Raw genomic sequence first — 144,179 nt, forward strand, 5'->3', positions numbered from 1 at the left:
GTACACAGACATTGCTCATTCAGTGTGAGTTAATCACAACAGCTATATTTGTATGTTGATACAAAACTCATGGTAGAAGAAAACCACCAGAACCATTCTGAATCATGTGTGTATTTCAAAACAGGGAAATTAAACTTGGACACATAAATATAAACATTCAAATAACATACCTTCAAAACTCCAATCCTTTTTTCTTAATGATTACTTTTTTTTTTTTTTTGCGGTACGCAGACCTCTCACTGTTGTGGCCTCTCCCGTTGCGGAGCACAGGCTCCGGACGCACAGGCTCAGCGGCTGTGGCTCACGGGCCCAGCCGCTCCGCTGCATGTGGGATCTTCCCGGACCGGGGCACGAACCCGCGTCCCCTGATCGGCAGGCGGACTCTCAACCACTGCGCCACCAGGGAAGCCCTTAATGATTACCTTTTAAATGGGAACCCTGATTGAGACCCCCAAAGCAATTTACCTCACTCATGCCAGAGAGATAATGGGCACTCACACTTTCCTGATGATATGGCAGCTTGACACTGATCTCCACTCTCTAGGGTGTTGGCTATTAATGTCTGGATGCCTGTGGTTTGAACCAGCCTCCTTCTCCAAGCCCAGTCTTTGAAATAAAAAAGAGAATATATTATTTTAAATTACATTGTTAAATATATTTTTAGTGATACTAAATTACATTATTTAATAATATTTAATTATATTATAATCAATAATACATTATATTACTTATATTTAAAATATTTAATTAAAATTTAAAATATCCTTAAAATATTTAAAGGTATAAATATATTAATAATATTTAAATAAATGTCAATTATTTAAAATACAAAATTATATTATTATAAACCCCCATCTTAGAGGGGCTTTGTAACAATTTTGTGTCATAAAATTTCTTTCTAGCGAAGGATTCAATAGGAACCTTTGTCTGATGTATATGTTGCAATATTTGCAAATGCAGATCAGGTGATCTGATAAAGAAATAGAGAAACTTGCTAAGGCTGAAGTCATGGTTTCCTAGTTCTTCATCCTCTCTGAGTTTAAACAGTGTGTCTATCATCACAATAGCAATAAGAGCTATTGAAAGAAAGCACTTTGCTCTCAGCCGTGATCTTTACTTGTAGGTGGCCCAAGTGCTCTTGTTGAAAGTATGTGAAAGAGATTGAGAAATCTTTTTACTAAATACAAATAGCTAAAGAAAACAATGTTTGTGCAAATGTTTTTAATTTGTGAGCAGGTAACCTTGTTATATTAGCAACGACTAGTTCACTGTTCCAATTAAAACCACAATTTTATATATCTTTAAATAATAAACAAAATTATATAGTTTACTCAATGCTATAATATCTAATATAGCAACCTGCAAACTTAGTGCTCTATCCCTGCAAATCTGTCCTTTCTCCTCTTTAGAATTTATTAGCATATAATAACTTATCACGTGTTTATTTTTTTGAATTTTATTTTATTTTTTTATTCAGCAGGTTCTTATTAGTTATCTATTTTATACATATTAGTGTATCTATGTCAATCCCAATCTCCCAATTCATCCCACCACCACCACCCCGCCCCCTCTTTCCCCCCTTGGTGTCCATACATTTGCTCTCTACATCTGTGTCTCTATTTCTGCCTTGCAAACCAGTTCATCTGTACCATTTTTCTAGATTCCACATATATGTGTTAATATACGATATTTGTTTTTCTCTTTCTGACTTACTTCACTCTGTACAACAATCTCTAGGTCCATCCACGTCTCTGCAAATGACCCAATTTCGTTCCTTTTTATGGCTGAGTAATATCCCATCGTATGTATGTACCACATCTTATCTTTTAGCAGGTGTTTTACTTGTTTATGTCTGGTGTGTCTTCCTCTGGTCCCTACCCAAATGACGACTGGGATTTTTATCTCTTTGCTTCAGTGTTGTCTTCATAGTTCTTCGCATGGTCTTTGGCACATAGTTGGCAGTCAATAACTGTTGAAGATTAATTCAGCAAATCATTAGGACTAATTTAACCTCAACTGGAACAACGTGAATGCCTAAGTGACAAAATTCTTAAACGTGAAGAAACTGACCAAGAATGTACCAGGCGGCAGGTACTAAAACTTTGTGATTGAATCTATTATTATTTCCGTTTACAGATGAGAAAATTGAGGCAGACAGACCTGAAGTAACTTCCAAGCTCATAAGTGGAGCCAGGATTAGACACAGGCTAATATGGGAGTCCGTGTTCTAATTACTGTACTATTTCCAGGAGACAGAAAAGGTGAGGGCTCTGATGTCAGAGACATGTTGCAGGAGGGGGTGGGTAAGAGAAATAAAGTTCTTTGAAATCTAATACCATGTCTACCATCTAATAAACGATCTCTCCACACATGTTAAGGGTGAAGAACTGTTTTCTGATGTACCAAAGCCTCTCTTTACCACTGCAACAAGTTTTTTTTTTTGGCTGTGTTGGGTCTTCGTTGTTGCATGCGGGCTCTCTCTAGTTGTGGCGAGCGGGGGTTACTCTTCGTTGCGGTGCACGGGATTCTCATTGCAGTAGCTTCTCTTGTTGCAGAGCACGGGGTCTAGGTGTGCGGGCTTCAATAGTTGTGGCGTGCGTGGCATGCGAGCTCAGTAGTTGTGGCTCGCAGGCTCAGTAGTTGTGGCTCAGGGGCTCTAGAGCTCAGGCTCAGTAGTTGTGATGCACGGGCTTAGTTGCTCCGCAGCATGTGGGATCTTCCCGGACCAGGGCTCGAATCCATGTCCCCTGCATTGGCAGGTGGATTCTCAACTACTGCGCCACCAGGGAAGTCCACCACTGCAATCTTTGAAGCAAAGAAAAGTCTAGAAGATTCCCTGTTTTCTCTTTCCTAGGTGAACTTTGGTGTATTCTTGTCAAGACATTTTTAAGTCTGAAGTCCGTATTCAAAGCTAATTGGTTTTGTGCTCAGACTAAGTCATAAATGGTAAATAATAATAAATGATGTAATTGAAAGAAGAGGTAAGGGGGCTGGGCACACCCATTAAAAGAATGACACAGCCATTGAGGACACAACAAAAACTGGTTAGAATCTTCTAGGCCTAAGATGGCAGAAGATTCAACTTCCAGTAGACCTTGAGCCTCATTATATGCTCATTGTAATGCATTAGCACGCTAAATGACACACCCACAGGCACCATGACAGTTCCGAGGCTGACCATAAAAGGCCAAAAATTGGGTGGTCCAATAAAGATGTTAAAAAAAAAAAGTGGGTGGTGCACCAATTCCTGGAAATCCCTGCCCCTTCTCCAAGATATTTAGTTAGAATATTTCTCCCACTTAACAGCCTATGAAGTTACCCAGCCCATAAAAACTAACCACCCCTGCACCCCGGGGCCGCTCTCACCTCTGATACAGACCGCATCCTGTCTACGGAATGTGTATCTTTCTAAATAAACTTTGCTTTCACTTTACTATGGCTCACTCTTGACTTTCCTGCGCAGAGCCAGGGACCCTCACTTGGTGGCCCATTCCAGCAACTTGCCAGAGACCTGGGACATGACCATCCTCCATGCCCCATTCTCCTGCAACATAATTAGTTATTAGTAAGGCTTCCTATTCTGCTCCCCCCTTTTATAAATTGGTTTCTCAATATCTGTAAAAATGTCAATGTTGGAGTTTTTCCCACGTCACTCACGGCTTAATAATTACAATTATAATCACACATTTCTTAAAGTCCTTTATTACAAGATAAAAGTCCCCAGCTTGGTTCTCATGGGTCAGAGTCACTGCCTCCCTCACCTGCTCCCATTGCCCATTGAGGTTTTCTGCTTCAACAAGATGCATCTGTGCCTTCCTGTCCTCTGCCCACCGTCTGTCCTTCGGCAGTTGCTTTCTTGGCTCTGTGCATATATTTCAATCCTGGAGTAGGGTTTGAAACAGCAGCAATTCTGGCCCAAGATGGGGTGCTGGTGGTGTGTATGGCAGTCTGCAAGGTCACTGGTGGTGCCATGTGATACTGTGGGGTTTCTGGGCCCCAGCTCCTCAGGGGTTGGAGAAGCTTCATTAAGAACAAAGGTTGGGGCCACTCTAGAGAGAGAGGAATGTGAAAACCCTGTTATAGATTCTGGGGCCTCTGATCTGGAGGCTGGGAGAAGAGGGCCTGATTTTGTATTTGAAAACCTCTCAACTTTATTACAAAAGCAGTTTTCACTTGAGGGTTAGCTTTAGGTAAAATGGTGAAGTGGTCATCCAGTATCTAGTTTCAATCTCTGGAAGTATCTTCCATGAAAACACAATGCCTTTTAGTCTCAATTAGATTGAAAAGGCTCAAAAAGTGCAAATACTTGGGAGAGTTGACAAATAAAAAGCAATGCTTTTGTCAGGAGATAAGAAGTCCCCGGGTGGCTGGAAGGAGTGCTCAGTGGAACACAGGTATTTGCCTTGGAGGCCACTGGCTCTAACTGGAGAAATTTCAGCCAGCAGCCCATTCATGGGAACCAGGTATCAAGAAACAGATTATTCGTGAAGATACAACTTCGGAGTTGCTACAAGAAGTTTATGGAACCCCAGACTCTGGCAGAAAATCAATAAATGGAAGTGAATCACAAAGTTAAAGTGAGAAATCCAGCAAAACTGACTTGGTGCCTACTTCATCTATGAATGAGGGTGTCTTAAATTCTGGCCAATGGTAGGATTGAGAGCCCAACCTGGGGGTACTGGTGAGTCAGTTCACCTGTGAGAAGCTGGGGGTCATGGGTACAGGGGGTCAGGGGAGCAGACAGGGAAGATGCTGTGAAATGCACATGAAGAAACCTCTAAAGACTGTGATGAAAGTAACGCACTCTTATTGTATGAATGTCCTGCAGACAAGAAACAGAAAGTTTTCTTCCTTTGCATCCATTTTCTTATTTTCGTTTTATTTTACAAAGTTGAGACCAGTCTTGTTGCAAGAAGGCGGACCCCTTCCAGGGCCGGAGAGTGGGCTCTTGTCTAACGCTCGGAAATGAATTGTCTGAGGAGATACACATGTTGACAAAGAAAGAGGCTTTATTGGGAAGGGGAGCCCAGGTGGGGATCAGCAGGGTAAGGGAACCCAGGAGAACAGCTCTGCCACGTAGCTCGCAGTCTCGGCTTTTATGGTAATTGGGTTAGTTTCCGGGTTTTCTCTGGCCAATCACTCTGACTCAGGGTCCTTCATGGTGGCGTGCACATCGCTCAGCCAAGATGGGATCCAGCGAGGAGGATTCTGGGAGGTTGGTAGGACATATGGACTGGTATCTCCTCTCTCCTTTTGACCTTTCCTGAATTCTTCCGGTTGGTAGTGGCTTGTTAGTTCCACATTCCTCACCAGGACTTCCTATTGTAAGGTAATTCATGCAAATGGTTACTATAGGGTCTGGCCAGACCGGTGGTTTTAGTCAGTGGTTCCCCTGACAACATGGCCCTTCTCACGCCTAATAGTGTAAAAGGTCCTTCTTTGGGGCTTTTTTTTTTTTTTTTTTTTTTTGCGGTACGCGGGCCTCTCACTGTTGTGGCCTCTCCTGTTGCGGAGCACAGGCTCCGGACGCGCAGGCTCAGTGGCCATGGCTCACAGGCCCAGCTGCTCTGCGGCATGCAGGATCTTCCCGGACCGGGGCACGAACCCGCGTCCCCTGCATCGGCAGGCGGACTCTGAACCACTGCGCCACCAGGGAAGCCCTGGGGCTCCTCTTGATGATTGTAAAATTTTATTTCCCTGGAGTTATGTGGTGCTGATAGAGTGCAACTGAGTTTGAGGATATACATTGTATATTTTCAATAAATATGATTTCAAAACTCCAATGTATTTGATCACATCAAATCTATTCTGTTGCTAACCATCTGTATAGCTTATTCTAATGAAGCAGGATTAGAATAAAGGAATGTTTTAACAATTTCTCCTTTCACAGTACCACCTCACTGATTCAATCTATGAACAAGGCAATTGTTTCAGAATGTGATCCCTTAATTGCAAATTGATCCCATGGGAAAGTTGATTTATTCTAAGGGATTTTTTTAGGAGTTTAAGTATTATTTGTTAGTATAAAATTTTTAATGCATGCACTAAAATTTTGTTCAAAGACATTTTGGAGGAACTTGTTTGATGTGAACTCTTGCCATGTATTTAGAGTCTCCTATTTTAAATTGAGATGAATTTGGAGGTTGTTAAGTCTTATACTTTTAAAGTTTCATGCAGAATATTTAAAAAATTATTATTTAAAAATTTATTTTTTGAAACTGTAATATGTACACATGGTACAAAATTCAGACATTACAAATAAATATTAACCCCTTGTCAGATACATGATTTGCAAATATTTTCTCATTCTGTAGGTTGCTTTTTCATTTTGTTGATGGGTTCCTTAGCTATGCAGAAACTTTTTAGTTTGATGTAGTTCGCCTTGTTTGTTTTTGCTTTTATTGCCTTGTTTTTGGTGTCAAATCCTCCATTTACATTTGATTCAAATATCACTTCCAGTTTTATCACTTTTGTTTCTTTGCTGCATTTTTATCTTTGTTGGCCAATTCCATTTTTTCAATTATCCATTTTTCTGAACATCATTTTGTAAAATGTCATGTGGATTTACCACTGGAAGACAAGGAGGCAACACAACAACATGCTTTGCTGTCTGTGTAAGAACTGAATAGCAGATGTGCGGTGAGTGGCCAATCACTGACAGACTTTGAAAGAAGTGACATAATTGGTATCTGATCTGAATGTGCATCTGTTATATACACCTGATTTGTGGACTGCAGAGATAGCACAGAAGTTTGTATTTAATGCACAATAGTTACGGTTAACATATTGGACTAACTGAAGTTTGAACTGTATTATTATTTAACTAAACTGTGGTAACTTAAATTTCTGCATTTCAGAACCATCCCAACAATGATTCCCTATATGGTGGCAGATTTTATTTTCCGAAGGTGGTGCAATGATCTCTTCCTCTTATATGTTCTTCTAGGACTTTGCTATTCCCATGTCAAAAGGTAGGGTCTAATCCCCCTCTTCTTGAATCTAGGCAGTTTTGTGCCTCTCTGGTAATTAGTAAAATGGAGCAAAAGTAGCTGCATGATTTCTAAAGCTGAATCATGGAAGTCAATACAGCTTAACACTGGCACACTTTTACCAAAGCTCTAAGCCACCATGTAAGCCATCCAATTGCCTGGAGACTATTATGTTGTGAAGGAGTCCAAATAAGTCTATTTGGAGAAATCACCTGGAGAAGATGTGTGAATTGGTTGATCCAGTATTATACTATTGAACTTTTAGGTTGTTTCAAGTCTTTTGCTAATATAATTAATTCTACAACAAATATCTTTGAACATACTCCATTTTTCACAAATCTATGTACCGGTTAGATTCCCCAAACCAGAATAAGCACAAGTCTTGATATTGTAAGGATACTTCTTTTTCACATCCCACCAAAGAGTTAGATCAAGTGAGAGTAAAGAATGTATTTAGGTTTTCAAGGAAGTACTTAGTGGTCCACTTTGTTACTGAAGTAAAAGTTACAAATATTATTTGTGCTAATAAGACAAAGGCACTGGTGGCACAGTGAAGAAGATAAATATTTTGGGATGAGAAAATCCCTTAGGCAAGGTAGTTTATTCTGTGATTTAAAAATGCTTTTGTAGAAAGATGGCCATATCCTTTGACCAAGAAGTTGGATAGTTGCATATTCTTTCATCTATGTTCTTTAAAATGCAGAAAATGGGGCTTCCCTGGTGGCGCAGTGGTTGGGAGTCCGCCTGCCGATGCAGGGGACGCGGGTTCGTGCCCCGGTCCGGGAAGATCCCACGTGCCGCGGAGCGGCTGGGCCCGTGGGCCATGGCCGCTGAGCCTGCACGTCCGGAGCCTGCGCTCCGCAACGGGAGAGGCCACAACAGTGAGAGGCCCGCGTACCGCAAAAAAAAAAAAAAAAAAATGCAGAAAATGAACAAAGAGCAGGCAGACAGTGGGGAATTTTTTCAAGAGAATAGGTTTTAGGGGTCAGTTCTGGAGTCAGTACCGTTCTTCTTTATGTTGTTCACCGATTTGGTTAGCATTTACTAGAAGATGTTCAGCTCAAAGCAAACCCTCATGTGGACATTGCTCACAATGAGAACTTCATGCTATTAAGAAAAGCTTAAGTTGCATTAGTATAATTTATTTAAGAAGACAAGGAAGTTGATTTGGTACTTCAGATTGTCTTGACAAAGAACACCAACACGAAAATATCTAGCCTTAAAGAGTTAATCCTCAGCAATTTAAAAAGTACCTATCCAGAATGACTCACTTCTGTACACTGCAAATTTCAAATTCGTTGTTTCAGGCGTAAACTTTATCTTGATGCTGGGTTGATTGAAATTTGTACAATATTTCCTTTTCAGGACAGCTACACCGGGACATATCTTAGGTTTCTGTGGTGGCTGGTTTCAGTTCTGTCTCAATAGACCTGATAAGGCTGTGTTTTAGTTAATATGTAGTGAAGTTCTGAAAGCGCTCTAACAAACTTCCTTGTCTTTAGCTAACCCTCAGAGTATTTGTCTATTAATTGCAGCTTTGTTTGCTTTTTCATTTTGAAATATGTATTTGGTTTCGAAGCGTTCTGTTTTCTCTCTCTGCTGCATCATTTGATTTGGGCGCTTTGATTTTTTTGAGAATTCATTATTAGAATAGTTTTACTGTTTGCTAAAGCATAGACGGTCAAAACCCAATTTCCTGCATAGCTGAACAAACCTCAAAGAAGCAAAGTGGTGGAGGATCCACCGAGTCTGATCCCGTCTCAGACTGCACGTTGTCACATGCTTTTGCTGAAATGCAATTTGCGTTCTCTACTTTGTTTACTTTCCATGTGAAGCGCTCTCCTAAGACCTAACCTTTACGCAGTGGGTGACTTTCTTTATGGGAGTAAAAGGAAGCTACGTTATGAAATAGCTGTTATGGGAGTGATACAAGCTATCTAGGATTCAAAGGTCTAAACACTATTTTAAAAGGCAAAGATATTCCAACACATCAAAACAAACCCAAAAAATCCACCGGCCACTCTTTCAACTGAAGTGATGAAACCCAAAGAATTCAGATAGCTAAATGGAGAAAATGAGAAGTTCGTTCATCTAAGAATCTGCCATTGGTGAAGTGATGAAGAACATTTACTGGCTTGTTCTGAAACTTGTCAATTTTGTGACTCTTGGCTGCATATGGACTTCTGTGGTACAGTGTACAATTTTAAACAGCTGCCTAAAGTCATGTGTAACTAACCTGGTAAGTTTTCCTGGTCTAATATTTGTCTTTGTAGAAATTAGAACATGTAGAATTCAGCTTGTTACAAATGCTTGAATTATTTTATCTTTATGAGAAGTTTTCTCATGAGAAATTGGTAGCAAGGCAAGAAAGATTCTTTTTCCAAAATAAGTTAGGAACATTAGTCATTACAGAAGGTAGGGCAGAGCTACTTTATTTCTTTAAGTTATCTGTTTATAGATCTTTTTTTTTTTTTGCAGGGGGGGCATGGGTTTCGGGTAAAGGAGGCTTAAATAAAATCAATTTTGCACACCTTAAAAAATATCAGTTAAACTCATTTATTACAAAATCATTTATATTTGTCTTGAAGCATGCAATAGGTTCGGCCACAGGGCAATGCCTTCTAATTGCAGGCAGCAGTACTATTTATACTATGGATGGATGACTGTATCGGGAAGTGGATGATGAGGGGAGCAGATATAGGTGCCGCAGAGAACATTTAATCTTACTATTAGTTATTATATATTTATATCTTATGTATTATATATTTATATATAATAATTACTATTAAAAGACAGAATTGTTGGTAAATTCCTTTCTATCTGTGCATTTGTAATTCTTTTGGTGAGTTTTGCCGGACATTTATGATGTCCTTCTCATTTCTGGGTGTCATTCCTCCTATATATAGTGTTTCATGTCTTTTCAGTTATTTTGATTTAGTTGTGCTTAAAACAGTCACTGAATCAACTTTAAAAACCAAATACATTCTAGCCAGGGAAAGATGCACTCTTCTTATCTAAAGACAAAGGAAATAGCATGATAGCTTACATGTGACAATACTTATAGTCATACTTTTAAAAATAATAAAAGTACTAAATACAATATTCACTATTATGCTAAGGTATTGGAGATAGAAGTCTATGGTAGAATAAAAAAGAAACATATTTGTGTTACACTCTTGGTTTAATTTAAACTATAGTTTAAAACACTACTTAGGCTTACTATGGTTAGTAGCACTTTTTTTTAAAAAGTTTGGTATTTTATATAAATCTTTGCTGAAGGCTTCACTGCTACGAATGTAGAATTGTGTGCTTTAGGTTTTTACAGTTGTAATCTAAATTTAAACATGGAAAAATGGGACTATTAAATGTTTTCTTTATTAAAAAATGTTCTCTGATTATAACAGTACATATTCATTGTAAAATATTTATAAGATAGAGAAGAGTTAGAGAAGAATAAAAGAAAAAATCCTATAATTCCACCACTATTAACCTATGATTGTATTTTCTTTCAGTGTTTTCCCTCAAATATGTATATAATTTTTCACACAGTTGTGTACCCAGCTTTCTCACTGAGCATTACATGGTGGGTTTTCCCCTATACCCTGAAGTTTTGATGGAAACAGGATTCTTAATATATTTAGAATACTCCATCGTATGAATGTACCACTGTAATTTGTTTATTAATTTCCCTACTATCAAAACTAATGTTGGTTGTTTCTATTATTCTATTTGTTTTATTTTTTTAGCTAAGCTTAGTTCTGTCTTATTTTGTGTGTGGGCTCCTTGATTTCAGGGCTTGGCAGGAGGAGTAGAGAGTCTGTCCTTTGCCGAGTTGCCTTCCGCTCACCACCTACAGAGAAAGGCACAGCTGATGCGGCGGTGGCAGAAGACCCAGTCTGCCAATCTGACAGTAATCATGTCCTCCATCTGGGCCTCCCACGTGGGGCTGGAGGGACAAAAGCTCGGTGCAAGAACAGTGAACGGAGCCATGGGTCAGAGGAAAGATATGGAAAAGTGCTCGAGTTTATTTCACTGTTTGAATTTTTTTTCTGTGCTATCCTTTTTAGCCTGGATTTTTGCTATGAAGGTCATCTTCGATTTCACTGGTGGTCCTTTTTTTTTTTTTTTTAATTAAAATTTTTTTGCTTTATCATGCTGGGTATACAACATACTTCCTATAACTGCTAATTCATGTATTTCAACATTTCTGGAAAATTATTAGTCATCATTTCTCAAAAGGTTGTCTCTACTATATCCTCTTCTTGCCTTCTGAGACTCTAATTGGATGTATATTATATTATTCTCACTGGGTGGTTCTTGATATTGAGGCATCTTTGTCTTTTAAAAAGAAACAAAAGAGTCTTGTACAAAGGAATGTTAGAATTGCTGTCCCAAAATGCACAAATCAGTGTTCTATGCTTGAGCATGGGTTTTACATTAATGGAGGAATCTGTATGTATTAGTTGAGTGTATTAACTGACCTGATATTTTAAAATTACATATGCCATGTGCTGCAGAGAACAAAAAATAATGTTCTTCAGAACACTAGTATTGTGAGATCCTTTATAAAAAAGAAAAGAGATTCATGGCCAAATAATTTATGGAAATGCTTATTGCCATACTCTCTTTTTGTAGATCCACAGGACACAACCGCATATTAATGGCTTTGTTTAATCAGAATTTTCTGATTTTCTTTGGCAACGAAACTCTTTTTTTGAGTAACAAATCCGAACAGCTGAGGGACTAGTGTTCAGAAGTGCTCTTTTACAAGTATCAACTCAATTCAAAAACAGACTTAGAAACTATAGGATTCAGAAGGTTGTCCTGTTTAAAAAAATGTACTAACATCAATACCTTTCTTGTATATCAATATGTAACTGTATAACAAGATAATGGAACAAAACCATAATCCAAAAATTCCATAAAATATCCAGAAATTAGCACAATTTGTACTGGTATAGGAATAGACAAGCCAGTAAAAGAGAATACACTCCAGAAACAATACCATGTACATAAGGGAGTGTGGAATATGATAAAGACGATCCTTCAAACCAAAGTGGGGCCATCCATTTAGAATGAAAAATAACTCCTTCCTTCAGCAGGCGAAAGAATAAGTAAACTGCGGCAATCCAGGAAATGGAAAATTATTCTAAGCTAAAGAGAAACGAGCTATCAAGCCATGAAAGACATGGGGGAAACTTAAATGCACATTACTAAGTGAAAGAAGCCAATCTGAAAAGGCTGCATACTGTATGATTCCAACTGTATGACATTCTGGAAAAGGCAAAACTATGGAGATACTGGAGAGATCAGGGGTTGAGAGGGATGGCGTTGGGCTAGGGGGAGATGAACAGGTAGAACACAGAGGACTGTTAGAGCAGTGAAAATACTCTGTATGGTATTGATATCATAATGAGGGATATATCTCATTATACTTTTGTCCAAACACCAAGAGTGAAGGTAAGGTAAAATGTGGACTTCGGGTGATTATGGTTATGCAAATGTAGGTTCGCCCTTACTAAAAAATGTACTATTCTGGTGAGTGGTGTTGATAATGGGGGAAGCTATGCATGTGTGGGGAAAGGGAGTTTATGGGAAATCTCTGTACCTGAATAATCTCAATTCTGCTGTACACCTAAAGCTGCTTTAAAAAAAAAAGTAAAAAGTTCAGTACTTCTTTCTTTAAAAAAAAAAGTTTAAAAGAAGGATTAAAAAAAATCCAACTCCTACATCACTACCAGATTCAAATAAATTCCAGGAGGCATTTAAGAAAAGATATGATTTAAATACAAACAGACAAGTAGCAAAACCAAAACAAAACAAGACCTCATCCTATAAAAATATTAGAATAAATTAGGGATGAATATTTCTACAATCTTGGAGTGGGAATGCCTTAAGAAGCCAGCTTCAAAAATCCAGGATCACTAAAAGAAATAATTAATAAATTCAACTGCTTAGAAACTAACTATATGACAATAAACGGAAGACAATAAAAATAAAGCCAAAGAATGGAAAAAAGCTTTACGTATGATAAACACAATTTTACCAACTCATATATATATAGGAGTATTTAAATTAAGTTTAGAACATGAAGACTTACTTTAGAAAAGAAGAACTATGAATGGTGAAAAAACGTGAAAAATGTTCAACCTCACAGCAACCATAGAGTTGCACAGAAAAAATGAATTATCAATTTTCTTCTATCAGATTGGCAGAGATAAAACATTTTACAGTTGGCCAAGTTTGTATAAGACGGGACTTTCATGGGCTATTGGTTACGATGTAAGTTGATAGATTTCTAGAAAACAGTGGGTTAATAAGTGTCAAAATTAAAAGAGAAAATATACTTTTAACACTGAACATCAAGAAATTTATCTGAAGAGATTATTGCGTAACTAACGATATGTCTGCAAAAGGCTGCTTATAGCAAATTTGCACATATTAATGTTAGATTTCTAAGCACCTGGCACTGTACTATAATAATGAATATATGATTTAATTGAATCCTCACAGAACTTTATGTTTATTAATATTATCCTACTTATGTTTCAGATGAGAATACTAAGTTTAAACAGCATAGGTAACTTTCAAAATGTCACATCAGGAGCAAATATTATATGTGGGATTAAAATACAGATCATTCTGCTCTGTTTTATTATTAGGGTAGGAAGTAAAGAATGAAATTAGTTCCGGCTGAGGCGGGCAAGATAGAAAAGCTTGTGCCAAGCAGTAGGTGTTGGGTTGAGTTTTTAAGATCCGGGACTGGGATTGTGTCTTTCAAGCAGGCAATTGGAGCAGGTGGAACTAAGTTAAACGACGAGGATCCTAAGTCCAACGTGAGGAATTTGGTGCAGACTACAGGCGGCATCCGTGCTTTGGTTAAGAGCACAGGCTCTGGAGGCTCCGTGCCGTATTCAAATCCTAACTCTTGGACAATTTACAAAACTTCCCTGAGTATCAGCTGCACAACGGAATTAGCAATAGTACCTGTTGAATAGGGTTGTTGGGACGTTAAATAAGACAGTGTAAAACACCGAGAAGAGTGGCTGGGACGTGGGAATCACTCACTAATGTTAGCTGTGATAATGAGGAGGAAGGGGATGGAAAGGGAGTGGAGATCAGGAAAGAGGGTTGACAAATCTGCTTCATCAGAACCCCCTAGACCCAACTCAGGAAGCTACCTTGCCCAAGCCCATTTATGGGCACGCCATTCAGCCTGTTAAATTTAATTTTGAGAGCTGCCAACAGAAGGACTTAATACTGTTACAGTGTGACTTTATGGTCATCAAGAAACATCTGTTGCTTTATTGTTTAAAAATTACCCAGCATCCACCCTTTTGCTTTTATGAGCTAACCCTGATGTTTTTGAAGGGGTAGAAAAAATTCAATTGCAAATTCACTATCTTACGCTTGGTTGTGTATGGTTGTGTTTCAGTCACACAAAGGGGAATCAAAGGCTTCATCTGGAACAAAATTATGAAAACAAAGATCTGTGAAGTATGTGGCTGCACAATTAATCTAAAAGATACAGTTCTTACTCTCCGTGTATTTATTATCTAAAAACACAAAAAATTAAGCCTTCTTCTCCTTTCCCTACAAATACAAGTGGTAGGGAATGGAGATTAGAGGAATCTTTATGTACACATCAAATGAAAGGAAAAACGTCAACATTTGTCCTTTGGTTCCTGTGTCTGATTACTTCTCAAGTAAACCCCCATGACGCTAGGTCACCGGATGATGTTTCCAAGAGACACGACTTCTGGATCATTCCTGAGTAGTAGGCCATGTTGAATTCATGGATTTATTCCTTCAGCTTATAGTTATTGAACACTCATTATCCCTCTGGCACCGTTCTAGATGCTGGAGAGAGTGGAGAGCAAAATGGATGGTGCTTACGTGGAAGGGAGAGACAGGGCTCCACAAACTCAGTAATGGCCGCCTTTTCTCTTCCCTCTGATAAGCACAGACTGTGTGGAAGGCCACAACAGATGCTTAAGCCACCTCCCAAGCCCCTATAGATTTTCGATTGTCTCTTGGAACGCATCTTGCTTGTAGTGCTGGGTCAGCCCAGGACAGATGGCGTGCTTCTTGCTGAATTAATCACCTCTCCAATTTAATGGTTCGAATTCAGCAACTTTTAAGGGGAGGTTCTGGTCAATACCAATTAGAGTTACTAAAAATATTCACTTACTTTTCCTCTGCCTATAATTCTAAGTCAATGAGTGAGGCAGGTTGACAATTAGATCATATCCATGTAAGGCTATTCGGGTGCATATCTGACTATCATAGACTCAGCTTTGCCATCCTTTCTAAGTCCTTCTGCCCATGAAGGTCTCCACTCAAAAATGACCAGGGAGAGGATGGACAATTGATAGACTTTTCCCACCTTAGTTTCTGTTTATTTTCCTCCAGCACAAAAGAAGTTCTTCAAATTTTTGAAAGTAAATTGAGAAATAAATTGAGAAATAAACAGAGTAATCTGTTGTTTTACTATATGCAAAATTCTGAATTTGTATTTCTCCTCTGTTCTTAATAAGGCTGCTTTTAAAAAAGAAAAATGCCATGTGCCATGAGGCAGGGCTAGAAGGCCTGACCCCCATTTTGACACAGGGCAGCTGCTGCACTTGCCTACACACATGTGGACATACACACTGCCTCTGTGTAAAGCCTAGAATGTGTCTGCACATTGGGCTTTTAAAAATTAACATCCATCTCATATCTATCTATGAGAGAAATGAGACTTTAGTTTTGGTTTGTTTTAAGAAAAAAAAACCCACCCTGACTTCAATGAACTATTGGCAAAAAAAGATGATGCCATGACTGTGTGCATGAAGGGAGGATGGTCTTCAACTGAAATGCTGTTAAACATGCACCACGCTTGACCTTTTGGGCATTTGTGAACAATCTAGAAATTTCTGGGTTGTGACTGTACATTTACATTTTAAAGGACCTGGTGACAGAAGATTATTTTTTTTGTAAAAATTGCCACATTATATGTGAACACTTTGCTAAGTGGCTTATCGTGAAATTTGCCGAATCTCTGAAAAAGCAACAGTTCAAAATGAGGTTTCGAGAATAATTCTGACCAGGATGTCTTTTGTTGGTGTGGCTGCTTCGATTAAAACCTTCTGTGAGGCAATGGCCCTTGCGTGATAGGCCCAGATGCAAATTAAGGTGACAACAGTATGTTGACCTACTAAACAAAAAGCACAACAGCTCTGTAACCATGAACAGATACGGTTACTTCCCTGCTTAGTGAAAATTGCACACCCAACCCCCTAACACCCCGCCCCCGCCCCAAAGGAAACAACAACCTGTTTCAGCAGTGGCTTCTTCTGGGCATATGTAAATCCCTTCATGGAAAGTTACGAAACCCGCGTTAATCCCACCTGTGAATGATTGTAGTATTTAACCCAGAGGTTAGTTCCTATAATGCTCATTTCACGAAAAGCCCCCCACCCCCATTTTTAGTGGTTAGTTTGTATAAAGCAAGCTCCAGACTGTAAGCCTGAAAAACCACAGTTTTCCCAAACAGGCAGGATTTCCAGCGAAATAGTGTGAAGGCGACAGGGTGAACAGTCTTAAAGTCATTATTCAGACAAACTGAAAGTCTCTAAGTATGATGGTATAGGCCACCATAACCTTGGAGTCCTTTGAATGAGTTTTTGAACACGACACATGTAATTGTATACGTGATTAGCATAGTCATCAATCTGTTTCGGGTATGCATATGCTATATTTATGTTTTAAAGCCCCCAGTACCACCTTTGTCTCTGCATGAGACAATTTAAGTGAGTTGCTGGTATCAGGACATTGTGGCATTCTCCGGGTCACATGGTTGGCAACTTACTCAAGAAAATTTGAACACAATGTTTTTCTCATTACCCTTATTTTTTTTTAAACCGTAGTTTTATACAAAACGATTTCATCTGTCTTCTGGTGGTACAGTATTTACAACAGAATGGTTATATGTTAAATGGTTGACTTTTCAACCAACTCAAACACCTGGTTAGCATAAATCTTTTAATAGTAATGCCATTCCATTAACTCCTTTGTTACCAGAACTTCTGAAAATCCCTTTGCTAAAGAGTTGGAGAGTGACTGGCTATATAAACCCCAAATACTGCATAGCCATGAGAATTAAGACATACTGTTCATATTAGTACATGAGACTTTATAAGGAACAAAATCAAGTTGTTTCTGGGCTTCAGGTTATTAATCTCATGATCAAATAGTCTGTTTAGCTTATGACTTCATTTTCCCATTTCTGGATTTCATATCCAAGCTCACTAATGATTTCTATACTGGAAGCAATTTCTTGGATGGAGGAAAATAGTTTTTCCCATTATCCAAAAAAATCCAAAATAATAAATACGGAAACACAAGAAAGAGATACACCTTGAAAAATCTTACCTAGGGAAATACCCACATTTTTACCTTGTGTGTAATGAATGCAAATGTATACAGAGTTAGGTTGGAATATGAATATTTTTTGTATAGTCTGTTATATAATGTTAATTAAATGCAGTCAATGGTTGTTTCAGTCTCTTAAAATAAGAAAGAAAAATGCAAACATAATTCATCTCTAATCCAGCAGTCCTTGATTAATTGACTAATTCACAGGCTTATTTAATACTATATAGAACCTCTCCATTGTTCTTAACTACTCCTTTTGGCTACACCCCCACTCCCACCTTCATCATTTTTGCAGAGTCCTTAAGCATTACATCTTAGACAGGCATACTTCGTTTTACTGCACTCTGCATATATTGCAGTTTTTTGCAAACTGAAGATTTGTGGCAACCTTGTGTTGTCTGATGATGGTTAGCATTTTTTAGGAATAAAGTATTTTAAATTAAGGTATGCACATTATTTTTTTTAAACACAGTGCCATTGCACACTTAATAGACTACTGTAGTGCAAACATAACTTTTATATGCACTGGGAAACCAAAAAACTTGTGTGATTCCATTTGTTTCGGTGGTCTGGAACTGAACTTGCGTTATCTCCAAGGTATGCCTGTTAATTTGCACTGGCATTTGTCTGGTTTCATGACTGATTTAACAACTTTAAAACAGTTGGCTCCTTACTTTACAGTTAGAAAACACTGAGGAGGCAACACTACTCCAGGAAGCTTTAAAAAAAAGGTGTCGTAGTTATACTGAACACAAGATTGATAGGGGTGTTCACTGCTTCCTTCTTCATTTCAGGGCAGACAGCTTGATGTCAGCACACCATACAATCTGAGTGCACCGGTGAGTAATCGCTTCCACTTCCTGGGACTTTATAGTGTTTGCATTGATAAAAAAGGGACAATGGTCAGGTTTGATTACCATAGAATAATTCCTAAGTAAAAGCTCATTTATTTGTGCCTGATGAAGGAAGTTGGATAGAAAACAGCGAGAAGTCTGAATCACAGAGTATTTAAACATGAGTTCAGGAACAGTGTGTTGAAGTGGAAAGAGCACAGGACTAAGCCATGACCATGATTTTGATTCTACATTGCTATGTGGCTTTGGGCAAATTCCTTAAAATTTCTGACATGTAGTTAAAACTACTAAAGTATGTGTATTCTGAGAGGGTTGGATTACATAGTCTCCACTGGTTCTTCTAATAATTACATTTATGGTTTTATCACTATTCTGCACCTGTATCCATTTACTCAACAAGCGTTTAGGGACTCCAAGTGTAAGACTAAACCAGACACTGTGCTGGGTAGTAGAGACTTAAGAATGAGTAAAATAGGGCCTCTATTTTAAAGGACTCTCAACCTTGTAGGAGAGACAGACATGGATAAAACCATGGCCAGACAGCCATGCGAGAGTCAGATCAGCCGTGTGTGGGAGGAGCAAAGAGAATACACAAGAGGAAAAGCACTTGTTTGCCTGAATGGCTAAAACTAGAAAGATGGACTGGAGGGGAGAGGTACACCGGTCAGAGGGAGCCCTTTGTGCCAAGACACAACGGTTTCAGAGAGCTTGACTGGTGCAGGAGAAGAGGAGGATTTCAGCTTGCTTGGAGGACAGGACGTTTGTGCAGAGACGGCAGGTAGAAGAGGTTGGCAAGCTAGGCAGGCCCACGTGGTGGAGAGCTGTGAGTACCATGTTGGTAATTTGGTTTCAGTGACACACAAGGTTTTAGGTAAGAGAAGGATATGATTAGGTTTTGTTTTAAAAAATCATTCCAAGTGTGGAAACAAGAGAGGTCCCTCAGGAGGCTGTTGGCAAGTGGTGGCAGGCACAGAAAAGCAAGGGCAGTGAGTGAGCGAGGAACCCAGATAGAGTCCAGGTAACGAAGGAGTGAGTCAATAGGACTTGATGATGGATTGTCCATGGGGCAAGGGGATGGCAGAAAGAGAAGCCACCCTGGTTCCTGGCTCGGGCAGCTCAGAAGATTGAAGCATATTAATGGGAAACACGGGACAGAGAGCAAATTAGAGGGTAGAAAGTGAGGAATCTGATGTTTCATTTGCTGAATTTGAGGTATTGTAGGGACTTAAATGGAGATATCTAATGAGCAATTGGAAATCTGTGTCTGGAGCTCCGGAAGGAGTCTCAGCTGAGGTTCACATGTGGGGGTTATTGACACCTCGGAAGGTTGAAGCTGAGGTGGGGGAATGTGTTCACTTGGAGAACTTGAAGAGTGAGAAGAGAAAAAGTTGAGCATAGGACACAAACACAGAAGGAGTAAGGAGAGGAAAAAAGAGATGGCAAAGTAGAAGGAACTGAGAAAAAGGTGGGATCTAGGTGTCATCATGGCCTGTGGACAGAAAGGTCAACACAGTAACAGGCACAGACAAACCAGGTAAGGGAAGGAGGAACTGGCTGAATCTGTTCAGTAGGAGGCCAGGGCAGCTCTGCAAGCAGGTTTCAGAGCAGCTAAGGGGTGCAAGCCAGCTAGTGGGCAGCTGACTTTCCAAACTGTCCACCTACTTAGGTTTTGATGGGCTGCCTTCTGTTTGAGTCCCCAGCTTTGCTTTTTGCTTGTTGTGTGAGGACACCCCATTGACCTCTATAATATGCTTGATGCCATGCTGTCCTGGACTTAACCTGCTGCCAAGCACCCAATGGACAGTGCGTTCCCTGAAGGTCTGGTGCTCTCTGGGATCCAGGCCTGCCCGCCCCAGGCTGGACTCCACTCAGCAACCCTGAGCCACACCAAGCCCTGTCTGCCTGTAAATATGACAGCTCCGCTTAGAATTCCAAAGGTCCTGATCCTTGTGAGGCCACAGATTTCTTGGTAGATTTCTATTTCAGAAAAACTTCATGTCACTATTTGCACTTTCGGGTGACAAGAAAAAATCATCCTTCTTCAGTCATCATTGTCTCGTATTGTCTCTTGTAGTGCATCCAAGGATGTCATTTTTGGACTTCTGCAGATCAGGAAAACTGTACTTTAAAGTGTGTAAGTATTAATTATGTTTCTGTTTTTTTTTTTTTTTTTTTTTTTTGCGGTACGTGGGCCTCTCACCGTTGTGGCCTCTCCTGTTGCGGAGCACAGGCTCCGGACGCGCAAGCCCAGCGGCCATGGCTCACAGGCCTAGCCGCTCCGCGGCATGTGGGATCTTCCCAGACCGGGGCACGAACCCGTGTCCCCTGCATCGGCAGGCGGACTCTCAACCACTGCGCCACCAGGGAAGCCCTATGTTTCTGTTTTGATACTACTGTTTCCCTTAAGAGAAACGTTCTCCAAGAGGATTCCCACTTCAGCTTCCATTGGCTTTCGATTAGTTTGCTTGACTCTAAAGCAAAAGTATGAGTAATACATAGTAACAGAAAAAATGAGATTAACATTATTAATGCAACTGGAGATGGAGGGAAGTTGATGCAAACCATGGAACCTGGAGATGACCAGTTGCTCCAAATTATAAAGGCCTTTCAGTAGAATGTTAGGTATTTGTTCAATTTCCTAGCCCTGCACTTCTCAAATTTTAATACGCAAATATCAGGGATCTTGCTAAAATGCAGACTCTGATTCAGTAGGTTTTGGGCAGGACCTGAAATTTTGCACTTGTAACAAGCTCCCAGGTGATGCAATGCTTGTTGTTTCCAGACCACACTTTGGATAACAGGGTCCTAGGTCATGTTCAGTTTCTCTTCAGGGAACATGGTAGCAATCTCATCCAGAGGGCACAAACACCTGGGTTTACTCCACTTTGTATAGGAAATACACCCCCAGTACTTTATTTTTCATTTATCCTGCTTTGCCAATTAGTGTGTGACTTTGTTAAGGTACTTCACCCTTGGTACTTTGCTTTCCTTATGGATAAATGAGTATAATAATCGAATCTCCCTGCTAGGGATAGTGCCTGTTACACTATAATTACTCCAATCTCATGGCTAAGAATTCTGTAATTTAAAAATGGGTCGCGGACTTGCCTGGTGGTGCAGTGGTTAAGCATCTGCCTGCCAGTGCAGGGGACATGGGTTCGAGCCCTGGTCCGGGAAGATTCCACATACCGTGAAGCTACTAAGCCCGTGCGCCAAAACTACTGAGCCTGCGCTCTAGAGCCCGCAAGCCACAACTACTGAGCCCACATGCCACAACTACTGAAGCCTGTGTGCCTAGAACCTGTGCTGCGCAATAAGAGAAGCCACTGCAATGAGAAGCCCGCACGCCACAACAAAGAGCAGCCCTCGCGCGCCCACACAGCGATGAAGACCCAATGCAGCCAAAAATAAATAAATAAATAAATAAATTTATTAAAAGCAAAAACGGGTCGCTTTGTTCAGGTTGTTCAAGTCAGAGATTAAATCAGTTAGGATCATAATAACTTTAGGTAATATCATTTTCTATTAATGACTCAAATTATAGCATTGAGATTTAAATCCGTCATTAACATCTCCTTATGTACAGTCCTTATAGCTTTTCTTATTAGTGTGTCTTCACAGATCTCCGCTATGGGAGTCACTTAATGCCCACTCTCATGCTTGTGACTGTGTGCTTCATAGAATGGAATTTACCAAAAGATGGAGCAGATGCTGTCTGCACTTGGGAATTATTACACACTCTAAAAACACTTTTCCTTCTCCTTGGTAGCACTTTGTCCAAATGTCAATTTAAATCATTATTTGTCTAGTTATGTGTTTAGTATCTTTTGCCGACATGTAAGCCCATCAAGGCAGGATCCTCTCTGTCTTGCTCACACTGTGTCCCTTGCACTGAACACAGTGAGGGGCTCGTAGCAGGTGCTCAGATTGCACTTGCTGAGTGAGTGAATGGGAAGTACCATTTGTTGCCAGTAACAGTCCAGGAAGCAGAGTGGACGCTGGAGCAGCCAGTCTGGGCAGAGGAACCCGCCGGCCTTTCCTAGCCAGAGCTGTTGGTGGTTTTCATTTCAGGTTCTGTCTCCCTGGGCACCTGCCAACACCCCTTCATTCTCTAACCCGGTCCATGACAGATTACCTCTTAAGTGACTGGGATTTTTTAGTAGACATCATGCATCCCTGTTTCTCCAATGATGCAAACAGCATAATTTTTATAGCTGTTTGTACAGCAGCCTTCCTGGATGGAAGGCCCATCTATGGGCTCCCTTGCTTCTGATATTTTTTTATTGATTATTTTGTCAGTGGTAGAGCAAGAAATTAATTTGGAAGAAATGCCTAGCTAAGTGTCATTAAAATTATTTACAACTTTAGAGGTTTTCAATAATTTTACTTTCCGTTTCTTTCTATGCAGAATGATACCTATGCTGCTGTTTGTGAGGTGAGTGTCAGTCACTTACAGAAAACATGTCATTAAACCCCATGTCTTTCTGTCTTGTCCTTAAAAAGCTGTTAACATAAGAATGAAGAAAAGTGAGTCATTCTTAATGCACAGAAATGTTCTTCCTGGGAGTGCTCTACTCTGGCTATAAAAATGACTGTATAATTCCATTTTGACATAAGTATTTGCTGTGCTTTATATATCTATGTGCATACATAAAATGCATATATGAATGTATATAGATGTGTGTATGCACGCACACACATTCACATATATACATGTGTATTACTCTAATCTGGTTTGAAAGGTTCTGATTCCTGAAGCCTGGGTGGGAGAGGGTGGCAGGAAGAGAGGAAAAGGCACTTGGAGGACTACCCTCATCTCTGCTGATTTCATTTCTTCCCCATAAAGCCTATGCACTATCATTAATACAGCGCATTAGAAGAGATCCCTTTACACAGGGAGATCAGCTCTGCTTTGTGACAAAGGGATAGGGAGGGTGGGAGGGAGACGCAAGAGGGAAGAGATATGGGAACATATGTATATGTATAGCTGATTCACTTTGTTATAAAGCAGAAACTAACACACCATTGTAAAGCAATTACACTCCAATAAAGATGTTAAAAAAAAAAAGGAGAGATCCCTTTAGTTACAATTTTCTTCCTTATTCAGTGAACTCTTTCAACAACAATTTGAAACACAGCTTTTTAAATTTTTAATTTTAACTAATTAATTTACTTCCTGCTATGACAATAAGGGACCTTGTGCAGACTCTGGTGCCCAGGTCTCTTCTTATCAACGCCTCCCCGCCATCCCTGCCCCCAGTCTCCCTCACCCTAGGAGCTCCCTCTCCTGCTCTTGACTTTCTTCTTCCTTCAGAAAGACCTTGGGATTTTGATCTTTTCCTACTCAATCTCCTTCAACTAAACTTCCCTGTCCTGGATTCCATACCCTTCAGAATTCATTTTAGTTTATTTGACAATAAGTATTTATGATGAAACGGCATTATTTCTCACTTTAACATCTATGCTGTATTCTATTTAAAATGTCCTTGAAACCAGAGAACAGAACTATCCTATCTTGCCTGAGGAAGAAACAGAGATTGTCATTCATTAGTAAAATAGAAAAATTTCCTTTGAGTGGAAAATAAAGTAAAAAGAAAAAAGTAAATTGGAATATTTTCTCAATAGTCTGCGGCAACCCTGTACCTGAGTGATTTTTCCTTGGGAGTGGATGGTGATTGAGTTGGGTAAGAAGAGATAAAACAGAGAAGAAAATTTGCTCCGTATGTAAATAGATAATTAATGTTCTTTCCTGATTGAGATTAAAAAAAAAAAAAAGACTGCCTGAGAACTCTCTTATGTGACCAAAATAAAAGCAGCCAAAAAAACAGTCCCTGGAGGATTGTGTTTAGAAGCCAGAGAGAGTTAAAGCGTCTCAAGCGTTGAAGCAGCCCAGGACTGGGTTTCCAGTGTGGTAGTTCCCTGTTCATCAGTATGCTGCCCAGTTGTCTGTGCTTATGTAATGTACATCTTTTCTCTCTATTGTAATATATAATTATTCTATTCTTTTCTATTTTGCTATTTTATATGTTAAATAATGTAGAACTGAACAGTAATACATGCTCAATAGAGGTGGAGGTAGAGATAAACATAGAGATATTTAACTAATTAATTAATTAATTAGGTTGCACCGGGTCTTAGTTGCAACATGTGGGATCTAGTTCTCTGCAGGGATCAAACGCGGTCCTCCTGCATTGGGAGCACATAGTCTTAGCCACTGGACCACCAGGGAAGTCTCGAGAGAGATATTTTAAACTCAGCTGCTCACACCTTTAGGAAATCAAACTCCTCAACCATCAAAGCTTCAACCTAGGAAGCTTGGAATCTGCCCACATGTTCCTTGGAGGGAATAGTTTTACAACTGGTAGCTTAGCAAAATATAACTTGGAAAATGATGTTAGCAAGTAAGGTGGCTTATCCCTGAAGAACACAAATTAGATTATCCTAATCTAAAAGGTTCTAAAAACCTTTTTGTGGCTTCTCATTGCCATTTGAGAAAAAATACAGACTGCCAGTGTTTGCTGACACCCCTGCCTCATCTTGCCCCCTCTTCCTTGTGCTCTGTACTGGCCACACTGGCCTTTCCCTCTTCTCTGAGTATATGTGGCACATGCCTGCCTCAGGGTGTTTGCCCTTGCCGAGACTTTTGCAAGGCCAGCTCCTTCTAATCACTCAGGTCTTGCCTTGGGGGTCACCTCTGCATGGTTCTTCCTGAGTCCCCTCACTAAAGTTAGTCCCCTTCCTGTCTGGTCATGCCGTCTGCCTTTGACTTGTTTTATTTTCCTCATAGCACTTTTCATATCTGAGCATATTTTTTTTTTTTTTTTTTTTTTGCTGTACGCAAGCATGTGGGATCTTCTTGGACCGGGGCACGAACCCGTGTCCCCTGCATCGGCAGGCGGACTCTCAATCACTGCGCCACCAGGGAAGCCCCTGAGCATATTTTATCTTTTAAGTTTGTTACTCCATTATTGTCTCTTCCCTTCTAAGAGAATGTAAATTCCATGAAGTCGGGGAGCTTGCCTGTCTTATTCATTGCCATACCCTTAAAACCTAAAACAGTGCTTGGCATATAAAAGGTATCAATAAATATTTTTTGATGAGTGAATGAATGGTTTTTTAGGAGATGAAGCCACAATTGGTGTAGAGACTCTGCACTAGAGGCATCCCAGGAGGATGGTGGGGCATGTCCTCCTTGTGCTACAGGAATAAGAAAAGTCACCGACAGCAGGTGTGCCAGTCTGGGAAACACAAGCATGGAGCCAGAGGGATGATGATAAAAATGGTCTTACTGCTGTGAGAACAGAGACAGCAAACTGGTGCAGCCCCTGGGAAGTATGAACTTGGCTTCTGCAGTGGGAATGGCAGCTCAGTAGCCTGGAATATGCTGTATAAACACTCATATCCAGGGGCTGTGAGCTCAGATTCTGTGAATTTCTTAAATCCGAATTCCTTTAGATTCTCTCCAGGCCACTTGAGCTTGAGAAACAGTGGATAATTTCATTTGAAGTCTAATGTTAGATTAGAGAGAGAGAGAGGAAGGCACACACAGAGAGAGAGAGAGAAGGAAATCCTAATCAATAGCTTTTGCCTCCACTTGAGAAAACATTTAAACTCCTTGGAGTACAAACTTCTAGTTATAAGATTGACAGGTTCTGGGGATCTAATGTACAGCATGGTGATTACAGCTAACAACACTGTATTATGTACTTGAATGCTGCTAAAGAGCTGATCTTAAATATTCTTATCACAAAAAAGAAATGGTAATTATATGATGGGATGAAGGTGTTAGCTAATGCTTTGGTGGTAATCATTTATCTCAAAAAAGCTGGAAAAAAATACAAGCTTCACCAAAGTAAACAAAACGAAACATTTAAACTCTTAGGTCAGGACTAGCTACATTTCCAGATAAACATTCTTCTATCTCCTTTCTTCGTCCTCAGTTTTCTTTCTTGAAAAGAAAATCCTACGTTAATGATAACTTTGCTCCCACTTGGTATATTTATTCTCTGCAGTTAATGAATGTGTTGAATGTATTTTACTGAAACCTGCAAAGAAGATGTGAAAAGTATACTAAACCCTTAAGTTAAATAATCCTGAGCCCAAACTGAAGTATTTAAATTAATCCTTAACTAAGCAAACCTAGGCTTATCAGGCTCCACTTCCACTGAGTGCACAGATCAAACGTGGGACAGCTAAGTATTTGCAAATTACAGCCCTTCTCTACCTGCATGTTCAGAGTAAATGCATTGTGTCATGGTTTCCACTATTATCATGAGAAACAATAGCATGTTGTCCTAGGTATTGTAAACTGAAGCAGGAAGATTGATCATGATTGTGTTGTAGTTTTACAATGTGTGCCTTTTCTCCAAGTCCCCCCCCCCACTATTAACTATTGTTAATGCACCTGCTAAAAGTTGCAGGAAATTTATCTCTCAGTCACCAAAATGTTTTCTGTTAATGAGATAAACATGTTAATCATTATTAGTTTTTTGTAGACCTTAAAATTTAACGTTGGCATTAAGACAACCATTGAAATGTTTAGTTACTATAAAGTTTATAGTCCATTTTTAATCTTTCAAGGAAGACATGGATATATAAAATAAATAGGCATAACTTTAGGCTAGAGCTTTAGGTTATTAACTCACTAAACCTTTGACTAAGATGGCAAACATATCGCATTGTGGGGCTCAGTATTTTGTCACATTGTGAGGTGTCACGCATTAGAGGGTCATGAAATCAATTTACTGAATAAACAGTCACAATAAAATGACATAGAACAGAACATATAAGATTGCATCACAGGTCAGGATTCCTTTTTGGGATGAAAATATTCTAAAATTAGATTGTAGTGATGATTGTACAAATCTTTGAATTACTAAAACCCACTGAACTATGTGCTTTAAATGGGCGAATTTTATGGTTATGTAAAATATATTTCAATAAAACTGTTAAAACAGGGAAAAAAATATCATTTCGAGAATCTTTTTTTTTCCCAACATGTATGTGTGTACTAAGTTGTTTTGTTAAAGGTATTTTGGAATTTGGGACGTGGTCAAAAAAGATTGAGAAGTGTTGTTCTAATCCCACTAGCAAATGGGAACTTAATACTTATTACAGCTGAAATACTTGATATACATGTATGCTTATATATCAGGCATTCATATTTCAAAATTTACTTGAAGCTTATCAGAAAAGCAGTACAAAGGCTGTGCTGACTGGCATGCTACCTGTCTTCCATAGCGAGAATCCTGTGAGGTTGGCTGCAGCAGCGGGGAAGGTGCATATGGAGAGGAAGTGCTAGGTAAGCAGACGCAACCAACTGTTATTGAAAATAATTTACACTACTCCAGGGACCTGTGCTAATGTAGGGGTAATGAGCCACCTCTTAAAATATCTAGACTTCTATGTCTCAGTATGATCAATATATATATATAATTGAATATATGTATTATTGAATATATATATTTTTCGATAACTTCAAATGTGGAAGCCATTTTGACAGAGACTCAGCAAAACTCTTCTTTCAGAGCAAAATAGAGGAAACAGCACATGACATGTTTAGAACTTGAGATTTTGCCCGCAGTTCAGTGGATGCAATTACTTCTGTCTTAACGAGAAAGACCAATGTGAATCCTGAGCAACTTGATGTCAGGAAATGCCACTGTTTTAATGAACTGAAAGTGTAGAAGTATTTTATTTAATGCACATTTCATTACTCAGCTAACAGTTATTCAATCAAGTACCTACTATAGTTATGGCTCCCTACAAGACATTGGGAAATTTGCACAATGTATGGAAGTTGTCCTTCTCAGTGTTAAATTTTGAGTAAGTAGGGAACTTGGGTTTCCAGCTCCCTCTGACTTATTTCAGAGCAGGTTGGGTGTCTCTAAGTGACTTTGCCCAAGTGTGTTAATTCTCTAGTGGTTTCTGAAGGACCAATGCTTTGATAAATTATAGCCTATATGCTAGCAGCTAACTTGTCCAGAATTCCCCAGTGTTTCCTCCCACTGGGAGATAGACAGTTCCTTCCAGAACAAGAGATGATTGGTTCTTCCATAAGTTGTAGTCCTTGTTTCAGTGGCTTGCTCCTTGCTCTCAGTGGCTGATGGAAATTAGAAGGTGGATCTTGCCTTCCTATCCTGATTTGCTTCTGCCCTTTAATGTCCCACAAAAGACCCTCCTTGACATTTCTGTGGAGGGGTAGTGGTATTACATTTTTTACCTTCTGTGTAGTGGGAGTTAGTAGTGGATAAAATTTATATTTTGTGGTTTCCAAACTGTGCACTGAGGTTCCCCAGGGCATCACATCTACCTCACAGGGAGGTGTGGGGGCATTTTAAACATTGAGGGAAACACAAGGGTAGTCGATGTCTGTTGGACATCACAGGAACTACTAGCCAGAGGTAATTGATGGTATAAACAATGGATTGCACTACATTCCTTTCTATGCTATCATATCTTTACAATCCTGCGTTTTTGGTGTTGCTGTGTTAAAAAGCAAATACCATGAGGAATACAACGAGGAACAGGAAATAAGGATGGAGGTGTCCAGTCTGATTAGAATATTTGAGAAGTTGTGCAGTGTCCAGTAGGCACACAGGTCCGAGTAGTATGCAATTATTTTTATTTAGGGATGAAATAAATATATTATTTTGTCTTTCAATTTATGTGTTTTTTCCCCAATCATCTACTAAGTTGATAGGACACGCATACTCAAGTTATAATACTTAATAAATGGAACTGTTTAGGTGATTCTTTTGTTCTAGTGGGTCATGAAAAAATTACTAATACATATATATTTGCGGTACGCGGGCCTCTCACTGCTGTGGCCTCTCCCGTTGTGGAGCACAGGCTCCAGACGTGCAGGCTCAGCAGCCATGGCTCACGGGTCCAGCCGCTCCGTGGCATGTGGGATCTTCCTGGACCGGGGCATGAACCCGTGTCCCCTGCATCGGCAGGAGGACTCTCAACCACTGCGCCACCAGGGAAGCCCCAAAATTACCAATATATTAAAGATGCCAGAACTGAGAGAGTTTGGGAAACTTTGATTTACATCCTTTTCTCATATTCTAAAATTGTACTACCAACTTAATTATACAATTCTGTTAGAGTACAAGTGTAATCAGTGCTTTATTTTATATTTTTCATTTGGCTATCAATGTCTATGTACCACTAACTGAGATGTACCAAGTTTACATATATGGCATTTGTGCTTACAGACCTTATCTTTAGTTTGTTCTGATGAATCTTTTCACCCATGTACTTAAGACCCTGCTTGTCTTTAACACATCTGGTACCGGTCCATTTATCTGCGGATCTGCTACATTATTTTATTTTAGATACCCTCCATCCTCCCCTTTTCGTCATGGTGGGGATGATAACAGCTAATAATATATTGAAATAAAAATAGTTATTAGGCATTTATGAGTCAGGCACAGTTCTAAGTAATTTATAGGTTTTAGCTCTTTTTGTCCTCAGAGGTATAAACACTATTATCCTCCTCATTTTACAGATGAGAAAAATAAGGCACGAGTGTAAATACTTACTTGGCGCTGCATAGCCAGAGAAGGATGTAACTTGAATTTTAACCCAGTTATCTCATTCCAGAGCCTATTCTTAGCCACTCTGCTATATATTGAAAGTAGTATATAGCTCAGTTTAGCTTCTCTTCCTTTTTTAAAAAATTTTATTTTTATAAATTTATTCATTTATTTATCTATTTTTGGCTGCATTGGGTGCTGCTGCGCGTGGGCTTTCTTTAGTTGCGGCGAGCGGCGGTTACTCTTCGTTGCGGTGCACAGGTTTCTCATTGTGGTGGCTTCTCTTGTTGCAGAGTACGGACTCCAGGTGCACAGGCTTCAGTAGCTGTGGCATGCAGGCTCAGTAGTTGTGGCTCACGGGCTCTAGAGCACAGGCTCAGTAGTTGTGGTGCAAGGGCTTAGTTGCTCCACAGCATGTGGGATCTTCCCGGACCAGGGCTCAAACCCATGTCCCCGGCATTGGCAGGCGGATTCTTAACCGCCGTGCCACCAGGGAAGTCCCTAGCTTCCTCCTTCTCATTTGGTTCACTCTTGTCTTGATATTTTAGAATAAACCTACCTTATCTCTATCTTTCCATATGCATCACCATGGCTTTGAAACATATGTCTGTATTTAGCTATGAAATTTCCATTTACTTGTACTTATATAACTCTGGCCCCTTCTGCCCAGTTCTTAACTTACATCTTTTCTGATGTCTCCTGGTTCTTCTTCCTCGCTCTGCTGACCACTCCATCACTGGACTCCTCTTCAAGGTATCCCACAGCTATTCCAATCCCTGCTGTTGAGCATCTCACACTATAAAAAGGGAAAAATGGAACTGTGCTTTGCCTGTATAGTTATAGTATCCAAAAGTGAACCCTAAATGGAAGAATAAGCAGAGAAGGGTTGTGTGAAGCCACTCCGTGGGGCTAAACTCTCAGATGACAGTGGCTTTAATTTTTCTGGGTCACAGAGTATTTTTGTAGTATGGACTTTAATTAGTTCAGATTCAGTATCTATAGTGATTAGAATTGTGTCAACTTTTCCTTTAACTGGAAAGAGGTCATGGGAGTTTGTATTTAATCATTTTAAGCTCCTTAAAAAAATTTACCATCTTTCCTGAACCAGAGTAGTGATTCTTTTTCTATAAAAGAAAACTTATCCTCTAAGTTCAGGCAAAGATGCCTGCTTTTGCCACTTCTATATAGTACTGGATATCCTAGCCAGAGCAATCAGGCAAGAAAAAGGCATCCAAATTTGATGGATCCAATAAAAGCCATCCAAATTTGAAAGGAGGAAGTAAAAATTCTCTTTGTTTGCAGATATTATGATCTTATATGCAGAAAACCCTAAAGATACCACAAAATACCATGTTAGAACTAATAAACAAATTTGGCAAAATAGCAGGATACAAAATTAACACTTGAAAATCAATTGCATTTCTATACACTAATAATGAACCATCTGTAAAGGAAATTAAGAAAACAATTTCATTTACAATAGCATCAAAAAGAATAAAAACACTTAGAAATTAACTTAACCAAGGAGGTGAATGACTTGTAAAGTGAAAACTACAAAACATTTCTGAAACAAATTAAAGAAGACAAATAAATGGAAAGACATCCTTATTCATTGGTTGAAAGACCTGGTATATTGTCAAGATGTCAATATTACCAAAACAATCTACAGATTTAATGCAATCCGTATCAGAATTCCAAAGATGTTTTTGCAGATCTTTTGCATGAGATGGAAAGACCCATCCTACAATTTATATGGAATCTCAAAGCACCCCAAATCCTGAAAAGAAGAACAAAGCTGGAGGATTCATACGTCCTGATTTCAAACTTACTACAAACCTACAGTAATCAAAATACTGTGGTACTGGCATAAAGACAGACATATAGATCAGTGGACTAGAATAGAGAGTTCAGAAATAAATCCTTACATATATGGTTAAATGATTTTTGACAAGGGTGCCAAGACCATTCAATGGGGGAGAAGGCAGTCTTTTCAGCAAATAGTCCTGAGAAAACTGAATATCAACATACAAAAGAATTAAGTTGGATCCTTATAAAACATCATATACAAAAATTAACTCAAAACTGGGACTTCCCTGGTGGCGCTGTGGTTAAGAATCCTCCTGCTGATGCAGGGGACACGGGTTCAATCCCTGGTCCAGGAAGATCCCACATGCTGCAGAGCAACCAAGCCCATGCGCCACAACTACTGAGCCTGTGCTCTAGAGCCCGTGAGCCACAACTACTGAGCCTGCGTGCCACAACTACTGAAGCCCGTGCGCCTAGAGCCTGTGCTCCGCAACAAGAGAAGCCACCGCAATGAGAAGCCCACGCATCACAATGAAGAGTAGCCCCTGCTAGCCGCAACTAAAGAAAGCCCGTGTGCATCAGCAAAGACCCAATGCAGCGCCCCCAAAATAAATAAATAACTCAAAATGGATCCATGATTTAAATGTAAGACCTGAAACTATAAAAACCTGAGAAGAAAACATAGGGCAAAAGCTTCACAACATTGGATTTGGCAATGATTATTTGGATATGACATGAAAGGCATAGGTAACAAAAGAAAAAATAGACAAATTGAACTTCATGAAAATTAAAAAAATTTAAGCACACTATCAACAGAGTAAAAAAGGAACCAATAGAATAGGAGAAAATATTTGCAAATCACATATCTGATAAGGGATTAATATCGAGAATATATAGAAAACTCCTAAAATTCAACAACAAAACCCCCAAACAATCCAATTAAAAAATGGGCAAAGGACTTAGACATTTCTACAAAGAAGATATACAAATGGCCAAAGAGCACATGAAAAGATGCTCAACATTACTAATCATTAGAGAAATGCAAATCAAACCTACAATGAAATACCACTTCAAGGAAAAAAAAAAAAAAAAAGCAAAAAATCCCAGAAAAGTAAAAGTGTTGACGAGGATGTGGAGAAATTGGAATGCTGTGCACTGTTGATGGGGATGTAAAATGGTATAACTCCTGTGGAAAAAACCAAAAAATTAAAGACAGAATTACTGCATGATCTGGCAGTTCCACTTTGGGGTATATACTCAAAAGAATTGAAAGCAGGGTCTCAAAAAGATATTTATACACCCCTATTATACTCAAATATTGAATTCACAATAGCTAAAACATGGAAGCAGCCCAAATGTCCACTGACAGATGAATGGATTAGCAAAATGCAATATACACATACAATGGGATATTATTCAGACTTAAAAAGGAAGGAAATTCTGACATATGCCACAGCAGGAATAAATTTTGAGGACATTATGCTAAGTGAAACAAGCCAGTCACAATAAGACAAATACTGTTTGATTCCACTTATATGAGGTATTTAGAGTACTTAAAATTATAGAGACACAAAGTAGAATGGTGGTTGCCTAGGGAAGGGGGAGGGAGAGGGGGAATGGGGAGTTATTATTTAACGGTTAGTTTCAGTTTTGCAAGATGAAAAGAGTTCTGGAGATGGACGGTCGTGATGGTTGTACGAGAATACAAATGTACTTAATACCACGGAACTGTACACTTAAAAATGGTTAAGATAGTAAATTTTATGCCATGTGTATTTTACCACAGTAAAAAATTCTGGCGAAAAAGCAAGCTAATGCATTAAATTAGTCACGATTTTGGAAAATAGAAAAAGTAAAGTAAAATATTTCATCCCAGTGGTACATACCATTCAGAATTCTAACCCCTCACACAGGGCCTGGGAAGTAGCACCAATAACTGTGTGTAGCAATTGTAATGTTGCTACTGTTTAAAAGTCATGAAATATTTCATAATAAAAAACAGCAGAATATAGAATCCTTTGGAGTACAGACAACTACTTGCACGTATAAAAATAATGTGTTGACAAAATGGGCAACAACTGTAGACATATCGTGTAAAATTAAAATATATCTTGAGATACATGTCCTGGGGTAGTGGATGGTTCTGTTGCCCCAGACACACCCTTGGTACCCACCCTTCTAGCCTATATAGAAGTGGTATCACAAGAGAAAACTGGACAGTCTCAGAACACTCCATGTTGCTTGCTTGTAAAAAATCTATCGTCAAAGATAAGTGCGTTCGGGGCTTCCCTGGTGGCGCAGTGGTTGAGAGTCTGCCTGCTGATGCAGGGGACACGAGTTCGTGCCCCGGTCCGGGAAGATCCCACATGCCACGGAGTGGCTGGGCCCGTGAGCCATGGCCACTGAGCCTGCACGTCCGGAGCCTGTGCTCCGCAATGGGAGAGGCCACAACAGTGAGAGGCCCGCGTACTGCCAAAAAAAAAAAAAGAAAAAAAAAAAAGATAAGTGCGTTCTATGGGAGAAAAAAGCTGCCAGACAGACCGACTGATTTAAAAAAATAAATCACTTGAATATGTGCATCAGTTATTGTTCAGGTGAATAATTGTGGCAAGAGGGTGCTAAGGGCACTAGATGAAGCAGGGACACTCTCTCCTGCTTTGACAGACAGGGGACATGGTGAATGAAATCTTGTTTTCTCCCCAGAAAATACAGACCTCCCCACTGCACCATTTGCCTCTTCCATTGGAAGCCACAGTGTGACATTACGATGGAAATCAGCCAACATCTCTGGAGTAAAATACATCATTCAGTGGAAATATGCACAACTGCCTGGAAGCTGGACTCACACTGAGGTATGAACTGCTGCCCATGTGCCTAAACGGAGACCTTTTCTTCCAATTATTAAAAGTGCCGAATTGCTACATATGATTATAGGTGAAAAGACATCCTGGAGAAGAGTCAAATGTCAAATGAGGGGTTGGACAGATGAACTTCCATCTCTGCTCCTTTTCATGCGAAACCTTTTATTTTTAAGGAAAATTTACTATTGGACGTATATATTATTCCTTCAGCACAGCATCACGTAACCAACTACTTATGTCATTGGTCTTTACCTGCCCACCCCATTGAAAATGATTCCAACTAGGGTGGAGGGCAAGGAGGTCATCCAGGATGGTCCCTTTTAGGAAATCAAAAGCATGTTCAGAGAAAAGTAGTCCCAAGACACCAAGTATATTAACATGGAAAAGTAAAGGTAATTTACTAAAATTGAGGTAAATGCCATATAATCGAATCCATAATTTTGCAGTTTTGAAGAAGGAAAGAATTTTGGTGTGAATTATGCTGACTGATGTCGGGATGGCTCAGCTCTGAGCTCCAGGCCTCCATTTCAACTGCTCTGGCAGGCCTTGGGTCACTCCATATCCAGAAGGCCATCCATCATCTACAAACGAATCTGTGCTCTTGAGTTACAATATATGGTGGCTATCCCATAAATGCTGATTTTTGATCTCTTGTTGACTTAGGCCGTGTCCAAGCTCTCCTATGTGGTGGAGCCCTTGCATCCCTTCACTGAATATATTTTTCGAGTGGTTTGGATCTTCACAGCCCAGCTGCAACTGTATTCCCCTCCAAGTCCCAGTTATAGGACTCATCCTTATGGAGGTATGGCATGCACACGTTGCTTAAGAAATCAGGAATTGTTCCAAAGCTTTGGTTAGTTCATTTTATTTTAAACAATGAAATAAATTTGTTCCTTCATTAATAGACCCATCCAACAATGGAGTACCTAGCTAGGTGCCAAATACTGTTCTAGGTGTTCACCATACTTCTGTGATCAAAACAAAAATACCCATTCTGGTGGAGAAGAAATACTCTAACCAGTAAACCTAATAAATAAGGAAAGTATATTGTAAGTAGGAAGATACGGGGTGCTATGGTAAGAGGAACGTTTTGAGCAGGGTCCGTCCTTTAGAAATGGGGAGTGTATTAAAGAAGGTGGTCAGAATAAGCCTCACTTAGCAGTCAGAAATTATGGAAGGTTTTAAAGAAGAGGAGTAGTTGCTTTGAGTACTCCTTAAAAAGATAATTTTGGCCACTACATATGGAATGGATTGAAGGAATGAGAGAGACTGGAATGTACAGAGGTAGTGAGATCAGCTGGGAGGTTATTATAATACTTTAACATTTGATTAGAGATGATTTTTAAAAATAGTACATATATTGGGGCATTTTCTGATTTCTTCTTTCAAAGATGTGACTTCCATACCAGGAAAAGGATTCAAGCCTAGAGCCTTTTAGGGAGGTGAATGCCCGGGGCAGACACTCAGGGAGAGTTGCCTGGTGCTCTCACCCTTAGAGTTAGCTGAGGGGACGTGGGAGGACTTATTCCAAGCCAGACGTTATATGTCCCTACCCCTCGTTCTGGAGATTCAGCTGTGTGCAGAGACCCTCACTGTGAACTAGGCCTTGGACAGAAGCATAGCTAGATAGTGGATGAAGCTGGTTGGGGCATTTTCCCTCTTCTCTGATTAGTGCTCTCTTCTTGCTTATCAGATTTTAGGGTATGTATGGCACCTCTGCTGACTATTCCCTGACTATTCTTGGGACCTCAGGTCAGACACTGGCCTAGGGTCATATTCGAAATGTTCCAGATCCGAGTAGAATACGTGGATCCTTCTTCATTCAAAGCAATGCCTCATGTACTCCAATAGTGTTGGAACATTTTCCAGTGCTGGAGACATACCGTGGTCCAGGGCCCAAGGCTAGTCAAATCAAAATAATGAAGAAGGCAAATTTTGCTTTCCATTTCCGGGCGTTTCTCTGGATATGCAAGCCCACATACCCTCCAGGTGTTCCAGTCCTCGTACTGGGGGTCTTTTCCATGGATAGCATCTCATGCCTCAATTCTATCTCACTTTTTTTAGCCACAGCAAAACTTATAAAGTTATCTGTTTCATGTTCCATCACTTCATGATTCTTTTCTTTTTTAGCTATGGGAAATATATGATTTTTAGATGGTATTACTGCCTTTTAATTGGGGCCTTTATGAAGATAATTTCTTAATCAGGTGGAATGGTTACCTTGCCTAACCTGACCAGCCTTTTCAGGGACGATTTTTGTGGCGGAGATTTGGACAATGATCACAGTTCACCATGTGACATCTACATGCTTGAAGTGGAGCAGATCATGTCTGTCTGGGCACTGACCCTGAAGAGTTAGTTTTTCTGACATCCTGATTCTGATTCACTGGGAGATGATTCCTACTTCCCTGTTCACCAGGGTGACTGAGTGCATGGAGCAGAGGAGTGATGGGATGGTATTTGTGTTTGCTAAAGCTCAGTCTGAGAGTTGGGGAGGAACTGTATCAGAGAAAGGCTGAGAGATCAATTAAAAAGCCTTTTTAAAATGCAGCCAATGCGAGGGCTGAACTGTCTCTTCTCTCCCCACTCTAAAGGGTCAGGGGTGACGCAGAGCACCTGCCAAAATTGTTCCGAGGCAGAGAGACTACTGAAGAGCAAAGTGACATCAGTCTGTCTTTCTATGGAAAGATGAAATAAAAGGGTGTGGTTTCAGGGCGTGGGGGGTATGGAAAGCAGGTGGAGACATGGGTGGAAGATAGGCTGTTAGATCATTTGTTTTCCTTTCTGTTCTTTGTAACTTGGGTAGCTCCTAAAGTCTGTGGGTGAGTGCTTAAATAGAGAATGCATGCTCCTTTCATCCTTCACAAGGGAAGGGATGTTGCTAAGGCACAGAAAGCCTGGATTCCAGGGGACCTTGGGAGCTGGGGGAGGAAAGTACAGTCTAGGTCAGCAGAGCTGATGCCAGCAAAAGTGAAGCAGACTGTTCTAATTCAGGCTTATCTAAATCCACATCTTTAGCTGGAACTAGTCTGGCTACAGCACTCTAGTGAGGGAATAGGCCCCAGGACTGACTTCTTTTAACTTGTGTTAATCATTGACTCCAGTTTATTACAGATTCTCTTCTCCTTCCTAACCTGGTTCCATCCCACGTTTCAACTTGTTTAGGTCTCTGGAGAGTTTTGACCACTTTTTTTCTAGAACATTTATCCTATTTGCATACTTCCACATTTAATTATATTGCATAAATTAGAAGTGAGGAAAATAACATTTGAAAGAGTCCCTTAGGAAAGTAGTTAACTGGTATCATTTAGGGATCAAGAATTGCAGCTCATAGATATATTACTATCTTCTCTCTATCACTTCTGTGAATATTAACAAAAATACTTCATTTATGCTGTTTTCAAAAAAACACTTTTTTTCCTATCCTATTTACATTTTTACATTTTTCACTGTATATTTTCTGCTCACGATGTCACCATTATCTCTTCCAGTTCCTGAAACTGCTCCTCTCATTAAAAATATTGAAAGCTCCAGTCCGGACACGGTGGAAATCAGTTGGGCTCCACCTCAATTCCCAGGTGGACCTATTTTGGGTTATAACTTAAGGCTGAATAATAAAAATCAAAAGTTAGATTCAGGGACACAGAGAACCAGTTTCCAGTTTTACTCCACTCTACCAAATACCACCTACAGGTAAGAATTAAGTGGTGCAGGAAAAATGTAACTAGCATGCAAAGGGGAAAGGTTGGGGGGGGAGGGATAAATTAGGAGTTTGGGATTAACATATACACACTACTATATATAAAATAGATAACCAACAAGGACCTACTGTACAGCACAGGGAACTCTATACTATGTACTAACCTATATGGGAAAAGAATCTGAAAAAGAATAGATATATGTATATGTATAACTAAGTTGCTTTGCTATAGACCTGAATCTAACACAATATTATGAATCAACTATACTCCAATATAAAATTTAAAAATAGTAACCAGCATGGGTACAGGCATGATATTATTTAAGAAATAGGGCTAAAAAATAGTTTAAATGTATTTTGAGAAGTCGCATTGGCTTTGTGCTGTTGGTTTAAGTTACTGTGGTTTTCCTCAAGTTTTTACGCTTATTAGATTACACCATCCTGAGCAAAAACATTTGTAAGTATTTCTATTATATTCAGAGATAAATATAAATGTGGGCTTATAAATATGGGCTAAAAAAGACATTATAAGCACCATAAATATCATTTCTTCATTTAATCCAACATGAAAAAAGTAAGGAGGTAAAATTCTGTTAATGGTATTTTTGTATTAACTGTTAAGGGGATTATTTTATTATTGTTATCTTTTCCAGCATTTACTAAGACCTCTTTAAATTAGGGCATGAATGGGGGTCATGCAGATAGCAGAGTTCAGTTTTTGACCTCTGTGACCCTGAACTATTCTATGGGGAATGCAAACAAGGATGTGATTGATGGTCATTTTAGTGCTAAGCAGTGGCACCAAGTAACTAGATACATGCATTGCCACATTGTCCTTTAAATAGAAATGTTATTGCTCCTTCTATTTTTATCTCATGTTCACACCATGCCATGTAAAATACATCTCTCCAAATCGTTTTTGGAATAGGTTTTCTGTTGCAGCAGTAAATGAAGTTGGTGAGGGGCCGGAAGCAGAATCTAGTATTACCACTTCATCCCCAGCAGGTAGAGACTGGGGATGCGCCTCCTGTTACACGGAACTGAGGGGGTGGCAAGGGTGGGTTCAGATCTTAGAGGTCCTGGGTCATCTGGTGCTCCCCAAGACCCTACTGTTCTGCCCAAATGGACACTGTCTTCTGAATACTTGATAAGTTTTCAATTTTAAATGAGTCCCAGTATTTGACAAATAGGAGTAAGTTGTTTGATCTAAAGTTTCCACGTTGGAATTTAAAAATTAAAAAAAAATTAGGGATTAAAAAAATGGCTTCAAGCAAACCCCTGGTTTCAGTTAAAGTCACTAGTGATTATGACTCTTATTTACACACTTAGGGGATACATATATTGTTTCTGCCCTAACCTCCACCGTATATTATGTATTATCATTTAACACAGATCAGATATCTTTTTCTTCCAGTGTCCTTAAGGTTTTTAAATATATCTAAACTTAATAAGTTACATTTTACCATTCTGAATATTCAGTCTACCAAATTGGCTTCTGTTATTATTTTGCAAGTACCTTTTTTTTTTTTTTTTTACTTCGGCATTTTAACAATTGCCTTGAGAGACTGAATACTTTCTGCATGATGCCCACGTGAGCAAAACGATAAAAGAAAATGCTCTCTAAGAAGCACTGGAAATACTTTGGGGAAGCGAGTTAAAAGACTTTGGAGTAACACACAAAGATTCAGAATTCTAGGAGTCTGCTCTCTGTTTTCACGGGAGCCCCATTTGCTGACTTGACTGCCCCGTCCTCTAATCTACACATGCCTATGCCAGTGGGGAGTGAATGTCATCTATCACCAGCCTTTAGTTTATTTTTGGGGGGCTGTTACTACACTCTAGGAAAGGAGAGGTATTTTTGTTATGCAAGAAGCATCCAAAGGGCGAGTTAAATATAGAGCAGGCTTAAGGTTGTTGTTACCGTGATTATTGCATAACATTTATTAATTACACTAAAAGTGTTCACCAATGCACATTTCATCAGCCTCCACTTGAACAGGATGTCAAACAGAGTTCTGTAGTCCTCACATTTCATTACTACGGACCTTTCTCCTGCCTCAAAGGGAGATAATTAAAGACAAAACAGACAACCAAAGTTTGTCCATATGTGTGTGTTATGCAACAACCCGCTCCAGCCTGGGCTGGACCACCTCCACCAAGCAGTCAGATTCCTATGGTGGAGGATAATAAGCCGAGCTCCTATTTGGGCAAGGCTGTTGAGAACAGTGATACCGCATGTGATGTTATTTTGAGGGCATTTAGGGGCACATACCCAGAAATCCTACTTGACTGACACTGTACTTCTCATCCCAATCACAGAATGTGATTTGTGCTGCAGTTGAAATACCCCAGTGCCTTCAGAGAAAATCTGACCAGCCTCTTTCACGTGCTAGTCCCCTTGTGTTGAAGGATGGTATTGATCTTTTTTGTGTCAATGTGCATATGATTGGTCTGTCTGTCTAGAAACTGTGTTGTTGTTTTAGTTCAAGAAGAGGAACGGTGGCTCTTTTTATCCAGGAAAACTTCTCTACGAAAGAGATCTTTAAAACATTTGGTAGATGAAGCACATTGCCTTCAGCCGGGTGCTACACACCATAATATTACAGGTCAGTGTAATAGAGAAAAATGTTTCCTTAGTGTGAAAAGAAAGATCCAGGTTGACTTCAGTTTTAATCCCTTTATTAAGGATTAAAGAAATAAATTCTCTTTCATGGAAGTGTTTTGTCTGGTTGTTACCTAATAACACACATGTATTTGCATGGCTCTTCCAGGAATATCAGTTAATGTCCACCAGCAAGTTGTTTATTTCTCTGAAGGAACTCTCATATGGGTGAAGGGAGCTGCCAACATGTCTGATGTGTCTGACCTGAGAATTTTTTACAGTGGTTCAGGATTAATTTCTTCCATCTCCATAGACTGGCTTTATCAGAGAATGTACTTCATCATGGCTCAACTGGTTAGTCTGAGAATTTAAAGTAAACAACTTGATATTGATACTCTAATGCATATCTTGGTATATTTACAAGTAAACATAATTCTTTCATTCAATAATTAGTCACTGAGTGTTTACTATGTTTTAGACACTGGGTTAGCAACGAACCATAGATCTAGCCTATAGCAGGGTCTACACTTTACCTAGTACTAGTCCTGACCTACCATTAAATCATCTTTATTGTGATTTTTCAGAGCTATGAGTTTATACTAATGATAATTCATCTTCCATAAGACAGTGGTGGTACCTGAATTATCACTAGATAAAACTGCCAATCATAATCAAAATCAGCTGCAAGCATTGTAAATTGTATAATAACCATGGATAACTTTAGTAGGTCTCTGAAAATATTGTATTACCAAACCTTTGAGAAGACACAGTTTGCTGTGTTTCGAGTTTCCTTCTTTTATAGGGACAGGCTGGTCACAATCACTATGGCTGGAAGCCCCTAAGCTTGGAAACAGCTTAAATATTAATAAAAATAGTTGAGTGCCTCTGTAAGCCAGGAAAATATGTACTCGTATTTCACGGATACCAAGAGGATATAAACTCATTAGGATATAGGATAAAATACTGTCTTTTAAGAGCTTTTTTATGTTTTCTAAAAGTGCTCTGTGACTAGTGAAATTCTAAATACAGAACAGTTGCTCAAGAAATACGTGTTGGCCAAATTGAATAGACACTAATTCTACTGATGTACTCTTCTCTAGGTATGTGTCTGTGATTTAGAAAACTGCTCAAACATTGAGGAAGTTACTCCTCCGTCAATTATTGCACCTCAAAAAATTGTGGCTGATTCATACAATGGGTGAGTGTTAGCCTTGTAAATGTGAATTCTCTTCCTTTGGCAAGAATCCTGGGGAAACTTGCTTGCTAATAACATCCTAGTACCAGATGAGCCGATCTATGTATCTGATTTCACATTTAATTAAATCCAGGCAAAGTTTTTTTCATTCTTATAGAGCCAAGAGGAAATTTCATTCAAACTTGATCCACAACTTCTCTAGGTAAGTAGTTTTTCCTTTCTCCTTCACAGTAAAATATGGGCTTATGGGAAAGACTTCTTGTCTGGGACTCCGGGGCCTGGGTTCTCGTCTTGGGTATGTCACTATTTTATGCATGACTCAGGGTCTTGTTCCCCCTCGATGCTCCCCATGAGAAGCCCTTCCTGCCTCTCTTTCCTCTTTTCATTGCACCATTTTCTCTTGCTGAGCAATTCAGTACCTGTTCATTTTTCTGGTCTGGTTCTCACATCTATCAGGAGGCTGGTTTAGAAAGAACACTGCTACCATCCACTTTAGGAAACTGAAATTGATAGCTAATAACAAGTTAAAATTTGCCATTACAAATCACTATGCTTCCCCCTGCCACAAATGAAATGGACACATTTTAGCTCAGTTGTGATGCTAAATTGTAGTAGGACTTCAAGAGAGTAACTTCGTGTCTATGACCTTTGCTTTATCCTTCCATTCGGGGAAGACAATAATACTCAGTTGGGGTATTTTGAGGATGAAATGAGTTATTCACTGTGAATGTATTACATGATCTCCACATGCTCACATGTGAAGGATGAAAACATAGGAAGTTATTTTGGGGTGATTATTTCTTAAATATAATCAGATAATTACAGGTTAGTAACCAATAAGCAAGGCCAACGTTTGTAAGACTAAACATTTTTCTTTCTTGTAGGGATAAAGTTGTTTTCATTTTGAATGAAAAAAAATATAGCCCATAGCACTTTTTATCTTTCACGAATTGACTTTCTTACTCATTATTGATTTAAAATCAAGATTTTCTATTCATATTCTTTCATAATTTACCAGATATTTATTTTAATGTTTTAAGCTTGAGTGAAATACTGAATTACAGGATTTTTTCTTTTTTTTTTTTTTAAACCCTGTGATGTAGGACAAGTCCTTTGGACTCTTTGGATCTTATTTTCCTCATTTGTAAAAGTCTAAGATCCTGTGAAATGAACTTTGTTGCTGGCAGTTACACGAAATGACTCATTCTGAGGATAATGAACTTCACTCACTAAATCAGTCGCTCAAAATACATCTCAAAGAGGTCTTTGGTGGCTCTTTCTTCCATTAGGATAGAACTGATTTGTGCTTAGATTTTGAAACATGACTAGAAATGATAATAATAATTATTCAGTAATAGTTATCAGGCCCTTAATATGTGCTTCTAAGTGCATTACTTCCAATAATTCATTTAATTCTTGTTCAGCCGTATGGGGTGGTACTTTTATTATCCCAATTTTATAGATAGGAAAGCAAAGCACAAGTTGATTTATCGACCGCCCAAGACCATCAGCTGTTTTGCGCTGGAATCAGGATTTGACTTCTTGCTCCAGGGCCTGTCTTCTAATCATCTCCCTATACAATGACAGAGTTTCTGTAAAAATCAAAACTTTTAGCAACCCTTTTTATGTAGTATTCTTGAAGAATTTCAGGCAGATGAAATAGTTTATTCTTCTGATTAAAAAAGGTTACCATTATGCTGTTATCTTGCACCACTGAATTAGTCACTTACTGAGTTTGTACTTATTATAAAACTCTTCCCTCTCCCCCATCCCTGCTGCTTCTCTCTCTCACCTCCGTCCTCCTCCCCCCACACCCAGCTCTCCTCACCTTTCTTCTCTTTTTGTTAAATGACTAGAGCATATCTTTAATAAATACCTTTACTACTTTGCACCTTGGGAAGCCCTGTACTTACCCACTCCGGAGGTATCTGGTTCTAATTGCCCAACAGGATCAAACAATGTGCTGAGGCATTGTTGCTCCTTCACCCTTGCACTGAATCACACCAGGCTTCTTTTGCTCCTGTGTCAGGTATCTCTTTTATCTTCTGAGAGATGGCATTTATAGAGTCGATCTCCCTGTGGCTTCTGGTCGGGCCTCGGAAGTTGTGCGTGTTGTGCAGAGTGGCACATTAAAGGACTTTGCAATCAAGCCACAGTCCAAGCGAATCATTTACTTCAATGACACCGCCCAAGTCTTCATGTCAACCTTTCTGGATGGCTCCACGTCCCACCTTGTCCTACCTCATGTCCCCTTTACTGATGTGAAGAGCTTTGCTTGTGAAAACAACGACTTCCTGGTCACAGATGGCAAGGCTGTTTTCCAACAGGATTCTCTGTCTTTTAATGAGTTCATCGTGGGATGTGACCTGAGTCACATAGAAGAATTTGGGTTTGGCAACTTGGTCATCTTTGGCTTGTACACCCAGCCACACCCGCTGCCGGGCTGTCCACAGCAGCTCTCAGTGCTGTTCGGCTCACACCAGGCCATGGTTCAGTGGAAGCCCCCTGTGCTCGCCATTGGAGCCAGTGAGTGCCCTGTCCCCAGCCTGGAGACTGGCCTTGCTGCAAGGAGAGGAAAGCTTGAATGGCTTGACATGGCGACTCAACTTTGAGAGCCCATATGTGATTATTTAGTCATCAACTCAAAGCACTACTTAGTGCTCTTTCTCTCTCTTTCACACACACACACACACACACACACACACACGTGTTTATACATTTGTTCTACATTTATCAGTTTTGCATTAAGAGAATCTCTATATTTCATCATATATGTCCCAACAGAATGGTTGGAGCATTTATTGAGTGTCTCCTTGGAGTCAGGCACTGACATTCTAGTCTGAGGGAATGCATTAGCCAGGGGGATGGAGACTTGGGTTGAGATTATGTATCCAGGGAGATCTTGCATGAATTTGAGCCTAAAACTCTCTGCACTTGAATTTTCTTCTCTGGAGAGGCAGCATGTGTGGTGGGTATGCAGGTGGGCTCTGGAGCCAGCCTGCATGGATTCAAAGGCTGGTCTTGCCCTTTTTTAGCAGAATGACCTGGGCAAGTTACTTAACCACTTCATGCATGTTTTCACTACTGGAATAAAAACATTAATTATATACTTCTATGGGATTGTCATACAGACCAAATTAAGATGCATAGGTAGAACACTTAGAACAGTGTCTAGCACAGCTGTTGGCAATTCTTTTCTATAAAGGAAGGACCAGATAGTAAATATTTTCAGCTTTGTGGGTCATATGGCTTCTGGCATAGCTACTCAACTCTGTCCTTGTGGTATGTAAACAGCCATAGATAAAATGTAAATATGTAGCTGTGGCTGTGTTCCAGTACAACTTTATTTACAAAAACAGGCAGTGGGCCAGATTTGGCCTGTGGGCTGCTGTTTGTCAACCCCTGGTCCCCTAGAGTATCTAGGAAACATTGGCTATTTTTTACTTTAAGACTAAGTTAATTATGCCTGTTTGCTGTATATGTCAAAGATGGCTGAAAATGAATTAGCAAAAAAAAAAATTCTTTTGTATTGTTTGGGCTTCTAGAAGGGAGATGCTCTACCAACACTGGGAATTATATTAGAGATTCATCATTAAGCATTTGTTTATTAGGAGCTTGTATAGAAGACCGCTCCGACAGTTCTATGCAGCCAATCATACAGCACTGACAGGGGAACAGTGGCCTCTGATTTGCTGGGCATGATGTCTCCTTTGATGGAACAAAATGAGTGGGTGGGATGACCATTGTCCTAGTCATGTCAGCAAGTTAACCCTGGTGATTATGGGGTAACAGGCCCAATTATCCTTTCACTCAAGGTGAAGCTGTAGATAAATTTACTGACAGTCCTTTGTTTGCCCTTGCCAATGTCATCCTCGTCAGTAATATTGTTTAACTCTTCCAATCAGGCCCTTCCGCCTGGCAGAACTGGACTTACGAGGTGAAAGTATCAACCCAAGACTTTCCTGAAACCACTCACGTGTTCTCTAATATAAGTGGGACCATCCTTAACGTACACGACCTTCAGAGTGCTACGAAATACAAGGTTTTTGTGAGAGCAAGTTCTCCCAAGGGGCCAGGCCCTTGGTCAGAGCCCTCAGTGGGAACTACCCTGGTACCAGGTGAGAAAATATTCTTGATTTAGGGAGTGATCCTGACAAAAAGCTTTTCTCCCTATGTCCTTTAAAATTTCTCACCTTCAATGTGGTAAAAAAAATTAGAATGAGGGTGCGTTGACCCCTTGAGGATGTGTTTATTATCTGAGATTAGGAAAGCAAATAAAGCATTGTGTGATATTTATGTTTCTAACCTGCTATTTTAAACTGTCCAAGATATTTTTTAACAAACAATATAATTCTCTTCTTCTTCATGGTTTTCTCCTTTCTCATGGTTTATTAAGCAGTAGCACTCCTTGAACTCTGACTTCTCTCTTGGCGAGAGAAGCTGAGGGGCTGTGAATTATGTTGAATTCTATCCTCCTGGCTGAAAAAAAATGGAAAGATAACTGACTCATTTATACTACTGTTGTTATCGCAATCGCTTCTGGGTGCTCTGAACAGGACCATGGCCACCAATAGCTAAAGCAAAAAAAAAAAAAATTCTGCCATGACCGTGACATTGCTATAGAGGCAACATCACTACACATTTCTCTTCACATTCAGTTACAACTATTTACACAAAAATCAGAAAGTATGTTTAATATGATAGATAATTCTTTTAAGCAGATACAATTACTCATATTATTCCAGAGTATTTTTCAAAATGCTGATTGACTTTATGAAGGAAATCTAACGTATAAATGTGTACCTAAAAAAAGTGTGTTTTCTGTGATATTTCTTTCAATTTGTTTTTTTAAAACCAAACAGCTGCAGAGCCACCATTTATCATGGCTGTGAAAGAAGATGGGCTTTGGAGTAAACCATTAAATAGCTTTGGCCCAGGAGAATTCCTATCCTCTGATATGGGAAATGTATCAGGTAAACACCAAGTCCCCTGTACACTTGGATGGCAGGTTTCTACTTGTAAGACTTCCTGAGATATTCAACCAATCAAAAGGATTGCGTATTTTAGTATTAGGTCAATAATGAAAGGAAAAAATATTGATTGAACTATACTGCTAGTGACACTATTAAGAAAATGTCTCTTCTCACGGAGGAGGGCCATTTATTACTCCACAAAATGTAGTTAGTTAATGATTTATGCCCATTTCAGGAGGGCTTTGATATACTTCTCATGTATTTTAATTTCTCAATGTTGTCTCACAGTAACAGCCTAACAGCCTTACTTCAATGGCATCTTCTATAATTTATTATAATTTATTTATTATTTAATGGCATCTTCTATAATTATCTAATTATTAGATCTCTTCGTTTGGCTATTAAAAGTACCACAGCATTTCTGACCAAAATGAGTTGGACTTAGGAGGCAGTGTGGTACTAATAGAAAGAACGATGCTTTGAAGTTGGCTTGAATCTGGGCTCCTCCTCTTTTCATCTGTGAGACCTCGGGCAGAATAGATAATTTCGCGTAGTCTTGGGTTCTCCATGTCAAAAATGGGGATGAGGAGTTCCCTGGTGGCCTAACGGTTAGGGGTCTGGGCTTTCATTGCCATGGCCTGGCTTTAATCCCTGGTTGAGGAACTGAGATCTCGCAAGCCTCGTGGCACAGTCAAAAAAAAAAAAAAAAGAAAAAAAAATGGGGATGATTTCTACTTCATAGCTTTGTTTTAAGAGTTGAGTGAAATAGGTAAAAGTGCCCAAGACAATGTTTGGCAAAGAGGAGACACTCAATGACTATTAGTTCCTCTCTCTAGTTCCAGGGGTTAAGATTTTGGGATAAAATTCTTGACAGATCCTTCAAGTTCTAGTGAGTATCTATGTTAGTATATGCTTTAATGTTATGTTGAGGTGCATGTATGATTTGTTGACTTGCCATGTTTATGCTGGCATGTATGAAAAAATAACTGCTACCAATTCACTTTGTTTTGAGACATGGATTGGTATAACAACAGCCTCTACTACAGCGACATGAAAGGTGATGTCTATGTGTGGCTGCTGAGTGGGACGGACATCTCAGAGAATTATCACATACCCAACATTGCAGGAGCAGGGGCATTAGCTTTTGAGTGGCTGGGTCACTTTCTCTACTGGGCTGGAAAGACATACGTGGTAAGTAGAAGCCTGGCATTCTGGATGCTCTCGAACAATGCCCACCCATTTCAGTGACTGGAATGTAATTTTCACGATTTTTTTCATACTTGTGTACCACCTCTGCTAATATTTACTTAGTATCTGTCTCTAAGCCTACTCACTTTTTAATTAAAACGTATTTAGATATAAAGGAAATTTTATATCACTATGTGGTATATTAGTCACATATTTTCAATGATATCTTAAAATAAATATATTAAAATGTTCACCAGTGGGTTAGTGTCCTAGGGAAGATGGCACACTCCGAAGGCATGATTAAAAGAAACTAAGTGAGGGGACTATTTTCAAAGGTATCTACAGGGCTAAGGAAAATGAACAAAGGATGGTGAAGCATGCCCTGGGCTAGCAAGTGTGGGAGGATATTACTGCCACCAGGCATAAAGGGCAAGGGAAAGAATGGTGAGGGCTGTAGCTTTAGGAGAGTTGCTGACATGAAAACCAGCCACTGTCAAAATGTATGGTCTAGCAAGGAGTGATACGGGGGTACATATGTACCCCTATCCCTCTTTTCTTCTGGCATCTGATCTTCTGCCAGTGCTTCCATTGGCTGAAGCTCTCTGGAAGCCAGAGAACAACAGAGCTAGGTTGATGTAGTCCATTGATATCAGGCTCAGGGGTTACAGAGGAGGGTGGAGAGTGGATTTGGGGGCAAGATGAAGACATCCCACGCATTGTGCACACTGAAGAAAAAGACGGTTGCTCATGAGAACACTGGTCTAACAGATCAAGAAATATGGTACGGAAATCATTTTCTAATCAGGAAGGCACGTGTCCATTCATTTATTTACTCATTATCTGTTACCAATATGTTTAGAGTCTTGAGAATAGGCAGAGGAGAAAATATGAAGAAAATAGACGACATGCCTCTGCTCTGTTGAAAAAATATATCAGCTCTGTTGAGATATAATTCATGTACCATAAAATTCACCCTTTGATTGTATAAAATGCAGTGGTTTTTAGTATGTTCAGTGTTGTGCAACCATCACTACTTGCCCCTGCTCTTTTCATGACATAAAAATACATTCATGGGGCTTCCCGGGTGGCGCAGTGGTTAAGAATCCCCCTGCCAATGCAGGGGACACGGGTTCAAGACCTGGTCTGGGAGGATCCCACATGCCGCGGAGCAACTGAGCCCGTGTGCCACAACTACTGAAGCCCATGCAGCCTAGATCCCGTGCTCCGCAACAAGAGAAGCCACCTTGATGAGAGGCCCGCGCACTGTAACGAAGAGTGGCCCCCACTAGCCGCAGCTAGAGAAAGCCCACGGGCAGCAACGAAGACCCAAAGCAGCCAAAAAAAAAAAAAAAAAAAAAATTCATGAATTAATAGAAGAAGCATACAAAACAATGTATTTAGAAGCAAAGCAATATGGTATAGTCTGAATTCATAAGTGCCAATGACCTGTAGGCAGAATGGAGCTGACTGGGGTTAATCAGAGAATGCTCCCCAAAATGGGTTAGTTTGAAAATAGTTTTGAAGGAGGAAGTGGAAGAGTGGGATAAAAATTGGTTTCAAGTATTTGCTCTGTCTCTTATAAAACAGTTCAACTCCTTGAAAAATTACTTAACTTCTTTGAACCCAGTTTACTTGTGAAAAAGTAGGAAATAGAAATCCTTTACAGGCTTAATGCGAGGGCTAAAAGAGCTAATATTTTAAAGATTGAAAAAAAGAAGTACAGTGCCTGGCACATAATAGGTACTCAATAATGATAGTAATTAATATTATGGAGATATACTGACAGGAGCAAGGAGAGAGACATCACCATTTATCAGGAGTATACATGTTCTTTGGGAGCCTAATCAAATACATTTTTATGTGTTGATTGGATGTATGATTAGGAAGGGCAAGTATTTTAACTCAAAATAAATGTATCTCCTTTCTCTTTAGAGGCATGAAAAGGAGTAAGCTTCCTTATAACTTTCTTATAACTTCTAACTGTTATGTTTCCAAGGCTAGGCACACTACCCAGCACAGAGTGCCAATATCTACTTGTGGTTGAACAAATGAATGTATGAATGCAGTAATTTACTAACAATTGCAATAAACTATTCATAAATCATGATGCCATTTGAAAATCACTAACTGACATGATTATATTTTGTAGATACAAAGGCAGTCTCTGTTGACAGGACACACAGACATTGTGACTCACGTGAAGTTGTTGGTAAATGACATGGTGGTGGACTCAGTTGGTGGATATCTCTATTGGACCACACTGTATTCAGTTGAAAGTACCAGGCTAAATGGGGAAAGTTCCCTTATACTACAGGCACAGCCTTGGTTTTCTGGGAAAAAGGTGAAAATTAAAAATAAGATCTGATCATTTAATAGTACTAAATAATGCTGTTTTGTAGTTATGATAATACTGTTTCTGCTTATTGTGAGTTGTTCAGGTAGAATCTGAAAAGAAATACTGTTATGGTAAGATCTTGATATAACCAAACTTTCTCTAAGTCTTATTGATTGTAATAATTGATTAAATAAATTAGAATATAATGTGGAGATTTTTATAGTTTGCTTTATCTTGAATTGACTCACACTTTAAGAACATTTTAATTTCCGTCTGTTTTCATAGTCTAGGAATTCTTTGGATATTTTAGAGCTTCTTCTTGGGTGATGATTAGGTGTTTTATTATTTTCAATCAATTTCTGGTACTGACTGCTCTAAAAACTGTGTAACTCCTAGGAAAGTTGACTTCTCTGTGTCTGTTTCATTATCTGAAAAATGGGAATATTAACAATTGTCCTACCTCTAGGGTTGTTGTGAAGATTAAATGAGATAATTCATGGGAAGTAGTGAGAATAGTTCCAGGCACATGGTAACCACTGAATAGTTAAGCTTGTATTTTGTAACTCAATCGAAAAAATACCCTGATATAGAAATGGTTCTAAAACAAATGACACTTTTACTTCCTCAACTTCTAGAAGCAATACCTATTTTTCTTGATCCTGTTTAGCTACCCTCTAGCAACCCATCTAAATTTCTGAATTTTGTTTTCTCTGATCATCATAATAATATACGTCTACTGTAGAAAATGTAGGAATTACAGAAAAGCATGAAGAAGAAATATATCATTTATACTATTTCTATCTAGGATATTTCTTAAAATTTTCTTATTTTTTAAAGCCTTTTTAGTTGTCAGTAGAGATAATACAGATGTATCAGATCATTTATAAACAAACAAACAAATTGTTGAGTCACTGATCCTCAATTCCATAGGATGTATCAGTTATAATTCCTAAGATTGGCACCTACAGATTATAACACAGATATTTAAAAGAAATAGAAATTTACACACCATATCCAGAGATTAATTATTCCTGTCAAATAATGAAATAATCCCTTAATTCTATTTTAGAGCCACTTGAGTCTGAATACAAAGAAAGTACATTTTTTATGTCTCCATAAAAAATGTTAGGGGAAAATCTTTTTCTGTGTAAAAGCATATCAAAGGTAACAGTATATCAGGAGTAACTTCCTATTCATCCCCGAGACTTTGTCAGTAATCTCCCTGCTGTCCTGATCTTGTCGTTTGAGCTTTTTCTACTCAGGATAGCTCGGGAGTGGCCCTGGGGACTTTTCTGTAAATGAGTGAATCGTTAGATTTCTCAGCATGTTTGGGGAAATACACTTTTCTTTAAAATCCACTCCAAATACTCTCACAGGCTGGCTAATGTTGTTCCTACTTGTGCAAATCTGTGTTCTGGTTCCGTGGCTTGTTTTATTCATCTGCCTCCATTAATGCTAGTAGGTGTTTTGAAGGTAATATGTTTTGCACTGAGCAAAGCGCTCCATCTCACTGTCATTCCTTTCTGTGTTACTCACAGATTTGTCACGGAGTATAAGATACTTTGCAATCAACGGTGTAATAAAATAGTTAGCCAATCATTTATAGAAAGACTCATTTGTGCGATGAAAAGGGAGAATGAAATGAGAAATTCTTTTAAAGTGAAAAGATACTTTTTGCCACATCTGATGTGTCAGGCTCATAGTATATAGTACATTTTACCAGAGGATTAAACTTTAAGGTTTTTGTTTAGATCAAAGGGATTATTTCCTACGTATGGGAGTTACTAGACATAACAATGGTTCCCAGAGATTTATGGAACAGCCTCTGACACTGCTTAAATATGGGCCCAAATGGCTGGTGTAAAGGAATGGGGTAATGATCCAACACCTGAATTTCACTTATAGCTTGAACAGTTTGTTGTATTCCAGCAAAGGGAGTTGTAGAATCTCTTTTTTAAGAGATAAAGTAGAATTAATCTGTAATTTGGAAAACTCTAGTGCATCTCATTAGATAACCAAACAATATTAACCTGGTTTCACTTTAACTGGGAAAATTATCAATAAATCTCTTTTAGCCTGAAGAAAGGACATAATTCAACTCCCGAAAGGCTAGGAATTGCTAGAATAGTTTTCTACCTTTTGGGAAAGGAGTAGGTTGAGTTTTCTTGAAGATTGAAGGCTGTGATTTACATGACTACTGAAGGTTCTTGTAGCCATGGGTCTTGAGATTATTTCTTTGTAGCAAGCCTTGGGTAACTTGCCAGCAAGTATTTTTAGTTGTTGGATACTTTATTGTATTCTTTTTACATTTTTCACTGGCTCATCTTTTTGTTTATATGTGTTGTATCTTGCTAAAGATACAGTCATCAACTTTAATCCTATCTGATACCTCTCAGCCTCTAGGTCTGCTACAGAAAGACTGCTATTCTGAGGTCAGACTCCTAGCAATCTCAACTCATCTGAAAAATACCTATAAAGCCAAAGAAAGCAAAAAAGATCCTTTGGATTGTAACTTCTATCTCAAGCACCTTATTTCATAAGAGAAACAGTCTTCCCTCAAGCCTCACGTAGTCAACTGGATGTAAAATTAAGACATAGATTGTAAAAAGACAAATAAAGAGTAATAAGAAGTAGTTGTAAGATGTCAGCTGGAAATAGGACTTTATATATACATGACTCTATCCAGTTATATCACATAAAAACCCTGTTCGTGTTATATTTTAGAAAAATATCAGGATGTTTTTGGTTGTAATTAACAGGAGATATAATTTTAAATGGTTTGAACCACTGGTTCTCAAACTTGGGGACACATTGGAATTACCTGGGGAATATGAAGACATACTGGAGACTGGATACCATCTCCAGAGATCAAAATTTAACAGGATGCAGACTGGGAATTGAGATGTTTAAAGAATTCCACAGGTAATTCTAATGTGTAGCAATTGAGAACAACTGATTTAAACAACGATCAAATTCACTGGCTTATGTGGCTGAAGAGTCCAAAGTTATGGCTAGCTTTAGACAAGGCTTTACACAGTGGCTCAAAGTCCCTCATTCAGTAGCACCTGGAGTGTGGTTGAAAATTTGTATTTGTAACAAATTCCCAGATGATGCTGATGTTGCTGGTCCAAGAATCAAACTTTGAGAACCACTAGAGATAAGTATATAGAAGGGAATACTTCTTGCCATTTGGGGATTTTTAGGAAACCAGTGCTTATATCAAAATTACATAGTAATAGACATACTCATATAATATTTATATTCAGTGAAAGGCAAAAATCACTGAGTTTATTATTCCAAAGAGGATGTTAAAGAGAAATCTGTAGCTTAAGTGTGACATAATCACAAAGGTATCCTTAAACATGTATTTGATTTGTTTTCTTTCCATATTTTCTATTTAGGTAATTGCTCTAACTTTAGACCTTAGTGATGGACTCTTGTATTGGTTGGTTCAAGACAGTCAGTGTATTCACCTGTACACAGCTGTTCTTCGGGGTCAGAGGTAAGTAAGATTGAAGGCAATTGGTTGAGAATAAGAGAACAACTTGCTCCTCAGTTATAAATGATAGTGCATGAGAATTCATTTATTCTTCCAATAAACATTTACTAATTTTCCACTGTGTTGCAGGCATTGTGCTTGTAAGGAAAGGTAAGTTTTTAAATAACTAATTACTGTAGGATATGGTGAATACTGTGATAGGATGTAAAGAGAGTCCAGTAGAGGCACTGAGGAGAATGCCCCTCAAGAGCCCAGGAAATGGGTGGATGGGTTTTTCTGCTTCTTAATATAGTCTCCAACTATGATTATAGATTTGCCTATAACTCTTTAGTTGATGTATCTGCATGCTTTGTATTTAGTATTGTTATCTATATACTTGATTACATTGTATTTCCTTTTATTACTACAAAATATCCTCATTCATCTATGTAATACTCTTCATCTTAAAGACCATTTTGTCTGATAGTATTAGGAAAGTCATAGCAGCTTTCTTATGCTTAGTGTTTGCATGGTACAGCTCTTTATGTCTCTTTACTTTCAATTTTCGTCTTTACATTTAAAAGGTGTCTCTTGTAAATAGCATATAAAGTTTTGCTTTTTTATGCAGTCTGACAATTTCTGCCTTTTAATTGGGGTGTTTGATTCATTTACATTTAATATAATTATTGATATGTTGGGATTTAAGTCTACCATCTTGGTGTTTGACTTCCATTTGTCTCATCGGCTGTTCATTCCTCTGTTCTACTTCTCTGCATTTTTGAGGGTAAAAAAAATACTTTTTTAGTATTCCATTTTATCGCCTCTCATAACATTTTAATTATGTGTGTTTATAATTTTCTTTAGGTTGCTTTAGAGAGTAAAATATGCATTTTTAACATTAAATATCTTCAACTTACCACAGTCATATTCAAAATATTCTTACTTCATAAATGATTTTAAAACTTTATGGTGATATGTTTCCAATTATTACCCTTCACTCTTTGGGTTCTTGTTGTCATATATTTTACTTTCATCTACACTCTAAAATCCATGTTCACTACTATTTTTAGTTTAAACAGCCAATAGTTTTTAACTTCAAGGAAAGAGTTACATATCTCAAATTAAAATACAGGACATAAAATCATTAAAGAAAAGCAGTTAAAGGGAGAATTTAGAGGTCATATTATTACATAGATGAGGAAACTGAAACCACAGATGTGTATAAATTTGCAGATTGTCACATGGTAAATTAGAGAGATAGGAAAAGGTTAAAGTAAAACAAAAGGTCCTGTTCTAGGGCAGAGATTTTTAATATTGGGTTCATGGACCCCCTAGGGAGTTCATGGAGGGCTTCAGGTGGTGTGTGAGTGCTTGGAAATTGAGCATCCATTCACTTCATCAAATTTTCAAAAGAGTCTAATCTTACAAAGACCAAGAATTCGTGCTCTATGAAGACAATGTCAAAATTACTTTTAGATTAAAAAATATATATTGTTTGGTTTATGGAAAACTCTTAACCATAGAGACTATAAAAAAGCAGTATATGTTTATAAACCTATAATGCATACGAGCATAAACACAGCAAATCTGATTAATCATTTATTTCATATCAGCTATAACATACAGCTCTCGTTCGTTTCCCAGCTGTGAACCATAGAAAACTGGTTGTTCCCTTCCCTAGAAATGTAAGATACTGGCAATCTGATTGTCAAAAGAATCTGTGAGATATAGACGGTGTTCAAAGTGACAGTGTCCTGAGGATTACGGCTCACTCTCTCTGTCTGTACATTCCAGAGGACAGGCTAGCTGGCGTTGAGAGCCTAGCTCCTCAAGTGTCCAGAAAAATCAGTACTACTGGATTTACCAGATAGAGGAAGGAAGTTTCTCCTTTAAAAATGCATTTCCTTATCTCAAGGTTAATAATTTTCCTTGTCTGCATGCCCAGTGGAGTGCAGCAGATCTTGACAAGGTTACACAAAGGACAGGCACTTTTGCCCTCCACGTAAGACTTGCCTTTTTATCACACTGGGGGAAAAAAAAGCTGTACATAGAGACAGGGATTCCAAAGCCATCTTACAAGCAGAAATTTTTTCCTAATATATAATCAAGCTTCCTTCTTCTGCATTTTAAGTTCCTCACCTCTAGTCTAGATCAGCACTGCCCAATACAACTAATGTGAGCCACATATATAATTGTAAATTTCCTGTTGCCTCATTTTAAAAAGTAAAAGCATATAGGTAAATTATTAATGAGTTATTTGTATTCTTTTTTCATATTAATTCTTGGATAGCTTGGGTGTATTTTACATGTACTGCACATCTCATTTTGCACACTAAGTTTTCATAGGAAATACTTGATCTGCAGTTAGATTTTATAAAATTCACAATTGAAAAAGTTGATTTACGTATCCAAGTTTTTCCAAAATATTTAAAGTTTTCCAGTAAATCATACATATGATTCATAATATATAAATCAAATATTAGCTTAAAATTTTAACCTAAATTAATTAAGATTAAATAACATAAAAACTCAGCTCCTCAATTGTAGTAGCCACATGTCAAGGGCTCAGTAGTCACCTGTGGCCTAATGGTTACATTACTGGACAGTGTAGTTCTAGCATAGAGTAGAGATGAGATTAGCTGTCTGCTGTCGTTCAGCATATTCAGAACTTGACAACTGTAAGCCGCCTTTCAAACTGCTCTTCCCTTTCCTGTGTGCAGCCATTCCCTTTGGTTTATTAAAGAATGAATCTATTACCGACATATATATATAATCTATAACAACATATCTGTCTTGGAGGTTGAAAAGGGCGCATCTATCCTAAAAGTTCAGGCATATTTAGTCATGTCAGGACTGAGTATATTGCTCCAAAGGAGCCTACACCCTGCTGTTCCCTCTGCCTAAAATGGTCCCCAAACCCAGTTCTCTTGGTTACTTTGTGTTCAGATTGCACGGCTCAGCTTAAACATTGTTCTCTAAGAGTGGCTTTCTCTGACCAGACCCCATTAGGTCTCCTTGTTTAGGAGCCCACCCTACCTTTCCTTTTACAGTGCCATTCAATGGTGTAGTTATTTGCTCATTACCTGCCTATTCTGCTAGGCTGTATATTTTATGAGGGCAGGGATTGTATTTGTCTTATTTACCACTGTATTCCTAGTGGCCAACACAGAACTAGGCACCCAACATTTGCTGAACAAACGAATAAATGAGTAAGCCCTCAGTAGAGTAACCTCAGCTGACCTCTATACACAGCTCATGCTTCATGGAAGGGTTTACCTTTTAATGATTTTTTTTTGTTGAGCTTTGATTTAAATCCAGCTCTACCTGTCTGAGGACTGAAGGGTTTGAGGTACTCATCTCCTGTGAGTGAGGAGGTTGTGCTGAAATTGCGATGAACACCAGATGGCAAGAGTTTTCCAATCAGCCCAGGAGATATTTACAGGAGAGGAGTCTTCAGCTGGAAATGAGGGGCAATCCAAGCCAGTGACAACTAAGGATCTCCAGTATCACCCTGCAGGGAAATCTCTGCCCTGGGGACTGTTTTGGGAATGCTGAACAAACGACCTGTGGGCAAGGCTAACATGAACACATCCACAGGAACTAGGCTGCAGCAGCTCTGTGTGTGGTCCAGAAGGGCCAGCCTTCTCAGGCCAAGTGCATCCTGCTTGGTGAGCTTCTTTCCATATGGAATTAGGTTTTATATACCTCACCAAGGTTACTGGAAAGTTCTAATGAGAAGTGGAAACGACAAAGTGTAAAATTAGACAAGTGGGTGAAAGGCCAAAAGGCAAACTCCGTGCTGGCTTCACATCTGAGTAGGTATGAATAAAGACTATTTTATGAGAAAAAGGACTATGGGAATAGTACTAGTGAATATACTTTTTCTTTATAAGGCTGACACCTCTCAAGTCCTTGGAGGTAGTTTCAATTTTCTCAAGGAAGTATTATGAAACTCTCAAAACAAAACTTTTATTTATTTTGATTTTAAGTGCCATACTTTCCTAAAGAGGGGAATGTCAACACTTTAAAAAAATTTAGAGAAATCATTAAAAAAAAGTGAAATAACTACTCCAAAAAGCTGAGAACATTGAGATAGTTATTGTGAGAACCAGACAACTGGTGTAATTTTAGAAACAACCAAGCAGAGTTTTAAAATAAAATTCCTTGTCATTGAGAAAAAGACTTTAAAAGCAGTTTAAAACAATAGTCTGTTTCCTTGAATTCCCTGGTCTGAAACGGAGCATTTGGACTAAGCTGTGGAAGTTGATGAGTATCGTTGAAGCAACAGGCAGTTGTGAATAGTATAAAGTGAAGGACTAAACAACCTAAAGAATGGTGAGTAAATAAGATGACTAACCAAGAATAGGAGGAAGGCATGATGCAATGAAGAGAAACAAATCAATGGGTTGTGCCTTTGATGTAGGGTAAAAATTTTTTTTTGATAAAAATCACAAGGATTTATTAAAATCTGTGTAACACTCTTGCTATTGCAATATCACATTCATAAGAAAAACCCTAGGAAATTTGCTTTCGGTATACTTCATAAAAAATGTAAAAGTCAACTTAATATGGAATTAAGAAGAATGACAATTATTGTTGCAAAGTATTTTCTCTTTGTTTTCAAACACGCACACTCACAAACACACATTCTGTCCAGTACTTGAATGCACCAGCCCTTACCCCACTCCAGATAGAAATACTAATTGACGTCTTGTTTCAGCAGTGCCGGGGACACCACCATCACAGAGTTCGCAGCCTGGAGTACTTCTGACATTTCCCAGAACACACTGATGTACTACAGTGGTCGGCTCTTCTGGATCAATGGCTTTAGGATTATTACAGCTCAGGAAATAGATCAGAGAACTAGTGTCTCTGTTTTGGAACCAGCCAAATTTAATCAGTTCACAATTATTCAGACATCCCTCAAGCCTCTGCCAGGTACGATATTTTATTCCTGCATAACCTCACTTCTCCATACTTTCTGTTACATAAATGTTAAGGTTGGGTTTTTTTTTCTTTAGAATTATGTTTTAAGAGGAAAAAAGGCTTTAGTAGTTTCTGTTAATTTGCTTGCAGTCATTTGACTCTTAACCCAAATTTACAGCCTGAAACAGTCAGAAAAAGATGGTTTTCAGGATATGTTAAAGGAAAGAAAAATTTTGTTTTGGTTTTAATTATTAGTAATTTCTATTAATCTTCCATGTATCTGTGATAATTGATAATCCTAAATTCTTTCTTTCTCTGTTGTTTCTTTCATCCCATAGGGAACTTTTCCTTTACCCCTAAGGTTATCCCAGATGCCATTCCAGAGTCTTCATTTATGATTGAAGGAAATGCTTCGAGTTTTCAAATCCTCTGGAATGCTTCCCCAGCAGTGGATTGGGGTGTCATTTTCTACAGTGTGGAATTTAGTGCTCATTCTAAGGTATGGCATTGGTTCTAGTAACTTCCATTTTTCAAACAGAGTGTACCATCTGTGTCAGCCCTGCCCACACTGATTTGCCACTTTCTTTACTTAGCCAAGCTCATCTCCCTCACTGTTCCTGTAGCATTTGATTATTAAGATTATTCCTGATAACTCTTTTTTATAGCCAGTCTCTGATTGCTTTGTGGTTAGTGTTAACCATTGGTGTGTTAGACACACTGGTCCTCGTGGAACAACATGGAATTTACCAACATTAGTGTTTCCAAAATTGCAAGGTTTAACTTTACATGTGAACCAAAGTTTGAAGATTTTAGTTAATTAGGAATAAAAGATGTTATGATTCTCTCCCTAAGAAAATAATGTTTTGTGCTTATATTTTAGTTCCTGGCTAGTGAACAACATTCTTTACCTGTATTTACTGTGGAAGGGCTGGTGCCCTATGCCTTATTTAATCTTTCTGTCACTCCTTATACCTACTGGGGAAAGGGCCCCAAAACATCTCTATCACTCCGAGCACCTGAAACAGGTACAGGGGTTAAAATCTCTTTAAAAAAAAGACAGAATCTCACCTTCATGATCTAGAATGGATAGTTAATAATTTTTAAAAGTAACTTTCAGTTTTGCAGATGTGTTTAGATTCAATACTCTTTAATGACTTTTTGGAGATTAGAATAGCACCATTAAAATAAATCTGCATAATTTATTCCTAATGAATATCTCAAAGATTTCTTAAAGACTGCTTCACTTGACTGTAATGATATACAGTATGTATATAATGCAGAAACATGGTTCAGGTAATTTGTGAGATGCTTCATAAAGACAAAGGGGATTTAAGAACAGTAAAAATTTCCTGGAAGGCAGGTTTACCAGGAGGTGTTCTCACAGATGGTAACTCAGAATCTTCTGTAGGTGAATATCGATGTCTAAATTTTTTTTTTAAATGTATTTAATTTATTTATTTTTGGCTGCGTTAGGTCTTTGTTGCTGCGCGCAGGCTTTCTCTAGCTGCTGCGAGCGGGGGCTACTCTTCGTTGGGGTGAGGGGGCTTCTCACTGAGGAGGCTTCTCTTGTTGCAGAGCACGGGCTCTAGGCACATGGGCTTCAGTAGTTGTGTTGCACGGGCTTAGTTGCTCCGCAGCATGTGGGATCTTCCCGGACCAGGGCTCGAACCCACGTCCCCTGCATTGGCAGGCGGATTCTTAACCACTGCGCCACCAGGGAAGTCCCTCTAAATTTTTAAAAAATGTTTTTCTTTGGAATATATTTTTAAAAAGGAAATTAGCCACACCTTTACGTGTGTATATCACTTTAAAGTGTACAAAGCACATTTATATATATCACTCCTTTATTAAACATTTATTACATCCCTATCATGTGTCAGAAACATCATTGTATCATTTCAGTGACCCTCAACATCATTGTATCATCTCTGTGGTAGGTAGGACAGATGTTATTATCTTGGTTATGCTAAGAGAAAATGGAAGCCTAGGAGTTGCCCAATGTAAATTAGCTAGTGAGTGGCAGGGCTGGGGCTTAATCTGGACTTTTCACTCTAGTTTCTTCAAATCTCCATTCAGTCATTTTTGCAGACACTGGCGAGTGATCTTATCATGTTGATTTAATTTATATAAACTTCCTAGCACGGGACCTGGCAGGCAGTAAGAGCTCAATAAACAGACATACGTTCACTGTTGCAATTTTTTTTAAACTGTTAAGATTTTATCAACAATATTTATCCATGAGTCTCATAACAGGAACATAGTGGAGCCTGGGCAGGTTGTGGAGCAGTTAGCATTTGGATCCAGGTATGCTCTCTTTGAGATTGTCTTGGGATGGCAGCTTTGGTTGGCTTCTTCTGTGGAAATGGACTTGACTATCAGGGGATGCACTGGGGGCTAGGGGCCATCAACACTCTGAAATAAGGAAAAAGGATAAGATTTGGCCCTTGACTTCGGGGAGTTTACAATATAGTTGGAAATTATTCAAATTGACAAATATTTATTAAGCACTTACTGTGTGCCAGTCCTTTACTAGATTTGGGGGGATTTAATAAGGAATAAGAAAAGGTGCTTTCTCTCTGACGGAGCTCATAAGACAGTAGAGAGATAAACGCAGACGCTGCTAATGATAAAAGAAATAAGACAGTGACAACTGAGTAGCAGTGGCACAGAGTGAATAAGCAGGCTATGAAATCTTCACCTCTATCAAGCTGCCTCTCAGCATTCTTATGAGAGGGCCATACATGCAGGCTTGTATGGCTGGGGAAGGCCTTTGGGGAGTGGAAACTTTAGCTGGGCTCTAAGGCATGAAGCAAGAAGAGGTTTATCCCGTGTAAATACAATGCAAGACGGTCTGGGGATTGGATAACAATGTGAGTGTTGAACACTACGGAGCAATGTGATTGGAGCGGCAGAGTGGGAGGGGACCTATGGAGGAATCCTAAGAAAGAAGAGGGATGTCTTGGATGGAATGACTTGGAAATCAGGCAGAGGAATTTCTCTTGATTGACAGAGAAAGAGAGAGAGAGAGAGAGAGAGAGAGAGAGAGAGAGAGAGAGAAATTAATTAAAGGATTGGGAGAGGCTAAATTTCTTGATGTGGCTCCAGAATAGATGGCAACAACTAAGCCATACTCTCAGAGAGGGTTCACGGTGAGAGGGCCTAGATCCTGGATATGCTGTATTTTACACCCGGAACTGGCTAAAGGCTGGATAGAGATAGTGTCTTCCTTCCTGGTGACTGCCATTTCCACCTCCAGAGTGAGAGTAAATACTGTATTTTATAAGGTGAACTAGCCAGCTTCCATGTATACAGACCACAGATGAGAAAGGTGTGCATCAGTGGTAGTAAGTAGGATTTGGGTTGGAGAAAAGGAAGATTTGCAGAAATATCAGGATAGGTTCCTGAAGAAATCTATGGAATATTCTCTCCTGAAGATCTTTAAGAAGAAGATAGATATACCTTAACTGTCAGGAATGAGAAATATCTATTACTCAGTTGCTCTGCACCCTCATCATGAGTGATAGAAGTTGACCTTGTATTGTTTTCTGCCCTGTGTCTCTGCTTTTCAGTTCCATCAGCACCAGAGAATCCCAGAATATTTATATTACCAAGTGAAAAATTCCACAATAAGAATGAAGTTGTGGTGGAATTTAGGTGGAATAAACCTAAGCATGAAAATGGTGTGTTAACAAGATTCGAAATTTTCTATCAAATATCCAACCAAAGCGACACAAACAAAACATTCAAAGACTGGATTGCTGTCAATGTCACTTCCTCAGTGATGTCTTTTCAACTTGAGGGTATGAGTCTTGGGTACAGTGTTGCCTTCCAGGTATGAGAGTGAAAACAGGGATACAGGGGTCTGAATAGTGTAGACAAAAGGTGGATTAAAGGACCAGGTTAAGAATTCTGCCGCTCTGTCAATAATTTCATGTACGCTGTGATCACAGAGGTCAAGTGGACAGCAAAGGTACAGAAGGGAGAGGGGACAGCTAGGGTAAAGGACATCTTGACAATTTTCTTGCTTCCAGATTCAGAACAAACATTATTTTTTGGCTCCACCAACTATAGGCCGTGTACCACATTAGGTGCTTTAATATTCATTATCTCATTTGATCCTCACATTGTGAAGAAAAAGCCATGTCCCTGGGTGTATCAGTGAGGTACCAAAGCTGCGTGGTTGGGAAGTGGTGTGCTACAGTCTAGCTTCTAGAGTCCTTTCCACTATATTACATCAACTACTGGAAGTCATCTGGACGCCCCCAGTTGCAGCTACTAAAGGAAATAAAAGCTGAGGGTCTGGGTAGTTGACATCTCACATTTATCACCTGGCTGCGGAGAGAGAGAAAGTCGGAGAGAGTAGGAGTCAAAAGGAAAAACGACTGCCACCTATTTTGGCATTTTAAATATAATATGACATAGCTTTCCCCTTATGGTAGATAGCCTGATGATTTTCACATCATCATTATACACCAGGTTGGTGACAAGGTTGTACATATTTAGAGTTATTTTCCATTTCATTTTGGGGAACAGAATGTTTTGGGGAGTGTTTTAGAGATTTGTGGTTTCCAGAGGATCTGTTTTCTTTTTGTAAAATTCTAATTCTGTAATTATTTTGATAATATATTAGGTCTACATATACTAATCAAAACAGTTGTACATAAAAGTTAAAGATAACACACATTCCTATTTGTTAAGAATTATGTGTGTTCCAGTTAAATAAATAGTCTGGTTAAGTGTATTTGCCTATATGTTTATATTGGTTCAAATCTCAGTCACCACAGAGCTTTGCAAAGTGATCTGCATGTATAAGCGTGAGTTACTTAACACGGTCTAGTGCAAAAGTGAAGACTGATTGATATATATATGCACCATGATAAACACACACACATGCACGCACACCATACACAGATAGTAATAAACAGAATATAGTAAAAGAGATTTAATTCTAGAAGTATAATAAAAATAATCCAATGTTTTGTTGATTGAGAGGGCACTGAGGTTCTATCTTTCAAGGCCATCATTATGGATGGCAATTTTCTTTTAGGCTATAGAACACAGGCAAATTTTGGAAGTGGAGATAATTATTATATAATAAGAGACATGTAATAAAAATTGTTTTAAAAAACTCTGCTGTTAGAACGCAGCTTGGCACAGTGGGAAGGAAAGCATACAGACCTCAGAAGACTTAGTTTTATGCCAGTTTCTATATGTGTCATTGCGGATAGGTTGCCTCCCCTAATTATGATCTCTGTCCAGTTTCTACTCTTAGTAGTTGTGAGGATCAAAAGAGATAATATACGTAAAAGTGGTTTGAAATGCACAACTCATTTTCAAATATAAGGGTTAATTACTATTTTCTTTTTATAAATCTTCTTTTAAAAAAGTACAGTAAATTTAGTTATTTGAAGCTTCTTGTTGATTTCATGATAAAGTGGAAGTTTACCATAATCTGTATGGTTTTGTTTCTGTTAAATGTTCCATGTAATTTAATTTTGGAAATAGCTAAAGACCTTTTATAGAAATTCAGATCTTCTGCAATAGAGGTTTGTGCCATTACTTTGTACTTTTCTGGACTAAATAATCCTACCAAAAATTGTTTGGGACAGTATTTTTCCTCTTAGTAATTTTTTGCTATATACTTAGATGTGAATAACTGAACCTATTCATGATATATCTCATAATTGTGAAATGAAACATTCAATAATTTATCAGTCTCAGAACTTAACTGTTGTCACTGAGGACACTTTTGAATGCACATTTTTGTATCCTTTTCTTTCTTTAGGTTCGAGTCTTCACATCCAAAGGACCTGGACCATTTTCTGACTTAGTAAAGTCCAAAACATCAGGTATTTATTATCTAAAACCTGTGCAAATAACAACTAGTGATTTAAAAACATTTTTGACCCTTAGTATTCTCAGGGATACCCAAGTGCTATCTCTGAGATGAAATTAAAGTCAAATAAAATAATCAATTTTCATCATCACCAAACACGCTTAAATAAACCTAGGCTTAGAGCACCCAGGCAGAAGCCATTGAGACGGGTGTAGTAAATGAGTCCAAAGGAGACTCACGGATTTCAAAATGGCCTGATGTTGAATCAAGGGATTTTGCTAAAGTTCTTTTTCTCATACATATTATCTACTTGTTTTTTGTTTTTAGAGATCAATGCATTTCCATACCTCATAACTTTTTTTGACAACAAGATAGTTTTGTTAGATATGGATAGAAATCAAGTTGTATGGACACTTTGGGCAGAAGGCGACGTTGGTGCCATGGGCTACACAGCTGATGACGCAGTGGTGTACTACGCTCAGGGAGACTCACTCTGCCTCCTCAACATGCACAGTCAGTCCAGCTCTGAGGTATTTCGCTATGTAATTCTTCTGAAAGGAAGTGGAGTATTTGCATATCACACAACGCTGTGATGAAAATGACGAGCCAGTGGTTGAGCCATTAAGATTAGAATGGTTGAAAAGGACAGATGTTGTATATTTAGTCACAAATGAATTCAGGTTATGTTTTGTGCAGATGTGATTCAGGCTTAATTTAGCAAACAGTTCTTGGGCTTAAGGCACTGTGTTACCTGAGATAGAGGTAAAACAGAATGTCACAGTCCTTGAACAAATCCAGTCTAGTATTAGTCTAACAAGAGTAAGACAGTATGGCATGGTGATGAAGAGGGTGAGCCTTAAAACCTGACAACCTAGAATTTAATTCTGACTTTACTACATGCTAGAACTGTGACCATCAGCAACTTATTTAACCACTATGGTTGCATAGTCCCTCATCTTAGGGTGAAGATTAATGAGCTAATCCATGTAAGGCATTTAGTACAATGCCTGGAATGTGGTAGGTATTCACTGAGTGTTAGCTAGTGGAGAAGACAGGCAGAAGACTGTAAGTGCTATGCTGAGGGCAGGATGCAGTGGAATCACAGAGAAAGGATGCTTCATCCAGGATGGAGTGGTGGTGGTGGTGGTAGAGTGGAAAGACATCTTGGGTACAAATAAGATGAACCAGGTCAATGTGGGGAGAAGCTGAGGGAGCAGCAAAGTCCGGGAAACCAGAGAGCCATAGCCTGTTCGGGGAGCTGTAACTAGGAGCTTGGAATGGAGGTGGGGGTCAGGGCAGAGTAAGAGGCAGGTGGTAAAGCTGAAGAGGTGGGCAAGAGCCTAAATATAAGGGACCTTCTTTACGGTGCCAAGGAGATGAGTGTCAATTTTGAAGCCAACATCAAGCCATTCAAGAAATTTAGTGGGTCATTAACATGATCAAGTAGTGTTTTAGGAAGACCCCTCTGTTAGCAAAGAAGAGAAGGTTTGTTTTAGGAAGACCTCTCTGTTAGCAAAGAAGAGAAGGTTAAGTCTGAGGCAATCGGGAACTATCACAGGAATCCAGACAGGAAATGTTAGGCAGGAAGTGAGAGACACTGAGGTAAGAGAGGAGAGGACAAACTCAGGAGATATTTAAAATGGGACTAATTGGCTATGGGTAGTAATGGGAGGAAGAAGTCAAGGGGCAACCACAATTGTCAAGACTGCTCTTCAGGTGAGTGTTGGAAATCCATAAAAATATAAAATGCAGGAGAAAAGGAGGTTTGGGGGGTGGGGTGATGAATTTTGTTTTCTGAGATCATTCATTTGGAGATGTTCGGTAGGCAGTTTGATATCTGAAGCAGTAACTCAATGAGAGATCTTGCCTGAAGATGTGAATTTGTAGCTCTGGTCTATGGATTACAGTTGAAGCTGTGGTAGTTGAAATTAACCAGGGAAAATATACAATGTGAGAAGACGACCAGTGTTACAGTGGCACACAGTCCAGAGTTACTGAGATTTTGGATTACAGAAGAGAAGTGCAGTAAATAAGAAATCGAGTGACTACAAAAAAAGTCCTCAGAGTTGAAGAAAATGAGCATTATCTTCTTGGCTGTGTTTTCTACCTGTTGTTAAGATTTTCCGAGATGCACTGGTTTTTGATATCACAATTATTACAATTGACTGGATTTCAAGGCACCTCTACTTTGTGCTGAAAGAATCACAAAATGGAATGCAAATGTTTGATGTAGATCTTGAAAACAAGGTGAAATATCCCAGGAAGCTGAAAATTTGCAACAGAAATTCAACAATAATCTCTTTTTCTGTATATCCTTTCTTAAGGTATGTGAAGTGTGTCTGTTTCTATGGTGATGAAATAGACGTAGACATATTTAATGTAATATCTTTAGTTTAATATTAGAGTCAATGATGGGACAGTAAGATGCTTAATGTTCCTGATGTTAACTTATAGTAATTCTACATATAAATGATGAGCCTACAACCACCAATATATAAAATTAATCCATACTGACAATTCCACTAACCTAAAGTTAGGTTAATTACCAGCGGGAAACCAAAGGATATTTTTATACCAGTGAATTTAATAATATCCCCAGTTGGTAAGGACAAGAAGGGTACTGAGACGGCAGCAGGAAATGAGCAGGAGATAGACAGGAAGTATGTTTTCCATAGTAAATGCTATTCTGGGCTCATCCATCTTTAATTAATGTCCTTATGAGATTAATTTTAAGGCCTCCATTCAGCAACTGAATAGCAGTTTCTCCGGCTGAAGAGTTATATTTTGTTTGTGCCATAAGCATGGTTATAGTCTATCTTGAAACTAGATTGGTAACTAGTATTAAGAAACAGAAACAAACTTGAGAGGAAGGGAATGGAGATGGTGTTGATGAAAAATATATTTCATATTTAGAGCCAGTAATGAGCCATTTAATACAATGCCTAAGGCCATTATAGTCCAAGGCTTTCATTGCAAACACATTTATTGAGAAATCATTGGAAAATGCTACAAACTAGACTTCTTGTGATCTCTTCCATCATAAGGTTATTGAACACTGGGACATGTTCTTTCCAAAGGTGGCATCTGTCCCCACAATCATTAGAAATGATTGGTCTTCATTAGAAACTGATATTTGCAATGATATGTTTTACTCATTAAGTTGGAGTGTCCTTTTGTGCCTATAGTCGCCTGTATTGGACAGAAGTTTCTGATTTTGGATCTCAGATGTTCTACTACAGTATTATCAACCAGACCTTGCAACGAATTTTGCAACCCCCAGCCATAAACAATCCAGATGGAAGAAGCCAATGTTCTTGCAATGTGACTGAATTTGAGTTAAGTGGAGCAATGACTATTGATACCTCTGACCTAAAGAAACCACGGATATACTTTGTCAAAGGGCAAGAGATCTGGGCAATGGATCTGGAAGGATGTCAGTGTTGGCAAGTTATCATCATGCCTGCTTTGCTTGGTAAGACACTCGTGTGTGTGTAGTAGATCTTCACTAATAATGGCAGCCCCTCCTGTCCCATTAAAAAGGGGTTACATTCAACCTATATGCAAAGGAATATGTGTGTGTGTGTGTGTGTGTGTGTGTGTGTGTGTGTGTGTGTGTATATATATATATATATAGTATTTGCTTCAGACTGTGCCAAATGTTTTTGTAGAATTCAAGTTGTTTTCAGGCAAATTGTACATAGGCATTCACATAATTTTCTGGGTCTGTGGGGGGCTTTTTATGTTGTTATTTTATAATTAACAGTAGAACTACAACTTATTGAGCTCAACTATGTGTTCTAAGCAGGCTACTAAATGTATTATCTCATTTGATCTTCAAAACATCTCAGTGAAGTAGAAACTATCCACATTTTACAGATAAGGAAATTGAGGCTGAGAAAGGTAATTTATCCAAAGGGCCATAGTTAATAGAGGAGCTGGTATCTGAAACTGGGCCTAACTACAGCATCCCTGATCTTCCCACCAGTACTCCACCCCCATGCTGATGATCTCATTGCCTCCACGTTCAGCGTGACTTGGTCAATACTTGACAGGTCTATCTGTTGAAAGTCACAATCTTGTGGAGGAAATATTTGAAAGTCTAAAGTCACTTGGAAGTCTTCTAATTAGGAGTAATTGCAAAAGAAAGAAACCACTCTAAATACCCCCATATATTCTTAAGGGTCTAGTCCTCACTATCCAATCACTAATCATGTGTGGTGATTTAAGTTTAAATTAATTAAAATTAAATAAAATTCAAAATTTAATTCCTCAGCCACACTAGTCACATTTTAAATGCTCAAAACCCACAGCAGCTAATGGTCACTGTATTGGGCGGCACAGATGTAAAATATTTCCATCATCAAAAGTGCTACTGGGGGGCCTTCCCTGGTGGCCCAGTGGTTAAGAATCCACCTGCCAGTGGAGGGGACACGGGTTCGATCCCTGGTCTGGGAAGATCTCACATGCCATGGAGCAACAAAGCTTGTGTGCCACAACTACTGAGCCCATGTGCCACAACTACTGAAGCCCATGTGCCTAGAGCCCGTGCTCCGCAACAAGAGAAGCCACCACAGTGAGAAGTCTGAGCACTGCAGCAAGGAGTGCCCCCCCACCCCCGCTCACCGCAGCTAGAGAAAGCCCGTGTGCAGCAACAAAGACCCAATGCAGCCAAAAACAAATAAATAAATAAATAAATTTATTTTTAAAAATGTGATATTGGGTATTGCTGGTTTATATAGTAAAGTTTTGAAATTGCAAATGTGTGTGTGTCTGTGTATTGTAACTGCATGTACGGTTTTGTTGACATATCAGCCAGAGCCTTTTTTTTTTTTTTTTTTTGCGGTACGCGGGCCTCTCACTGTTGTGGCCTCTCCCGTTGCGGAGCACAGACTCCGGACGCGCAGGCTCAGCGGCCATGGCTCACGGGCCCAGCCGCTCCGCGGCATGTGGGATCTTCCCAGACCGGGGCACGAACCCACGTCCCCTGCATCGGCAGGCGGACTCTCAACCACTGCGCCACCAGGGAAGCCCCAGAGCCTTTTTTTAAAAAAAAAACTAATTAATTAATTTATTTTTGGTTGCATTGGGTCTTCCTTGCTGCGTGCGGGCTTCCTCTAGTTGCGGCGAGTGTGTGGGGGTCACTCTTCCTTGTGGTGCGCAGGCTTCTCATTGCTGTTCTCTCGTTGTGGAGCACAGGCTCTAGGCACGCGGGCTTCAGTAGTTGTGGCACGTGGGTTCAGTAGTTGTGACGCACAGGCTTAGTTGCGCTGCGGCATGTGGGATCTTCCTGGACCAGGGCCCGAACCCGTGTCCCTTGCATTGGCAGGTGGATTCTTAACCGCTGAGCCAACGGGGAAGCCCCCAGAGCCTTTTAGAAGCAATTCCAATGTACTTTCAATGGGATTAAGAGTGGAGATAATGTTCTGAACTTCTCTTATTAGGAGAATAACTTGATTCTGTTGAATGTGTGACAAAGACTCTTTCCTTGATCAAACTTTAATTGCTCTTTTTTTTTTTTTTATTTTGGGCCACGCCGAGTAGCTTGCTGGATCCTAGTTCCCCAACCAGGGATTAAATCCGTGCCTCCTGCAGTGGAAGCACGGAGTCCAGAGTCCTAACTATTGGACCACCAGGGAATTCCCGGATCAAACTTTAGTTACGCTCCTGTGATCCCTTTTCTCAACTAGGCCTCAAACTTGGTCTTCCCTGTCCATCCTTGCTGAGTCCAGTTTCAGCAAGAATCTTGCCAAATCAGTTTAGAGAGAATCTTTCATCTTGGTATCTGACAAAGTTCTTCACCCCCACCCTTGATGTTCTTGGCCAAAAATCCTATGAGGCCAGTTTAGCAAGAATCCCCCTCCCTTGATGTCTCCTCTTAGTAATTTTCTTGACTGCTCTCTCCCTCTGCTTGTTGGCTATAACCCCCAGTTGTCTTTGTTGTTTTTGGAGTTGTGCACGTCTCCCTCCCCTACTGCAATATTGCAACAGCCTTGATTAAAGTCTTCCTTACCATTTAAACAAGTGTCAGAATAATTTTTCTTTAACATCTGATACATAAGAGTTATAATGGGCCATTATTTTATAGCTATAGAACTAGTCAGTCTTTCATGAAGCCACAACTGAAATCCATAATCCAAAAATTAGAAAATTAAAATGACTTTAGAGATCATTTAGCTGACATAATATTGGAAGAAATCCCCTCTACCAAAACAGCCTTCTTTGAGCACCTGTTTATAAAACAACTTACTACCTTATAAGGAAGTCTGTTTAATTTTTGCACAATTCTAAACGCTAGATATTTTTCTTATGTTTAGCCAAAGTTTTCTCCCCATTCCTCTCATTCATTGGCCTGAGTTCTGACTTCTAAATTTACAAAGAATAAATCAATCACTTTCCACATGAGAGCGACTCAACTATGTGGAAACAGCTGCCATAGCCCATGCTAGGCACTCCCTTTAGAGGAAAAAATTCATGTATCTCTAAGTACCCCTTAGGTGGTATGACTTCTAGATCTTTCTTTGCCCTATTCACCCTCCTGAGGTTTCGCTCTAGCTGCTTAGTTCTCTTAAATGTTGTCCCATAATGACTCACTGTACTTTCAGTATGTTCTGGTCAGCACAGAGGGCCTGTGACTTCCTAGGTCTTCTTTTACTGCAGCTAAAAGTGACATCAGGTCTTTGGGCTGCCTGCCATTTGAAGAACCCATAGTCTTTTTCATGTTAACTATTATTAAGCCAGAATTTCTTTCGTTCCTTATTTACAGTTTTAGTTTTAACCTTGAATTTAGGAATGTTATATTTGTTGCTATTAAATTTCAATCCATTTCACGATTCTCTTGTGATATTTTTGAATAAGTCAAAGACTGAATGTACTAGTGACAGTAAGAATCATGTATGATCTGCAAATTTGATAAATGTGTTTATTATGCATTCATTCTAAATCATTGATAAATATACTGAGCAAGGCGCTGAGCCCTGTGCTTCAGCTAATACCTCCCTTCAGTTGGTGTTGCTTGGGGTGGAATCACACAGGTAAGCTTTAAATCCTGGCTCTGCCCTTGACTAACTTTGTGGCCTTGAGGGGATTATTTAACCCCTGGAAGCCTCAGTTTCCACTTATACAAAATGAGGCTAATAATAATAGTATTTGCTTTGTTGGCTTGATATGGAGCTAAAATGAGAAAATATCTGTAAAATCCTTAGGCTAATGACATAAAAGTATTATTTTTTCATATTGAAATAATAGAAAGATTCAAAATTTCTCAGTTATGCTATAGAAAAAGGATTTCACACATTGCTTAGAGTAGAAAATGTCAGATATGTATTTTGTTCTTTATGTTCTTTTCTGTTTTTCATCAACAGGAAAAATGCTAGTTAGCTTGACTGTGGATGGACAATTTCTCTATTGGATCTCCACAGCAAAGGACAGCACACAAATTTATCAGGCAAAGAAAAGCAATGGGGCCATCCTGTCCCAGGTGGAGGCCCTAAGTAGTAAGCATATCTTGGTTTACAGTTCAGTTCTGCAGCCTTTTCCAGGTAAGAGAGTCACATACTTAATCAGCTTGTTCTCCCAGTTTAGGGTCAGGAAAATTTCATAATGTTTCCTCCTCCAGGGCTGTCCCTCCAACTCTTCGTTGTGCTCTCAGCATTGCTCCAAATGGTCAGGGTTTGGTGCACGTTGTGATTGCTGTTTGCCCTGGGTCACTATTTATCTCTACCTGTATACATGGCTTGGGCTGTGGCAGGCTACTTTAGACACGGGGAAACCCTTGTCCTGTCATTCTCTCTGTCTATCCTCTTTGTCTTCTCAGTCCCATAATTTCCCTTCTTTTTGTCTTTTTTCTCCCCTGATGATATTTTAGACCTCCCAGTGGTGTCAAAAAGCTTTGCATAAAATTTCAGGTCTTTTTCAAGGTAAAATGCCTATGTATTATAGGATTAGATATGCCAACCATTTAACGTGTACATTTGTGCTACCATTTTTATTAAGTTTCTCTCTTGTTTGTTTAATGTGTCACTCATGAAGTTTTTTAGTGTTGTGCCCTTCACTCTATTTTCTCCACACATTCTCTGGGTTTTGTATAATGCAATGACTTTTAGGAATGCATGTATCACATTATGGCAGAACTGACTATGTATTTTTTGCTGAGAGTCATAATAAAATAAATGTTTGAAATATAAAAACCAACCAACCAAAAACAAAAACAGCACTACATAGCCTCATGGGTGACATTCAAACCTAAAGTGGTCTCTGAGTTTTTTCACAAGCTCTCTCTGCCATTAAAGTCACAATGTCATTCTAAATTCAGTATAATTCCCTCTCAGAGAGGGAGAGAAATGAGTAAAACAAACCCTCTTTGCTTAAATGTATTCAGTTATAAAATACGTAAGTTATACAATATGAAAACATGGGAGAACTTATAAATAAACTGAGTGCATATTTTGGTGAAATAATTCATTTAAGATATTTAAAAAATCCATGCAATATCTGTTTGAGTTTGAACACACACGCATATCCCTAGAAATAAAAGTCCTAAAGATAACATCAGTTTTCATAATAGGAATTCATTGAAAAATATGATTGATATAATGCTCTCATTACTTTCTTCAAAATAAAAAAGGGTCAACTTATTTTGCTATTCACTGTCTAGGTACGTAATTAAGGGTAGTTTAGCTCCATCTGCTGGAAATTGTAAGCAATTACCAGTTATTTTGCACTCTTCCCCAGACGTTTAACATGTTCAAAACGTATGAAAAAAACGTGTCTTCCTGTCCTGAAAAACATTTCCAACACTCCAATGTACCATACCTTGTCAGTTAAATAAAAATAAGATATGATATTATCCTTGATGTTAGATAAATCTGCTGTTTCTCTTGTACGTACATGTGTATATATTTAATCTTTTTATTATTATTTTAGATAGAGCATTTCTGTCTCTAGCTTCAGATATTGCAGAGCCAACTATACTTAACACCACTAATACCAGCCTCACAATCAGATTACCACCTGTCCAGACAAACCACATGTGGGATGGCATCACCAGTCCCACTCCCACATACCTGCTTTATTACAAAGAAGTAAATGACAGGAAGAACAGCTCTGAACTGAAAGATAGAATGCTGGTAAGGTTGGAGCCCGTTGTCTTTGTCTTTTCACAAGATGCCTTTTTTTGATATAAAATCCTCAGCCATAGTATTTTCTATATTATGTTCTGAAACACACTGTGATGCTAACTTTTACAGATGACTGAGCTATTTGTAATGAGGTGGATAGACCTAGAGTCTGTCATACAGAGTGAAGTAAGTCAGAAAGAGAAAGACAAATACCGTATGCTAACACATATATATGGAATTTAAGAAAAAAAATGTCATGAAGAACCTAGGGGTAAGACAGGAATAAAGACACAGACCTACTAGAGAATGGACTTGAGGATATGGGGAGGGGGAAGGGTAAGCTGTGACGAGGCGAGAGAGAGGCATGGACATATATATACTAACAAACGTAAGGTAGATAGCTAGTGGGAAGCAGCCGCATAGCACAGGGAAATCAGCTCCGTGCTTTGTGACCGCCTGGAGGGGTGGGATAGGGAGGGTAGGAGGGAGGGAGACGCAAGAGGGAAGAGTTATGGGAACATATGTATACATATAACTGATTCACTTTGTTATAAAGCAGAAACTAACACACCATTGTAAAGCAATTATACTCCAATAAAGATGTAAAAAAAACAAAAACATACTGTGTTCTATCTAGTCTCTTGTCTACGAGTTAAGTTAAGCTTCAAGGAACTATATTAACCCTAATCAGTCGGTAGATTGCCTTATAGTGACTGTTTCCTGAGTGTCCTAAAAGAGCTGGGTTTGTTTCCCTCCCTAATTATCTAATTATCCCCAGAAAGTGACAGAGACTTGTTTTTGTGGCCATTCCAGCAGATTGAGGGGTAAGAAATGAACTGGACAGAAAGAACATTTCTGTATACCTTTCCTCCATAGCATGTAGCTAATATAAAAATTGTACATTATATTTTTGTTTATTTTCCATACGTTGTGAAATGTGTTGTTATGCAGAGACTACGTTTTTATTCATCATTGTATTCCTAGCACCAAGCATACTACTTGGCATTGTATAGGCATTACTAGATATTTCTTGAATGAATGAATGGAGACAATTTATTCCATCATTGGCCTGGGTGTTCCAGTTGTCTTTGAGATGGAATTGTATGTATCCAGTATTTTTCTTTGTGCTTATTTTATAATCAAGTCAAAAGGTGAAATTGACCATCATCTATTGGAGGTTAAGCACTATACACTTTCTTTCTGATTCTTGTAACTTCCTTTATTTTGCCTATTTTTTAAAAATGTATTTATTTTTGGGCTTCCCTGGTGGCGCAGTGGTTGAGAGTCCGCCTGCCGATGCAGGGGACGTGGGTTCGTGACTCGGTCCGGGAAGATCCCACATGCCACAGAGCGGCTGGGCCCGTGAGCCATGGCCGCTGAGCCTGTGCGTCCAGAGCCTGTGCTCCGCAACGGGAGAGGCCACAGCAGTGAGAGGCCTGCGTACCGCAAAAAAAAAAATAAATAAATAAAAATAAATAAATTTATTTATTTATTTTAAAATTTTGTCTATTTTAACCTTTCTTTACACATTTCTAACAGGAGTCGTTTCAGAGACAGATTGGATCATTTGGCTGACCAAGATTGGGTTTCTGTCATTTCTCTTATTAGAGCTTATCTCTTATTGTCTTCATAATGATTAATATGGGCCAAAGGCAGTGAGTGGTTCTCAAACTTGACAGCACATTGAAGCTTTTAAAATTTCTGAGCCCATGCTTCACCTCAGACCAATGCAATCAGAATCTTTAGGGGTGGGACCCGGGTGGGACCCAGGTATCAGTATTTTCTTAAAACTTCCCAGATGTTTCCAAAGTGTAACCAAAATTGAGAACCATTAGTGTAAGGAAAGCCTTTTTAGTTTCTTAAAGTTTATTTCTGAGAATGATTAGATAATGTAGCTTATTCTTTTATTGTATTCACTGATGTGTCACATCCTTACAATACCTTCCTGCTGAATTTCTAATGCAACGCTAATGAGATAGTGTGCTCTGGGAATTCAGCTTCCTAAGTGAAATGATTATGTCACAACTGACTGAGGCTGCCAATCATTTGGCATTTATTCTTGGAGACATTCTGGGCAGACTAGGACAGTGAAGATTGTCACTCATGATCCAAGATTTAAAGATGAATTAAAAATATTTGAGTCTTTTAGTTTTTTTCTCTTTGATTAAATAATTTCTCCCCGTTTGTACAAAAAATAAGACACTGATTTTTTAAAATTAATTACAGGAATTTCAGCAGAGTATAGCCCTTATTGAAGGTTTACAACCATTTTCAACATATATGATACGGACAGCTGTAAGGAATTATTATTCAGATCCTTTGGAACAATTACCTCTGGGAAAAGAGATTTGGGGAAAAACTAAAAGTGGAGGTGAGTTACGGGTGTGGTGTGGGATTTTCTAGAGTGGAATTTTGTGATATATGCGCTTGTGTGTGCCTATATTTGTTTTTTGGGTTTTTTAAAAAAATAAATTTATTTATTTTATTTATTTATTTTTGGCTGCATTGGGTCTTCGTTGCTGCGCGTGGGCTTTCTCTAGTTGCGGCGAGCGGGGGCTACTCTTCGCTGTGGTGCATAGGTTTCTCATTGCGCTGGCTTCTCTTGTTGCAGAGCATGAGCTCAGGGTGCGTGGGCTTCATTAGTTGTAGCATGCAGTCTCAGTAGTTGTGGCCCACAGGCTTTAGAGCGCAGGCTCAGTAGTTGTGGTGCATGGGCTTAGTTGCTCTGCAGCATGTGGGATCTTCCCGGGCCAGGGCTCAAACCTGTGCCCCCTGCATTGGCAGGCGGATTCTTAACCAGTGAGCCACCAGGGAAGCCCTATACTTGGTTTTTATCTGGATGCTAAGCTATCTTTATTGTGTGAGTTTTTTTAAGCTTAATAAGAAAAATGTATTTCTAGGAGAATATTCTGTTGACATGATCCTTACTCGAACACCAGAAGATGATGGAAAATATCCCATCAAAATGAAAAGCAACTACATGGCAAAACATCGTCATCAATTCTATGTGTCTGGAAACACATTCTTTGGTCTCACCTCACAGTGTCACTCTCTTCCCATGTATTTACAGGTCTCTGTACATGTGGTGAAACCTAGGAAAGCCAAGCCTTTTCTCTATGCGAATTTTACCAAGGCTGCTGAGTTGTAAAGTAATATAACATCATTGCCTTAAAGAACGTGGATTTAGAATCTGAAAAGGTGTTGTAAGAGGTGGCGATTATTACGAGGGGAGGCCATTTCTTTCACACATCTCTGATGCCATTCACAAAACTCACCCGAATTGGATTATTCATCATTGGCCATATCCTTGAGCGGCAGCCAGAGAATGATTTAGTCATTAGGCAAAAATAAGCGAGAGCCTTTCAGGCAGCCTGTTAACTTACCATTATGTAGGAGGCTGGCTTTCCTTTGGAACATCTGTCATTCATTCTGCTCACATGATATGCCTATTCCTCAATCAAGACCCTATTACTTCTTTCCATCTTTCAGTGCTGTTGCAACATGCCTTATTGTGCACTGCTATTTATTTCAGTACCAGAGGCGGTTTGGCTCATTAACACAACCGTGCAGTCAGACACCAGCCTCGTTATATCCTGGAGAGAATCTCACAAGCCAAATGGACCGAAAGAGGCAGTCCGCTATCAGGTGGCAATCTCTCAACTGGCTCCCATTCCTGAGACTCCACTAAGGCAAAGTGAATATCCAAATGGGAGGCTCTCTCTCCTTGTTACTAGACTGTCTGGTGGAAAACTCTATGTGTTAAAAGTACGGCGAGTATATTGGGTACTTTTATTGCCATTCTCAAGTGCAAGTTTCTAGAAAAGTTAAGCAATTGTTCTTTTCTACAAAAAGGTTCTGGCCTGCCACGCCGAGGAAATGTGGTGCACGGAGAGTCATCCTGTCACTGTGAAAACGTTTGACACGCCAGAGAAACCTCGTGCCTTGGTTCCAGGGAACACTAGTTTGCAATTAGATTGGAAGGCTCCATCTAATGTTCACCTTATCAGATTTTGGTTTGAACTCCAAAAGGTACATCTCACTGTACATTTTTAAAAATTTTTTTATTTATTTATTTTTTTGGCTGCTTTGGGTCTTCATTGCTGCACGTGGGCTCTCTCTAGTTGCGGCGAGTGGGGGCTACTCTTCGTTGCGGTGTGCAGGTTTCTCATTGCGGTGGCTTCTCTAGTTGCGGAGCATGGGCTCTAGGGCACGTGGGCTTCCGCAGTTGTGGTGCGAGGGCTCAGTAGTTGTGGCTCACAGGTTCTAGAGTGCAGGCTCAGTATCTGTGGCACACAGGCTTAGTTGCTCCGCGGCATGTGGGATCTTCGCAGACCAGGGCTCGAACCCGTGTCCCCTGCATTGGCAGGCAGATTCCTAACCACTGCGCCACCAGGGAAGCCCTCACTGTACACTTTTAATGCAAATCTTTGTTTTATGCTATAGAATAAATCAAAAGGCCTTTTAAAAGATATCTCTAGGGCATCCAGTTGTATAAATGAGCAATATATTTGACAAGATTCATTGATTCAGGTTTGCCAGATAGAAGTGGTAAACTATCTAGACTAATTTCTGATGGAAAAAATTCCCAGTGAGATTCATTTGCTCTTAAAAGGCTTCACATAAAAGGGTATAAATTATGGTTTCCTGGTTTCATAATGTTTTACTTACTTTAGATGTTACCAGCATGGCTCTTCAGTTTAAAGTCCATAGCAATTTGCTGTTTTCTATGAAAAAAAATGGAAAGAAATGAACAAACATAAATCTAAAACCTTGTTTAGAAATGTTCTTTCAGCCATTTCAGGGCTGAATAGCAACAGGAGAGAAGTAAAATATAAAACTAGTTTATTCTAAACTAGTTGGATCTTGGCATGTAAACTAGTTTAAATGGCTCCTCATCCAAAAATCTTCACGCTTTAACCAATGTAAAAATGCCCACTGAATTTAAGCATCAGTTAATCTAATTAATTCACTGCTAGGGAAAGTCTACATTAATTTTTATACTGATGTACTTAATAGATGATTAAGTTTTTATAACTGTGATGTTTCATTTTTCATTATTATATATTTGTGTGTCCGCATTTGTAAAGATTGGTTAGGAGTGTTTTGTTTAGTGGGAACTTAAAAACAAATCAGTATAGTCATGACCTCACTTTTCTTTAAAAATGGAGTTGTGGGCTTCCCTGGTGGCACAGTGGTTGAGAGTCTGCCTGCCGATGCAGGGGACACGGGTTTGTGTCCCGGTCTGGGAAGATCCCACATGCCGCAGAGCGGCTGGGCCCATGAGCCATGGCCGCTGAGCCTGCGCGTCCAGAGCCTGTGCTCCGCAACGGGAGAGGCCACGACAGTGAGAGGCCCACGTACCGCAAAAAAACAAAACAAAACAAAAAGAAACAAACAAAAAAAATGGAGTTGCTCCCCAGAGGTTTAAAATTTTTCTATGTAAAATATTTTTTATAATCTTGTACTTTTAGATAAAAACTAGGAAAAATATAAAACAGCAGTGAATATTAAGTTGGTAAGACCAAAGACCATAGTTCAATCAGATCTTTTCCACTGAGCATGTTTATGATGATTTGTTGCCTATTTAAAAAATGGTCATTTCATTAAAATTCAGTTTTAAATTGGAGAAATTGAAGGATCATCTCTTTGGGGACATCTATTTAGGTGAGCTTAATGTGGTTCAGTTTGAGGTCAAGGGGAGGGATGTAAAGCTCATTTCCCAGATCAAAGACGTGAACTGAGGAAGGACCTTAGAGGTGGTGACTCCAGCCTCTCATTTTACTGATGAGAAGCCAGAGACCCAGTAAGGCACCCTGATGAGTCAGATATCACAACCGTGCAGGGGAGGACCCTCAGGGCTGACTCATCCTTACAGAGGTTCTCCTTGGTTCATACACAGAAGGAACATGAGCCATCGTCACCCACCCAGCTTCGCAAAGTTTGGGAGAGGGGCAGCAGACAGGGGCCACCTGGCTCAGTCCTCATGACTTTCATGTGATGCTTTTTCTTTCAAAACTTCCGCTACACTTGCTCAGCCCAGGTTCCAGATAGACCACTTAAGAAATCATGAAGCTGAACATGTAAGATAGTAATTTCTACATGCGTGACCACCAACAAGTACTAACTGATGAGCACAGTAGAAGGCTGTGTTACATCTAGTCAGAAAGTTCTATTTCTTTTGAGCAAGTTGAATCTAACTCACAATGAGAGGACAGCTAGCAATGGTCCTGTAACTCCACACTGAAACTCTGAGGGGTGAGTGATGAGGGTGAGTAAATATTTTAATGAAATTTTTTTTTTCAGAAAGGAAAGGAGAAAAGGATAAACTTCCAGTCTTCATCTTTTCTGTACATGGAAAAATGAGGGAATTAGAGCACAAGGCTAAATTTTTATCTTGGTCTTAAATTTCATAGATTCTTTCTCACAACAATGTGTAGCAGAAGAACATATTCAATTTAAGATTGAGGAGAAACAAATAATTTTGCTTTGGTAAATATTTTTCATGGAAATTCATTACAATTGTCTTTTTCTCAGCTGTCCAGGGGAATCCCTACCAGAACCAAACATTTCTGAAGTTTCAGTCTCTGAAACTGAGACACTGAGTTTGCACCATAGTCTGCACCATTTCCCTCACACCCTTGCCCAGGAATTTGGAAATCCTCTGTGGTAGCCTTCCCCCCCCCTGCACCTGTTGGCCTCTGATGAATGGAAAATCCCAACTCCCTTGTGATTTACTGGGGTAGCCCATGGTACCTCTCCAAGCTGATGGTCTGCCCAGAACATTCAATCCTGTGGTGAGGTCAATACTCCACAGTTTTCCAGCAAAGCCCCTGGTCAAACATCTCCCTGACATTCCAAGGAGCTCTGATAATTTCTGGTTGGTGTGGAATGTTGGGCCATCTAGACTATTCACTGAAGGCTTCTGTGACAGAGCATTAAGGAGGCAGGACCAAAAAGGGCTAAAATTTTTGAGCTAGGGCTCAGCATTTCTCTCGCTCTGTCTCTCTCAGAAAGTTCAGCATAAATATTAAGGACCCAGTGCATCTGTTTCATTAGGCTATATGTCTCAGTGGGATTGAGACATTTATGAGTTTAACAGGCAATGTCTCTGACATCAGCATTTCTGGTTTTTGTTTTTTTTTTTCATTCCTTCTGTTCCTCTTTCTTTCTGGAACCAGGTGGTCTACTTCCTGAAGGTGCTACAGAGAATCATTTCTAACTGAACAGAAAACTAATATAAAGTGCCCATCCAATGAAATGGCATGACCTTGTGAGTGCTAAATGAAAAAGGAGATGTAAAGTCAGGTTTATTTATGGAAACTGACCTTAGGAAACTCTACTGAGGAAAAGACAAGAAGAACCCTTGACAGAATGCCTCTGTCTTTTCCTATTTGTACATTGAAAAAAATCATCATTTTCAAACAAGATATTAAGGGTCCAAACATACAGATTTTTTAAAAGCAGTGTTTCAGAGAAAGAAGTTCAAGATAGCTATAATTAGAGACCCAGTGAAATGAAAGTAACATTTCCTGTATTTAACTTGTAACCTTGCTACTTAGTGACTGAGTGATGGTGGGCAAAAATATCCTTCTTTTAGGGAACTAGGCTTCCTATGTATAAATATAAGGAATGTTGGTTAGATGTCTGAAGAGGGTTTGGGGAGGAAAAACTAAATGTTTTAATTTATAAGTCACTGTGGACTTCTTCAAAGAATCAAAATATGTAAAAATATTATTACTTTGAAATTAGCAAATCCGTGGAATTGAAAGTATCACTGTTTTGATCCATCATTTCCCCTCAGGTGTAAATTTGTGTTCTCAGTCATCCTGATTTAATAAAAATACCTTTGATTAGGGATAACAAGAAGTCAAGCTTTGAATCTTCCCTGATGATATATACTCAGGGGTGCACTTCCCACCTTGGACTTATCTTAAAGACCACCATTCAAGTCACTTATAGCTTGTCATAAAAAATAAAATTGCTATTGGTGGTAAGGATAATATTTGGGATCAAACACTCATAAAGGAGCTCTTATTTTTTAATAGAAAGTAAACTTTAATTTTTAATTGCCACAAGCTTTTGAATTTCTATGTTTAAAATGTTTTTCTTAAAGAAACAAAATGTTAATTGAGACTTCTTTTTCTAGTGGAAGCACAATGAGTTTTACCATGTTAAAGCTTCGTGCAGCCAAGGTCCTGCTTATGTTTGTAACATCACAGGTCTACAGCCTTATACTTCCTATAATGTCCGAGTAGTGGTGGTGTACAGGACAGGAGAAAATAGCACCTCACTTCCAGAAAGCTTTAAGACTAAAGGTGAGTATTAACATATTCCGCACTTAGAAAACTTTAGACGTTTCTCAATTCCTTTCTCATCGCTTACTTCACTAATCCTAGAGGTTGAGATTTTTCTTAAAAGAGTAAATTACTATCTCTAGAGCCTGACTGAAGAAACTGAAAAGAGGTAGGAGTCCTTACTGGCAGTAATGAGATAATACTCATCTGGTCTTGCAGGATCCTGAAGTGGGCAAAATTATTTCAGTATTCTGATTTCCTGTCTAGCTATGATATTTTGCAGTAAGAACTAAATGAAAACAGTGTCACTGAGTGTTCAAATATTTACTACTGACTACTATAACCAGATGCCCAAAATAAAAAGTATTTAACAAGTATATTAAATTAACTAGTGTTCTAAAAGGTATACTATAACTCCAAGTTGATCCCTATAGGAATCAAGGGAAAGTGCTCCCAAACTTACAATAATTCTTTTCATTTGCATCACTTATTTCGTGTCAGGCTAAGATCTATTGTTACTCCTGTCACTAATCCATCTAACCTGTCACTAATAAAAACCTCAGTTACACATTTAAAAATATGCAATCATATGAGAATTTCTGAATATTTCTTGAATAAAATTTTTGAATAATTTTCTGAATATTTCTTTAATATAGCTGGCTTTCCTCTGAGTACATACAGTCTATAGAAAGATGTTTTGCAGAATATTTTATACTTCTAACATACAAATCAGATTTTCTTTTGTTTCCAAAGCTGGAGTCCCAAGTAAACCAGGCATTCCAAAATTATTAGAAGGGAGTAAAAATTCAATACAGTGGGAAAAAGCTGATGATAATGGAGGCAGACTTATGTACTATATCCTTGAGATCAGGTATGTCCGTTTGCAAAAGTGCTTTGTAAACTACAGACCTAAGCAGTTAATTGTAAGGTATTATTAGATCAAAAGTAACACTATTTATGAACACGTATTCATAAATAAACACAAAGGATCTTTAGTTTAAGGGCCTCGCATGCATCATTGGGTTCTTTGCACAATTCCTAGTGGTCAGCCTTGACACTCAATTACAAGGCAGGTAGTCATTCTTCTCAGAAATCTGCAACTGCTTGTCGATGGAAACAATTCAGTCTTTTGAGCATGTAACTAATATTTACTTAGTACCTATTCTGAGCTGACGTTTGATGTTAGATGATGGTATGCATGTAAATTTCTGAGGTTAATTTGTTTTAGGAAGATGAATAAGGTCTAGTGAGAATTGACAATGAGTTAGGTATTTTTCAGAATGTAAAATCAGGTCAACATCCGAAATGGCCTGCAGTGTATAGGCAGCCCAGGATTCTCTCTCTGTTGTCAAGATTACAGTTTGTAGTGTGTTCCCAGGGACTGAAAATGTGCCTTTGATGAAAACCTGATGAACATATGCAACCTCAGATCTGGCCAGTATGGGGAGCTCTGTGAATCATAACTGGCTCAGATGGGCTGATTTTGTGCCAACTTGAGGGGAGAATTCCAAATTCCACAGACACTCCCCTCACGGGACTCCGAAGCCATCTTTTAAGATGCTCCAAGGACAAAAGTCACTTCCATAATTATAGTCCTGGCAACTTGAGCTTTAGATCTATTTTTGCTTCATCTTGCTCTGGCATTCCCATAGCCTTAAAAAAATTTCCTGCTCATGCTAGAGAATTATGTTGGCCATATTTCTAACTGAAACTTTCTTGAAATTTCTGTCACTTTTTTTTTTTTTCATGCAGAGTGAAATACATTCTGACCTGCAGAACCATCCTGGTGGTCTGTGACTGCATTTATGTTCACCAACCAGGCCACACCACGGTCTTACTAGGACCCCTGTAGTGTATTCCCCTCAGTAACACCTTAAGTGCATGGCTCCATAAATACTCTGCGTTTCCTTGCCCCCAAGTCTCTGCTCTCAGGAGAGGGACTATGGTATAATAGAATGTATTATCTGTCTCAGAGTACCTCACAGTATCTCAGAATATCTTCTTCAGTCAGGATACTCGTGTGTACTTGCTGATGGTGCAGTGGTGGTTGTAGTGCAAGGTGCATGCACTTGGGAGCTGAGCCGACTGTATGAATTTTCCAGGGAAGCTGGAACAAAGTACGACCAACTGGGTGGCTTAAAACAACAGGTATTTATTCTCTAGCAGTTCTGGAGACTAGAAGTCTGAAATCAAGGTGCTGGCAGGACTGCGTTCTAGGGAAGCATCCTTCCTTGCCTCTTCTTAGCTTCTGGTGATGCCTGGCAATCCTTGGCATTCCTTGGTCTGTAGACGGATCACAACAGTCTCTGGCTCTGTCATCACATGATGTTCTCCTTGTATGTGTCTGTGTCCAAATTTCTCTTTCCTAAGAGGGCACTGGTCATTGGATTTAGGGCCCACCCTCATCCAGTATGATCTCATCTTGACTTAATTACATCTGAAAAGACCCTATTTCCAAACAAGGTCACATTCACAAGGTCTGGGTGGCATGAATTTTGGGGGGAATTATTCAACCCAGTACACAGACCATGTTTAAATCCTTGCTTTATTGCTTTCTTAAACTTAAGTTTTCTCATCTGTAAAATGGGATGATGATATCTACCTCTTTAGGTTGTTGAGAAGATTCAACGAAATGAAACAATATATGAAAAGCCCCAGTACGGTGTGTTGTAAATAGAAGGTGCTCAACAAAGGAAGCATTCTTCCTTCTCTTCCTCAGTGGCCAATATCCGTGAAGAGGCCCTTTATACATTTTTAAGGGTCTCTTTCTCTTGGATCAGCGTTGTTTGGGTTGAACAATGAAATTGCCAATGCTCAACGTGAGACTTCACACAATGTACAAAATCACTGTGTCCTGCAGCTTTACTTAGGACGGTCCTGAGGTCACTTAGCTCCTGGTCACAGTTGTGACCATCCTTGCTGCCCTTGCTCATTCCCTGTCCCTCAGAGGCTCAGCCCTTGCTGTCCTTGGTGCTCTTTCAGGACAACCACTCAGTTAGTGGGAGCAGAACTGGCTTCCATTACTTATCCTCAAGGTTACTGTGGGTTGGTACTAAGTCCTAAAACGGCTGTGGTCTGAGAAGTTTCAGATTTGAAAAGTTAGTTGTCAGAAAAGACATAATTGGAAGGCCTTGAACTTGCCTTCAGTCTGTGGTTCTGTTAAAAGTAATTTCAGTTATGTCTTTCGAACCCAGCTCTTGTTCTCTTCCCATGTTTCGTTATGAAGAATAATGAGGATTGACATTGAGGTAGTGTAGGCCGATACAAATGGAAGCAGTGAACCTTGGAATCTCAGATACAATGATAACTTTGGTAGCTGAACTATTTTATTTTCCTTTTCAATTTTATGTTCTGTATTTTATCCAGATATGGTATCAGTAAATGACAGATAGCATAAGACACCAAAAATTAAGAAAAATAAAAAATTCCCAGTTAAAAAGTATGAAATAATTGTCTTGTGTGTTTGGAATTCTGAGGAAAGTTTGCACACCCTAGTAGTAAGAAGAGGATCTTCAGCTTTCTCTTGGCCATTGATTATTCGTAATTTTCCAGATGGGCTGAGTTGGTTGGCTCCAGGCACTGTTGGGATGACTTTATAAGACTCTGCTATGTTCTGTAGCCAAACCATGTGAGAGGAATGAAATCAAGGGCAAAGTGTGCAACAGGAGACGCTTTGGAGTTCTGTCATTAAATGATATATGAGCACCTAGAAATAACACATATATTCTCTTGTATATTTCCTATATTTATAACTTTGCTCTTTCTTTTGCAGTAAGGGCACTTCAGAGAATTCACAGAACCAGAATTTAATGTGGAAGATGGCATTTAATGGCTCATGCAGTAGTATTTGCACATGGAAGCCCAAAAACCTGAAAGGAACATTTCAGTTCAGAGTAGTAGCTGTAAATAATCTGGGTTTTGGTGAATATAGTGGAATCAGTGAGGATATTATATTCGTTGGAGGTATGTTATCATGTCTGTCTATATACTAACTTACTACACAAAGGTTCAGAGGTAAAGATAAGTGAATTCTTAGCATTAGCAGTAAATTGGGTGAATGTATAACTTCACAAATCTATCATTGAAACTATTGAACTATTCATTTCATCTGATGTGATCTTCCTAAAACATCAAGATCGGCATGTCCTTTTTCTCCTCAGTAACAATCAGCTAATCGTTAGTGCCCACCACATCAAGTCCATGTTCCTAGATGGGATTTCCAAGGTTGTCCAGTCTGGTTTTTATCCAGCTTTATTATTCTGTTCCTAGTACTCTCGTCTGCTACACAACAGGCCTGAAACTCTACTTCCCGATATCTATATCTTCCACTGGGTAGCCTATTTTTGTTCATAACACATTACCTTTCTAATCACATAGGCTAGAAATCTCAGTACCATGTAGGATTTTTCCCTCTATTCGGCCACCAAGTTCTGTTGATTTTATTATCTTGATTTCTGTCTAATGAGTTTGCTTCTCCCTATTCCTACTTTGACTTTCCTAATTTAAGCTACCATTTCTAGCCTGTGCTCTTGGCTTAATCCTACTGCTGACAGTTAATCCAGCTGAAGCACAATCTGGATCACTTCACTGCTCTCTGAAATGCTTGAAATGGCTCTCCATCCACTGCCTTCAGAATCAAGTACAAACCTTTCTGTGGCATTTAAGGCCTTTCGTGACTTGCCCTCCGATTGGGGTTCATCTTTCCTGATATTTATCCTTATGCTGTAGCCATGTCAGACTGGTAAAAAACTTTCATGACACTGGGTCCTCAGCCTTTGTTTCCCTGAGCCTAGAATGCAGGCTTGTACCACCTACCACTTGTCCTTAGCTGGGATTTCCTTTCTCTCACTTTCTGTCAACTGAAATTCTTCTCATCCTTCAAGGCCTAACTTTATTTTATTATTATTTAAAAAATATTTTTTTATTAACATCTTTATTGGAGTATAATTGCTTTACAACGGTGTGTTACTTTCTGCTTTATAACAAACTGAATCAGTTATACATATAGATATGTCCCCAAATCTCTTCCCTCTTGCATCTCACTCCCTCCCACCCTTCCTATCCCACCCCTCTAGGTGGTCACAAAGCACCGAACTGATCTCCCTGTGCTATGCGGCTGCTTCCCATTAGCTACCTATTTTACGTTTGGTAGTATATATATGTCCATGCCACTGTCTCACTTTGTCACAGCTTACCCTTCCCCCTCCCCGAATACTCAAGTCCATTCTCTAGTAGGTCTGCATCTTTATTCCCGTCTTGCCCCTAGGTTCTTCATGACCTTTTTTTTTCTTTTTTAGGTTCCATATATATGTGTTAGCATACAGTATTTGTTTTTCTCTTTCTGACTTACTTCACTCTGTATGACAGTCTCTAGGTCCATCCACCTCACTACAAATAACTCAGTTTCATTCCTTTTTATGGCTGAGTAATATTCCATTGTATATATGTGCCACATCTTCTTTATCCATTCATCTGTCGACGGACACTTCGGTTGCTTCCATGTCCTGGCTATTGTAAATAGAGCTGCAATGAACATTTTGGTACATGACTCTTTTTGAATTATGGTTTTCTCAGGGTATATGCCCAGTAGTGGGATTGCTGGGTCGTATGGTAGTTCTATTTGTAGTTTTTTAAGGAACCTCCATACTGTTCTCCATAGTGGCTGTATCAATTTACATTCCCACCAACAGTGCAAGAGGGTTCCCTTTTCTCCACACCCTCTCCAGCGTTTATTGTTTCTAGATTTTTTTGATGATGGCCATTCTGACTGGTGGGAGATGATATCTCATTGTAGTTTTGATTTGCATTTCTCTAATGATTAATGATGTTGAGCATTCTTTCATGTGTTTGTTGGCAATCTGTATATCTTCTTTGGAGAAATGTCTATTTAGGTCTTCTGCCCATTTTTGGATTGGGTTGTTTGTTTTTTTTGATATTGAGCTGCATGAGTTGCTGGTATGTTTTGGAGATTAATCCTTTGTCAGTTGCTTCATTTGCAAATATTTTCTCGCATTCTAAGGGTTGTCTTTTCGTCTTGTTTATGGTTTCCTTTGCTGTGCAAAAGCTTTTAAGTTTCATTAGGTCCCATTTGTTTATTTTTGTTTTTATTTCCATTCCTCTAGGACATGGGTCAAAAAGGATCTTGCTGTGATTTATGTCATAGAGTGTTCTGCCTATGTTTTCCTCTAAGATTTGATGGTGTCTGGCCTTACATTTAGATCTTTAATCCACTTTGAGTTTATTTTTGTGTATTGTGTTAGGGAGTGTTCTAATTTCATTCTTTTACATGTAGCTGTCCAGTTTTCCCAGCACCACTTATTGAAGAGGCTGTCTTTTCTCCACTGTATATTCTTGCCTCCTTTATCAAAGATAAGGTGACCATATGTGCATGGGTTTATCTCTGGGCTTTCTATCCTGTTCCATTGATCTATATTTCTGTTTTTGTTCCAGTACCATACTGTCTTGATTACTGTAGCTTTGTAGTATAGTCTGAAGTCAGGGGGCCTGAAGGCCTAACTTTAAATGAACCCATTGTGATGCTTAGCTGCTGCTCCTTAGGCAAAATGAGCTATTGCATTTTATACACACACAGCCCATTATTCTATACAAAACTGATATCATTCTTATTTGCATTATAGTTAGCTATCTGGAGAAGAGCTCAGTAAACCTTTTCTGCAAAGAACCAAATAGTAAATATTTTAGGCTTTCCGGGCTGCATTCAATGATCTCTGTAGCATCTTCTTTTTTTTTTCCAAATAATATATATATATATATTTTTTAAATTAATTAATTTATTTTTGGCTGTGTTGGGTCTTCGTTGCTGCGCACAGGCTTTCTCTAGTTGTGGTGAGTGGGGAGCTACTCTTTGTTGTGGTGCTCGGGCTTCTCATTGTGGTGGCTTCTCTTGTTGTGGAGCATGGGATCTAGGTGCACGGGCTTCAGCAGTTGTGGCTCGCGGGCTTACTGGCTCCGCGGCATGTGGGATCTTCCTGAAACAGGGCTTGAACCCGTGTCCCCTGCATTGGCAGGTGGATTCTTAACCGCTGTGTCACCAGGGAACTCCTTCAAATAATATTTTTAAAATGTAAAAATTATTCTTAGTTCATGAATAGTACAAAATCAGGCTGCTGTGGCCAGATGTGGCCTGCATGCCATAGTTTGCCAGCTCTGGTCCACATGTTTGTCTCCTCTGCTCAATGAAACTATCTAAGAGCAGGCACCGTGTTATCATGTTTATATTCCTCAGTTCAGTACTCATGGAATTAAATGTACATGAACATGTTATAGAAGAAATAATACTCCCAACCATATAGTGTGTGAAGACTGAGACTTCTTTGTCCCAAATTCGCTAAAAAGATTATACATGTTTCCTCAGCCATTTTAAAGTAGAAGACGGGGTGGGTATATCCCAATGATGTATTGGTAAATCAGATCATTGGGAAAGAAAAAAAAAATAAGAAGAAAACCTTGATTTTGATTTCTCATGGTGTAAATACTCTCACCATGATTGATTTCAAGCTACCGATGGTTTAACAAGTGGCTTGCAAAAATCCAATAGGAGCTAACTCTGGCATATCACTGAGACAATCTAGTTTTACTCTTTGAATTAATTTCTTTTTCTCATTTATTTTATTAGATGGTTTTTGGATACCAGAAACAAGCTTTATACTTACTACTATAATTGGAATATTTCTGGTTGTTACAATCCTATTGACCTTTGGTAAGTATAGTAGATTTAGAAATATAGGTAATAAACTATTTATTTGATATGATTTGATTTAATCTCTGAGTTGATTTAATTTTCCACATGAAATAAATTTATAAAGTTCACAATATTACCTTTGGCTATACTTCAATAACCACTAACTCCTGTGAATTTCTTTTTCTAATCTGGGGTAACTTAGGAAAAATAAATCTGTATTTACACTTCACAGTACACTTTAGATAAAACTACTTGCAAAGGCACCAACTTTAGCCTTCTTTAAAACAGTATTACAGATTGGCTATCTAACACGTGTTTTGTGACTTATAGTTTGAAATAAATAAAAGAAAAATGACTCTGGGTATAAAAAAAATTGTTTTTTTTATAGGGAAACCAGTGACAATCCTTGGTCGGGATAGTTTAGGTCTCCAGGCAGACAGCCTGGTCTAGAATGAGCAGGGCCTCTTGCAAAAGATCCATTTCTGCCTTATAGCATTCAATACTCTCTCTTGCAGATGTCTGGCCTGCTTGTTTCAAATCCCTGCTCATTTGTAAATGACCAGGAAAGCAGAAGAATTAGGTTAGATAGATAGGAAGCTAGCTATTTCCTACCACTCATTTTATACTAATGTATTGGTCTTAAAAGTCTTTTTTTTTTTTCTTAAGATTTAATGATGAGAAAATACAGTGACAACTCCCAAAAGGATGATTAAATATTGGACCTATGGGGTTACCATAGTGGATCATACATCCTGCTTCATTCCTATTGTTTCAGCATAATCATTAATAGTACTTCCTTTCAGTCCCCAAAATGTTCTGGTTTGGATTATAAGATATATGGTCACCCTGTCATTATTAACAGTATGAGTCCCTGACATGCTGAAACATTACAAAAAAAGACATGATATTTACCGGAAGAGAACACTCAAGCGCATATTCAGGAAACAGTAGTTTCTTTTTTTTTTTCAAAAATAGGGGAAAGTTTAAGGAAAAGTTACAAACATAAAGTTGAACTCTCAAGATAAAGAAAGCCAATATTTTACTAAATGTTCTAAATCTATATTCTTCCCCAAACTGATTGGAGTCATAAGCTACTAGAGAGCACATTGAAACTTGAATTGAGATTTCTCTTCAAAGATTCCACACCAGATAATATATGGAATATATTATTTCTTCAGCTAACTTGGAAAGCTAAATATTTCAGCTGACCCTGCCAGGATTTTAAACTGTGGTTCCAGGGAGTCTAAGTATTGCACAGCTGATGTTTGTGCCACTAAGCCAGCCCCTCCAGAATTATGCATATGACTGCAGTATATTTGGCAGTTGGCATATAGGCTTGACTGCTTGTCTGCTTTCCTACTGGGAAGGAGTATTACATGAAGAGTCCTTCATCTGACCTTTGCCTGCCTACTTGTACATCACCATTGGTTAAACCCATAACTCTAGTGGATGAACATGAGATAATTTCAGACAAGCTATTGTGCTTTCAAGACATCCTATGGATATCTGACTTTCGCAGGACTTAAAGGTCTTTATTGTACTTGGAACTCACAGATTTTTGAGTATAGGTAAGCTAATTTGGTTCTTTTGCTTTTAGTAGCAATGTATGCGGTTTTACCGGTAGGATTATGCGAGCGCATGAGAAAAGATTGAATTATTCAAATAATGAAAACAGCAATTGTTTAAAAATTTGTATTGTGCAGAGGGCTCTCATCAGTCATACTTATAAATACAAAATTGAAGCAAGGGTTTTAAAATAAGCATCGACAGCTTTCACTTTGATGAGTGGCTATATCTACTTAGAACATGAGCCTGATGCTGGGAGCAAAGGAAAATAAACTGTAAAACACAATTGCTGATCTCAGGAGCTTGCCATTTAATGGGGGAGGTAAGACATACCTGTACGAAAAGATAAATAGCAGGATATATGTTAAACAGCAATAAAAGAAAATAGGAAATGTAGAAGACAGTGACATAGCCATGCTGACTGAGAGCCACAGTTGGTCTTAGAAGTTCAGAGATGAGAGATCAACAGAGGTTGCAGAGGTCTCGGGAGGCATCCCTGAGGATGTGGGGCCTCATTCTGGGCCTTTAAAAATGAAGAGGGATGGTAAGAGCATTTCAGGTTTGAAGAATTGCATTAGCAAAGCTACTTAAGATCTCTCCCTGTTGTGTGGTCCCTCAGACGGAATTTCACTTGCATAGAACTCTCACCTGTTGGGTACTGAAGCTACCATGGAATAAAGTTCAAATTTTAATCATCATCTCACAAAGCACCCTTGCTGTTTTCAACTTCTGAGCCAATATTCTAGTATTGATGGGCGATCTTAATGATATAATTGTATTTTAATCTTCAAAAGATATTACTTATGTTTCATGATTATAAAAATAATATTTGCCCATTGTATGAAGAAGACAATACAAATCGCCCATGATCCCACAGCTAGGGAGGATCACTGCTAACACTTGGTAGATTTCATTCTAATAATTTTTCTATGTATTTGAGTATGTGTATCATGAAAAACAATGAATATACACTCTTGTACTCTGCATTTTAAAATAAAGCATGCCATTATATTGAAAGCATTCCTCAGGTCTGCTGAGGAGTATAACCTGGACATAACTGGATTCAGAAATGAATTTGTTCACTAATAATTATTATGCAAGTTTGTTTTGGTTTATTTTGATTCTAGTTTATGGGTGATTTTGAGAAATAAGTTCTGATATTAAGTTGCTTCAACTTGTTTATAACAGCAATAAGAAATATATTAAAATTTACTCTGAGAAGTGAGATAAAATGTGATGTGGTATAAGTTATGTGTTTTTATATGGCTTTGTACCTGGATTTAGTTATTCTATTATGGGCATATTTTTTCAATCAAATTCTGTTATTCTATCAATAGTGTTCTTCAGTATAAACTTTAAAAATGTATTGTTAGCATTTCCTAAAGAAAAAGAAAGCAATGTTTTATTTTGTAAATTATGATCTTTTGTCTTTATAGTCTGGCACAGAAGATTAAAGAATCAAAAAACTCCCAAGGAAGGGCTGACGGGTCTCATAAATGAAGACAAAGAGTTGGCTGACCTTCGAGGTCTGGCCGCTGGAGTAGGACTGGCGAATGCCTGCTATGCGATACAGTATGTAACCTGGGCTGGCATTACGGGGCACCTAGATGGAGAGAGGGCAACTCTAAAGAGAGTGCCCATGCATGCCACATTACCCAGGACTGTCCTGCTTTATGCCCATATTATTCTGGCGTATTCAAAAGTAACATCCCCTTTCACTCTCAAATGTGACCTGGGATGGATGGCAAATTATGTTGTTATTCTATCCTAAGAAAAATAAACAAAAATTAGTTGTTTTCTAGTGTCTTATCACATAGTTCGAAAGTCAATAAAACAAGGAGATAACTACTACGTGGAAGGGAGTAGATGGTAACATGATTGATTCAACTGGAAGAGAAGAATTCCAAGGTCTCTTGTGTGTGCTATTAAGTCAATTTTATTCTGTTTTCAGAAATTCTATGGTGATTGCCTACAAAACTTCTCTAAAATAGATGAGGTTTGAACTTCCATTGTCATAATTAAAGAAAATATTTAAATGTCTCATTGTACAAGACACTATGTTATGTTCCATGCAAAAAGGATTATATAGCCATTGGCCTTGCTTCTAGAAATTTATTTAAAGACATAAGAACACAGGATGTAAAGTAGACACAGAGGTGACCTAAATCAGCTTTTCAGAGGTGACTTTTCCTGGAGAAAATACACAGCATATCTGATATTCAAGACTCTCTTTTAAAATCTCAAAGCATTTTTAATGCAGATGGATTTCCTTCCCCTCATGATATTCCAAGTGAGAAGCTTGACTTTCTAAAAGTTAACCTGATGGACATGGAGTAATTTTGTGGTCATAGTAAATTTTGTTTTACATGAGAGATCAGGTGTATGAAGTAAAGCAAAAGCTTTTGAGATCATAAGCCCAGCTGTTTTTATAACTAATTTGCAATAGCTTTTTACACAAATTGGTGACCTGAAGAAATTAATAACTGATAACTTTAACGAAACAAACTACAGTAAAAAGCCTTGAGGCAGTGCACACACAGGCATGCTATCAAAATGAAGGTGCCTAGAAGTGAAGTAACATGTTCTGTCTGGGTTTTGGAAGAGAGAAGGAATATTCTGGATGGTGGAATAGGAACACAGACACATCACTATGTCACGTTGAATGCACTGCAGTGTTGCAAAACCATAAGATTTCTCTTCCTCTTTCTCATACTTTTTATCTCTCAAACACTAACACCAACACCCACTCGTAAACCATATGCGTTTTGGGAGACCAAAAATATCGTTATTTTCCAGTACGCTTCCAACCCAAGAGGAGATTGACAGTCTTCCTGCCTTCCCTCGGGAAAAACTGACTCTGCGTCTCTTGTTGGGAAGTGGGGCCTTTGGAGAAGTGTATGAAGGGACAGCGGTAGACATCTTAGGAGTTGGAAGTGCAGAAACCAAAGTAGCAGTGAAGGTAATGCTGATCCTTTAACTCCTTGACTTGTTATGTCAACATATTTACAGGGACTTACATGGATACAACTATGATAAAAGAGGAGTGTTCTTGATGGAAAAGATAACTGGGAGAAGGTAGAAACCTGTCCATGGCTACAGAAATCACATTTCCCCCCCCATTTCCTACATAAATTCTGTTATTAACAGTTACCTCTGAGGTTACTAATTAGCTAAGACCTGGCAGACAGTCTTTCCCTTCAAATGTACCATAAGAGAACTGGGGTGCTAGGTGCTAGGGCAGATAGTAAATATTTTAGGCTTGCTGGCTAGATGGTGTCAGTTGCAACTACACAACTCTGCCATTGCAGTGTGAAATCAGCCACAGTCAATATGTGAATGAATGGGTGTGGTTGTGTTCCAGTAAAACTTTATCTATGAAAATGGAAATTTAAATTTTATATAATTTTCATGTGTTATGAAATACTCTTCTTTTTTATAACTTTTTCAACCATTTAAAAATGTAACAAGTTAATTACACCTCAATAAAGCTGGAAAAAGCAATCCCACTACTGGGCATATACCCTGAGAAAACCATAATTCAAAAAGAGTCATGTGCCACAATGTTCATTGTAGCTCTATTTATAATAGCAAGGACATGGAAGCAACCTAAGTGTCCATCAACAGATGAATGGATAAAGAAGATGTGGCACATATATACAATGGAATATTACTCAGCCATAAAAAGAAACGAAATTGAGTTATTTGTAGTGAGGTGGATAGACCTAGAGTCTGTCATACAGAGTGAAGTAAGTCAGAAGGAGAAAAACAAATACCATATGCTAATACATATATATGGAATCTAAGAAAAAAAATGTCATGAAGAACCTAGGGGTAAGACAGGAATAAAGACACAGACCTACTAGAGCATGGACTTGAGGATATGGGGAGGGGGACGGGTAAGCTGTGACAAAGTGAGAGAGTGGCATGGACATGTACATACTACCAAACGTAAAACTGATAGCTAGTGGGAAGCAGCTGCATAGCACAGGGAGATCAGCTAGGTGGTTTGTGACTACCTAGAGGGGTGGGATAGGGAGGGTGGGAGGGAGGGAGCCTCAAGAGGGAAGAGATATGGGGATATATGTATATGTATAACTGATTCACTTTGTTATAAAGCAGAAACTAACACCATTGTAAAGCAATTATACTCCAATAAAGATGTTAAAAAAAATAAACCTGGAAAAAATAAAATAACAACTAATAAAAATGTAACAACTATTTTCAGATCATAAGATGTACAAAAATAGGTAACAGGCTGGAGTTGGTCCACAGGCTGTAGTTTGCTGACCCCTGGACTACACAATTATTCATCATGGTGTATTTGATGATGTAGTTTTAAGGAAGCCCTGGATACACTCTCATATTTTTATAAAACTTTCTTTTGATCAAAGGATGATGAATCTTTTATGTAATTGAGTAATATCCTGATCACTGCTTGTTAGGAATTTATTGCTTTGAGAGTGGGCTATACAACCAGAGAAGTTGGCAAAATTTTCTCCACTTCCAATTCGTAGCATTTAACAGTCTTTCACATACTCTAACCTCAACTGGTTTAAACAAGTGTTTCTTTTTCTTAGATAACAAGTTGACTTCTGGCTTTGGTGTAGTACTGTGTCAGGCCAGAGCCAGTATATCTGAAATTCTCTCAACTTTGTACATGTATGGTGCCTCATGGTCCCAAGATGGTTGCCAAAGAATCAAGCATCACATCTTCATTCAGGACATGGAGAGGGGGAAGGATAGTGTTAGATGTATATGTTCAGGAAAGTAAAAGTTCTGCACAAGCCTCTCTCCCCCTCAGCAGTTTCCCCCTTACATCTCTTTGATGAGTACTGAGTCATATGACCAGCCCTGTCTGCAAGGGAGGCTGGAGAATTGGAGAACACAGTTTTTTATGACAAGGGTGCATATTACAAAACAAAACAAAGATTGTCTCCATTAACCCACTGAGCTCATGGAAATATCTGCTATACTGATTCCTGGCTTGTTTTTACATTGCACAGACTTTGAAGAAGGGCTCCACAGACCAGGAGAAGATTGAATTCCTGAAGGAGGCACACCTGATGAGGTATCAGGGCAGCTCTAAAATAATTTTCCCTTGGTATGGGTAGGAAGCTCTTACATCTGATTGGTGGATTTTTAACATTCAAAATGACCTGACATAACAGATCATGCCCAAAATAAACATGGCTGAAGTTTAAAAGAAAATATGTCTGGAGTGACAAGTATTCTATAGAATCCAGTCTTCTGAGCCTGGTCACAAGCAGTCCTCAGGCAGTCGTTTCTTTTACCTTCAATAAGAAGCATGTCTTGCAAGGGATTTCTGAAGCTGTTCAGCTTTAAATATGCTTATGTTCTTCTAAATGTGTGATAATGGGTCAAGTAGACCAAGTAAGGGAGAGTTCTCTTAAGTACAGTGATGTCAATGAGAATATCCCTGGTCTTGGTAAACTTGTCTTCAAGGTTAGAATTAGTTGATGGTCATGAAAACTACTCAAATACATCTTAATACACCCTGAGGCAGTGGTTGATTGGGTCCCAAGTTGTGGGTTCTGATTGTTAGATTGGGGCTTACTTGCTTTGACCTCTTGAGCAAACATTTGTAGCCAAACCTGAGTGTCTGAATTGTTTCTTTGAAAGGGAGAGAATATTTCATACTTGTCATGACCAAAAACATAATGTTCTAAAATATTTTTCAAAGAAGGACATTAGTTAAAATTACTTTCTTTTCCAGAACATAAAATGCTTAATATAAATATAACTTCTTCTAAAACTCCCTCTGTTCTACCCACATGCCTTGGCCACTAGGGGTTGCAATATTACCTCTGTAAGGCAGGCGTGCAGCTGGGTTCTTGGAAAAGGAGGCTTTCATTTATTAAGAGGAAAAAAAAAAAATCAGGGTTTTGAAGGGAACCAGAAATAAAGAATTGTTCTATTCCATAAAGATCCTCACTAGATTTTTGTCGTTGTCATGTTATCCTGCCTGTCTCTTTTCGCCTTTTAGTAAGTTTAATCACCCCAACATTCTGAAGCAGCTTGGGGTTTGTCTGCTGAATGAGCCCCAGTACATCATCCTGGAACTGATGGAAGGAGGAGACCTTCTTACCTATTTGCGTAAAGCCCGGATGACATCGGTAGGAAATGGGGTCCACAGTATTGGTTATGTAATGCAGATGACCTATAAGTTCGTCTTATTTTCCTTTAAATTCAATAGGCTGCAGTTTTGGCTGATGGTAGAAACTTAGAAGACTTCTGTCAAAAAAATTCTTGTATTTCCTTCATGTTGGATTAGTCAAACTAGAACCCTGGGCTAATGTCTTGCATCTTCTGGCTATCTGAGCCTGTTCTTAGTATCTAGTGGAAAAATAGGTCCCTCCCTGCCAGAATCATGGTTTCTGAAGAACAGAGAATGTGTGGAGTTTCTCTGTACTTAATCTATCTGCCTTTCTGTCCCAAATTGAAATTTCCAGCCCTTAGTCTTACATCTCTCCCAGCTGACTTTTCTGTGTGGATTTTCACAGGCGTCTCAAACTTTGGCCAAAACAGAGCTCTTGATTTCATGTATCCTCCTTCGTGCCATCCATCTGGTTCCTTACTTTTCTTTTCCTACAACCATGCTAATAGGTCCTGTCCACTCTAGGGTCCTGCTAACAAAATGCAGCCCCGATCCATCCCCTCCATGTCCGCAGTGCCTAGAGCAGCACCCAGCACAGTGGACGGTGTAAATACTGTGGCACGTGTGGGGACTGAGGGCCGGGGGTCTCAGCACCTGTGGGAACCTGCTTTTAGGTCTCAGGTGAGAAACACCTGAGACAAAACAAGTAACTAAAATTTAAATGTGTAGTTTTTAAAATTACAGGTTTTATTTCTATTGAAATAAGTTTCTATTTCTTTCTATTTCTATTATATCTATTGAAGTATACATTATATAGCTAAAAAACTGAAACATATGACAAGGTTTATGGTGAAAAACAGGAGTCCTGTGCTCTATCTCATCCCCACATCCCAGGCCTCTGCACATTCCTTCTGGTGTTTACCTCCACTTTCCTAAACGCTCTGCTTATACTGCTGCAGTATAAGTGAGTTTTCAACCTTGGGGGAGATCTATTGACTGCCTACTGCAAGAGGCAAGGATTTAAGCTCTTAGTCATGTACCAGCCTGACCCCACCAGCTCTACACGCAGAAAAACTCTGCTTTCCCCATCATCTGACAGTTACCCCAATTTGCAGATGAATCAATATTGCAAGTTTATGTTACTATGTCTATTTAATTATTATTTGCTAAGTTACTCAAATACTATGATTGTGGTTCTTTCTTGAGTAGTTTAATAAATGCCCCCCCATTTGCTTAGGTTTCTATATTCCTAAACTCTGACAGAATTGTAACCCTTCTCACAATATGGGTATATATATGAGATAATCCAGCTCCTCACGCTATTTTTCCTGGACACTTCCCTCCTAGAGTTGACACAGGCGCTTGTCCTCTGGTCTCTACAGAGCTGTTACCCTAGGGGTTTCCTTCACATGTACCTTGGTAATTTCCATGTTGGACCTTTATTTCCTCAATTCCACGGCTTCTTTGTTCTGTTTTAGAAAAGAGAAAGCATGCAAGGCAAAAATCTTTTTTTTTTCATTTTGAGGAACTGTTCTTCCCTCCCGCCCCACACTTGATTAATAATTTGGCTGGATTCTAGGTTGAAAATCCCTTTTCCTCAAAAATAAAACTCCTGCATCTTTATTTTCTAGCTTCTACAATTGCCTTTAAAATGTTTTATGCCATTCTGATTCCTGGACATATGATCAGTGACTTGCTTTTTGTCCTCTCTTTGGAAAATTTTAGGAACTTCTTTTTTTTTTTCCCTTATAAATTTATTTATTTATTTAGTTTTAGCTGCGTTGGGTCTTCGTTGCTGCGCACAGGCTTTCTCTAGTTGCTGCGAGCTGGGGCTACTCTTCGTTGCAGTGTGCAGGCTTCTCATTGCAGTGGCTTCTCTTTGCTGCGGAGCACAGGCTCTAGGCGCACGGGCTTCAGTGGTTGTGGCGTGTGGGCTCAGTAATTGTGGCGTGCAGGCTTTAGAGTGCAGGCTCAGTAGTTGTGGCACATGGGCTTAGTTGCTCTGTGCATGTGGGATCTTCCTGGACCAGGGCTCAAACCCCTGTCCTCTGCATTGGCAGGCAGATTCTTAACCACTGCACCACCAGGGAAGTCCCAGGAACTGCTTCTTATCTGTGGTACATTTTACTCATCTGGACACTCAGCATGGAAAATCATCCCTTTTACTTCTGGGATTTTTAAATATTATTTCTTTGGTAATAAAGAAAACTCTTTGTTCCCTTCATTTCCTTGTTCTAGAAATCCTAGTAGTTGGATAATGGTCACCTTTGTTGTATCCTTTTCTTTTATTAGCTGTTTTCTCCTATTTTCTACTCTTTGTATTTTTGCTCTCAATTCTGGTATATTTCCTTAATTTTTTAATAGAATTTAAAAATTTAATTTTCCACAGACTCCTTCTTATATTTTGACTGCCTCTGAAAATAGTATTCTGATTTTTCCGTACATGCAAAGTTTTCTTTTATCTTTCCGAGGATACTAATCATAGTTTTTTTTAAAGTGTTAATTTGCTTCCTGCATTGTCTTGGCTTCCTTTTTGCCTCATTGTTCTGGGATCTGTTTGTAATATGAGAAGCTTTTCTCAAATGTTTTGTAATTTGTGGCTGATCTTCATATTTAATAGTGAGACCTAAGAATCGGAGCCTATGTCTGTGGCAGCTTCCTTTTGGTTGTCAGGGGGGACCCTGATGTTCCGCTGGGGTCGCCTGATGACAGCACCTGGATGTCTTCCCTGGCATACGCCAGTTTCCCCAGAGAGGAATCTGCTGGTCTCCTGCCTGGGCAATAAACCAGGGCGTCGAGTCGGGGAAGAGGGCTGGAGGTCTCAAGGCTCAGGATGGGGATTCTCATTTAATTTCCTTCTCCATTTTTAGCACAGCGCCTTAGTATGACTGGTATCTTTGAACTTGGAGTTGCTCTGGTTCTGTGTGTGTGTGTGTGTGTGTGTGTATGTGTGTATGTGTGTGTATGTGTGTGTGTGGGGTGTGGTTTAGCAGAGGAAAGCCTCCTGCTGCTGTGGGGCGGGGATCTAGGGTCTACTTAGCTCTTAAAACAAACTTTTAAATATTCACCTTGCTTTCAGTCCTGCCCCTCAACCCTGCATTCAGAGATACTTGCTACCTCGAATTCCAGAGTGTTTATGTGGTTCTATAGTGAAAAACATCACTTAATTCTTGTCTTCTCCCTCTGCAGGCAGCCAGCTTTCATCTCTCTTGGCTCTGCTAAATGACCACACCTCCACCTGCTTTCCTTCCTCCAAAAATGTTTCCTTGTGCTCTATCTATTCTCCTGATCTTGTTTATCCTCTTGAGATCACAACATTTCCTCTATAATGTCATTTTAGTAAGGTTTGGGGAGAGAATAAAACTAAAATGCATAAATTCAATGCCTCATCTTTAACAAGAAAGTGCCTCTGTAGATTTTTTTTTTAGTTTTTTGTGGGGGAGAGAAGAGACAATGAAGGTGGACTAAAAGAACTCACAGAGCTGCTTTTCCCAAACTACTCTTATTCAGCCAGTGTCCTAGTGGTTCTGACGACTGGTTCTCAAGTGCACTTCAGTTCTTCCACTGCCTTTCCTGCTGGCTACCAAGGCAGCGTCCATGATTGTCTCTTTTGCCCTGACCTTATCGGACAGGGTGCCCTTAGGTGCTGAGTGCCAGAATCAAGGTGCGGGGTCCACAGCGGAGGGCCACGGGCTCTACACCCCCATCAGTCTAAGTTCACATGGGGCCAGCTGCCTCTCCACAGAGAGTGCTACAAGCACCCTTCTCCCCAACCCCACTCTGAGACTGTTTTGTTGGGTTGAATGCATAAGGATTGACTGCAACTGGGTTTATAAACCTTAGTCTGGTCCTTCATTTTTAGGACTCAGTTTCTGCATCGTAAAATGGAACACTGAATCCAAAACTTTTTCGGCTTCTTTTAGCTTTGATATTCTAAGATTGTAGTAAGATAGAAAAAGTGAACAAAAAACCCTATCTATCAAAATAATACAACTACATAGCCAGACACCATTCACTTCATGAAATTTTTGCCGGGTATTTATTTTACGACAGTGGAGGATGCGGCTCTTGCTTTCAAGGGCCCTGCCACGTGGTAGGGTGGGTAAGTCACATATGAATGAATCATTTAAGGTAGAAAGAGGGAAGGCCCATTAGAATGGAGTAGAGAATACACTGCTGAAGCACAGAGGAGAGAGAGATGATTTCCAACTGGGGAGATGTGAGAAGGCTTCATGGAGGAGGTCTTCTGTTTGGGACACAACCAAGGTGCGAGATAGAACAGTTTCTGAAACTACACTGATATGAGTTATATAGAAGGCTTTGACTAGGGATGGACAGAGATGGAGGTTCAATATGTCTGGAGGGTTTGGCAAGAGAAAACAGGTGGTAGCCGAGGGCAGCATCTGGGGTTAAGGAGGCCCGACATGGGGTAATGAAATGTTCCAATAGGTTGTCACAGGGGCTATTAGGAGCAAGTTACAATTAGAGATTCAAACAGGCAGGCAGCATTTGAAAATCTGTCAGCAAGGAACAGGGCACTAGCCACCAGACTGAAGTGCAGGAGTAGGATTCTCTGCGAAGAATGTCTTCAAGAGTAGAGTAGGTTTTGCCAAGCGCAAAGCAGGATTCCCTTCACAGAGGAACCAATGAACCAGCTGAGACACAAGGCAGGGACTCAGACACAAGGCTGTGAGACGCGCGTCTAGTGGACCTGAACAGGGCTGCAAGGGATTGATTCTTGGGAGTAAGACTGAGTTTAGTTTTAAGACATAGGTGTGGTTGAGTGGGACCATGGCAATGTTGAGTCCCAGAATTCAGGATTCTTCCTACTTTTTGGGACAAGACATGAGCTTGTCAGGGGAGTCAGAGGGAACAGCATTTAAGAGCACCCGTCTATGAGGAATCAAGGGATGTCAAGGTTGTGAATCCTTTGAGATGCTCATTGAAGGATGTGGATGGAAATCAAGAATACGGAGGGCATTCCAGGAATGATAGAAGGAATAATGAAGAGAGGTTGAGAAATGCAGAGCAGGTATAAGGAACTGCAAATGGCCCAGTGTGACCAAAGCACAGATTGTGAGAGGAGAATCTATGGAAAATAAATGGATGTAAAGAGAGGCTGCTGCAGCCTGGGGCTGCCATGGAGGCTGTGCTCAGGAATCTGTAATAGACTCTAGACTCTACAGGCAGTGGGTTACAAAAAAGTGAGCTAATTAAAGCACAGGAGGCTGGAGACATGGGAAGTTTGGGAAGCATCAGATAGGGATGATAAAGGCTTGAAACAGGGTAATTGCAGGGAAATGGTAAGGGACAGACAGTATATGAATATAGCCTCCAGGAAGGAACTTTGAATTTTTTCCATATGGTACTAATAAAAACTTCAACTGGCTTTGTTCATGTAGAAATCATCGCAGCCAGTACAGGCTCAACTGTATATTTGTGCTGGCTCTCTTAGATGAGAGGAGTAATCTGTGACCTTGAAATAGAGTATTGCTAACAATTTCTATGGGGCCCATATGGAGAACAAGCCCATTGTCATGACTGACATTATAGCGTGACATTGGGCCAATAATTAAACTGATTAAACTATCATCATTACTGCTAATGAGAACAGCTGCTGTTTATTAAGTGCCTGTTATGTCCCAGCTAGATTACATAGCTTATCTCAAATCTGACACAGTTAGTATTATTGTTCCCATTTTACATATGAGAAAATTGCTTAGTGAATTAAGCAATGTGAGCAAGTTCACACAGCTTGTAAGTAGCAGAACTCGGTTTTAAACTAGTCTGTTTGATCTAACACCCTGAGATCTTTCCAATAAAGATTCTATATTGCTTCTGCTTACTAAAGATAGTCTTATTTATGTATATTTTGGTAGAAAGCATATAAATGTAGTTATTTTCCTCTTTGTTGGAATTCTTTTACCATAACTAAAAATTCCTTTAAAACATCATATATATGTGTGTGTACATGCATATATACGTGGCCAAAAATATACATATAAATTTTGTGCAAACTGGAAAAGTGCCTGTAATTTTTCTTTTATTTCTTACAGTTTCACGGTCCTTTACTCACCTTGGTTGACCTTGTAGACCTTTGTGTAGATATTTCAAAAGGCTGTGTCTACTTGGAGCAGATGCACTTCATTCACAGGTACAGTGACATTCTGGATAAAGGGTTCTTACGAAGATTGGCACAAGAATCACCTGTAGTTTGGGTAGAATATACAAGATAATTAACATTTTCATTCCTTCAAAATAGCAATAGTTTCTGTTAAAATCTCTCTTTTCTACAGACCTCCTAGTGTTACTTGTCTGATCTCTGGAACTTTATTATTATTATTATTAAAGTATAGCTTCTGCCATAGGGATCTAGCAGCTCGGAATTGCCTCGTCTCTGTAAAAGACTACACTAGCCCATCACGGATAGTGAAGATTGGGGACTTTGGACTCGCGAGGGACATCTATAAAAATGATTACTATAGAAAGAGAGGAGAAGGCCTGCTCCCTGTTCGGTGGATGGCTCCAGAAAGTTTGATGGATGGAATCTTCACTACTCAGTCTGATGTATGGTGAGCTTAACAGGACACAGAGAAACGTGGGCAGAACCATCCAATGCCCGAGCCAGAAGGGATCTTAAAAGGTCATCTAGTCTTGTTTTTTACGTGAGAAAACATAAGACCAGAGAGGTTAAGTGATTTGCCTCAAGCTAAAGTGAAAGCTGGTGGGCAAGGAAGGGCTATTCCTGGGTCTCAACAGTTTATACCTCTCCCTCCAATTCGTTTTAATCCGTTACCTTACTGGTGTATGTGGAATAGAGCCATTTATTTCAGATAGCTTACTACTCTCCACAAGTGCAGAGGCTATGACTAATAGGAATTGGTGCCTATGAATTAATGTCCAAGTATGTGTCCAAATGCCTACTATTTTGGGATGTTTGGTCATTAATTTATACACAGAATTTAAATCATGGATCTCAAAACGATTAGGACATGAGGGAGGTTTGGACATCTCTTTATTATTTGAATAGAACCCCTCATTTTTGCTTGTTGACCCCAAACTTTTGATTAAAGCTGCTCAAAATGTAAAGGTTCATCCAATACCTTTTAAGCTGGACTGGACCTCTGCAAAACTGGGGATGAAATAAAGTCGGTCTTCAGTGTTGTCAGTTTATATTCATGCCTTCCCTCTCCACATTTACTAGCACTCAAACTCAGGAAGAAAGGTGAAATGCTTTCTTGCTCACCCCTAGTGTGTTTGCATAATGAAGCTATGAAAGCCATAGGTAATGGAGGTCCGCAGTGCAGATTCAGCCAGGGAAGAGGAGCACAGCGTGTGTGTGTGTGTGTGTGTGTGTGTGTGTGTGTGTGTGTGTGCGCCCCCACTAAGCCTTCCTATCACCTTTGAAGTGTTGCTAGTATGCAGTTGCTTGTTCTCTTTTTCTTGAGGTCAACTTGCTTTTAAGTCTCCCATTTGCCTTTTATGGGGCCAAAAATGCCAATCACAAAGTAGACTCTGATAGCCCCAGGAATAATTATGTTGGAAAAACTACTGTAAACATGATGTTTCTAATATGTATAATTAAAGCAAACTCTTTAATATCTTTAGGTCTTTTGGAATTTTGATTTGGGAAATTTTAACTCTTGGTCATCAGCCTTATCCAGCTCATTCTAACCTTGATGTTTTAAGCTATGTGCAAACAGGAGGGAGACTGGAGCCACCGAGAAATTGTCCCGATGATCTGTAAGTTAATTATGTTCCATAAGTACCCAAGAACAAAAACATGTGCACATGCAATCACGTGCCTCATTGGTATGGTATTTTTAAATAAAAACTGAGTCTATATATTTGTATATCTTATGTAAAATGTAAATTATTGTGGCACTTAATTTACTAAATACATGATGGTTTCTTTTTATTTATATATATATATACATGATATTTCATTTCAGAAGCAAAATCTAGAACAGCAGAATATGTTTATACTCTAGGTTAAGAGAATTCTAATAAATAAATAAAAGCTCTTTGTGTATATGTGTGCGTGTGTGCGTGTGTGTGTGTGTGTGTGTGTGTGTATTCACATATATACTCATTTCATTTTGGAAGATCTAATTTGACTAACATCTTAACCTGCATATTAAAAGGTTCTATTAACTAGAAATATATTGTTTAATAGTTGGATTGCTTTTGTTGATAAAGCTGATATTGGGATATAGTACTGCTAAAAATTATATAGGTTGTTATCTATTTATGAACTTCACAAGAAGTGGCTACATAAGTATTAGTTACTTTATCAAATTGATCCTGGCAACTATTGAATTCTAATAGATTTGTGATCCTTGGAACAGCAGGTGATTTTGATCTAATTATAAAGGAAAAACAAGCCAAGTAATTTTGCTGAGTACTAATCTACCTTCTTCTGAACAACCTTGGCAGAAATATCAAGTCTTGACACTTTTTCTAAGAGGTGTTTTACCCAAGAAATTTCTAAAAGAACATATAATCAAAGTATAAACTCCTCTGTTGTGTGCACTACACCATGCTAAGGCCTGTATGGAATACAGAGGTGTTTAAACCAGAGCCACGCTTCTTCAGCATCTCTGAATGTATTTTGAAAGAAAAGACACACACATGGAGCAGCTGGATAACAAGCCAACATGTAATAAAGTGCTAAACTGCGTGGTACAGACAAGTGCAAAAGGAATTAGCAGTATGCGGATACACACCATGATTGCACTGCCTTGCCTATGCTGTGTTATTTAGAGGATTATTCAGACTACAGCCAAAGATGATTAAGATCTGGGCACCTTGGCTGGATGTTCTATGGGTGAATGTTTTTGTATTATTTAAATCTTCCAGCTAGAAGAAGATTGGAATCACTGTCTGTTTCTGCTTAGCTCTTATAGCCTCTGGGATATTTACAGAAGGATCAGTTATACACATACCTGAACAAGTTTGGTGGCAGTGTCTAAAAGTATGACTCATGATCCTTTTGGGGCAGATGGAAAAACTTAGAGAAGTTAGGACTAAGAAAGTTACACAAAATTTGAAAAACTTTAGTCTAGGGCTTGAGGAAAAAAACCCAGCATACCTAGGTATAAAATACATTTTAATTAGTTAGCAAACTAATCACTGTTTTGCATCTCTTACACATCTATTGATCACTCAGAAAATTTCTCCCAAATTTCAGTTGCATGAAATTTTCCTTGTGCTGTTAGAATTCTATTTGGCATAACTTCCCCTCTAGAGGGTAATGCACCTCATCATAATTAGGCTCTTTTTTTGGATAGGCACTCTAGGAATCAGTCACTGAATTATACGTTTTGACTTATGTGTTCATTTATTTTGTTTGGGGAAGAGGGAGGTGGATAATTAATTGCCCTATTGTGGAGAAGAAAAATGCGGGTATGTTGAACTTTGCTCTATCCAAGGGTATCCAAAAATTCAATTAGAAGGAGGAGAAAGAAGGAGTGCTAGAAAAGTTCTAGAAAAATATTCCTGATTATAAGTGGAAAAAGATAATATTCTATATAATTTTATCTTGAATAATTATTCAGTTGGATACATTATTGCTCTAATTTTATAAAAATATAGTTTCCTTGAAGCTAAAATTTCCATTGCTGATTTTGAAGTTCATTTGAACATCAGTAATTAAAAAGTGAACAATGCTCCAAGCCCTCTAAGGGCTGCATGCTCCAGATCCCTAGGAAGGGTTAACGACCCATGGCCAACCAGGAAGACAAGCTGTGCTAAGGAAATAGAGCTCTCAGCGATGCCATTCAATCTGTCCACGGCCTTAAGTTGTCACGATAAAGATTAACTACTCTCCTTAGAGTACAGAGGGAACTGATTTTTATTTGAAGCAGTTCTCGGAGATCATAGGCCCAGCTTAGAGGGTTGAAAGTCTGTGCTGAGCCAGGCTGCACCTTCTATTCACTGCTTAAATACTCAGCACCTGGATGCACTCTGGGGCAGGTGAGTCCGTAGATGGCTAGCTATTAATGGAATGTGAGAGTTCAGAGCATTCCTGCCCTTCTTTCCATAGCCTGGGATGGACGGTGCAAAGCCCAGCCCTCAGCATTCTCTTCAGCTTTTAGTTTGCACAACAACCAGGCACTCTCAAGAATAAACGGGATCAAAGGGCAATCTACATCAAGTGGGAGCTCTTTCACAGGTATCACAGGGGCAACTGAAATTACTGGAGAGTCTCTCCAATGACGGAGGCAACAATGGGAGAACATGGAGGCTCACCACCTTATTTTTACCCCTTAAGAATACGTATACCTAGACGCTAATTGATGCTAACTGGGTCTTTCCGGGATTGGGTATTTTAAAATCTGTATTTTATGTGCTGTGCTTAAATACTTATAGAAACTCATCCCCTTAATACTGAAAGATGCCATGGAGTTTTCAACTGTTGAATTTCAATTGCCTTACGAATCCAAGGATTTTACTCATAGAGACTATTAATGAACATGGTTAATGAGGTTGTGCTATTGTGGAAAAAACTGAAGCAAAGAGGAGTAAAGGGGTTGGCATAGTGAATGGAAGAATTTGAACCGGAACACTTAGCTAAATGAGACATTTCAAGTATAATGTGTGAGTATCTGTTTAGAGGTAGAACAACCAGCCCAGGTAAATTTTAATAAAAGTGAAGGAGCTGTCAGTTTATTTAGACTAATATGCTTGAATATTTGTAACTATAACTTGGTACAAGTATTTAATGCATGATACTGAATTGTGACAAGTATGTATTTGTAAGGAAAGACCCCTATGCCAAAGATACAGTTGTTGTTAATTTACCTGAAAGATGTAAGAAATGCATTTTTTAGGATTGATAAAATTTTAAAAGCCTAGTCATTTATTCCATTGTCACCTTAAAGCTGTTTAAGAGCACAAGTTTTACTCTTTACTTTTAAATGACTACTGCTTTATAGAGCTCCCCTTTTCTTAATCTAGGGCAATCCAGTGCTCATTTGGCCCTGGACAGTGGGAGAGAAAGGTTTTAAATACCATCAGGTCCATTGTTTTTGCCATCAGAGAGTTAAGAGTAATGATGGACTCAATGTAAATTAAAGCCTCCATAGATGAAAATTAGGAATATCTGCTTAAATAACTTGCACAGATTAAACTTTTGGAGGGGAGTGTGAGTGGGTGAAGTACAGAGTGGCAAAGGGGCGACTGTATGGATGGCTTCTCTCCCCTCTCCATCCGTCCTCCTCTCGCTCCTTCCTTCTCACTAAATCATCTCCATTAAGTGTCTTGAATACTTTGTAGAATGAGGTGGGATATAAATAAATAAATTAGAAACTTCATAATTGAAATATGACAAGTCTTGAGAGATTCAATGTATCCTCTGGCAGTATCTCAGAATCGCAACTTTCTTTTTAGAAGGGATAGGCTCCCTGTGGCAAGTTACACTTCACTTTCTCCTCTCACCTCTTAGGACAACCCTAAGATTCCCATCAAGATTCTAACTTTAACTCCATGATTGAATATCAGTTACACAATGTTATTTCAGAGTCGAATTGTCTTTCACTGACTTCTCTGTCATCCCTGTTTCTAAATGTCACAGATTATAAAGAAATATGTAAAAGATTAGGTTCTTAGCGATGATTCTAATCTTTAAAAAATAAAGCCAAGTTTGGCACTCCATATCCAGAATGTAAATTCCTTGTAATATATATGAAAAGTCATCAGATCAATACTGAAAAACAGACCAATATTAGGTTTCTCCATGATACTCTGATATTGAGTATTAACTCTGACCTGAGGTGCTTGCAAGAATGAAAGAGATGGAAGTGGAGTCTGCATGCCATATACAGATACAGCTAGTTTAAATACAATGCCTATGATGATTTCTGCGTCATTGTCACCTAGCAATATGAATATTTTCTTACTCCCGCTCCACTGTCATTGTCTTAGTCTAACACCATTATCTTTCACCTAGTCTTCTTCAATAACTTCCTTCGCTTCGTCCCAGCTTACTGGACATATATTCACTACCAAATGTGAAATAGATAGCTAGTGGGAAGCAGCCATATAGCACACGGAGATCAGCTCAGTGCTTTGTGACCACCTAGAGGGGTGGGATAGGGAGGGTGGAAGGGAGACGCAAGAGGGAGGAGATGTGGGGATACGTGTATCTGTATAGCTGATTCACTTTGTTATACAGTAGCAACTAACACACCATTGTAAAGCAATTATACCCCAATAAAGATGTTAAAAAAAACACAACTTCCTTGCTTCCAACTTGCCCCTCTACAATCAATTCTCCACATATATCAACTAGAGTCATCCTTTAAAGATGTAAAGGTCATGCCCACTTAAAAACCTTGGACAGCTTCCATTGCAGTGCCATAAAATCCAGCACCTAGCCTGGCCCTTGATCTGTGTGATCCTCACCTCTCTGACCTCATCTTTTATACTCTCCCCCTCAATGACTGCTCTACAGCCACACTGGCTTTCCTTCACATTCTAAAATGTGCCAAGCTCTTTCCCAATTTAGGAATTTACACATGCTTTTGCCTCTTCTAGTGTGTTCCCTGACTTCCATCCCCACCCAGTCCCCATGACTAGCATCTTATTTTCCTACAGAGTTCATTGGCTTAAACATCGCCTCTGCAGAGGGTCCTTCTATAAGCAATTTGCCAAAAATGTTCCATCTCTAATTAGAGCTCACATCTGTTTTCTTTAGTACTTTTTTTTAGAACTTATAATTTGTAATTGTATATTTATCTGTTGATATGGTAGTACTAATATTTTTAAATACTTCCCAGTTTATGTTTCTTTAGCAGTTTTTCTCTCTCTGCCCCCAATCGGCCTTCTAGATCCAGAAAGTAAAAAAGAGAACAGGTACTTGACCTTTTTAGTGAGTCAGTAGACTTGGAAATGAAGCTTGGAGGAGAGAGAGGGTTATCTGTTGGGTTGGCTAAAAAGTGTCTTTGATTTTTAAGTAAAAATAAAAGACACATTTTTCATTTTCACCAAGAACTTTATTGAACACTGTATTCACCCTCTTATTCCACTACCTTCTGACATTTTTCAGGCAACTTAATAATTCCATCTTCCCAAAACTTATCTTTTTGAGCAAAGAACTGTTCCAGGTGTCTTTTACAGTCTTCCAGGGAATTGAAATATTTTCCATTAAGAGAATTTTGTAAAGACCAAAATAAATGGAAATCTGAAGGCACAATGTCTGGTGAATACAGCAGATGAATCAGAACTTCCCAGCCAAGCTGTAACAGTTTTTGACTGGTCATCAAAGAAACACGTGCTCTTTCGTTAACCTGATGGAAGATTATGCATTTTCTGTTGACTAATTCTGGACGCTTGTCGTCGAGTGCTGCTTTCAGCTGGTCTAACTGGTAGCAGTACTTGTTGGAATTAATCGTTTGGTTTTCCGGAAGTAGTTCTTAATACAGGATTCCCTTCCAATCCCACCATATATACATAACCTTCTTTGAAGACCGGCTTTTGGTGTGGTTGGTGGTGGTTTATTTCGCTTGCCCCACAATCTCTTCCATTCTACGTTATTGTACAGTATCCACTTTTCACCACCCATCACAATTTGTTTTAAAAACGGAATGTTTTTGTTACGTTTAAGGAGAGAATCGCATGAGGAAACACAGTCAAGAAGGTTTTTCTTGCTTAACTTATGTGGAACCCAAACATAAAAGCGATTAACATAACCAAGCTGTTGCAAATGATTTTCAGCACTTGATTTGGACATTTTGAGTATGTCAGCTATCTCCCGTGTGGTATAACGTCGACTATTCTCAATTAATGTCTCGATTCGATAACTATCAACTTCAACTGGTCTACCCGACCCTGGAAGCATCCTCCAGCGAGAAATCTCCAGCACGAAACTTCACAAACCACTTTTGACACATTCGATCAGTCACAGCACCTTCTTCATACATTGCGCAAGTCTTTTTTTGCGTTTCGGTTGCATTTTTACCTTTCTTGAAATAATAAAGCATAATATGCTGAAAATGTTGCTTTTTTCCCTTCCACCTTCAATATTGAAATGGCCACACCTGACAAGTTTTTTTTATAATGCACGCTGACGTGACAGCTGTCACATACAATCTAACAAAATTGTTTTGAATGAAGTTAAAGACAACTAAGTGCTACTAGAGCCACCTTACGGAGAAAAACGAACGAGCCTTTTAGCCCACCCAACAGACTCCTTTAGCTCCTTGTTAGCTTGCTAAATGCCAGGTGTGAGCAACTAAACCTATAATTCTATATAAGGATAGTCTAATAAAAAAAGAGGAATTGAAGAGAAACTCAACTCCTTCTAAGCCCCGGGCAAGTGTAGGAAGAAGAGACCTTAACAGACAGAGGTAGAAGGATGAAGATGTTGGATATTTAGGTCTCGAAACCTCTGTAGGCCTCAGTTAGATTAGGTGCGGGTGACACCAAGCACAGGGAGCAACTGCCCACTCCTCCCAGTTTGGCAGGATGGCAAGGAGATCACTGAGCAGGGGATCCCCCACATTGACACGGACACCCAGCATCATGAACAGGGTAGGATGGCATGTCCAGACAGGGAACATGTAGCTTGCCCTTCTAAGCCTCCTTTGTTTCCTGTGTAGAGTGAACATTTTGTCGAAGGCTGGAGATTCAGCCGAGGAGCATCCTCGGGCATGCAACAGAAACAGGAAGGGATTTCCTGGGCCTTGTCGGCAGATACGGGACATGATGCCGTCTCAGAGGCCTGCAGCTAGAGAGAGAAAAGGGGGGACCAGTTCAGGGAGAAGGGCCAAAAGAACAGGTTAAAGGGATCATAGACGGCAGAGAGCAGCTGATGCCTGCAGGATGGACCAGACCAGTCACTCCTTATGGAATTCCTCATCATTCCATTCTGAGACTAGAGAAGGAGGGCACAGTGAGGTCCAAAGGATCCTTCACTGTGCCAGTACAACTCACAAAAGACTTTCACCCCACATAAATCCTGATACCACCTTGGAGAGGAAGACAGAGGGAGTAGGAATAGCCTAAAGATAAGAGAGACTGAGTTATTATCCATAAAAGACTGAGGATTACCTAAAAAGGGTGGTTTAAAATATTGGAATGGGCTAGGTTATAAATGGCATTGTACTAATTTTCTTCTACTAGGTGGGGCTTTGAGAATTAGAACTATAAAAACTATAAAAGAGCTACATTTTCCCCCTGCTCCTATGAGTTGTAGTGGATAAATTTTGTCTCCCTCTTACGTTTGCTATATATATCGTATGAGGACAGGAGTCACACTGCCACATCTCTTACTCTTGATATACTGCTCATATATAGTAAGTGTCCAACAAATCTTTGCTGAATGAATGAATGAACATTAGTCAAGAGTTCTGCACAGACATTTCTTAGACAACCATTAAGGAAAAGAGAATGTTCAACAAGCTATCTATGTCTAGGAGAACTGAGTCTCTTAATGAACCTGGCAGTGTAATGAAGAGTAAAAGCATTAGAATTGGATCTGATTTCTACCTCTGGTTCTGCCACTAAGTATCTGTGTGGCTTGGAGTAAATCTTAGATTTTGTTTCAGATATCAGTGTATGAATGTAAAATTTAATCTCAGCTTCTTCAGTAAGTTTTATAGCTGTTAGTTTCCTAATGGGTTCAGTAAACATTTTCCAACCATCTATTTACTATCTATTTATTTAGATTAATAACTGCTGAATGTCAGCTTTTCAGAAGGAAGATGCCAGCCACTATTATATAAGAAACAAAAGCTTTTGTTCTGGTTCAGTTATATTAATTACGGAAAACTGGCAATACCTCAAATTCTTTTCCTTCTGAAATGACCTTACCTGGGTTATCAGTAATGGCTACCTAATCATATCCAATCACTATTTACTTCGTGTCCTTACCCACATATCCAGGTGGAATTTAATGACCCAGTGCTGGGCTCAAGAACCTGACCAAAGACCTACTTTCCATAAAATTCAAGAACAGCTTCAGTTATTCAGAAAATTTTCCTTAAATAGTATTTCTCAATGCAGAGGAGAAACAAACCCCAGTGGAGTCATAAATGAAGCCTTTGCAGGTAAGTTTGATTCTTCTTCAGAATTTTTGGGTTTTCTCTACAGTGTGAACTGAATAAGGTTAAAATGGGATGTACGTGGAAGACATCTTACAGTGCGTAAGAAGAATAATATACTGGCACCATCCTCATAATCAAGTATTTATTGTACTCCTCTTTGAAAATAATTTTGATTTGTTCATTAAATTTAAAAAAAAGAATAATGGTATGGCCCCTGGATTTATAATTTCAGATAGTAAGGATGAGAATTAACATGTTAGACTATATTTTCATGAGGCCTGTTCTCTCCGCCCTCCACCCCCATGCCAGTTTGCACCTCAGTGGCAGAGCTGAGTTAATTATAGTTGATGGTACATTATCGTCATTGGTCTATGCAAGACTTCTCTTTCATTTGTTTGTTTAGTCCCTTTGTCTCCATATTCCTCTCCTGTTCTATTTCCTCCCTCTACCTGCCAGGCAGCCATACTAATGTCTTTAATGTGTATCTTTTAATTTGTTGTATATTGTATGCATGGATACTATCGTGTTATGTAACGCTTCTTTTCTTTCTTTTTCATTAAGTACTGTGTTTTTAAGAGTCATCCATGTTGCTATGTATATGTGTAATCTGGTGCTTTTAACTGCTACTGAGTTTGCTATGATTATTGTAGTGGGTCACACCTTGCCAAGGTCTACTGTGATTCCACTACAGTATTTTGGTATTAAAACACAGTAGTCACTTAATTCATTTCCAAAATCAGATTTACAATACATTTGCCTAATTGGCTGCAGGAAAATAAATTTGAAAATGATCCTTTCCAGCTGCTCTTAAACTTCATCCCATTATTAAAAGTTCATAGGACCCTTTGTTCTTTTTCAAATGCAAACATTCTTGCTTAGAAATAAACCTGGCAAGATGGACCATGACTCAGAATCCCTCAGAAATTAAGACTCTCCGTCTCTGCACTGATTGATTACACAATGGCTGATGGTTGCCCTGGAGTCATCTCTCTACAGTGAGACCTTCACCGTGAGTGATGCACTTGACTAATAATAGCAGGGAAAAATACGAAGCCCAAGGGCGAATATCTGCTTGTCGTGTTTGCTGTGTTTCTGACTATACATTTTGAGTAACTTTGGATCCATGACATGAATGGAGATAAGACTCTGATCATGAGACTTCTTTAACACAAACAGCTAAGTGACAGATTGGAAAGGGCTGTGCTTGCTTTGAGCATGCATCCTGATCCTTAACAGAATAAGCCTTGTTAATAATCTCACATTGGCTCTACCTGCCTTCTCATCATGGAACCGAGCTGATTCTAGGAGTGCCAATGGTTGAGCCCTTACAAGTTATAACTGCAAGGCAACCCCATTTTTCTGGAGGGTTCTATACGTATACCTGACTGTGTGACGATCACCCAGGTTAAGAAAAAACGTATCTATAAGCCGTTCTGCATACAATAAAATCCTTCTCATTTTCTAAACGTTTGCTTAATGTATTCCTTTGAATGAATTTTTGGGAAAATTTAACAAGTTATTTCAACAGATACCTGTTGACTTTTGTGCAAGGCCTAGTATAGTGGTAAGCACCTGAATTTAATGTGTACTATTGGGATGCTTTAAAGAAAAAAAAGAGGCAAGAGTATTTCTTTCCCTTGAGAAACTATAGAGTCAGTTTCTTTAATCTCGTATGTAATGTTTAGTAGTGAGCTGTTCTTCTACTGGTGATTTTAAAAGTTGTCCTTGTCATAGGACTGTGTCTCTATCCACAGGAAAGGTGAGTGTCACCAGTCCGCTACTGAATAATACTGTTTTGCTCAAGCCATGTGAATCTGCCCCTGCTTGGCCTGGTTCTTATTGGTTGTAACTTCACATATGGAAACTTTAGAGGAACAACAATCTGGGGTGGTTTGCCAATATGTAAAATGAAATCTTTTGTTCCTGAGGTAGATGAATGGCAGTAAGTGGGTTGAGTTGATTGCAGAGATGTTTGAAAGGCAAGCAGAACGTGGTTTTGCTTACTGGGCACTGAAAGCATGATTTCCTTACTAAATCACTGCTCTGATCTCTAGAAGGCAAAGCTTAACTACTAAGCCTCTGATTCAGATTTTCTTGTGAATATCATTTTTGTGGCCTTTATAAAATGAAACACAATCATCATCTTCTTAAAGGTTTAAAAAAGAATTTTTATGTTATTTTACAATCAATCAAAAAAGTGACCCCTGATCCTTTCCGGTTTTTCTTCTAACTTTCCTAGTAATTAATCTCTGTAATAGTTCTTGCTATATTATTTTTATAACTGTATTTAAAGATCTTTATTAGAAAAGTAATTTATGTTTATTGTTTAAAAAACATATAAAAGTATCTAAGCAGTGTAAAAAGTTAGTCTCTTACTTCTTCCCTGTCCTTACTCCCCGTGCTAGCCATCGTTTGTGATTTGATTATATACTTCCAGATATTTTATATGCATATACAACCATTTACAGATATGTTCATTTGTGTATGTTTGTATACATACACACTGGCTGGTAGTCTAGAGGAATGAGTGAGATGTAGATTCTCTGGTCAGTTCTCCACCATTTTTCTTTTTTTTAACAAATGAGCTTATTTTTGAAGATTTGGTGAGCAGATGATTTTAAACTACATCTTCTTCCAGAAGCCAGGAGGCATTCTGTTGCCATTGAGAGGGAATTCATGTTCTGTGGGAGTCCTGCGGCAGCATGCCAAACCTACACTGTATGGCAGAGGGAGAGTCAATAAAATCCACTGAGAGGTTAATCCTAAACTGAGTCCTGCAGAGGGGTGAGAAGAAGGTATCTCAGGATAGAAGGAGCAGTATGTAGAAAGTCAGGGAATAATAGAGAATGGGGGTTCACAGAACTGCAGGTAGTTTATCACACTTGACGGTGGGAAATGGCAAGTGATGAAACTGGAGGAACGGTGGTCACACTAATCACATAAGAAATGAAAATTAATGAAAGCTGAAATAATGAATGGTGACAGGTATAGAAAGAAGGATATGGAAACCAGACTTACCACGGGGGTAGATGCTAGAGGATTTGGCATCTAATTGGGTGAAGAAGAGAGGAGACGATGGTGAATCCCAGTGATTTGAGAAACTAGGTGCAAAGCCATGCTTTTCCCAAAGGTGGGGGCACAGGAGGAGGAACAGCTTTACGCATGTTTGGTTTGAGCTGAATGTGGGAGAAATGAAGAAGCCCAGTATTCAGTTGGAAATACAGGTAGTTGAAGTCAAGGGTGTAATTGAGGTTATTCAATTAAAGTGTATAGAATTAGAAGAGAAGTAAACAGTGGATGGGACCCAGAAAACGGCCAATATATGAGGGACTGACAAAGAAAGATGATGGGCACTGATAGGAGAAGTCAGAAAGGGAAGAGGAAGGCTGTCATGGAAATCCAAAGGAGAGAGGCTCACAGACTTGAGAGTGGTCAAATGCTGCAGAGATAAAGAGTTCCATAGGGTTGCGAGGAATTTACAGTTGACTTATGTTATATTTTAAAATTCAACTCCTCGCTCACGGAAGCCTTTCCTTCTAATGAGTACAGACATTTTATATAAAAATTACAGAGGCTGTCATAATGGGTGTTAGAGGGCCTGAGAACTTAGTTTTACCTTAGGGTCTACCAGAAGTCTCCATGAACCCTTAAGAAAATCCTTTCACCATGTAGCATTACCTAGTTCATCTATGAGACCGAGGTAACAGTACATATAGAGAACAAAACTCTTTTTGTGAATGGCTTTTAATTGCAGTATTAGTTAAGTTTATTTTAGCACTTTTTTATATATCACTTGTGCTATATAAATTTAACTCATTAAATCCTCACAATAGCCCTATGAAGTGGGCATTATAATATTACCATTTTACAGCTGAAAAGATTGAGGTTAGTAACTTGCCCATGGTCATCCTGCTGAATGGGGCTGGAGTAGGACTCTATTCTAGAGCCTTTGCTCTCATCCTTCACAGAGACGTGGCTATGGTTAGAAAACTGCTCCCACACTCTCCCCACTTTGTTTTCTTTGGTATGCTGATTTATTTAGGTGCTAAGTTGTTGAAAGACTGAATTAAAATTCTAAATAATATTAAAAAAATAGAGAAGCAGACATAATGAGGCAGAATAAGGAGGCAGGAAGAGGTTAACAGGGAATATAATCAAACTCTGATAATTTAGATGGAAACAAGTAGTTCTGTGCCGTGACAGATATACAATTTTGGTACAAGAGAAATTCACATTCTGAGATTTACAATGAATGTAAATCCTGATGATAAGGAATAGAAAGAGATACGGGGGTCACCAAAAATTTTGATAATTCGATGTGACTGAACAAAAGTGGCAGAGAAGGGCTTCCCTGGTGGCACAGTGGTTGAGAGTCCGCCTGCCGATGTGGGGGACACGGGTTCGTTCCCCGGTCCGGGAAGATCTCACATGCCGCGGAGCGGCTGGGCCCGTGAGCCATGGCCGCTGAGCCTGTGCGTCCGGAGCCTGTGCTCCGCAACAGGAGAGGCCACAACAGTGATAGGCCCGCGTACCACATAAAAAAAAAAAAAAAAAGTGTTAGAGAAGAGAGAAGAAATAGAATGAAAAGCAGAGTTTGCATATTTGCAAAGGATAGAAATCATGGAACAGTCTCTTCAAGGCAAGCCTAAACTTAATTACCTTTTAAGTAAAAGAGAATGCATTTAATAATAGTTTGCTGCTTTGCAGACTGGTGGGCATATTTAACAAAACTGTAAGAAGTCTTCTTTGTTATTGTCGGAGGTATGTAAGAAGAGAGGAAAGCCACTGGGAGGACTTTTTTGAAAAAAAAAAAAAAAAGGCATTAGGATTTCAGGGAGCAATAATACCATGCCTATGCTATGGTCCTACTGACCTAATGGGGTGGAGAGGGGATAGAGAGAGAAGATTAGTAACATATCTGGGGATCTAGTAAAAATATCCCAGTGACTTCATCCAAACATTTGTGTAAACATCACCTCATCAGTCCCAGAGAGTTCCACAGGAAACAAATCTAAATGCTCTTCTGCTGTTCTAAACATAGCCAGTCAGCCAGCATATGTCTTGTCTGTAAATATCCTGTCTTACTTGGAAGTCTTTATTTTAATATTTCCCTCTTAAACCAAGGGTTGCCAAGTGCATGCCATCTTTGCTCAGGATCTCTCTCTGCTTTAAGGACCTGCAGGTTTTCCATACAGTAGTTTTTAAACCAAAATAAACAACCCGCCCCATCTCTCATAATTATGCAATAAGAAAATGTACTAATTGCTGAAAGCTTGCCAGGGTCAAGTTACTAAATATTGCCCTAAGTACTATGAACAAATGGAATAGTTAGCTAATGATTTTTCTTTGACATGTTGTACCCGAATTTGTAAAAAGAATTTATTTGCCTTATGTAAAAGATTTTTTTCCAAATAACTCAATATAGGCAAAAAATTAAATCATGTTTCAGTAGAAAGTTTTCCACTATGCTATTTAATGGACTAAATGTATGGCAGTGAAGCAGCTGATAACATGAGTAGCTAGACCTACCTATATTGTAGGTGTACATTTTTGTTGAAATTCTAAACTCCTTTAGCCTGATTTCTTTAAACCCTTCAGGAATATCATCCTAGTTTCCTCAGTAATCTGGGCTGCCGGGCAATTTAAAGTTAAATATCCTATTTCTTGCTATCACTTTTTGATATTTTCTATTGCTATTATCATGCATAGCAAGTTATTCTTATGAGTTTCTCAATGGCTATAAGTACATATTGACAATAATCATAACAGTTGGATCCTTCCATAGATATTCAGCACTTAGGCACTAACGAAACCTGACATCTGATAAACTTATTTCTGTGGGGGAGATATTTTACAACACTATCTGACTATTTGTGTGGCTTGAAATATACTAGGATGATGTTTGAACAGTGAAGAGGAACATGGGGTGATGCCCAAGAACCTGTGAGCCTGTAGCTCGGGCTTCTTGTTCTTCAGCAGTGGGGGAGTGTCTGAAAATGAAATAAACACCTAAGAAGACAGAGCAAGGACAGTGATTCACATGCTTCTTTAATAAAATAGGCTTTGTAGTTCAGGCTTGGAACTTGGTCATAGGTAGATCCGTTAAATTCCATCAGGGAGTAATAGATGCAATGGTGCTTCCCTTAGTCCTTTGAAATTATTTAAATTTTCCCCATATTTCAATTTAAATAAATCCAGCCTGGGTGTAGGTCAGGGCCAAGCACAGAAGCTTGGCAGCCCGGCAGGCCTCACCCACACATTTGGATGTTCTTGTGCTGGAAGTAGGAGGAGGAGAAAGGGAAGGACCTGCATCTACTGACTGGAATGTTTCTGATTAGTAAAACGTGATGCTGTATGAAAGGACAGTAATATTTCCGACTGTAAATTTTTCATCCAGGTAGTAACACCCAGAGATTGGAAAGCATTGTTAAAAAGCAAATAATTCCCACAATATACATTTGCATATTTATCTTGTTGACTCCCTAGAATTTTGCGGAATGTTTCAGAAACCCTGCGATTAGGTTTCAACAAGAATTCTTATACTTTTCTAAGTAAGAAGGTCAGCTTCTAAGTAGAGAAAGACAAAATAATATGAGCACAATTGTGAAGAAGGTCAAACTACCCTCTGGCTGCCCATCTTTCTATTGCCAGGCCCACCTCACAAACATGTGTGTCTGGAGTCAGTGCCTCTCAAGGACTCCTGCAGGGCACACTGCCCACCACCTTCTTGTCACACAGCACGGCAGCTCCACTCTCCCCTCAGGGAGGTGAACATGAGGACACAGACTGTAGGTTCAAATTCTAGTCGTGTGACCTTGGGAAAATTGTTGAACTCCTCTGTCCTCAATTTCCTCATCTGTTAAATGGAGATAGTGCCAGTACTGACTTAACAGGAGAATGAGTTAATATATGCATTTCGCTTAGAACAGTGCCTGGTACATAGAAAGTACTCTGTAAGTATTAATAACAATTATTATTATTATATTTCATATCAGTGCTTATCACCACCCGACATAAATCTAGTTTTGCACTAGCTTATTGTCTGTCTCTCCCCATTAGAATGTAAACCCCAAATAGCAACAAATGTGTTTTGCTCACTGCTGTATCATCAATACCTAGGACACAGCCTGGTGTGCAGTAGGCATGCAATAGATATTAGCTTAATAAATGATTAAATTACTTTATCTAAAGAAATACATCTTTAAAGGTAGGTATTTTAGCTGATGTGGCAAGATGAAAGGGTAAGCACTTCACACAAAAAGGGCAACCCTAGGGCCACTTAATTCCTGTCACAAAGACCATGACCTGTTTCACCTGTTATGGCAGAGTTAATCACTTCTGTGCTCTCATCACTTTATGTATTCCTTTCTTATATACGCACACATGACCTTCCATGGTACTATTTCTGCTTTCCTACTACACCGCAGTAGCGTCAAGGACAGGGAACATGTCTTGGACTTTTGTGTTCCCTTAGTGGTCATCATAAATATTTGCTGAACCAATGGGTAAGGCTGGTGTTGTTCTAATTCTCATACAGCCTGGATAGTACAGATAAAGGAAACCAAACAGATGCTAGAATAACTTTTGTATTTTTTTTCACAGATGAAGATGGTCATATGATTTGTTTGAATTCAGATGACGTTATATCAACTGCTTTACTGGAAACCAAGAACCAAGAAGGGTTAAACTATGTGGTACTGGCTACGGAATGCAGACAAGGTGAAGCAAATTCTGAGGGTCCTCTAAGCTCCAAGGCATCTGAACCTTGTGGTCTGAGGAAAGAAGAGAAGGAATCACATGCAGACAAAGACATCTGCCAAGAAAAACAAGTGGCTTACTGCCCTCCTGGCAAGCCTGAGGGCCTGAACTATGCCTGTCTCACTCACAGTGGATGTGGAGATGGGTCTGATTAATAGCTCTGTTTGGGAAATGCAGAGTTGAGAGAAACACTCCTCCCATTAAGTAGTCGCTGAAAGAAAGCCTAGTAGAATGATACATGTTGTGGGTGGTGGTCTATGACTCTGAATTAACACAGGGAAGTTCCTGAGTTCTCATCTTGGCCCCAAGAGCCATTTGGTTTTAGTTGTGACAATCCCCATACCAACTGTTTAACCTTCAGCAGAATTCTGAGGTGAACCTTTGAGCATTTGGGAAAGCTTAGAAAGACTTATGAGTCTGGAAATGAAACTGTGATTCCTCACCCCGAGGTCCCTTAGGCCACTGCCCACCCTTCAGTCTGGGCTGTAAGAGAAACATCTTACTTAGGTGGTTAAAGACTCAACACTTATGTTTAGGGACCTGAAGGAGGAGGATGAGAAGTGTGTTCAAGGGGCCAAATGAACTACAGATTATCCCAAAAGGCACAAAGGAAGTGACTAAATAACTCTACACGTACAGAAGGAACTAGCACCTATGACATGAGAAGTCATTTGGAAAGCTATTACTACAATATTGTCCTTAATGACTACTCTAAAATACTTTGTATTTTGGAGACTTGGAACAGCAGCTTCAGTCATAATGACAACAGGACTATGAAGGTCTCCACGTCCTAAAGTTTAGCATTCCACGATCTTTGGGTCATATAAAAGTCACTCTGTGACTTGTGTGCTGTTACAGAAATTAGCTAATATAAGGATGGTTTTTGTTTGCCATACCTTTTATACATAACATACTTAGGATTACATTTACTATCCAAGTGTCCTTAAAGTTAAACATAAATGATAATATAACGTTAATTCAAGCTGTGTGATTTTTAGCAACCACACAAAATAATAAACACCTAAATGAGAACTATTAAAAATTAAATGAGAGCACCTAAATGAGAGCAATTAAAAAACTGCTGCAGAGAAACACTCTGATTTAAAGCCAGTCGTATTTTTGCAGTTACCCATTTAAATCTGAAAGCCTCAAATGCTCTAATAGCAACACCAATGAAAGTATTGTGTGTTCCTTAGTTGCAGTATACAGGATGTTCACGAGCTATAAAGAACACTTTGATCATAACATTTGCTAAAAACTACTGTGGAAGAGGAACACGTATGTTTTCACCTTGGATCATTTAGTTCATTTTAAAATTTGCCTACTGCCTGAGAACCTGCACATTTGATAGGCTGTATGATGAGGAACACAGGGAGGTCAATGTGTCAATTCTGTGGTGAACAGCCCTCAAGTAAAGGTCCAGGATTTATGGCCACTCAGCCACATCTGTCATCTCACTGGACAAGGCAGAATATTTTCCCTCTGATCTTTTGACTTTCTAATGGGCACTGATCATTCTTTTTGTTAGCCCAGCATATGATGCCCCTTCCTGGGTTGGGGAATTCCTCTACCATTATATTCCGAGTGGGAGCTATGCTCCATTTGCTTCCCCGAGATTTCTCACAGTAAGAAGGCAGGCAAGTGACCCTAGCCCCTACCACTCAGACACAGCCACCACAGGCTTCTAATTGAGAGCGAAGGAAGCAAAGAAACAGGAACCACAGTGAGTCGTCCCTGGTGACGGTGGCAATTGCAGTTGGTCTAGCTCCCAGCATGCAGTGTCCAGGGCCAGGAGAGTCTGCAGAGCAAGTCTGGAGCCTGGTGCCTCTGGCAACCGGGGAGGCCAGACTGGCCTGGTTCTGCTGTCTGCTTCTGGCCGGGCTCCCTGTTCCATAGCCTCTGAGTTGGGTTCTCAAGCCCTCCCAGGGATTCTGTGACTTATCTCCATAGCCTTTCCCCCGCCCTGTATTTACATTTATTGATTCAATCCTTTAATAATTTATTCAACATATAGTTACTACATGCCACGTTCTGTTCCAAGCACTAGAAATACAGCAATGAACAAAACAAAATCCCTGCCTATATGGAGTGTAGTTCACCTACTATAACTACTAGTGTAGTTCACAGTACTGAGCATTTGGCCAGGTAGCAGTTTCAAAAATAAAGAAAATGGGTAACATGGAGTGTGGTCATCTACAAACACTGGCATTAACAGTTTATCCTGTCCTGGGAGAAGCAAAAGAAATGAGAGATAGGGAAGAGCAGACAGTAGAGGGTCTTAGTGCTAAACCACAGAGTTTGAATTTCATTCTGTAGTAGATGAGTCATCAAAGCTTTTTTTTAATTATCTCCATAGTCTGTTAATAAATGTTTTACTTTTAAATCAGCCAGTCAGTTTCTGTTTCTTGCAACCGTGACTTTTGCTCTGCCAGTGCCACAGACCTTTATTTTGGAATACACAAAGGGATTAGAAGCATATAGAAGAATTCGATTTTCAGTACAATACATTTGCATTACAATCTGGTAATGCAATCTGGTAATTGTAATGCAAATGATTACATTACAATCATTTGCATTACAATAGAGAAATTTATAGAATAGCTGAGGGGAACCAACGGCCCATAAAATATCATGTTTCAGCTAGGATATAAGTGCAAATTAGTAGTTTTTTTTTATAATTCATAATGAATAATATTGGTAGAAATACTTAATGCAACATAAAATAGTGGCTGAAATCTCATAGGGAAATTTATTATAGATGAAAGTAATTGATAAAAATACAAATGGCTGGTAATACTGAAAATCATGTAAGTTAATTCTGGAAAAATTAGATTTTGTAATCAAGAGGGAAAAAATTGGCAATGGCTAAAATTGGCACTTGTTAAAATATGTTCTTCACTAAAAATTAACAGAAGAATAAAACCTTATTGATAAATTTTTTATCTGCAAAATACGACCTGGGAATGTTAGACTTGAGAGAAATAATGGCTCCCAAAGGCAGAAGTTATAATTGGTACGAACGAAACAAAACAATACAAAAGCCGATCAATAAATCTAACCTTCATTTTAAATTGTTCAAGGAAAAGAAATAATCCATAAGATTATTATGGTTTAACATTGCCAGTTGAACAAAATTTACCTGGATAAAATTAATGTGTTGCTATAATTCTGTTGAAAATGCTTTATTCAAAATGTCCTGGAGAAAAGAGTCTGTCCCTGGTCTCAGATACCCTCTGTGTTGCTTACCCATCCTGGTTTTCCCTGGCTATTGGAATGTTCTCACCTATTCTTCTCTGCTTATCTAAATTCCAGTCTTCCTTTAGGATCAGCTCATATTCCAACTTTTTGGAAAGACTTGTCCCTAACTCCCTCCCCTCTCACTTCTCAGAATTACTGTTGCCCTTGTCTTTATATCTCATTTGCTGGCAACTATATGTATTTCTGTTCTATTTCTATGTATTTTATCTACTCGAATAAATTGCAAGCTTTCCGAAGATAGGGTGATGTCTTTTAACATTTTATACCTTTAATCTAAAGTAAGTATTCATACTTAATGGATGAATTGGCTTTCTCATCATCCTTTTCCAACACACTTCACAAGTCTTCACTTTTAGCTCATGGAAGGGATGCCAGAAGATTGGTCTACTGTCAAGAGGGGCTCAAGAGGATTCTTTAGATCCTGAGTTATCTCTTGAGACCTAGACATATTATAGAAGTTGGTGGACTGCTTTGAGGTTCAGATCAAACTTAGGTGAGGCCTGAAATTCTGAAAGCCCTTGAAATGATGGTAAAGAATGTTAAAGAAGGCAAAAAAATATTTTATCATTAGCATTTCTCCCATCTTAAACCCAACTTTTATCCTCAGAATAGCCTTATGGATGCAGAATAAATGTCATAAATTTTAAGTTGTCCTTGACTTCTCTTTGATCTTCTCTCTTTGGTAAAGAGGAGCCCATCCAATTTTGCTTTTTGCATTGGTCAAGGCTATGGGGTGCCCAAACCAGAAGACCCATCCCAATCCTTCTAGGCTTTTCACAACTAGAAGAATCAAGGGGACAAAATATACAACCCAAACTCCATTGTATATATTTTAGAATATTTCCTTCCAGGTTTTTTTTGTTCTTCCCCATGTGAGCTTATTTTCATGGCTGGAGTAGTTGTATTTCTCTTGTTTTTCTTTTTTTTTTCCCCACTTGCTTTATTGCATAAGCTTTCCTTCCCCCTTATCATTAAAAATTCTTTGTGAATGTTTCTAATGACTGCATACATCCCTTAGGATGGATATACTGCTGTTTAGTGTTCCCATGTAGATTCATTCACTCATTCATAAATATTTATTGAATGCTTACTACACAGGAAGCATTGTTATAGGTGCTAGGAATAGAGCAATAAACAAAGCTAAGTCTTTGCCTTGATGGAGGCCACATTCTAACACTCTATCAATAGATGGGGGAGAAGACATGGTAAATAAAAAACAAAAATATATATGACAATACATTAAAAGAATCATACACCATGATCAAGGGGGATTTATTCCAGGTTGCAAAGATGGTTCAAACATCCACAAATGAGTCAGTGTGATACACTGCATTAACAAAATGAAGGATAAACATCATGTGATCTCAGTAGATCATCTCAGTAGAGATGCAGAAAAAGCATTTGACAAAATTCAGCATCCATTTATGATAATAACTCTCAAAAAAGTGGGTATAGAGGGAAGGTATCTCAATATAATAGACTGTATATGAGAAGCTCACAGCTAACATCATACTCAACAGTGAAAAGCTAAAAGCTTTTCCTCTAAGATCAGGAACAAGACAAGGATGTCCACTCTCACAATTTTTATTCAATATACTATTTGAAGTTCTAGCAAGAGTAATTAGGCAAGAAAAAGAAATAAAAAGCATCCAAATTGAGAAAGAAGGGGGCTTCCCTGGTGGCGCAGTGGTTGAGAGTCCGCCTGCCGATGCAGGGGACACGGGTTCGTGCCCCAGTCCGGGAAGATCCCACATGCCACAGAGCGGCTGGTCCCGTGAGCCATGGCCACTGAGCCTGCGCGTCCAGAGCCTGTGCTCCGCAGCGCGAGAGGCCACAGCAGTGAGAGGCCCGCATACCGCAAAAAAAAAAAAAAATTGAGAAAGAAGAAGTAAAACTGTCACTATTTGCAAATAATATGACATTATATACAGAAAACTCTAAAGACTCCATCAAAAAACTATTATAACTAATAAACAAATTCAGTAAAGTTGCAGGATACAAAATCAATACACAAAAGTCTGTTGCCTTACTTTACATTAATAATGAGCTATCAGAGAGAGAAATTAAAAAAACAACCCCATTTACAATTGCAACAAAAAGAATAAAATACCTCGGAATAAATCTAACCGAGGAGGTGAAAGAACGATATTTTGAAAACGATAAGACAGTAATGAAAAAAAACTGAAGAAGACACAAAGACCCTGAATAGCCAAAGCAATCTTGAGAAAGGAGAATGAAGCTGGAGACATCATGCTTCCTGATTTCAAACTATATTACAAAACTATAGAATTAAAACAGTAGTAGTATTGATATAAAACAGACACATAGATTAATGGAAGAGAATAGAGAACCCAGAAATAAACCCATGCATGTATCATCAATTAACTCATGACAGAATATGGAGGCAATAATGTACAATGGGGAAAGGACAGTCCCTTCAATAAATGACATTGGGAAAATTGGACAGCCACACACAAAAGAATGAAACTGGATTGCTATCTTATACATAACTCCCTTTAGTTAACAAAAGTTAACTTAAAATGGATTAAAGGCTTGAATGTAAGACCTGAAACCTTAAAACTTCTAGAAGAAAACACAGGTGGTAAGCTCCCTGACATATGTCTTGGCAATGATGTTTTGAATCTGACACCAAAAACAAAAGCAACAAAAGCAAAAATAAACAAGTGGAACTGCATGAAACTAAAAAGCTTTTGCATAGCAAAAACAAAACAAAATCGACAAAATTAAAAGGCCATCTACTGGATGTGAGAAAATAATTGCAAATCATAAATCTGATAAGGGGCTAGTAGCCTAAATATACAAAGAATTCATATAACTCAATAGCAATAAAAAAAGGGAGGGAAGGAGGGGAGAGTGGTAGTGGTGGTTAGATCATACAGGCCATGGTAGGGACTTTTTACCTGATAGGAAGACACTAGGGAATTTTGAACATATGAGAGACATGATTTGACTTTGGTTTTAAAGGATCATTCCAGAGCCCATGTGAAGAAGGGACTGAGAGTAGGGTGGGGCAGAAAGGTAGAAACAGGAAAATCAATTAGAAAGTTATGATAATTAACCACGAGGTGATGACGGCTTGGCAGGGAAGGTGATGAAACAGCAGTGAAAGTGGTTGATTCTGTGTTTCTTTTGAAGGTTTTGCTGATGGATTAGATATGGAGTACAAGGGAAGAAAAGATTAAGATTTTTAATCTGAGCAGTGGGAAGAATGGAAGTTACCACTTATCAGGTGGGAAAGACTGAAGGAGAGATGATTCATTTTGAGAGGCAGGATGGCAATTAGAGGATCAGTTTAGGATATGTTAGTTTTGAGATGATTTTTAGAGATCTAAGTGAGAGGCTGACTATGCAGTGGGACAGGGGATTAAGGAGAGGGTTCAGGCTGGAGAGTTGTCAGTATATAGATAAGGCTGAGAGTAGCCATGAGACTGGTCCAGCTCAACCAGGGGTGTGTATAAAAAAGAAGGTCCAAGGACTGAGGCCAAAATCATTCCATGTTTAGACATTAGGGAGCTGAGGAGACACTACCAAAGAAGACTGAGAAGGAGGGGTCAGAAAAGTAGCATGAAAATCAAGAGTGCATGGAACCCTGGAAGCCAAATGAACAAAGTGTTTGAAGAAAGATGGAATTATGAACTGTGTCAAATATTATTGACAGGTAAGGTAACCATATGTCTTAATTTGCCTGGGATAGTCCCAGTTTATGCCTTTGTCCTGGATTATTACCAGTGTCCCTTTCACATTTATAAGTGATCTTGTTCAGACCATAAATTATATGGTTCCCTGCGGTGGACGCAGAGGTGTGCTATTTAGATCATCTTTCAAGAGAACCTGCTTTGGGGAGCACGGCTAATTGACACCTCCAGCTGCTGTACCTTCAGATCTACTGTGACATTCATGCCAGGTCATGCTTCCCTTGGACCATTTCCAGCCACTGACTAAACACAGGGGAGTACCAGGAATGGGCCATTCCTGCCTGATCTGGACATTATCTGGCCACCAACAGGCCATTTTGACTTGGGGACTGACTCTCTATCAGTCTGGCTGAGACTTTCCCAGAATTGCACTGTAATCTCAGGTTTTCCCTATCCAATCCTCCCTTTTCTCTCTTCTTAACAGGTGTCAGGCCTGCATTGCAACCTGAAGGCTTTTTTCACCTACGCTTTGTCTCTCCCCCTTTATCCTTCCCAGGCCTTTCTCCCAACAAATCATTTGCACATCTATTCCTCTTGGCATCTGTTTCTTTGAGGCCCTTAACTAATACAAATAGTACCAGGAATGGCCCAAGAAAACAGGTAGCGAGATGGGATTTGGGGTCTGGCTCACTCATCACCCAAGTGGCTAAGACGACCTCATCATGAGTGATAGATATGTGGGCACAACATGGCAGCCCAAATGCTACGAATTTCACCAGTGGTGAACAAGAAAAATATCCCATGGAGGGGAACACCTTTGCCAACGTGATGATTCAGGTCTTTGAAAGATATAGAGGCGATGATGCCTATGAGAACAGTGGAACTCACTGGCTGTTTCCCTGCAGAACAGTTGTACTGATTCCCTGCAGAAGGATCATGAGAAATTAAGGGTATGTAGCAAATAAAGGCTAATTGTGAGAGCTAGAAGGTGTCTCTGATAGGTTAAAAAGAGGCACTTATAAACTGTAGAGTAAGAGTAGACACAACTGAGGGGCAAGCCCCGCATGTGATAGTCAAGGTAGGTCTGTTGAGAAAACCTGTGACCCTGAAACCCTGGATGGGGGCAACTGGATGGATGCCCCCAAGGAATTTGGCTCAGCTGACCCCTCTCATACCTCACTGCTTGTCGAGATGGCTCATACCTCTAACGTAAGAGCTAGCACTTTCTCTGTGCAGGGAGATACTCCTGTGGCCTCTCCCCAGCAAGGCAACAGGTGCCCCCTTGGGAGCTGCATCTACCTCTGATGGAGACTGCCAGGTTGATAACCAGGGTTAAATCCCAGCCTAACCTGACTTGGGATATGCTGGGTCTGATAAAGAAGGAAAGAGATTACATCTCAAAGGAGCTCTAAGAATTAGCTAGCATCTAATGGTGGGAGCCAGGGGAGTAATGCTGGGATTACATTCGGAGGGTACGTGAGTAAGGGGGTGGGAAGGTAAGACTGGATAAGCAGGAATTCATTCACTCAGTGGGATTTCCTGGAACATGAAATTTTAACATCTTGGAAAAAACCCAAGGCAAACTTTCAGCTAGGGTAGACTCGGAAGCCTGGAGAAAACAAAGGCCCATGCTGAGATGCCCTGTCAGATGGGAGAGGAAGGAATAAAAAGACTGAGGGAAGTGGGAATGCTGGCACGGACATATTATATGAGGCCAGAAGACCCATCAAAGGACACACTAAGGTCATTAGGAACAGGATGATGAGAGGGGTGCCTCACTGAGCATCACTAAGCAACTCAGTAATGGCCTCCTCTGCAGGCCATCCACATCTGGGCTCGTTAAAATCTACGGACATGACACAGCCCTGAAATGATAGATACCAGATGGCTGCACTGGACTACTAGAAGCCAGGGGACCCCCATCACCATGATGATGGAGAGGCACCCAAAGAAGCTTGAGCATAGGGAGTTGTGGAGATGGTTAATAAAGCATGTTGTCCCCAGGACAAAACAGAAGGGCAGCAGTGCTTACCATTTACAATCAGAGAAAGGCAAAAATGGAGGAGTTAGGAGGCCGATGTGGTCACTTGAATAAAAATCACCATTGTACAGATCTGTAACCCATTGACTGAAGAAGTGGACAGGTCCTAGGACAGAACCTGTAACACCATCACGGTATATACTATGATGATTCCACCATAGGGCACTGTGGCCATTTATTCCAGTACTGTGCACTGAGAATCCCCAGACATTTCAGACTATTAGACACAGGATCTGAGTTGACATTGGTATCTAGAGACCTGAAGCATCATCATAGCTCCTTTGTTAGGGTGGGGTTTATGGAGCCAGGTATTAAATTGAGTCCTGGCTAAAGGCCAACCTACAGTGTGTCCACCGGGTCCGTGACCCCACTGGTGGGGGGGATGTCACACATTTATACACTCTATAAATGTGTAATAGGGGTTGACATACTTGGTGGTTGAATCACCGGATCCTTGGCCTGTGGGGTAAAATATATCATGGTGTGGAAGGCCAAGCGGAAACCTCTGGAACTGCTGCCCTGCTCTCTTCCCTCCCCTAGCCAAGACAGTAAGTCAAAAATAAAATAGGATCCTGGGGAATTACAATGATTAGTGCCAGCATTTATGTTCAAAAGGTCACAGGGTTCATGGTTTCTGTCACACCTCCTTTTAATTCACCAGAGCTTCTGCAGAAACCACATGGATCCTGGAGCATGGCTGTAGTGTAGCATGAGTTAAATCAAATAGTAGCCCAATTGCAACTGCTATGCCAGGTGTAGTATCTTTGCTAGAACATATTAATAAGGCCTCAAGTGCATGGTATATGGCTTGACCACTGCTTATCGGAGGATCTTCACTGATGTATCACCCTATTGATGAGACAGGTAAAAGGTTACTGAGAGCTGATCTTCAGGTTTACACAGAGCTAGCTGATGACCTTGACAAGGGTGTGTGTAGTGGAAGCTAAGCTAGAGTGGGTACAAGAGAAAATGGAAAAGTAAGTGGAGAGAGCAAGAGGATGACTCATTTAAGGCTCGCTGCCATTTAAAGGGAGCAGAGAAATGAGTTAGTAACTAAAAGGAGACAGGGTCAAAGAAGGTTGCTTTTTTTTTTTTTTTAAGGCAGGAAATATTGCAGCCTGTTTTATATTAATGGGAATGATCCAGTAGAGAGGGAGAAATGATGATGCAGGAAAAGAGAGGACAATTGTTGAAGGGATGTCCTTGAGCAGAAGACAGAGATTGAGGATCAGTATACAAGTGCAGAAAAAGGATAGTTGACACTGCCTCCTAAAAGTGAAGAACCTCTCCCCACTCCTTTTACTAAGAGGATTTTCTTTACTGAAGCAGCTTCCAGACTATTTTTATTTTCTTTTTTTTAACTTGGACATTAAACCTCAGATGAACCTGTATTTTAAAATTGGTTTGCATGTAAAATAAAAAGTTTAATGCAATAATTTGTGTATTATTTCACAATAGTTGGTAGTACCTGCTCAATGTACTTAAATATCCAGCTGAGGGGGTAAAGAATAAGTCAAGGGAGAATGAGATAATCTTTAGGGTTACTGCAACCTTTTAAATTCTGAACTTGTGTCCCAAGATGCTAAATAATAAATGGCAAAAAAATGGCAGAGACATTCGTTGGTAGGAGTTCTGATATGGGTGAGACCACGTACGGTGTCTGGTGTGGAGATAAGGCTTCCAGGAAGAGGCAGAAACTTACGTGAGACGTTGAAGAACAGATAGCATTTGGATGAGAAGGTAGTTAGGGTGAAGGTTTTCTAACAGAATGGGAGGAAGGAATTTACCAGGAACCTTCTGTGGAATATGAGAAAAACACTGCCGAGTGCACTAACCCAGAGGAGCAGTCAACTAGAATTGTGGTAAGTACTCTGGTCACTTCTAGATGATGTACCCTTGAGCTGAAATAGTCTCGTAGTGAGCTTGATGTCCTCCTGAGAACAGTGACAAGATAGCTCTAACTCATTCTGAGCATCCATATGGACATATAGGACAAGCACAAGAACTAGATCAGGAAACGAGCAGATAACATGCAAAGCATTTTCTAGAATACCACTTTTAGAACTTTTCTGTTTATAATAACTAAGGAGAAGGAGAATAAAGCATGGGTAATTTGAGTTCAAATTAGAAGTTCCTCTAATAAAGGAAGTGACAAGAATTAAATTTGCACTCTAAAATAGCAGTAAAAATGTAGTCAGAAGCTTTTATGATCTGAAAGAATATACATTATTAAGTGGTATAATTTTGTCTTGTTTTAACTTAATGCCTTGCCCTTGTTCTGTGACACAGGGAGATTCAGTGGTACCTATTCTTTCTACCTCAGTCTCCTAAGACCCAAAGCCTATATTAACCTGCAGCCTGGTACATTTTATGGCAGTGAAGCATTGTTTTTCTTTTTTAGTTTCAATACATTTTATTTAAAAATTTTAAAAACCTTTTTAATTTTTATTGGGGTATAGTTGATTTTAAATAGTTTCAATATATTTTATATCGCAAACAAAAAAGGGAGATGGCAGTATCTCACTGGCAGGTTTAAAAATTTTTCAGTCCTTAAACATCGAATAACCAGGTGTCCCAAACTTCAATGCAAGGTGGTGGTGCCTGTATTATCATTTTTAAAATTTACTAGCTAGTTTGAAACAGTTAAGGATAAAATTGTGAATAAAATTTCCCTTCTCACCAATCCCAACTGAATACAACTTCATCATGGTTTTCCCTCAGGATACAAGTCTGACACGTCCCTAGGCTCTTATCTTACTCCTTTCAAAAAGTACAAGCGAAGAATGTGTTTTTAGAAGAAGCCTTTGAACAAGGAAGAACAAATATCATAAGCTCTGTTCTTTGTGTTTCTTACCAAATCTGTCTGTCAATGCCCTCTGTCAGTTTCTGAGTGTGGAGGAGAAACTGCCTGAGGTAAAAACAGGATTTCACACTCCACAAAGCAAGATGGAAGAATACTAATAATACAGAACCTTTAGATATATTGAGATAACCTCCCAGATATGTCAAGAAATTCCATAAAAAAGCAGGTACAATGAAAAAAAGTAATATGATACTAGAGGAAAAAGCATCCTATTGTTTTCTGAGATGGATTACACATTGGGTAAAATGCACTAGAAGAAGAAAAAAGTAAAAGGATCGTACTTAGTAAAAATAAACAGCAATAACAAAAAGTTTTAATTTTTGTTTGTTTTCCATCCCATTTCTTGATAATACCATTACTGGCACAGGGCTGATAATGTAGTTGCCAAAAATAAGGGCAAAGCTGTAGTAATGAGAATTAGCAGGAAAAAAAAATAAGCTCTGACATTCCCATCAATTATAATCCATGTTTTAAGCAATTATGTGTTTAGAATTTTAAGATACTTGATTTGCTCTTCCTGAGCGAAAACTATTTTTACCTGAAGTATTCTAAAGAAGCTTCCAAATTATGAGGTAAACAGAGTATTTTACCAGTTGTAAATACATATATAGACTAAAGTATATACTCCTTAAATAAATGTTGGTAAAAATCTAGTGGTAACTAGATCGTTAGAGTCATGCAAATATTGATTAGGAATCAAAATATTTTAATTCTTTAGTTTTGTTTTCCAAATTTTCGTCTACCTTTAAACTAAATTTCTTATATGTAATGAAAATTGTATATTTATTAATTTACACAGTTTTGATAGGAAATGGAAATAATAATGACAGAGGAGGATGGTTTGAGCAAAATCACTTTAGTGACTTTGAAATTTTGGGAGATAAGTAGAACTAGAGCTTACTAGGAGATTCGAAGAACAAAACAAACAGAAAATATGCTGCTGTTGCTTTTCTAGATGAAAGAAATGAATTCCGTAAGACAAAGGAAATTTGGACTCCTTATTTCTGTTTTAGAGGTGCTTCGTTTCATGAGTACACTGGTAAACCAATGGAAACACTGTAAGTTGAGGTAGACATGACCCTGTGTTGTGGAGAACTTTAGATTTTTCTCTTATTGAGTTAAACTTGTGTTTTAAAGTGGAAAAATTCCAAGTAAAGAGTAACATTTTATCAAAGTATTAATTATTCCAGTAAATTCACTATATATTTCTCTAAACAATATGTTTCTCTAAACATTAATTTTTCAGTCAAATATTTTACTCTTTTCCCCCAAAGACAATTTGTCTATTTTCTTAAAGTGAGCTTGGATTAGCAGAATCACCTCTGCCGACTCTGCCAGTGGCCACTCTGCCTGGACAGTGTTTCCACTGGGGTGGAGGTCAAGGCTGGAGACAACTGGGCGCTCATCCTGAAGGCTGCCTTGCCTTTTTAGGTTATGAGGGTCTCTCTGTGTTTAGGATAACATGATTGACAGCTCTGCTCCAGCTCCAATTAGCACCCTATAATTTATTAGCTTCTGCTTTCAGATTGTGCGTTAACTTCACAAATATTTCAACCACGGAAACAGCAGCTATCAAGTGTCTCGTTCCTGATCCAGCCCTCTGTGGCTGGAATGAAATACAAGGAAAGAGCGGTACACTTGGTCTGTCAAGTGAGAATAATCGTTTGTGTCTGTGCCTGTCTGAGGGCATGGGGTCTCTGATTTCTCTTTAGGCATGCATTACTGGTGTGTGTGTGTGGTATCTGTAGATAAATAGATTCTATTGTATGGATCCTGTATTTGTATTGTGAGTTTCATTTATTCATGGGAGATGAGGGAGAGCTAATATTGAGGAAATATGAAATTTACATTTGCTTAATCCTGTTGTTTGTGTAAATGTCAAAACTTCAGTTATGTGCAAACAGCAACTATAACAATGATATTGCCTTTAGGACATTTTTTTCCTTTACTTCAGAATTTAGAAATATGCAACAAATAATGAAGAACAACAAATCTTAAAAATCTTGCAAGGAAGAAGGGACCATAGAGAGCAAAGACCTTCACAAGTACAATCAAAATGTGAATTATTTGCATGCAAATTATCCATAGACTGTTAAAGCAATTTTATAAAGGAATCTTATGTTTTTTGGTTTCATTTATTTTTAAAGTCTTTTCAAATATCTTTCAACTTTTCTTCCATGCTTTGACTCCTAGTGAATTATGTTCAAAAATGCAATTTATGGAAACGGCATTTATATGGAAAGCAGTTTAAGTTTTATTTTAAAAAATCCCCAACTCTGAAGTAACCAATCACTAAGCGTTTAAGAAAAGGTTTCTTGTTTATTTTGATAGAAGGTGTATAGGTGCCTGCACATAAGCACAGGATTTACGATTCTAAGCAAATGGGAGGTTAAAATTACAAGTTGTTTCCCCCTATTTGAAAGGGCACAGAAAGAGTGGCAAGAGAAGCTTCCAGTCAGGGAGTCTACATCCCAACACTCACCACCTCTGCCCTCCCTCCCATCCAGGCCTGAATCAATCAAGTCATTGCTAGAATTTGCCACGCATGGAAATAGAACTTCAAAGGGTAAATGAGACAGGATGGCAACTCTTATTAAACTAAGGGAGTAGAATAGATAGAGTTCCCTGCAGTTGGGTGACTGAGTTCTCAGCCAGAGGGCAATCGGCAACAGGATTATTTGGTGGCGGGGAGCTGTCTCTCCCCTTTTCCTCACCTCTCCCTCAGTAGAGGCCAAGTGCAAAGGGAAAACCGTGGATGAGGAGGACACCAGTGCCAACCGGGATGATTAGAGGAGAATCTAATCTTTCTCTCAGACCCCCAACCAGGTATAATATATGCAAAAACATCATGTTTACCTTTTCTCATGTCATCCCTCCTTTCTTTGAATGTCCTTTTTTCAACTACTAGGGCCTTCTCTACTCTGCATGGTTTCACGAATATTAGCAAGACAAGCATGAGAATTCATCCTTTACATGACTTGGTGGGCCTAAAAGAATGTCAAAAAAATGTCAGTTAGAGCTATGAGTTCACCAAAGTTCCCTTCGAAAGTCTTATTACACAGAACCAAATGATGATAGTTCCAGGGCCTCTCGCATTTCTACTTTGGGAATGTGTAACGTGGAGGGAAATGCTCTGCTCCTCTGCTCCGTGTGTCCTATGTTGTAGGTCACTGGAGCCCTGTTCGGCAGTCTGGACGGTCTGTTCAGGACTGCCCCAAAGGCCAGTTCCAGTGAATGAGTCTCCTCACCAGCAACCTGATATTCAGGTTGGATGCAGCTCAGGAGAGAGGCTTCAGTAATCAGAACCTCGTGGCAGGGAAAAGGCCCCCTGTGGGTTCTGATCAGAGATCTTGTGAGTGCTAATGTAGGTTGAGCACAGGGAAAGCTTCTTGGGGAGGGGGACTACTTGGAAAAGATGTCCAGCAGAGAATGTACTTGCTGTGCTTTCTTCTTCATCTGTACACTCAGTGGCAAAGTTTTAAAAGGGTGCTGGAACCAAATGCGTTTTATTTACGCTTGTATACGCCAGCGATCCATGCCAATGGAACAAGGATTTAAAAAAATCACAGAGAATCCAAATTTAATTTTAGTTATTGCTTCAATGTCCAAACCTCAGACTAACACGCTTAACACGACTTGGTTAGGTTGGGTGTGGAGAGCTTCAGAGCAGAGAAGGCTATAAATACTGAAATGAATTAATAAGAGAAGCGATAATAATTCCTTCCTAGAGATGAATTGAAAAATGCATCTGGCTGAATGGTCTACAGGTAGTGCCATTTGACGAAGGAGTCTGGACAACGTCCTGATACTTCCTTTGAGACCTGGGATTCTATAAGTTCTACAGCATGTCAGTCTTTGCTGGCCTGTCTCTTTTCCCTTCTTTATTCATCTATTGTGGAGGAGAAAGTAAGCCCAAAGGTGAGCATCTCAAGACAGATCAGAAGTGGGCCAGTAGTTACTGCAGTGGATAATAGTGCAGTCTCTGCCCCGGGCTGCCTGGGTTGGCATCCTGGCTCTGCCCAGTTATGTGACCGGGCAGATTACTTCTCCTCTGTGAGCCTCTGTGGTAATAAGTACCACACAGAATTGTTGTGAGGTTTAAATGAGTTAACCTATATATAAAGCCCTCAGACCAGTGCCTGATAATTAACATTAGTTATTGCTATATGCAATGCAATTAGTTATTACTAATTACTATCACATCTGGGACAATATAATCATATAGTATCTTCCATCTGAGCAAAAACAGTAATAGGTTCTTGTAATGATCATAGTCTACTTAACATGTACCAAAATGATAGAAAGAAGGGATGGGTAACTCTGCTAAGCCATGTTCTGAGTAAGGTCCCTAACTGCACCCAACTCTTGATACCATTACCCAAGATACACTGTATTTGCCTCTTGTGTTATAATGAAGATCAAGATTTGAATTAATATTTTATGCCTTAACAACTTTCAAGGGCAGTTTGGGCATAACACTAAATCTCTCCAGAGAAAGAACGCAAATAACTTTGGCATCAAGGGAAAATAAAACCATTAATTTAATAATTTCTTTTTTTTGGCCTAGCTGTAGGTTTGGTTTCCTAGCCTAGCTGATTAAAATATAAAATAACCAGTATTTCCAAAATATTTTTAAATTGAGGACTCTACTATCTGAAGAGTCTAGAATTTAAGAAGTAACAATAATTCTCTTTTGGAGAAAAATGTGTGTATCTGACTCAATGGTATACAAGTAGTGTTTTCCATACATCTCTGCTTTTACTTGATGAAGGCCATCAGAAAACCTGGCCTTCCGTGGGCTACCATTTTCTTATCTGTAAAAAGGAGGGGGGATACCCAACTTCTCATCTCCAGGGTTGACATGAGGTGGAAAGGGGTTCACAGGTTTCACAGCATGACAATCACTTTGGAAAACCAAAAATATATATACGAAGTAATTTTACTTCCTGACATCAGATCATACTACTATAAATTATTTTATGCTATTAGAGAGAAACTAAGGTATTTGTTTTCCTTTTAAGAAATAACACAGCGACCTAGTGGTAAACAAACATCTTTAATGTTCGTTTCTTCTTCCTCATCCCCTTCAGTTTTGCCCACATGTGTACCCCTTCCCCTGTCCCAACACTAAAGTGACCAAACCATGACCACAGAGACTGAGAAGAATATTCGAGGTACCAGAGACTCCATGGGCATCTCTTCCCCTTCTGGTGACTCCTAGTTCTTCTTCTTGGAGACAACTGGGGCCTCTTGATGCTTACTTTTTTTCATCCAAAGGAGGATAGAGGGAGGGACAGAATTTGTGGGAGAGAAGGCAGAGAGAGTTTCTTCTTTCATCATAAAATGTTCTTTGTAAAAAATATGATATATACACACACACACACACGTATAAAACATATCCAGTGCAACTGCAATTGCTGTGCCAAACACTGGGAAGTGCCCCCTTTGGTCGATGTATTTCTGGAGTTTTAAACAGTTGTCCTACAACAGCTGCATTTCAGTAAGACTCAGGCAGGTGGCTCCAGATAAGCCACTTGCTGCTCACATTCAGGCTGAGGCTTCCACGTTCACAGTCCGAAGGAAAAAGTGTGTCTTTGTGTCTGGAGTGGGTGTTGTAGGGAGGGAGCAGGCAGGAAAGGAGCTGGAGGCTACAGGTGAGGAAGAAGGAATTGGCTTCTTTTGACTTCTCTACCACAGTCTTTGATGCAAATACAAATACATTTCAGCCTGAGGATACTGACGTCGGCAGTGCTATGATCACACTACTTAATGAAATAATTCACATCAGCATAAAAAATATTCACACCAAAACATCTCTTTTTCTTTCCCTCTTTCCAAGAAAACTATGATATCATGTCACCTAAGTGATCACCATGGATATTTCCAGTGATTTGCCCAAAAGTCATTAAGCATCATTCAGAGTCTTTGGATTTCCTCTTTGGCAGAAGGAATTATTTTTAGATGAACATTCTGTCGATGTGTGTTCTGGTTTTCCCAATACACGGAGAAGTTTGAAGTCTCTGCATTCCCCCATGTCCTCATCCATGAAGTGAGAGGCACAGATGCCAGCCTCCATGGCTGGTCAGAAGGGAAAGGGAAGGGGAAACCCTGGGTCAGCAGATCAGCTCAGAAGGGATGCACCACAGAGGGAATAACGACGAGCTGCAAACCAAGATCAGAAGCTGTTACAAACCCACTTGATTTCAGCTCTGAGTGTCACCAGTTGCGCTATGCAGAGACCTACAGGGAAGAAGGTGGGTTGTCTAAAACCAGTACAGATCCTTGCTTTTGTCCTGAGGCTGCAAATCTGAAAACAGAGAGAAAATAAAAGGGAGAGAGAGAGGGAGAAGAGAAAGAGAGAGGGAGAGAGAAGGGGGTGGGGGAGGGAAGGCACAAGATATTTAAAGAAAGAGAAAGACAAACAGCACTGTTTCATTGTGAAAGTCACAGAATTCATCTAAAGGGCATGAATGAAAGTAAAAGCAAAGCAAACAAGTGTCAAATTTGCACCTGAGGGAAGGGAGAGCCGGCAAGACTACGAGCCAACGATTGCATTTATTATATAACTATTTTTTTCATTTGCCCTAAAAATAAAGCAAACAAAAAAGTAAACCCTTATTTGACTGTACCTTTCAAATTAAACTCTTCAAGCTAGGGGCTTAATATTATCACTAAAATCGTATTCTTGTTAAGTTTTCCAGAGACCTATTTAATTTGACAGTTAAGTTGATATCAGAGTCATGAGTCATATTTGTATGACTTGTAACTACCACAAGAGGTGACAAGACCCCCCCCCCGCCCCCCCCCCCAACCCCGGGCCACCATTTAAACTACCCTCTTAGCAGGCACTCTAGATCAGCTCTGTCCAACAGAAACACAATGGGAGCCATGGGCATGATTCTAAATTTTCCGGCAGCCACATTGAAAAAAAGTAAAAAACAAACAGGTGAGACTTAGTAATATATTTTATTTAACCCAATATATTCAGTATGCAATGTGTTGAAAATATTTCAACATGCAATCAATGTAAAACATCAGTGAGATGAATTTTACATTCTTTTTGGGACAAAGTCCTGAAATCCAGTGTATATTATACACTTACAGCACATCCAATTCGGCCTGGCCACGTTTCACGTGCTCAACCGACACATGTGGCCGGTGGCTACAGTGCTGAACAGCACAGAGCTAGAACCTTTCCAACAAATTTTATTTTTAAAAAATCCTCTGTAATATTAACCAGCTACTTTCTCATTCTGCCCACACCGATAACACAGGGTCATCTGTCTGATGAAACACAACCCCGCCATGCAGACCTTCGGGCCTCAGGGTCACTGGGGTCTCCAAGGAGAACTAAGTAGGGTCCCGGCCTCAGCCCAGGTTTGGGCACAGGGCAGGAGGGGCCCGGGGATGCCACGTTCCCTCTCCCGCTTACCTGAGTCCACGCTGAGGCCCAGACCCCCGGCCACGTCCCCCGTGGGGCTCGCGAAGGGTCCCCCAGGCGCGGCCCACGTGGCGCCGGCCGGCTCGCCCTTGGCCGAGAGCTCGCAGGACGGGCTGCCGGGCGCGGGGGCCGGCGCGGGAGCGAGGCGGGCCGGGCGCCCCGAGGCAGCCGGCATCAGCAGCGGCCCGTAGCGCGGGTCGAAGTGCGGCGCGTAGACCTCGTGCACAGCTGCGGGCCGCGGGTAGGCGGCGGCCTGGGCGCCGAGGGCGCCGCCCAGCGCGTAAGGGTGGTGCGGATGCGCGTGGTGGGGATGCGCGTGGTGCCAGGGCTCTGCCGCGCCCTGGTGCAGGTGGCCGTGCAGCGCGGCCGGCGAGTAGGGGTCGGCTGCGGCGAAGGGCAGCTCCGAGTGAGCGGCGGCCAGCGGGCTGCCCAGCGGCGCGGGCACTGGCGTCTGGTAAGCGCTGTTCCAGAAGGAGGCGGGGAAGCTGCGCTGGCTCATCGGGAAGGAGCCGTCTTTGGGCCGGCGAGGCGGAGGGGAGGAGAGGGAGAGAGGAACGCATCACCGCCGGAAGCACGGCTGCCGACGCCGCTCGGCCGCCGCAGAACTGAACGGCCGGGGCGGGCAAAGGGCGGGAAAGGCGCCGTGCTGGGCGCACGCGCGGCGCCTCTCTCGCGGGGCTGCGGCCCGGGAACGCGAGGTCCGGGCGCCGCACTGGGGAACTCTTTGGGGAGGAGCGCCGCTTCCTCGGATGTTGCCGGCGCGTCCTAGGCTGCGGGAACCTGGAGACTGGCGGGGAGAGGAAGAGCGTAGAGACTTCCTTCCCCAGCCCCAGTTTCAGGGCGCAGGGAGCTTCTTTCAGACTCCGGGCTGGACGGCCTCGGACCAGAAGCGGCCTCGCCTTCCCGGCCCGCAGCCTCTCCTGAAGCTAAAGGTACCTCTTCCCTCTCTTGGTCGGCCGCCTAGCGATCTCACTACCCGCTCTCGCGTTTCAGCCTCCCTAGCTCCAGAAAATGTGCCCCTCCAAGGCCTCCGATGGACTGGAAGTCCATCGACATATTTCGGAGTCTTGCTATTATTAGCCTCCTTTCTAGAAACTTTATTTAAAAAATTTTTTTTTGCAAAGAGTAAACGACCTATTAAAAGGGCAGCTGTATTATTTGCAGAGGGAGACACGAAGGGACAGGTCTTTTCAGTTTTAATTAAAACATTTTCTGCATCAAAATGTGGACGCCAGGAATAATAACAATAATAATTATTATTGTTTGTATCATTGTTGACCCCTAGTGTCTGGAAGCATTTTAAGAGAACAGCATTTAGCTCAAATTTGTTGCCTTTAGTTGGGAGGAAAGGAAAGAAAGACATTTAATTAAAAGAACCCTGGAGAAGGCATCTGCATTTCATAGTAGATAATTTAAAATGCTTTGAAAATGCATTCTAAGTAGTGAACAGTCTTCCTGTTAAAAGTATTTAGGCAACTGGAGAATAAAAAGAATGTTTTGTATTTAAAACTAATGTTTTTGGATCTTGTCTAGGCAAGGTTTGTACAAACTGTCACACTCTTAAGAAAAAAAAGGAAGGGCGACAGTTGTCATTTCCCCCAAAATGAAATATTTGTTTTCCTTTGTTACAACAAAGTCCTCATTTCTCAGCTTGGTACACATCAAAAGCAAAGATTAGTGAGAAAGTTACCAAAGTTACCAAATAGTTACTTCCACCCTTGTTTTGGTAATAAAGGGAGGTCAAGATTTCAGAATAGAAGGGAGAGTTCGTTAACTCATCCAAGAAATCATTGTCCCAGGCTAGGTAAAGCAGTGCTTGGAGAGGAGGGTAAACCAATAAAGAAGGGATGTGTTTGGGGAAATCCCTTAGAGATGTTCTGGCTACCCTTAAATTCTTATTTCTTTATTATTTTACTCGCGTATTGAAAGACATTCTCTGCTTCAAGATTTCCCAAGTAATCAAAATCTGGCAAAAGGCATAAGTAGGTTTTAGGAGACATTCTTCAGCAGGTTTTGCTTGCACTGCATTCTAGGACTTTTTTCTCTGGAAAGATTTTCAGAAATGGGGTAAGGGCCCTGTAAGCTGTTGTTTGTGAAGATCCCCCTCCCCCCTCCCCCCCCACCTGCCTTGGGAGGCTGCTGGAAACCTCACATTTCCACAGCACATTTACATACATTTTCTGTTACCCTTACAGCCACCTCCAGGGATAGTTAAGTGGGCAAATATTATACTAATTTTAGAGACCAGTAAATAGAGTGACCTCCAAGAGGTTAAGAGACTTGCCCAAGGTCATATTGCTAGGAAGTGGTGGAGCCAACACACAAACGTAGGCCTCCCAATTCCAAGGCCTTTGGTTTTTCCTAGGTCACTGCTCTGCTCTGCCTCTTCAAGGAGAGATCTTAGGCCTGTGCCTACTCCTCCTTCGATTTCCTTATCCTCTCCCAATGGCCCTCCTCACCTCTTCTCTAACACTTAGCATTCTTTCAGCTGCATCTCTTTGAACCCCTGTAGGTGGACCCCAGGCTATGAGGGCTCTCTATCCTCCTTTGCCAGTTGGGGCCCCATACTTACCCCGCCAGGGCCCGGAGCTCCGCGGGGCTTTGCTGCTTGTACAGCTTGGGGAGTAGCTGCTAGGCTGGCTCAGGGCCCGGCTGAAGTGTTCATCCACCACAGAGCTGATGTCTCCCTGGAAATAGGTGAAAAGGACGCAGCGGGAGTTGATGTACTCCGCCTCTGGTGGGCGCTCTTTCTCCGGGCTGCCTTCTTCTTCTTTTATACTAGCCGGAGTTTGGCTGGAAAAGGAGGAGCTGCCACTGCCACTGCTGTTGCTGGGGCTGGCGTTGCACTCCTGTGCTTCCTGCATTTTGGAGTAACAGGCTAGTTTCTGCTCAAAGGAGAAAGAATAGAGAAGTCAACTTCAAAAGAGCGAGCAAATTGTGTTCAGACTGCACTCCCTCATCCGGATCCCAAAGGTATCCAGGAGCAACTGGCATGGGTGCGCATGCCCGGTGCTCAGTAACGTGGGCTGCAGTCAACAGGCCTCCCAACCTGCAGCTCAACAAAGGTGGGGCTCCTGAGAGGCCGACTGCCCTTCTTGGAGTCTCTGTCTCCTTGGAATTGCTGCCAGGCCACAGGGAGAACTCTCTGAAGGTGTCAGGGTGAAGGTCCAGGAAGACGCCTAAGCAGTTTGACCACAGAGCCAGGCTCAAGGCAGATATAGTTTTAAAATCAGGCTCCAAGGGTAAAAGGCACCCAAGTCCAGTTAGGGCCTGACTCTTCCTTGCCCGAGAACTCAGGGCAGACGTGCAAGGTGCAGGATTAAAGCATCCTCATGATAGAACATGAAAATAGCAAAATCCACTCTACACAACAAGGATGTAAAGGAAGAACTGCTGCAGGATAAAAACATGGAATAACATCGTGACATGGATCATTTTAATAAATGCAAGTTGATATTTGGTCATTCATAAACTGGCCATTAGAAAGTCTCAGCTTTTAAAGAGATCTTTTGAGTAAGGAAAAACCAGTGGGCTATGAGAATTTCTACCTCACCATCTGTGTATATTGAGGGAAAAAGTAATAAAAAGGAGCAGAGGATGATCTTGGCTGTAAGGTTGGGTAAA

General features: G+C 39.5%; 2 protein-coding genes across 5 annotated transcripts in view; one reads left to right on the forward strand and one right to left on the reverse strand.

The window, feature by feature from the left end:
- Positions 1-9,105: 9,105 nt before the first annotated feature.
- On the forward strand, positions 9,106-121,451 carry ROS1 (ROS proto-oncogene 1, receptor tyrosine kinase). 2 transcript variants are annotated; one of them, XM_065888762.1, is made up of 45 exons: positions 9,106-9,228; positions 18,200-18,244; positions 20,334-20,393; positions 22,668-22,694; positions 27,500-27,560; positions 34,309-34,457; positions 35,130-35,268; positions 37,958-38,159; positions 39,095-39,171; positions 40,650-40,772; positions 40,938-41,122; positions 41,869-41,966; positions 43,993-44,489; positions 45,869-46,081; positions 46,826-46,936; positions 47,949-48,127; positions 50,274-50,465; positions 53,861-53,961; positions 58,658-58,875; positions 59,202-59,362; positions 59,744-59,888; positions 62,433-62,695; positions 64,649-64,712; positions 65,027-65,229; positions 66,818-67,023; positions 67,885-68,171; positions 68,635-68,637; positions 72,061-72,237; positions 73,622-73,824; positions 76,042-76,186; positions 77,348-77,580; positions 77,668-77,844; positions 81,962-82,130; positions 82,863-82,980; positions 85,882-86,072; positions 89,746-89,829; positions 92,814-92,949; positions 94,174-94,336; positions 96,381-96,445; positions 97,382-97,511; positions 103,549-103,646; positions 103,861-104,064; positions 105,101-105,235; positions 113,378-113,541; positions 121,141-121,451. In XM_065888762.1, the coding sequence occupies exons 1-45, from the start codon at positions 9,106-9,108 to the stop codon at positions 121,449-121,451; spliced, it is 7,035 nt and encodes a 2,344-aa protein (XP_065744834.1). The 2 variants fall into 2 exon arrangements, with proteins under 2 accessions (XP_065744834.1, XP_065744835.1); XM_065888763.1 differs by lacking the exon at positions 68,635-68,637 and having other exon boundaries at positions 58,661-58,875.
- Positions 121,452-139,235: 17,784 nt separating this feature from the next.
- Positions 139,236-144,179, reverse strand: part of VGLL2 (vestigial like family member 2) — a 6,733-nt gene continuing 1,789 nt past the window's right edge. The window contains exons 2-4 of one of the 3 annotated variants that reach the window (XM_065889099.1): positions 143,128-143,440; positions 140,547-141,068; positions 139,236-139,276 (exon numbers count right to left, since the gene is read on the reverse strand). In XM_065889099.1, the coding sequence (XP_065745171.1) occupies positions 139,236-139,276; positions 140,547-141,068; positions 143,128-143,440 (876 nt within the window). Of the gene's footprint in view, positions 139,277-140,066; positions 141,069-143,127; positions 143,441-144,179 lie in introns of those variants that run through there. The other 2 variants (XM_065889100.1, XM_065889098.1) reach the window with 2 other exon arrangements.

Source organism: Phocoena phocoena, chromosome 12 (genome assembly GCF_963924675.1).
Source record: "Phocoena phocoena chromosome 12, mPhoPho1.1, whole genome shotgun sequence".
In the NCBI taxonomy this organism is placed as follows: Eukaryota; Metazoa; Chordata; class Mammalia; order Artiodactyla; family Phocoenidae; genus Phocoena; species Phocoena phocoena.

Coding starts and splice junctions, on each gene's coding strand:
- ROS1 (XM_065888762.1), top strand. CDS start 9,106: ATGAAGAACATTTACTGGCTTGTTCTGAAACTTGTCAATTTTGTGACT. Junction 59,363..59,743: donor AATTTAGTGCTCATTCTAAG/GTATGGCATTGG, acceptor CTTATATTTTAG/TTCCTGGCTAGTGAACAACA. Junction 73,825..76,041: donor AACTGAAAGATAGAATGCTG/GTAAGGTTGGAG, acceptor AATTAATTACAG/GAATTTCAGCAGAGTATAGC.